The 144,179-nt window shown below is 42.6% G+C and overlaps 1 protein-coding gene across 4 annotated transcripts; it reads left to right on the top strand.

The window, feature by feature from the left end:
- Positions 1–38,993: 38,993 nt before the first annotated feature.
- LOC150102870 (uncharacterized) lies at positions 38,994–135,428 on the top strand. Of its 4 annotated transcripts, none has more exons than XM_090397456.1 (11): positions 38,994–39,162; positions 112,615–114,929; positions 121,086–121,178; positions 123,697–123,820; positions 124,805–125,226; positions 126,416–126,529; positions 128,985–129,151; positions 130,339–130,484; positions 131,353–131,433; positions 134,351–134,501; positions 134,932–135,428. In XM_090397456.1, the coding sequence occupies exons 2-11, from the start codon at positions 112,659–112,661 to the stop codon at positions 135,203–135,205; spliced, it is 3,843 nt and encodes a 1,280-aa protein (XP_090253582.1). In that variant the 5' UTR covers positions 38,994–39,162; positions 112,615–112,658; the 3' UTR covers positions 135,206–135,428. The 4 variants fall into 4 exon arrangements, with proteins under 4 accessions (XP_090253582.1, XP_090253581.1, XP_090253585.1 ...); XM_090397455.1 differs by lacking the exon at positions 38,994–39,162 and adding an exon at positions 95,302–95,578; XM_090397459.1 differs by lacking the exon at positions 38,994–39,162 and adding an exon at positions 95,302–95,578 and having other exon boundaries at positions 134,351–134,439; positions 134,932–135,074.
- The last annotated feature ends 8,751 nt before the right edge of the window (positions 135,429–144,179 follow it).

Below are 144,179 nucleotides of genomic sequence, written 5' to 3'. Positions count from 1 at the left end.
TGGAAACTAAAAGTTTTTTCATCCAGCAAAAAGAAACCCTCCAATTAACAAACGTAATACGTTGATGTCATGGTCTTAGGTGCTTCGGCCGCAGTCAATCCTAAATCTTCAGATAGTGTTCAAGTCTATGCCTGTTGATTGGAGAGAACTGGGTTCGAATCTCATTAAGGAATATTTCCTAGGCCATCATAACTAATGCTGACTTTTGGTCAACCTGAAATAGATGAGGGACGGGTTCCGGAACCGGGATCTCTCTCCTTTTTCAGACAAACCCACCAGTGAACACACACATACACATCGTTGACAGACACATCGTAAATAGTCTTGTACGGTTAACAGCTTTGCCGCATTTCCAAATAATTCTCAACTTACTGAAAGTATTCTGCGCGTGCTATGCAGACACACAAATATTAAGCAGTGTCTTCCAGAAAGCACTTTGATGTTTTCCAAGATACGTTCTTGTATATTAAGTGGGAGTCCCTTAAAATTCCACTCTGATTCTGATCCCTTCACCCATAAAAGGTCATTTCAGTTCGATGCTTAAGTGGCAATTAAATCGACAGCTTGAACGTGTAAAACGTCTGCGCAGGATAGAGTTAACTGTAACACAAACGATGCGGGGTCATCTGCGAAGAGGCCCACATGGATAGCCATTCCGTCTCTCGTCTATAGAGGGTTTCACGGGACTTAACATTTTCGAGATGAAACGCTGAAGTGGGTTGCGAAAGTGAGCTTAAGGGGAGGAATAAACCATCATACTTCCTTTACCAGCCGCATATTTATTTGTTTATTCTTCCCCTCCCCTGTGTGAAGAATCCGCATCTACCAAAGCGAGCGACCACAGATCCCCGTTGCGTATTTCCGCGAATGATTGGCTCTCGCACCACAAGCATAACCTTCGTCTGCGATTTCGCGCATCGTTAGCTTCGAGTTCATCGGGTGATGAGTCTCTTAAATTCGCATCAACGTAACTTATTGCAGTCGCAAAGAAATGTTTTGGGATTGATTCGTCGTACGCGTATTCGACAGTTCACAACTGCGCTTTCTTCATTTGGCTTTTTATTTCTCTCAATCTTCGCTGCGCCTCTTCCCCCACCCCCGTCTATTGGGAGTGGATATTCCGTTGAAAAACGGAATATCCATTTTGAAGGAATGTTCGAAGAAAGTGCCACGGGCACTTCCTTCGAACATCATCCTTCAATTGTGCGCGCATATTTCTTAACGTAATCAGCTCAGCAGTCCACGAACGTTCAGGCAGTTTAAAGAGCCCTTCGCGACCAGAAGGGGCATCCTGTTGAATGGAACATCGTCTTCCCTTCGTTATCTGAACGAAGTGCGGTCCTCTCAGGTGTTCTTTCCGTTTCAGAAAGAGGTGGAAGTCGTATGGTGGACGGGCCAAGCTCATAAGCGCAAGTGGTGATTATAGTGTTCGAGATGAAGCTGCTGCTTATCAGGATGACAAATCCGCGGCTTCCCTTTTTTCGGTGCTTTGAAGTATCACCATCAGAGTTAAAGGTGAATTCTAATTACGCTGAATTCACGGTTCGTTCCTCAAAGGTAATCAGCTCAGGAACCTTTCTGGAATTTTTTTTTTTTTTTTTTGGTCAGCACAGATGGTGGATGGGGATGCAGCTTCCCAATGACGATACGAAACAGCCGCGAGCGTCATTCACATCTTGATTGAGAGTATAAAACGACGAAAGGTTTAATAGCTTCGAGAAACGTGAGATCACATCGACGATAGCATTTCAGCCACGCCCAATTGACGCCTGAAGTGCATCTGAAAAATTAAACGCGGAACGAGCGAGCGAGCTCCCAGAAGAAGCATCCTGAAGTCTGTTTGACTGCTGAAATATAGAAAAATGCTTTCAACTTCTAACGACCGCGTCAACATCCTCCTCGCTGAGTGTGCACTTCTCATGCAATCTGTCGTGGTTGTGCATCAACATCTTACGCATGATTCGACTGAAGACGTGCCTCTGATCTCAGACACGCATTGGGAAGTAGCTGAACTGAAAACTTCTGCAATTAAATTTCATTTTTTGCTTAAAAGAAGTCATTTAACTCTGTTTTTTTTTTAATTTATGAGAAATCCGAACGAATTTTTGATTATCAATTACGTACAATAATATGTACGTGCGTTAATGTTAAATAAATAAATACGCGGTTTATTTCCTGTTTGTAATTTTCGTCTTTCCTTGCTTTCAACATTTGGATCGCAGGTCTTAGTTTGTTTCAGATAAACAAATTTCGCCTCGCAGTTTATAAAAAAAAAATTAAACAAACCAGATCGAGGGCATACTTTTTTATATGAAAATAAATTCGGACTTGACTGATGACCTAGTAAAAAGTGGGAAGGGCCACAAACGATTAATTATATTTTGCTTCCTCGTATTTTTTATTTTTAATTTTGATATGCGAAGAAATTCATTTTTTGTTTGTTGTTGTTCTTCGTGGGTAAAATGCAATCGCTTAAGAAAAAAATACCGCTGTTCACGATGGTGCAGATTCTTCGGGAGGATGAAACTATTTACCCTTTTGCCGTTTCATCCTCGGGAAGCAGTGCTCAATGCCACATCAACGAGGCCAAAGCGGCGCAGTTGCTCCGGAGTCCTTTCCCTACAAGAACCCCACTCAAAATGCAAATATTTTACCAGGAGCTGCCATCGTGTTTTTTTTTTCTTCTTCCCAGAAATCAAGGTGGCCTCTGTCGGTAACAGAGTGAAGTAGAATCAAGCGGTCATTACTGAAACAGGGTGAGAGGAGCATTTGGAAATGGAAGAAAGGAGTCTAAACATGTGCACATTTGAACCGAGGATGGGGCAACATCGAAGAGCCCCCCCCCCTCCCTCGCTGATGTGAACACACTCATTAACGATGTCAATTGTCAGAAAGTAAACTCCCACACATTGCTTCACCGTTGAACGTCGTTGTCTACTTAAGCACCGTTACAGAAAGATGCAACTGCAGAAGTCGTTTTAGAGCACATTCAACTAAAAGCAGATCATATAAAGCAGGCCAAAGTCCAGCTAAAACTATCCACAAAACCGCCACCAACCATAAATAGGATAATCAATCCCGTTCTCTTCAGGAAGGCTAAAAGATCAGTGGGATGGCAGTTCACCATCTCTTCACTTCCTCCTTTATTACTATCTATCGTTGCCATTAACTGCTTGCGTAATATTCGCTCTTGCTTACTGATTATGTTTGGTTTTGGTTATCTTTGGTGATGTTACTTTTATTGTACCACGCGCACTACCTTTTTTTACTTTATTCTACATCATAATCGTAATAATGTTCTTAATGTATTTACCTGCTCATGAGTTTTTCTCCTCTCCTATTTTTTTTTTTTTTCATTCCTCAGCTAAAATTCTAACGTATTTATTTGCTTATTCGAATGTAAACAACCATTTCAAATTAAAGCATGAATGAAAAGTTACGAACGACTAATTATAGGAGAACCTACGACGAGTTTATGCAGCGTGAAAACAAAAAGTGCTGCTGTAGTAATGGTTGCTGCCGTTGCATTTATATATTGAAATATGTTCAAATCTGCGACGCAAAAAATGCGTCCATTTTTGGTCCCCAAACAAACTTGTTGTATTAGAATCAACTTCGAATACAACAGTGGGAAGAGTCATTAATTACTCGCGACAACATATTGGGTATTCTTGCTTCACATGTCAGTAAGCCCTCCAGTATTTAGCCACTCCTTGCACGAGTGAATGCAAGAATAAGTAGGGTAAAAAAAAAAAAAATCTCTGAAATGTCCTCCTACGAACGTGTCATGAGTGTCTCAATGGAACCTTGAATAAGAACTGGTTGAATATTGGTCCATTCCTTGCTCCTTCGCACCCGAAATACATCGTATTAACAAGAAGGGGAATTAGAATGACGTCCAAGCCGAAATAATATTGACGGCTTGCTTCCAAAGGTTATGAATTTCTTCTGTCTGATTTATCTTTCTGTGGACATAACATGTCTTAATATATACATCGAAACGTTTATATAAATGTTCGTGCAGAAAAAAAAAAAAAAATCGTGAGATGGCGTTATTAATATCGAGCTCATCCACAAACGGAAATCTTCCATTTCTAATCGCAAAGATTTCCAAAACATTTTCTGTCTTATCACACACAACGCAGCCATTGCTGTTGGCAAGTTTGTTGTTTTTCTACACTCCAGCAGATGGAGCTGGAAGCCGTAGCACTCGACATTTTCGAGGTCTCTCTCGAGTTGAATCCGAAGGTCATTTACTAGAACGGGTGTTCTACTGGCCTTTTCACAACAGCGGTCTCGCGAGAGGTCACGCGAACTCAACACCCGTGCGTTAAATGGTCACCAAATACTTGGGATGCTCTCCGCTGTGCACGTGTTAAAAGAGAGATGAAAACTCGCGTTAAGTGTTCGGATCTCGTTTTCAGGGGAGGCAGCGCCGAGCAAAGCAGTAAAAGAGTCGTAATGAATTATGGAGCCAAATGAGCGAACGCGCTTCTCATCGATGCGTGTGTGTTTGTCTCGGTTCCGAATAAAGTTTTGGCGATCGACGATAAAATGCGGCGCGCGAGGGGAAGAAGCATTAACGGAACACCACCATTTGCGTCTGTTGGCGAAGGGAGCTGCCTGCACCCGTCCTTGGATGATATCTGGCAGAGCAGTGAACACGCAGGCCCCGCTCGATAGCTGGGTTCTCGGAATAAAGCTCAGACGTCAGCGTGACCATAATCACAAGGCTGAGGCTTCTCGAGTACGACCGTTTTCGATACTTACTTGGGTGGAGCGAGCAAGGAAGGGAAAAAAACACCCTTCGAAGGGTTGGTTGCTGCGAATGCAGAGAAACACGAGTGAGTGCACAGAAGTAACAAATTGCTGCCTCGCCAGTTAATTGGTCACACACCAAACTCGATCTCTGGCAGAGCTGCTAATTCCTCTCGGAACTCATTACCGATGGTCTCGTGGGTATTGAAATTCTGCTACCGTCAAGATAAATTACGGGAACCGAAGAAAGATGAATTGTTGCCTGTTTTTATTGCACTTTTAAAGAAACTCATAAAGTGCAGCGAGAGCACAGCCACATTCGTGCGCAGAATTTTCAAAATTCAGGAATAAAATGAAAATTCTACTTTTTGATTCTTGACTAGCCTTAAAAACAAGGTAATAACAGGAATTATTATGAACAGAAATTTTGAACTTTCCGTGAACGTTCCTAATTGTCGTAATGAATTATATTACCTCTAACATCGATTCGTATCGAAGTGATAGTGAATACACATTCTTTCTTCTCGCAATGTCTGCTGACGCTTAGTTATGTTATTTTTAACGAATCTCTTCCTCCCTCCTTCCTGCTTCTTATCATTGCAGGACGGATATCTTCGGCAAACATTCACTCCGCAGAGAGCACAACCCCGTCTCCAGGAGGCGCGGTTTCCGATGGCGCTCATCTTGTGAGACATCATCTTTGATTCCCAGTTCGTTGAATAAATCGCATTCGGCCCATTTCGAATCTCAATTATTTTTAAGCATGTCTGCAAATCGCTTAAGCATCCTCCAATAGAACAGCGGCAGCAGCATGGAATTCCAAAATGCTTGCTAGCATTCCCCCCCCCCCCACCCGCACACACATAAACCCACACACAGTATTTTGTAATTTAAGCAAATCGATTTAAATAACGAAAGCAAATCGCCTCATTTTCAGCATGCGGTGACCGTGGAACTGGAACGATATAAAATTCAGCCACGTGTACATCAGGAAAATGTCGAAGGACACGTCTGACGGGAGAAAAGGAAGAACAGGAGTGGAAGGTGCGCCAAAAGGGACATCTCACACCTCTGACGTATCGTCACGGGGATCTAGACAACACACCCTAATACTGACGCGTTCACCGTTTGACAACAGGGTGAAAGCTAAATGAGCAAAACATTCACCTTTTTCTTTCTTGCAATTAAATAGACGCGTCTTCTTTTTTTTTTTTTTTTTTTTTTTAGGGGAGCCAGCGGACCGCATGATACAGTTAAGATACGAGTCGGGATACGAATGTGCTGCAGCTGTATGACGATAATGATCCATCACTCCATTTTGCTTCCATTAGACAAAACAGGAGCATCACATTCTGCATTTCGAGGAGTCCTTTATCTGGATTTGGGATGTCACTTGGACAGAGAGCACGCACACAAAATCTAACCTCTGAAATTGACTTCAAAATGAAATTGGAATATGGACTCCATCATAGAATTGTTTTTGGACTAAATACATCGGTTTTGTTCCGTAACGATTCATTCCAGTCATTGTTCGCCTGTCACTTTCTACCAAGACATCCTAAACTTCGAAGAACGTTCTGATTCTGAACTATTTTTAGCATTGGCAACCGAGAATTTCGCAATGCAAAGTGCGATCAAAACGACAGGCCGACCGACACTGCTGCAGTTAATAACAAAGCACCTCCACTAGGTGTAAGTAGCGGGGAGTTCAGTTGATTCATTTACTTCAAGTGTCGTAGCTGAGATTGTTGCGACGATGTCCTTTCTTACGAAAGACCTGAGTTCGCATCCCGTCTAGGACGCGAAGAATTGTTATCAGCGCTATTTAATCGAAGGTGAGTTAGCCGGTCTCAAACGGAGGTGGCAGCTTTTTTTCTCCCGGAAACTCGGGTTTTTCGTCCCTGAAAACAGGAGAACACACGCAACTGATCGACAAAAGTGCATTCTATACAACAGAAGCTTCCTATTGGTTTCATAAGATGGTACCGTACTGCCCGTATAAGACTCACGGCCGTTGTATTCAATTAACTTGGGTGTGTTGAGAAGTTAAATATGAATGAGTGGGATTTGAGGTCTTCATTCCCTCAAAATATAGAAAACATCAAACAACAGCGTGCGGATAAACGGAGGAAAATTGCGTCTTAAGTTGCTTTTGAAGTGACGAAATGATAAACAGAACGAACTGAAACAGCTGATTGAATTCTTGCAAGGTTTGACATTCTGAGGGGTGCTTGATGTTGCGGAAATAGACAAAACAAATGAAAAGGTGAAGAGGAATACATGAAGTACACACACACACACACACATTACTGTTGGCGACAAAGTGACCAAATAACCACAGAAATGACTCCCTGTTAATTGGTTTCTCACTCCCGCTGACACTAGGTTGTCGACACAAAAAAAAAAAAAAAAAAAAAAAAAAATCTGTTGATCTGCACTCGCCTGTGCTGGTTTCTTGCTACTTTGTTTTTATTTTTCGTTTTTCCAAACATAAAAAAGGTTATAATAGTAAAATGTACAGCCTGAAAGACTTCGATCTGGCAACATTGGTAATATTAGACATCCGTCACCATTTTGTAGCCAAATGCAAGAAACAAAAGTTTCGAATTCTGTCAGAGAGTTTATGAAAATGAACTTTCGTCGTAGGAGTTCTCTTCGCTTGCGCTGCTTAAAAGACACGGACTCTGGTCTAGGAATCCATATAGTCGTATTAGCATATTGTTTGGCTTCTCTCGCTTGACAATTGTTTTGAACTGTTGGTTCTCATCAAGGACCAGGAAGAAACCTAAGAGGGGGAAATAAACCCTCTGTTTCCATATTACCGCAGCGTCGTATTAGAGAGGTGCTATTCGTAGACGAACTGTTGGTAGGTGAGTAAGTACTAAAATGTAGAGCTATTAGACATCCTTCACCAAAATGGTGAAGGATGTCTAATATCTTCACCGATTATACCAGCCGAGTTCAAAATACGGGACTCTTGCGGATGTTTTCTACGGCGACTCTGCAGTTCGGCTCGCGCTGTCAGGAGATAAACACTCAAATGAGACGACACACAACGAAAGTAAGAGCGCTGTTTTCTTCGATGAAAAAAATCTACTCTCGAAATGTCGTTTCATGAAAATTCGCGCGAGATCTTCTTGTTCCAGGAGGATCTTCTGGGAGGATGGTTGGATGAACTGTCATTTGGGTATTGTGTCTTGGTTATCAGCTCAAGGGATTCATTTTGGTTTTACGTTCAATAAGACAAAGCAGTTGGGTGTTACTCTTGTTTGGTTCGGCGTGTCTAATCGCTTCGATGACGTCTCTGCAAAGTGAAGAAAAAGAAAGTTCTCTTCTCCCCCCGCCCCCGAGAGAGGTTCATTTCCATGGATAACATCGGAAGATCCTCCAGGGAAAAACTCGAATATTATAATTGAGTATCGCTATACAGGAAGCGTAGGTCACCTTGTTGACGTAAGAAAGATAATCACCGCTGTCTGAAGGCGAACCAGACTAGTCGGAATCGGTGCGAACATCGTCAAATTATTCCTCATCAACAGATTGGTAATCGGGCCATTCACCTAACCTCGCGCATCCAATTAACTGGACTAGAAATAACGACCTCCAACCCCCTCCTCCCCCGATTTCGTCATGAAGTCAAAAAGTGTTAAGCCAATTTCCACTTGCGCGTGTGTGTGTGTTTGGGGAGGGGGGGGGGGTCGTGCCAACCTCATAAAAACCTAAATACGCTTCTGGAAGGAAATTTCTGTTAATTATTTTTCTCGGCCTCGCAATTAAGGGCATGCCGTCCGGGGTCGCGGCAAGCGAATGAATGCCGTCAGTTGTTTGTGTAGGAATAATTACATCTGAAAGACGGTTAAAAACTTCGCAGTGAGACGCATCGAACGGAAAGTGCTGTGATGATGCTCGTGCGAGTTCTTCCGAGGCATAAAAACAAAACGTTCGTCGCATTCGCAATGCTTAATCCACGTTGAACGGCGAAGTGCGCAACACCTGCAAATAAAGCGTGATTTGAAAGAAATGAATGTCGACATTGAAAGTTCCTTGAAGTGGAGCGAAAATGCTCGCGTCCGACAGACTGGTTACGTCTGTTAATAAATCTCCGAAGCGAAGTGAGAAGACGCGCAGGGTGTGCTGTCAAAAATTCTGCGAAGAACGGTGAACAAGAAAAAAAAAAAATCTTCCAAAAAGGGATCCGCTAATGAACGACAATCGCTTTCAATGGACCCTGGGACTGACTTTCGGCGATTCCGAACTACTGTCAGGCACGAAAAGAGAGATATAATGTGTGTGTGTGTGTGTGTGTGTGTGTGTGTGTGTGTGTGTGTGTGTAAAACGAAGACGGAAACAATCCACGTTTCGGAAAGACGAAACACTCTCGGGTGATTCTCACAACTTATTCAGTGTGAGAAATATCTTTTTTTTTTCTTCCCCCCCCCCCGCGAGCCTTAATGTTGGCCTCGGCTCTTCAGGAAGGCTCACAAGGCAGTTAACTCATCTGTCTGATGAGTGAGGAAGATCCGGCATTAAAATTTCGCTGGCGCTTCAACTTGTTCGGAGACTTCGTGTATGTGTGTGCACGCGCGCGCCAGTGAAGTGAAGATCCTCGAGGATTCTTCGCTTTAAACTGACTTGTGATTGATTTGACACGTTAAGAAAACTGCACGTGTACTACTTCTCCCTTTGGTCCTGTTAGGTGAAGCCGTCTGAGACCTTCCTCCCTTTATCACTCCTACCTTCCACATTCTCTTTCTCCTAATTGGATCTATCGACAATATGCGCTCTCTCACTCTCTCTCTCTCTCTTTCGTTCTATCCGTCTTGAATCGAGCCTGGCTAGATTATTTCGTCTGTTAAGAACTGCGGGTGTTCATCTGCTAATTCGTGTCTTTTAATTTCCAGTAAAACTTGAAAGTAGAGGGGAGTTGAGAGTGAGTTTTGAGGAAGAAAAAATTTCTGTCTAAGATCGATTAACTCCTTTGGAATTGCTTCGTATTCTGCAAAGTGCCCTTTCTTACTTTTCATTCCATGCACCTCGATTGGTTCGGTAATGAAAAGATTGTGATTGGATGAGACAAAATCTCCCCTCTCCAATTAGCTCATGTTTGTCTGTCAATCTCGTATAATCCTTGTAGCTTTGTTTCGCTCGGCGAAATCTACAACCGAACTGCCTTCCGAATACCCTCGACTGACTCAATGAATACTTTGAAAAAAAAAAATCCTGCATGAATAACTGCATTCATCGACAGAAATATGATCAAACATTGAACTGAAGGCTAGAAAAGCCCCGAGTAACTGAAACCCAATTTCTTGAAGATTGAGCTATTTTAGTTGTGTTCTTGACGATCCGTTCTTCACGTCTGAACTCAACGAAACCTCAAAATGTTGGTCAACTCTTCGCACCTCAGTAGGGTCCTTAGCAGGATCATTAACCCTCTAAGAGCAGCAGTAATTAACTAATCAGGGTGCGCTCGTGGTTAATCAGTATGCGAATTGTTCGCTTCACTCATCGAGCTGCTAAACTAACGCCGCTCAATTAAATGTGTTGGGACCACGCGATTGCTGGACACTCCTCCAGCTCCGAATCCGCGTACAAATGAGATCAGCGTTATTGCCGGACAGTAATGAACGCAGTTGCAAACATTTGCAGCTGCACTTTTTAACCTCATGCAAAAAAACGAGATATGACGAGAACGGGAATCGTTTTTTGTGCCGCTGTTGCGGTGATCCATTGGGAATGGCGTCAGTGTGCGAATTCACATCCAAGTTAACGGCAGTTTGACTGTGACTGATCATTGAGTTTAGTGAGCTCGTGCTGAATGACCAGACTAGCGGTGTCAGAGTAATAATCAATTATCACAACGTTCGCTGTTTCCCTGTTCTGGTTATGTTAATGTCGCTGGCATCCTAATGACTGTTTTGCAGTTCGACAGGCGGCACCTTCACACACACGCACTTCCGGATTTTCTCTGCATAGAAAAAATCAGCTGCTGTTCGCAAGGCCGTTGTTGTAAGACTTCTGTTCCGAGAAAGACGCATCGGATCAGCGTGCAGGGCCAATCTTACTAATCCCTTCTGTCAGTGAAGGGGCCTCATGAACGTGACAACTGAGATCCCTATCTCTGCTGCCCAGTTCTGGTGTAAAGTCATTCACAGGTCTACCAACCGTTATTGATTCTCACTTCTCTCTCCGTGGCACCACACAGTATTAAGTTTTACCTCCTCTGTACATTTATACAGGTACAATATTGCGATCTCTCTGCGATTCCTGCCTGGTATTCTCTGGGGTTTCGTCACGTGTAAGAAATGGTTTTTCTCATGTATTTAATTTCTTTTCAAAATTCTTGAATCGTCAATTCAATCTGTCTGTGCAACAGAGAAAAAGATGCCCTCAGCATAGCAGACTGGTTAATCGATACACTCAGAGAAAGCGTTATATATTAAGTGGGTTACATATTAGCAAACTAGAGAATATTCAAAGGCGGCGAGAAGCAGCATCTACTGGCACTCGCGCCTCTCATACGAATGCCAACACCTCGGCTGGTACAAATTCGCAGTCGGGTGGGAGTCGCAGGCGCAGATGCTGCAAGGAATTTGTTTTTGGAAGGGTGTGAATTGGGGGATGTGCTCGTACCAGGGAAGATCGGAGTAGAAAGTTAGGGCAAGAAGAGACGTGCGGTCTGGCTTAGAGAAATAAAGCCAAGCGACGAATTATTTAAGTGGTAAAGCAAGACGTTGTTCGCTTCGGCACAGCATCGAAGTGAAATTAGTTCGTGGCTTCCACTGCGGATCATTTCGCGGTAAAGGAGTTGCGACGTTTATTTAATTTTGTGCCTTCCGAGTGTATGTGGACGGAGGTCAGGAAGTAAGCTCGTTAATATAAAGAAGGATGGAAACCGGGTGTAGTCAGTGGAAGAAGAGAGTCGAATACCATTTTGCAGCGAGCGATTCGAAAATAAATTGGACAGTCAATAAAAAAAAAAAACGTTTAACTAGTCAAAGGATTTTTGAAACGTAAAGAAGAGCCGACTCGAATTTCGTCAACGCCCTAAGAAATTGCCCCCGAGTGCAAGTGAGAAGCAGAATGCAACCGGCGAGTGTTGTTCTTCCTCGTAATCCAGCTGCTCGAATGCCAAATTGAAGTGCTGATATTTCGCAATGTTTTTTTTTTTTTCTTTATAAAATATAAACGCCTGAGTAGTGGTTGAGAACGAGAAAGACTTTTGGATGGAGGGGGATTGTTGAGGGAACGACTGACTAATAATGCAGGACGGCTGAAATAAGGAAGAGATTGAGAAATGCGTATTGCATTAACCACCTCGCTTGTCTTGTTAGTAATTTTCTTCCGTAACAATTTTTATTTTAAAACTAATTCCTTTTATAATTCGACAAACGGGTGGCGTTAATCAGTGGGAAGTTCTGAGCATTTCGTTCCGATCTGATTGTGAAGATGCCTACTAATTCGAGATCGTCTCCTATCGCGATTCCTCCCAACATTCTCTCGCACGGAAGTTTGCGGACTCCTCCCATTCAAGTCGGTCCCTCCCTTGTCGTAATATTTCGTATTATTTTAAGTGCAGTTGCAAGAGACGACCGCAGGAAGGCACGGTGCGTCATTTAACGCGCCTACCAAAGTGTGCCTGTGTCAACAACGCTGCTGCCATGCACTAGCGGTCAGTATCGACTAGTTAAGCGGTTTGCTTAGAGGGCGCTGTGAGCACACCGTTCATTTATGAAATGAAATGAATCTATAATTACTGCCAGAGATTCGATTTGTTTCTAAATCTGTCGCAGAGTTGGGCATGCGAAGAATGTCCGTTGAATTTTGGCAGGTCGTATAAATGAATGCGAACTGCAATAAATGTAGCTCTCGCTTCGAACGTCGCTGCTGTGGTAATCTATTTGGCAGCACTGATTTTGCTAAATGACAGCGGATGTTTTAGTACTTCCGAGTTCTCGATTCCATGGACTGTGCGTTTTAGAAACACATGCAAAGTCAAATCGTGGAAAAAAAAGAAACAAAACACTGTCTTGAAAATAAAACAAAATATTTTTTTTTCGTTTTAATGACTCTGTAAAATGTGTTGCTAAATGGCGATCTTAAAGAAGAGTGAAAGATTTTTAGCCGGGAGTCTAAACTCTTGTGGTAGCGATAAGTATTTTCGAGCGAGCAGTAGTTCTCTCTCTCACTCACTTCTTTCGCAACATCCCACGCACACAATCTTCCCCTTCCCAACAGGGAAAGAACACACTGTGGGATGGCGCTATTCCTGCAAGCGGAGAGAGCGCTTCCCAAGCATCCCTATCTCCGTATCGCGCTGGCACATTCCATGTCACAGGCAGAACACAGAGGAGGGGAGCGAGTAGAATACCAGCTGACGCCGACCCCACCAGCAGTGCAGGCGCTGGTAACCGAGCCGGTTCTAGTGACGTGGTATATCCATTGAAGCCGAGCCCCTATGGCGTGCACGAGAGAGAGCAGACTGGCACGTTGGACGGTATTCAAGGGTAGCGGCTGAAACTGGTAATAACGTAGCCCACGTCACTGCTGTAAAACCTCGGGTAACAGCGGTCTATAGACGAGGTGCATCTGCACGAGACAGCCTTCATTAATAATTGCAGCTTATCAATGCGGTTCGATTGGTCACTGCAAACCCAACTTAAATGCACGCGCGTCTGGTTGAGATGAAAAGAAGACGATGAAGAAGGTTTTAAAAATACACTCGTGTGCGATCTTCCCACGTGGAAGAGGATGCCCATCAGGACGAGCACCCGCTCTGAAATCGTAGTAGTTGCGAATTTTAAATTAGTTAACAAAAGCAACTTTTTTTTATTTTTGAGTAATAATTTAAATGCGATAAATCAGTGAAAATCTGAATCACATCGATGAAAGAACTAATAAAAAATTTCCAGTCGCTCTCCCCTTCTCCGACTGATATTCCAAAAAACAAAAGTGTCGATCGGTCCCGATGTCAGACAACTCACGCAGAATGCAATAATAATTCAAAGAGAATTTAAAAATTGAACCAAAAGCAGGAATTCAGCATTTTGGGAGTTAATGGGGTGAAAAGCAGTGCGCTTTGTTGTCACACACGACGCTTCACTTTCTTTAGAATGATGCCAATGAAATTTTTTTGAAGCTGATTATAACAAAATTGTTATTTCTCGTAAACTTCCACTTATCTTTTGGGTCGACTTACTAAAAAAGCATTGCCGTCCAGTATGCGTGTGTGTGTTTGTTTTCCCTCGTTCTTCAGCGGTTCGGTGTCACCGCGATGCTTCCTTTTAGCAAATATTCGTGGCAAGTAACGCCCTCTTTAAGATTATTTCGGGGTGGGGGAAATATCGAAGCCTAAAATTATTTTAGGGGCCTTCGTATCCTAAAATTATTCATTCTACTCATGAATTATAATTCAAGTCTGTAGCGGGGGGGGGGGGTTATAATTAGGACACATTTTTGGGGTTAGGATCCTGTCTTAAAATTCAACCATTTGCTGTGACAGGCCCTTCAAAACGTTGTGACATGCTTAAGTTCTGAGTGATGCAGGGGATCCCTCAGCGACGGAACAGTATTATTGAGGTCTTTTTTTTTTTTTTTTAAGGAGATTGTTGTTTCATAAAATTCCACTTGGGGGGGTAGAGTCAACAGTGGAGAAATTATTAATGCGTGAATTCTCGATATCAGAGGTTTGTTATTAGTAAAGGGGAAAAAATTGCGTGCCATCTTTAACGATAAATCAATCGTTCGACCAAAATGTCGCAAGGCGAAGAATTCCATTCCGACGATCACGTAACGGCACATTTTTGGGCAGCTGAAAAGTTATTTCTTGTGGGGGGGGACTCTTAAGAGTTCTCTGGTTTGAACTGTTTTCCGAATATAAAACACTTCGAACCCGCAGATGCCTTTTTTTGTCTTTCCTCGAAATAAACGCGTTCGTAGCTAACTTTGTCTTTCTCGGTTGCGCCTTCCGTTGACAGCGAAGAGAAGCCACCTAGAAATCGAGGGCATTTTACGAAGATAAAGAGGGGCGCCAAAGGGGAAATTTATTTTAGTTTACTTTTCATAATTCGCCCAAACATGTTGTTAACAGCAAAAGAAAAACCGTTTTCACTTCGATGGCAAAACGGAAAAATAATTAACGAATGAACGATTGGAAAACAGAGAGACAGAAGCGTGTGTGTTCTGTTTACGTTCAGGCGATGGATGGCCTTGCTCCCCAAGTTCGGCATCGGCACACAGAAGGTGGTGGACTCTGTGGTGGCTGCAAAATTAATAATTTCGACCGTCGCTGTTTGAGGTCGCTCCAACAGAGAATGGGGGGGGTCTGGCGGTGGGGCGAGGAAAACCATGTACCGAAGAAGAAACGCGTGTTGTGGATAAGAAAACAGATCCCCGCTGCGTCTGTTGTTGAGTTTCGTTTACGAGGAACGTACGTCGGTACAATACCCGACAAAATGCAGATTCACAGCGCCCCCTATCATCTACGTGATCGCGTTTTTGAATTACGTCTGATATAGCGGTTTTAATAGGGAGGCAGGCATCCAGGTGGAGCTTACGCCACAAATTTGCATTCACTTCACACCCATGCTAAGCAGAAAACAAAAAAAGAAAGAAGAAGGGTTGTGAGTGGGCCCCCCCCCCCCCCCACACACCTCAGTAGTCAACAAGTTTCGATAGACTCATTGGCTGCGCGCTGAGCCGTCTGCTCGCCCCCTTTTCCTCCCTCGCGTTGCAGCAGGGTAGTTACGCCACTGCCTGAAAGAAGTGCGTAATCTCCAACAGCCTCGAGGCGCAAAATACGCTCGAGGTGCGCTTTAACGTTTTCTAGAACAGAAAAGTCACCTCGAAATTGGAGTACGTGAGTTTGGTGCTGCGTGTCCTGACCGCGAGTGGGAGGGGTTTTTACCCTAAGCAAGAATTCATCTTTCCTGCAACCCACCGCAATGTGGATTACACCCTTGGGCTGCGAACTGCCGCGACGCTCGCATGGGTTATATAATGAAAGGGCATAATGTGCGACGACCGTGGGCAGGAAAGAAACTGTCCTGCCCTCACCCCTGTAATTCCCAGGGAGAGAGACGCAGCAGAATGTGTTGCGGTCTCATAATGAGATTTTGACGTACGGTAATCAAACACTAAAAGGAAGCGCTTGATCCCGATTTGTTTGTGGGGCGAAACCACCCACTGCCATCCCCTCTACTTTGCCCCACTTTTCAATCCCCCTTCTTTTCGTGAAACGCCCCTCAGCGAACAGAAATATTCGCAGCTGGAGGCCACTTCCGGTCTGTTAGCATTCCCACTTCGAGGTGGTCTTCAAATGAACCCAGCAGTGGCGAACGGTCGTGTCCGAAAAGACCCACGAAAATGTGGACGGAGTTGATGTGTTCAGGTGAGAAGCGAGCGAACTCGCAAACACTTTATTTACGTAAGTGCTGCTAATGTTTCTGCTCCGTGATGGCGCTGACGTGGGATTTCAGATGCGAGATTTACACCCACACACGCGTTGAATCTTTTTCTTCTTTTTCTCTCCTGCTTGTTTTTTATTCGGAGACGCATGAAAAGGTGCCTTTCCAACCCTCGTTCCGTAATCGCGTTACTGCCGACGCGCGCTTCTACTCTTGCACAGGCAGTCGTGTTCTCTGTCATGACCGCAGCACACCGTCGGCTTTGCTGCGTTCCCAGAGCAACCTCCGATCCCATCCCACACGTCTCTCCCCCGGCCACGAGTGTCCGGGTCCTAGAGCCGCCGTTCTCCAGCTCATTGATCAGCCAGCAGTCACCGAGTGTGTCTCTAGTCCGCTGGCGGTGTCTCTCCCCCCTCGTGCCCTCCCCCTTTGGGCGCCAGCTCCCACGTTGACTGACATAACCGCCTGCTTTCTCGTGATGAGTGGCCTGACGGCGAGAAAGTTGCACCGACTAGGAGCGTTCACAAACTGGGCTCGCGGAGACTATGATGGAGTGCATGCGGGAGAGAACTCGTTAGACTCGGTAGGCACGGATCGAAGGCTAGTGACGGAGAGGAAAACGTGCTGCTGCCAGACGGCTTGTGACGAGGAGGAAGAACAGAAAATGTGCAGGTCTTGAGTTGTTTGCCTCTCCGTGCTGGACAGAACCTGACGGAGGCAGAGTAGAAATATTTTATTGCCTCGAACCTTCTTCGTGCGACACGAACTTGTAAAGCTCCTTTGTGTGTGTGTTTTCAAAAACGACTTTTTTTTTTTTTTTTAAACTGCCGTCGACTTCTGCGATGATGACGATGCTTTACCATCAAGTTGTATTCTGTTACTTTAGCAGAACGTTTCGGCCTTGGTTTTAGATAGCAATCAGTACTTTGAACACCTTCCGAAGTTGCATCACTCTTTTTCCACGCGAAGCTCTTTGTGTGATAAAAAAAAAAAAAAAAAAAAAAAAAATGCAAGAGATTGCTTTTACAGGTTTAATTCAAGACAAAAAAATATTAAAATATTCTCGTTGTGTTTTCTAAGCATAAATAAAATTTATTTGTGGTTTAATTATTTCAAGAATTTTTCTTTGAAAAAAAAAAAACGTAGAAAATCAAAATATCAAAGGTTCTGATTAGATGTGATAAATCCTTTCAATCTCTTCAATGTACTTTGTGAGAATTCAACACACAAAAGTAGAAAATTGTTGACTCAATCTTTCTATCTCTATGGAAATAAAGCAAAACTGTTATCTGCTTGATGCCCTCCTCTCATTTAAACCCTTGCAGTTCCAATTTTCAGGACATGAACCGGCATTTCTTCCTTTAAAAAAAATATTGGTGTCTGTTTATAATAGGAATAATAATTCTGTTTGGGATTCCAAAAGCCAGAGAAAGAACAAATCCCGGTTATAAGATATTGCGCAATCAGAGATTTTAGAGTGATTTCAGACTCGTCCTAATGAGCAGTATGGAACTGCCGAGTGCAGATGAGCAGTCGTTATTAAATGGCTGCACAAAAAACAGAACTTCACTCGGGCGAACTGTGCGGATAACAAAAGTCAGTTCCTGCACGTACTGGGGATCGCCGTATTTAGAAATAATACCGCAGTTCGATTGCCTTTCCGATGCTAGTTTCATGAAGAAGCCACACCCATCCTGAGAGCGCACACTGCGAAGACAGTGCTGAGGAAAAGGAAGTCTTTCTTCTGTCTTGCATTCCAGATGGGGATGGGCACAACCCGAAACTTCTTTTAACTCCTCTCCCTCACAGAGGCTGGGTGAGGAGCAGGAATGGAAGAACATCAGCGACGGTGAAAGACGAGATATTGAAGAGTGGGATGCACCGAAACCTTCGTGTGTATGAAGCAAGCAGCACATTTACGCTTAGTATGATGTCGCTGCAAAATGGCGATTTCGTTGCCGATGGTGAAAGTGAAACGCTTCCTAATCAGCACTTTAAGCCGACATTTGAACAGCGGCACAGCAGTCGAGCTGGACGCGATTAGTGGAGGAAGTGAGAAACCGGTAGTTCGTTGTGTGACACTTCGCAGTTGCATATACGAAATGCAAGACCACCCAAATATCGCGGCGGAACGTTTGGGTGGTCTGCACATTTCGGTGTTCATACTAAGATATTTAACTCGGGGATTTCTACTCGTAACGGCGAGGACGGAGAATTGATCGTTCAACATGAGCACAGACAACTTGGAATTAACGTGCTCGCTCTCCCTCCCGATGGCTTCTTTCGTTTCGTTGGCGTGGAAAGCTAAACAGACCCGCAACGACCGTGCGTGTCAGCATACGAAACGAAGTCTTCAAAGGCCGAAAGCTTATTTGAGAGAGACAGAGAGAGAGAGAGAGAGAGAGAGAGAGAAAATGGGACTTCACAGAAGTATTCATCACTTTTTTACAAAGGCGTGTTTTCCGGACTTCGCGAGATAAACAACTAAAGAAATTACGTTTTTTTTTGGGGGGGGGGAAGTTATTTGTTTGTTTATTAACTACTGCGACGCAAGGACTTGTGAGGAGGAGCTGATATACATTTTTTTTTCTTGTTTGTTTTCTGAGGAGGAGGAGGAAGATAATGGATGGGTTCTTTGTTTCTTGTGTTCGTAATAATAAAATACTGGTATTAGTTAATGCGATAACTACAAGAACTAGGATTGCAGGACTAATATGGGGTAACGCAAGTAGATATATTAAATTGGATTAGTGTTAGGTTATAAATCTCCGTTTAATGTGTTGGAAATAGAAGAAATTAAATTTATTTCACTTGGAATTTTTTTTCGTGCTGCTTCAGGTCTGGCGGAGATGGTCTTGCGCCGACCGCACAGCCAGTTGTTAGGACGGAGACGATTCACTCGGCCAGTGGGGCCACACGCACCTAAAATTGTGTGTCCCATGAAACTCTTTCATCCGTAACGTCTGATGACAACCCCCCCGTCTTGTACTAGGGCTGCTATAAATAATTATTAACGAACTAGTTCTCGATGTTGAAATGATTCCGTTTTTATTTTCATTCCTTTGTGGTGTAAGGCAGACTTAAAATATCAAAGAAGATGCTTTCCTTAGTAGACATGAGGGCCTAAAATATTTAGTTCCAAAAGCAAATAAATAAGCAATACGCACACATTACACTTATTTAGCGCCAAAAGTATTCAACACACTTCCTTTAACAATAAGAAATGAAACTAACCCCAACAAATACAAAACTCTAATCAAAGAGTATTTATTTTCCCACAGAAATGAGGAAGCTCTGTTCAAATTAATTGTATAAATGATTGGTTTTTAGCATATTGGTATTAAAAAGATCAATTTCAGCTGTAAAATGTAAAAAAATTAAATGCTCTTTAAGTGCTTTGGTTTATTTTGTTCCTAATTAATTGTTATGCAACTTTCTCTGTACATATTAGCATGTCTCCTGGGATTTTATTGTGTAATTATATTCTAATATGTATATTATATGAATGTACATATGTGTATATAAACATAGATTTTTGTAACTTTATGCACGTCGTAACCTGGATGAGCTGTTGCTCTTAGGTTACACATAGGATTGTTCAACATTTTGTACTATTATAGGAAGCTTACAAATAAATTTTTACTAGTTAGTTAAAAGTAGAATATTTGAAGGCGCGCATCTCCTCCCTTGCTAAAAGCTTAAAATGAGGTGGTGCTGTCAGCACAAGAAATTTCTTTATGAAAAGAAATGAGCACTGTAGTGGGGAAAGAGTCAAGTAAACATAAGCAAATCGAAACAGAAAATCTAAATATATTATTAATACAATAACTATAAAATCGGGCGTTTTTAATTTGTTTGTAATAATCATTATGCCAAAGCGCATTCGTTGTACACTTTTGAGTGCAGCGGAGCAACACCCACTGAGGCAACTCGCCACAGAAGTGAATCGCGTCACCTGCTAGTATTTGTAATCTAACCGATGGCCACGAGCACGCACGACTATCTCGTACAAAGTTCCCTTCGCGCTAATTTTCACTCGGAAATATTAAGATCATAAAAGGGGATTTCGTTTCGTAGGTCCGCATTAACCAACTAAATATCGAGGACGAACCCTTCGTCGAGAAGAGGCGGGTGCTATGCAATGTGTTTGCAGAATGCGCAACGAATGCCAGATGAACCGGCGAAAAGCGTTTCGAGGTGGAATATCGAATGCCATCTGTGTGTGTGCTCGCGCGTAGGAGAACGTTCGTTGCAAACACATGCTGAGAAGAGGAACAGAGCCAAGAAGACACTCACTAAATATAACAGCGGAGCGAGGAGGAGCTTCGGAGAAAAAAAAAATCTGATGTCAGGTCCTTTTTTTTTTAAGTGAGAAACACACCGAGATAGATAGATAAAAGAAAAAAAAAAACGTACAAAAAGTTTGGGAAGAAAGAACACACGATTTTGTGGCGGTGTTCCCAAGTTACCTGCGGGTCCTTTGTGAATTAGGTACGGAACACTCGCACGCGTTTATAGCGACACGTGGCGGGGAGTAATAATCCGAGTCGTTATACCGTGCAAGTTCACGCAGCCATGTCATTAAGCCTACTGTTATCCTTCATCGCGGCGGTCGATGTCCGTACCTACCTGCCATCTATTTTTTTTTTTTTTTTTTTAATTCTCCTCCCCAGTCAGTCTCGCTCGATTTTTGCTGTTGTATCAAGTCTTGTGTCTCTTGGAAGATTTTCATTGCTATTGATTTCCATTATATCTGAGTTGGCGATAAACCGAGAAAGGGTGGAAGGGAACGGGGGGTAAAAGAGTCAAAGAAGAGGAAAAGAAAGAGATAATACACTTCACTCGCATACCCCTTGCTGATAGTGTCGACGATATCGGCATAACTTTTTTTTTCCCTTCGTCGACAAGATCGTACGCAACCAGCTATAGATATTGGCAGCGTGCCAGGTCTGCAGCAACATGCAGCCGTGAACTAACATTAGACCTTTACGTCCCCATCCACAGTAGTGACGTGTGTGTGTGAGAGAGAGAGGACACGCTGTTCTGTTCTCTGTGCTACTTTTACATCGCTAAAGAACACAGCGCGACCAGAGGAGTGCCGCCTAAAAGTGCGGAATGCGTTTTGCACTTCGTTCTCTCTTTTGTATTATGCAGCAGACAAACCGTTCCGATGAGTAATGCGGGTGAACTTAACAAGTGCTCAACTTTGCTGTGTCCCTCAAGGCACGACTTTTGCGATATTCGTCGTCTATACTCGGTGTCGAAAGACGTCTCATTACCCATGCTGATAATTCATCCGTTCTCGCCAGGTGTCCCCACAGTCAGACCAACGTTCGAGTCGTGACTAATGCGTCGCTCTCTCGTCTCCGAAGAAAGAGAAAAACACTTCGGCAGACTGGAAACCACCGAGGAATACGCCGGTCCCCGAGCTGTTGCCAGAAGAACGTCGAACGAGTTTCTTCACTCGCTGCGATCGATTCTTCGAAGTGATTGCATAATTCCTCTAATGAGTCCGGCACTGCGCAAGGACGCGATTTCTTTTTGGAGGGGCGATTAAGGGGATTTCACGGCACACCTCCTGTGGAATTAACCTGTTTTCTTCCTCCCACACACATTGTTCGATCGTAAGCTTTTTATAAGAGCACGTGAGCGACATGACGTGTCTGTCGTACCCACATAAGGACCACCCACGTGTACATAAACCCGCAAAATAATATCACGATAAACGCGAAGCGATGCTGGCATTCACGTAACCCAGACAGGAAGAACTGGGTGATTAGGGCCAGCCGTGGAAGAACGGATGGAGTCGTGTCTCCTCCTGGTGGAGAACCAACGAAGAGAATCGAGCATGCAAATGGTCGGGGCAGTTAAAACAATAATGAAGCCGCGTTTCCACTCACGAACAGAGTCAGGTTGACCTTAAATTCATTCGTAACGAAAATTGACCTCATTGAGATTGGCGCGACAAAACTTAACTGCAATGAGGAATGCCCCACCAACGAACAGCTATTACGTACGGACGGACAAAGAGAATCTCGTATAGGATGGTTTGTGCGGTTATCTCCACGCAGGGATAAAAGTTGCATCTCACTGACGTTGGTTGGAACAAAATGCAACTTCTTAATGAGATTAAGTTTAAGCTTATATTTGTGTTGGGGAGGGGGGGGGCCGCTGTGGTCAAAACAGGATTTTTACTGTCTCATTATCAATCACTTCCCCTCCCCATATCACAAGAAGTCAAAAGACCAGAGTCGTTCACCATACGTTGAGTCAAGCGACTTTCCAAATTCGCCAGCCAAATCTTTGCGCATGCGCATCACTTGTTTACGATTCGTTTCGGAGTTATCACTGGCAGTACGACAGAGATCCGTAGTTACGCGAATTCTTTTCCCGCGGCGCAGGAGAAATCGTTTTCAAACGAGATCGTCTTGTCCAATTTGGGATTGTTCCTTCACAAATGTTCTTAACTTCCCTACAAAAGAACAGTTTTCGGTGGTTTGTTCACCTTCCAGAATGGATTCGGTCAAGGGGAGCAATTTGGTCCGATCTCCTCGGTTCGGCATGGCAAAGTGCACTGTGGTACCATGCCAACAAAGGCCCAATAAACGCTTAAGGCGTTCAGCCATGCGAGGAAAAGGAACCAACCCTCTTGACCTGCTGTAGATCACGTCTGTCACAGCAGACTCAGTTTCGTACAAGAAAACTGCAAGGAATTGCAATTACGGTGACGGAGTCAACGATGAGTAACATGGCGACATTTCTAAGACTTTCCATTCAAGGCGTCTGCTGTTCTTATGTGGATACGCACCTGCGCAGTGGGTGAGGTCGACTTGCTGTGCTGTATGTGGGTGGTACTCGCCTTGGTCGTTGTGATTTACGACCGCGCCATGTCGATAAGATGCCAAAATTTCACCCTTGACTTGTAAATACGGGGGGGGGGAGAGAAAGCAGCGGATGCGGTATAAAAGTTCGCTCTGTTTTTATACCGAGGACGCAGAATTGAGGGCGGCGATCCATCCCTTGCCCAGACCTATTTACGAGCTTTCGCATTCTGTTCGGATGTGCAACCGGGCGCTTTCTGCTAGTTAGCTCTTCTTAGATGCCCTCTGCGGACGACAGCGAAATATCAGCGTCTCTCAGCTCGCCCTCTCTTATCGCGTTTAAAACTCCAGGGCCCGCATATGTCAGCGTCTACTTGCTCTCCCCGCTTTCCCCACTTGTCCTCCTGTCAGTCGCCGCTGACGGCTGTAGGCTTCACACCCTAATGACTGGTTGTTGGCCCGCGCTACGTGTGGGCTCCACAAAGAAAGGAATGGGAGAGTCGATAAGACGGGAGGTCCACGCATGTTCGCACCACTCCGTGTACACAATGCAGAGTGTGGTGTGGTGTGACGGCGCGGTAATTTTACACTCGAACCAAGGACACATCAGGCGGCCGTCTCTCGGTTACAGCCCGATTGTCCCCAAGGCAGATGAGTGCGACTGGAGGCTTCGCAAGCAGAGCGTCTCTGCGATGATGGTTAACACCCCTCTCCCCCTCCGTGCGTGATCACAAAGAACGTGCATGTGTCACCTGTGTGCACCAGGAAGTCATCAGGTTAGTCGCCTACCCAGCAAGAAACAGGTGATGCTTCGCTCGCTCGCGCACCGCAGTCGCCGAATTCAGACAAAGAAACCGCACCAGACGGGTGTTCCTCACCTTCTCCGCTCTGCATTGCTTCGAGCAGTGCCAGAAAACGTAGAAAAGGTTCGTCCTTCTAATGCGGCACGCACAAAGATCGAAACGTGTGCAACGAGAAAGAACCTCGTTATCGGCGGAGTCGCAGTCGGAGCGAGAAGATGCCAAGTTCACCTACGCAATTATTTCATCAAGGTTGACGCAGGGGGCGTAACCAGGGAGACCGCAATACCTATCAAGAGATCCGGCCTTGGACAAAACTGTCCAAAGGGACTCAGAGAAGGGCCCTAAATAAATTTTGTTCTACAACTCGTTCGCTGATTATGCCAGAGACTGACCGAGGCTGACAGACAGACAGACGGGCGTGTTCTGGTTAGTTAACCAGCAAACAAAAAAACATCGTTTTGAAGTAACGTCGTGACCCCGCGTTCAATGCGATCACATATGGAAAATGGTAATTTTGGAAATAAATTATCCCCTTTTTCGGCAAATTGAAATTTGCCGAAGTGAATTTTGAAATCACGTGGTGATTTCAAAATTCACGTGATCTTCGATTCTGTAGGCTCTTCTTTAAGAATCCAGCGAGACGTGGTCGATATTGAAGCGCTCATCCATCTGGGAAATTTTTCATGCCTCCAAGATTCGTCCAAATGGTTTATGACCGTACATCTAACAGAGAAACCACGAACTTCTCGGCGCGCGCCCGCTTGTGTGTGTGTGTGCTTTCGATGCCTATTTCCACTTTTCTGGAAATGTTTCCTAACAATGAAAATAGGACACAGCGAAGAGGTCAATTTTTTTTTTTTGAGCAATTCACCAATTTACCGCTTATTGAAGGGATTGTCTTCGATTGTGCCAGGAAAGTCCTCGTGAAAAGAACAGTCTTCACTGTGTGGTTCGCTGCTGCCTCTATCGCTAGAGTCAAACACGAGGCCACACCCCTCCGCATTCCTCTTTGTGCGTGGTACGCATACTGGAAGATCTTTCTTCTCTACTTTGCTGCAGTTCCTGAGCAGACGCAAGAATAACGATCTCTCGCCTTCCCTTATGCACGAAGAATGATAAAACCATTTCACAGAACCGTCGTGCATTTTGAAGATAGGTTGAAAATAGGAGTCAAAACATCTCAAAATGAATGCCAACTGAGAGAACGTTTGGCAATCAGAGTAGACACTTTTCTTTTCACATCAGAACCCCAAAAGTATGAAGACAAAATGGATCAGACCCTGTTTAAATGACTTTTTGCTAACACGACTCTGATACAAGATTGAAAGAGTTAACGAATCGAACGCAAATTAAGTTTTGTAAGATCAAATTTTAAAATTATTTTAGGCCACTTAAAATTTATCTATTTTAGGCCACTTAAAACCTTTTTATGTGTGCTTGCCAAAAGATTAGAAATCGAGTTGCTGACGTGCCAGTGCGTGCCAAAAATTTGCAAATCAAGCTGCTGAATTGCCGCGCAGTTTTTAATAGACAATAAATTAATAGAAAATTTATTTATTTATTTATTTATTTAATATATATATATATATATATATATATATAATATTTATAATTTAATTCTTTATAATTTTATAAATAAATATTATTTTATTTATAATATTATTCAGTGTAAAATTGATTATTGTATAATTAAATTGATTTTAATGATATTGGTTTGAAAACAAAAAAAAAAAAAAACGGCAGTGAGAAAAAAATGTATGTATTTTAACTCATCATAGACGTCAGCTGAGCAAGGGAAGCAGCAGAAGCAGATGCCCTCCCCAACAGCCATTATACAGCAGATGCAAGAAAAACGAGTAGTTTTATTGTACCCCTGAATAAGGTACAGATGCTTATGCAGTCTGTGTAATATATTTCTCAACAAATAGTGCAATTAGAGACCGCTGGAATAAAAATGGCCCTAACTAATGAATCACATTCCCCTCTCACAGAAACTATGCTGTATAAACTCCAGCAAAACCAAATGTTGCACCAGAAACACAGTATCTAACTAAAAACTATTGTCCAATTTTACAATTGCATGAAATAAGTGTTTGTTTGATTGCATTTGAAATTCTCGATGTCATTATGACAGATCACAAAGGCTAACTTCAAATAAATTTCTACCAAGAATTGAAACATGCCATATAATGAATGTGCGGGTTCACCTGCCAGCTCAAACCCAAACAAGCAGCAATAAAAATCAACCAGGGGTTGAAACTTTGTGTGAGTTGAACCCGCAGGTAATGAGAAGTTCTGTTGGAACGATAAACGACAGCCCGTCGTGAATGTGTTAAAACTAAGAAATATATAGTGAGTGTTGTTATGACATTTGCAGATGTTATGGGATTTGGTTGAAGAGAATTAGCATTTCAATTTAAAAATTGTCGGCTTGCTTTAACTTTGAGTCGCGCGATCTTTTGTTAATACCGCACCAATCATTGCACGTCTTCATAGCTGCTCTGTCTATACTGGCTTACCGTTGCTGTCTGTTTCGCGGTATGCTTTCACTTCTCATTAGTCATTCGTGAAGGATTGTTCTTTATGTATCTCAAGTCTTATAAGTAAATGAATGTTAATTTTTGCTTGGAATAATGGGAAGGAAGATTTCACTGTTTGGGTTTCTGAATTTTTAGCTTTAATTATGGGGAAAAAAGTGAGAATTATATTCAAATAAATACGGTTTTATCACATACACACTCCCAATATTTATATATGCAAAGTATGTAATTTATTAAGTATGTAAATAAAAAAAATTATGAATCTCTCAATTTTAAACACTAGATAGAACAATAATTTATATTTTGAATTAAAAAACACATCACTTTAACGCTGCAATTAAAATTTATTGAAAAAGTTAAACTTAGTTTCTTTTACTACAGCTGAGTTTTTGAAAGTTTTAGTTATGGTAGTGAGAATTTTGTTGCTGTTTTCTGTCCGTTAGCTTATTAATTCTGGGATGAATTGAAGTGACAGCCAAACGGAGACAGTCAGAAAGTTGCAAGCAGCTTGTCTGTTTCGTTATAAGCACAGTCATGACAGAAAATGCAAATATAAACAAAATTTCACAAATATATGTGGTGGAAATCTCACTGATATTTCATATGAATTTGGACATTCATTTTTCATTCTGATGCAGAATTTCGAATTGCTCATAGAATTAAAAGCATTTTCCATTCCTTTGTCCGGTGATAATTCAAAAGTTGAAGGATTTCTTCGTGGGTAAGGGCTGTCTCTTTGAGTTCAACAAAGGGATTCAAATATTTTGCCTCCGGGGATCCTCATGCTCTGGTTAAAACTTTTCAATCGACAAGAACATCTTCAAGTGGGCTGCAATAATATCTGAAATTGAATTGAGTGCATAGAAATCATATGCTTCCATAATATAATCTGAGTGCGACTGAAACATTTCATTATTTCTTTCTGCAATCATATTAAGCCAGAGTTTCTTTTTGAATGATTCGACCTTGTTCCAAGCATTAAATTTTGTTCTATCTGAACCTTGAAGTTTTAATTCAACTCGTTTATGTAAGAATATATATCGCTGAGATATGCCAGCCTGGCGACCCATTTCTTATCCTGGAAATAATGGGACAGGTCACCTTTCTTATTAATTAGAAATAGCCCAGCTTCCTTTCGGAGTTCATATAACCTCTCGTGAACTTCCCCGCAGGACACCCAACGAACTTCTGAATGTTGAAAGATTTCGATGTCTGAAAATTCCCTTATCACTCATGAATACTTCCATGTTTAAAAATACGCTGCTTCGTCACTGAGATTTCCTACATTGATGTTATTTAGGTGTTCTGGGTCTGAGCGTTTTGTTATATTCACGAATATTATATTCTCCTCAGAATATTTCCACTATAAAATATTTATTCATGAAAAATGACAAATTTCAGAAGAACCTCTCTCCGCCCGGTATAATTGATGCCAAGGCCCGGCGGTTGAGAAACCCGGATCTAGAATGAGTCGACTGAGGGAAAAAACAATTGTATTTGTTCACAGCCCACTGTACGAAGATGCCCGGCAAATATGACAGATACGACCCCATGTTACTCTTAATATCATATGTTTAGAAGACACGTGTTTTGACAAAGTTGCAGCTGGTGACTTTTCATATGCTAAAAATATTAAAGATAAATAAACTTCAGTTAATTAATAAGCTTTTAAATAATGAAAAGTTTTGGCGACTAAACACAGTTCTTTTCTATCACCTGAGTCGTGTTATTATGCCCCTCAGTTTCAGCCGCTGCGCCTTTTTCCTACAGTAGGCTTTGTGTTTGTTGGTTAGTTTCTTTCGTGTAAAACAAAATTTAACTTGTACGTATTATAACAATTAAAAAAAACTGATGAATAATTTATAAGCGTATAAAAGGATAGCACCTGTAAATTGCTGACGTGCCAGCAAAATTCTCGGACGTGCCATAGGTTCGCCATCTGTGATGTAGACTGTGGTTTAAGTTGTGCCCGGAACTTGCTGGTAGTACCCAAGGCAAACAGAGAATTTGTTTCTGTAACATCAGATTACACTTTTAAAGCTGCCGACTTTTATTTAAAACGTTATTACAAAGGATCACTATAACTTTTATATATTGTTATTATTTTCATTACAAGAGACCTGTAGGAAGTCAGGAACTCATCGAGGGAGGTCGCGTATCATTCACACTACGTCTCATGCTTTCTCTTGAATTCATTCACGCTATCTTCACGTGCAATCTCCAAAGGCGAGTCCATTCAATTCCATGAGAGAAATCTTGTCCTCACCTTATTCTTGACAGTATTTATTCTCAACTTTCATGGATGTCCTCTACCCACCCTCCATGAAGTGTAAATTTTCATTATCGGCATCCCGACTGATCCTTTCAGAAGTTTGTAAGTCTCAATCATCTTTCCCCTGTCGGCTACCGTTTGCAGCGTACTAATTTCCAATCTCTCCTCATAATCTTCTTTGCACAGTCCCAATATCGTCTTTACCACTCTCCTCTTTTAAACTCTCTCCACTTTATCTGCGTCACCTGGGAAATCAAGAGACTAGATATACACATGTACTCTAGATGAGGTCGTATTGCATTTGTAAAGAGGCAGAATGACTTCCTTATTTTTACAAGTGAGTGTTCATCAGAATTCTATTCGTAATAATTTTCTATATGGCCCTGAACTTCAACTTGCTATCTCCTAAAACTTCAAACCCCTAACCAGGTGAGTCTCTTCTACAATAATTCCTCCAATACAATGCGATATACACAAAAGTGCATAATTTTATATTTACTATAATTGAACAAGCAGTTGCTTATTCCCTGCAAGTAGCTGGATTCCTGCTTACCCTACCTATCTTTGCATAATCCGCAAATAGCTGTATGTCTACTGTGAAATCTCTCCCAGTGTCATTAATGTAGAGAATGAATAAGAATCGGCTAACGACTGATCCATGTTGCACATCACATCTCTCGTATGCCACTTTTTGATATCTGTCAGTCAGCTATCCTCTTATCGAAACTAGTAGTTCCTAATCCATTTCAATGCTCAATTCCAAAGTCAGAATTCAGCATTGAAGGCTGTTCCATAAGTTGGAAGATATGTGAAGATTGTAACATATCCACTCCCCTTGTCAAATCAACAATCACATTATTATAGAATGGGAGAAAGTTGCTAAAACATGACCATCCCTTAGTAAACGCATGCAGTCCATTGCAAAGTAGATTGTCTGTCAACCCATTTCTGAATGCAAGCCCTAACCACCTTTTCCAAAATCTTCACCACCACTCCAGAGATAATGATTGGTCGATAGTTGGATACATCGGTCTTTGCACCGCCCTTGTGCAGTGGGATTAACAAACATTCTTTTCGCTCCTGTGGAATCCTCCCTGTTCCTGCGACCGAAATTATATAGCCTCGTCAAAGGAATAGCCAGTTCAGCGGAACACTATTTTTGTACCCCCGTGCCGATATCCCATCAGTCCCTATTGCCGAATTGTTATTCAATTTGTGCGACCGCTCTAATACCTCCTCTTCATAACCTGAGTTTCTTCATTCAGTGAAGAGCTAGCAGTGACCTTAATGTTGCGCACATCGGGTTATGATGACTTTTAGCAAAATGGGCGCTCATTAGTTGAACAATCTCTTCCGCATCTACTACTCACATATAATCTACATTCAGGACATTTATTATTTCATTCTTTTGCATACAACATAGCGACTGAATTCTTTTTGGTTGTCTTCGGAGCCAGTTTCTTTTCATACTTACACTTAACATTCTGTACAGCAGTTGCCACTCTTCTTGCCCGCCGCTTATAATTTTCATAATTGACATCATCCTGAAGTATACAGCATTCCTCCAGATCATTGTTTCTTAAGATTCTCTTGCTTAATAAAATTGTTCGTCCACTTCCCTTCTGTCCTCTTTGTTCTTCGAACTCTAGGGACACATTTTATTATTGGATGATTGCTGCATTTCATAAAGTACTTCCCATGCACTGCCAATCCCTTCCCATTTAGCAACCGATACCATGGATCGAACCTAGTATTCTCCTCAGCTGTTCATAATTTCCCGCCTTGAAGTTCAGCGCATAACCTTTTTTAAATGCACACACTTAGCCACTTCTCAAGTGAGTACCCCATGATCGCCGTCACCAGCTGGAAGCAGAACATTCACATTTTTAACCGAAACGCCCTTTTAACCTATAATCAAATCTACCACTCTTTGAGCACGAGTTTCCTCTGTCACATGCTGCTCGAGGAAGTTGTCCCGCAACACCTCAATAAATTCAATTTCATTCTTCTCGTGAGATTTCACCGCTGTCCAGTCATTGTTCGGATAATTATTCACCCGCGAATATTAATCGTTTAGTATCCATTTGGCAATGCATTTCATCGTCACCGGGTCTGTAACAGCGCCCCTCTGTGTATTTGATCTTGTTAGTTTCAGCGTCACACCAGATGGCTTCAAACTCACTGCCACATGAAATACTGCAAATAGTCTCGCGGTCATTTTATCCTAACTCGACTCAAATCAGCCAATATAATCAGCATCGCACTTCTCACATCACAGAAAGTTTGTGCGTGAAGTCACTTCACGACTCGGCCACTTGTATATAAAGAGATCACATGAATTGCCTTAGTAGCCCACACCGGAAGGCAATTAATGTGGAGCTTCTATATACAAGAAACCTAATCGCATACAAGCTTTGCTTACATTTGGATACAGGATCAAAACCGAGAATGTAATTTCTTCGCAAGTTTAATTTATAACCAAGTTAAAAAAAAAAAAACATTCTGAAACCCCTCTTGTCTGTCCTCCCTTAAAAATACTGCACCCTTAACACTAGTTTGCCTATCTGCCTTTGATGGTCAGGTCTCGCTACCAATAACCTGAGTCCACAGCATATTCACGGAGGCAACAAACTGAATCCGTTCGTTGTTGATACTCCTAGCATTCGTGTACAGACTTAACAAGTTCCGTCCATGGTTTCTTTTATACTCTTGTAATACCCAGTTGAACAACTTTCAGATCCAATACTTCACTTATGCAGATATCCATACCTAATACGTCTTAACTGGACGAACATCAAAAATCATATTCCTATCTATATTAACTTAATCTCTTGCGCACACATGCCCGCCATTCATATTCTAGTTTCCCTTGACTCTCCGTATACCAATAAATAATTTCTCCATAGTCCTGATACCAAACACATTCAAATAAACGCCGTCCTCCCTCTTATTTGAATCCCTTCTGCCTTCAAATACAGTATTATGTCTCAAGTGTTTGCTGCATACTTCGTGTGCTCTCGTGGATGCAGCCATTTGAAATTTTTGTGGCGACTGACTCGCCCAGCTTTGTTTTTCTAGGAACCAGTATGGATCTTCCCTTTGGTTAACATTGTTACACTTATTTCCTTTTTCTGCTCTTTATTCTTCACTCTTTAACTCATCAGTGTCTTTATTATCACTTGAACAGCAACTGGATTACATTACGTGCATAATGCATGTGGCCCACGCAGTATTATCTTCAATTAGTATTTGCATTGTTCGAATACTTATGTTGGATCACTACCATATTATGCAATCCTTTGTATTAATTAACGAAATTTATTTCGTAATATTATTTCTTCCGATGTTACTCCACTTAGCTAGACAGCATACCCACTCTCCAACCGTTAGGCTGCGGATTTGAGTCCCACTTATGATTTCTGAGTGCGTTTAGGTCGGAGATGAATCTCATTGCTCAGTGCGAACCACAGTCCTGCTTAACGAAGGCCTGAAGTGGCTTCGAAAAGATCCATGACTGGTCTCATTAACAGGATTTCTGGATTCTAATCACCGTCGGTTGGAGTGTTTCGAAATCCAGTTGAAGAAGCTGAGGCTGGGAGGCCAGTGCACAGTAAATTGTGTGTTCTTTGACACTTTCCACCTCCATATGAGACTGACTAGCTAACCTAAAGTTAAAAAGCCCTCATGAAGGTTCTATGTATCCTAGACGGGATTCGAACCAAAATCTTTCCAATCAAAGGACCTCATCGATTCCGACTGATCTCGGCTATTAACATGTAAACATCTTTTTAGCATAAGCGATTTAGCTCGTATGGAGACCACATGGTCTTCTTCATTCAGCAAACAGGCAAACCCATGTCCGTAACTGCCGTTTGTCTGTTTCCCTTAAATTTTTGACGCACCGAGTGTAACTTTTTCCTACATTTAAATATGACCCCAATAATCGTCGGCTGTTTGAAGAAATTTCGACTTCGCCCACCCACCCCAGTGAACAATTCTATCTCTCTCGTAGTCCTTAATGGGCCGTTGGGTCACTCATGGCTGAACCATGAATGTCTAATGGGCGGTGAATTAAGACAGATGCCCCCCCCCCATCTCCTCTTCTGTCTTCGTCTATATATCCTATGGCTGCATCCGTGTGTGTGTTCACGGGTTCGGTTTGCCTGCTTTGCGGGATGAAAAACCCCAGATAAACTGAGGAAAAATCCCTGCTGTCCACGCCCAAGACTGGCTAACTTGGCTATGGCTGGGGAAGATCCTTCAGCTCCTCACCGACGGGAATCGAACCTAGAACACTCCTTCCCCAGGCATATGGTTGCGAAGCGCACACCCCCTAGGCTAACCGCGCGGACAGTGAACAATTAGGAGCCCCTAAACAAATTAAAAGATAACAGAAAGTATAAAAAACAAACGATGCCCCCCCGGTTCGTCTTCCAGTCTGATGAAGTTTAACAGGTGTGTGTATACGAGGTGGTTCTTTTATTTTCTGAAGAAATGCACTACGATGCTGTAGAACCCCCATCGGTTTCTGTTGTGCGATGGAGAAGAGAATGAACTTCTCTTAAAAAGGAAACAGATCCTAGACGAAAATCTGAACCGGAATTCGAGTACTAAGTCGCTTCCAAAACTTAAGATTGGCCATACATTTTTCTGTAATTAGTTTCGCTTATTCCACGTTAATGTGCTTCTTTCAACGATTGCTCGCAAACCTCAAGAGAAATTTAAGATTTTGCGTACTTGAAGCATTTGCTTTTAGACTGCTTAGCCAGAAATCCAACATTGGAAGAGAAAAACCTTCCTGCGAAATAGATTACACACCGCAATCAGCAAATACGAGTTCTTCAGCGAGACAGACAGACAGACAGACAGAGAGAGAGAGAGAGAGAGAGAGAGAGAGAGAGAGAGAGAGAGAGAGAGATGGGTGTAATTTCGCCCTGGCTGGGCGTAGACAGCACTGCTTCTGACTGTTTTTCTGTGTGTGTCAGTTCGTTCGGTGGAGGGTCTCGTTTCCTGTTTTGGTTGCATGCGATGATGTGTGGCTGCTTCCACGCATGCCCTGCAACGGAGTGGACTTCACAGAAAGAATGTACATTACGCCGTCTCTCTCTCACACGCACATACACACGGATAGCTTTGTCGTGAATCGCAGAGTGGAAATGTTCCACTTGGAACACAGATTATAAGACGTCGAACAGAAGTGTCGCGTGCGAAAACGAAGCACCATCTGCGCCTTGCACAACGATCAGGTCATGCCAACAGCCGGTATATGTGTGACTCACGGAGATGGAAACGGAGTTAATTGTTCCGTAACTAAAGCAAGACAGAAGGAAAACGGATCTCTGCTGTGCGTTGCGTCGTATTGATTGCGAAGAGCTGCTCTTCGGAAAACAAAACAAACAAACAAAAAAAAAAGCAGGAAACAGTATCGTGAATGACGGCACCACACAGGCAAGAGTACGGAATTTGAATTTTAAACTGAAGGCAGTTACGCTTCTGTCTATCACTGCATAAAAAAATGAAATCAAAAAAAAAAAAGGTTCAGTTTTAGTGTCGGCTTTGATTCAGCGTGGCTCCACCTTGCGGTTCGTTCAGCAATCAGACGCACTTCACGAGTCTGAAATGTCTGTCAGTTATTAAACTGCAGTCAGCTTCGCCGATCGCAGGTCAATATTTGTCCTCACCGACGCCGTGCTCGTTTCCGAAACAAAGACGAGCGGCACCCCCCTTCGCGACAACAGGTGTCAGCAGCTGTCACTCCTCCTCCGACCACCTTTCCATTACCGAGAAACGCATTGTTGCCGCCCGTCTCCTCACAATTACGGTCTTAAGATGTTCTAAATGTCGCCTTTTCAAAAACCCTCGTCCAAAAGTCCGCAGCGTACGGACCTCCGTATTTTTCCACTCTCTCCATGACAACGCGACCGCCATTAGCCTTACCTACGTGTGCCGTCATTTCGCAGAACTGTTCCGTTCCCCCCCCTCCCCGCCCAGTCAGCTTCGACTTGCAAATGCAGTCGGCAGGCTTCACTAATCCATATCCTGCCTGTCTCGCGTCGTCGACTCGCAGTCGACGTTGGGGCCTTCAGCTTGGTTATCGTCAAGCAGGAAGCGTCGAGTACGTTGGAAAGCAGCTCCAGGGAACGCGCTGCCAGCGTCGGTCTGTGGAAGGTCTTACAGCGGATCGATCGCAGATCTGCTGCCACTCAATTCCTACCAACTCGGTGCGCTAAAGCGTCCGTTTAAACGGAGCACGTTATATTGGGGAGGGGGGGGAGAATAAGGGAGGCGCGCTCCTGAGTGGGAGGGAGAATAAGGTCGGCAGAAAACTTACGGCGGTCACATTCCGGTGTGACGTAAGTGCAGGAGCAAAAGAACAAAGAACACACATTCGGTGGCAAAATGCAAATAGCGCTGGCATTGCATTCGAGACAAAGACGAGAAGGCAGCGGCTGGCCACGATTTGCTTACCTCGTTCACCTCTCCGTATAATTCAGGGTTAATGGCAGTTTGCAGCAGCATAACAGTCCGTTATGAGCTCAATAACGACGCTATTATTTCGCAGTGACGTCACTTCCTGTAAAGCTGCTTTTCGCGTGTGTCTTCAAATCGTTAAAATCGAAATGTTCTTGTGGAGGAGGCAGCATCCCTGCTGAGGATGGTTCGGAGAAAGAAGAACGGAATCCGACTGAGCAAAAACCAGCTGTCTGGAAAATCTCGTGACGTAATTGCGCACGAAGATGAAGACAAACTCATACAAGATTTAAGAAAGAGGAAACTAATTAGCAGAAAGAGCGAAGTCGCTTGGCCAGTAAAAATGCAAGAAAGTGTTGGCAACGCGCTGCCATCCTTCGCTGAACAGCGCTTCTTAATAACCGAGAAAATTTGTTTTTCTGTAATTCGAGTTTAAAATGGACTCTTCCGCGGATCTCTGAAATCGCAGCGGACTTTTCTTTCCTTCCAGAAATTTGCTTATCCTCATTTGCCGAGACTAAAGTGGATTTCAGATGTCCTCGTTCATCCCACAGAAAATGAAAAAAAAAAGTTCTCCGGGGCGTCATCAATCCCATCCCAGCTGCTCGTTTCCTCAGACGGACCATATTTCCCAATCGGGACACATTTTTGGTGTCTGCAGTAGACATCGACAGATCGCTTATTTAACAGAAGGCAAGCGGGTGAGTGCAGCTGCATGTGGAAAATATTTTAAATCGTTTTCAATAACTCGAATGAGGTCTTGGGGAACTCATTCGAGTTTTGAAACTTAAAAATTTCCTGCCAGTCGTAGTGGCGGCGGCGGCGATCATGTGTAACCTCAATTGGACTCCGTAAAGATAACACGCCCTGAAAGCTGCTGGATGCTAACATCCACTGTTCCTGACAGATTCTGCATCTCTGGGACGTTTGAGCACAACAGCCAGAAAAGTGCTTCTGGGGGATGGATCGCACAAAAAAGGAAAAAAAAAAAAAAAAGGGTACGGTGTCCAACGAACCCCCCCCCCCTACAGAGTTCCTGCGAGTGCAGGGAGGGCACCTCGCATGGGACCAGAACAGAAGAGGAGGGGGGGGGGGAAACGAGGGACGCGATATTTTATCGTGAAATGCCAGTAATGAACGGAAGCTGCTGACTCATGGCGATGTTTATAGTCGGTGTTCGTGATAAGCTTACGGCCGGTGATCACGTGATTAATGTTTCTTTGTGCACCGTAAAAGTGCCTGTAGGTGTCTCTGAAGACCAGCAGTAAGTTCACGCGGTATGCGCGAAATCAATGGATGACTCATTTGCATGCCCTGAAAAATCAAGATAACCTCGTCATTCAGGATTGCCCACCTTCGGATGGTCGAAGAAGACCTTCCTCTGGGCGGGAGAGTCTTTGAGGAAAACAACTGCGATCACACCTTCTCGAACTTGCAGGTTAGCAGAGCCGGCGAAAGCTTCAGAAAGCCAAGCGTCCTCACATGTTAAGCCCAGAGGGAGGGAGGGAGGGGGAGAAAAACTGAGGTATTAAAGTGACATTTCGTTATGTGCTTCATAAGCCAATATGTGTGGGTGAGTGAGGATGCTGCACTCATAACAAACCAACCCGACTGCTTATTCTTTGAGTTCTTAAGAAATCTTCAACTGGGCAAAAGGAGCGCGGCTGAGATGAGTTTTTCTCTCTTTTGAGTGATGGGTCCGTTCTTCGAGCGACAGCGAGGCGAAGCTGAAACAGGATTCGTGTGCAGCCGAGACGTTGTTCACACGAGACGGAATTAAAGCACTCAGAAGAAAGACAGAATGTGTTATTTCATATTCGTAACTTACGAGAACCCCCTTTCGTATTAACAGCTGTTGTTTTGACCCGTTCTGCCTTCGTTAACACGAAAGAAAGGATTCCACTTTTGTTGAAACGCAGCGGGCGATAAAGGATAAGAACAAAAAGTCAGAACTGCATCGAAAGCACTCAAACAGCGCGCGCTAATCAGAAACGAATTGGTCCGCAACACGCTAGCAATGGGAATGCTTTGCGACTATTTATTTTAATGCCGTCAAAGAAAAACTTCGTGTACTTTCTGGTATTTGGAGAAAACAAACCTACAGACAGTTCCCACAGGTCTTGGCTACTTCGTAACTCTCGAGTTTCCGTCACGGAGCTCACATTCTGGAAACAATCGAAGTGCTGCAGCGTATTTCACATATCGCCTGAGTCCGAGAATAATCGCAGCGCACAATTTATAAATCTCGTCATCTCAACCGAGGGTTAACGGCGCCCGATGGTAGTCAGAGCAGCCACGCCCAACACCGCAGGATGGAAAGAATCCAGTGGAGGTCAGATGGCGACCGTCCACGTGACTGGAGAATAAGATAGCGGCTCGCCATGGACGGACCCCACGGAAAGGCGAAGACCAGTCTACAGCCCGAGCTAAGAGAGAAGTGCAACGGTAGCGAGCGAGCGTCTCGAGTTCAGAGCACGTGCATTCTTCAGCCATTCAAGTCATCTGCTGCGTTCTGCTGGTGGCATATTCGATGCAAGGAAGAAAATCCACGGGGGGGGGGGAGAGCAAGTTCTGACATCATGTGCTGTAGGAAGCTGCAGCGGATCTGACCAGACGAAAGTGTTTACGAGAATCTGCGTTTGGTAATGCGGTGAATCGTAAAAATTTATTTGTAGGTGATTCACTGCGCTGTTCAAAGGGATGTTTTGCAATGCACACACCGAAAATAACAACAAAATAAAATTAAGTCAAAAAGGATAAGAGCCAGAGAAAGAGAGGAATAGTGGTGGGAAGTAACTAAACGGGGTTCTGTAGAAGAGGGGGGGGGATGAGAGTTTCATATCACGTATTGGGTTAGTCTGACCACAAAGTCATGCGTCTGCACTGCTGCTGTGGTTTAATACCAGCATTCAGTTAGTCAGCGCAGGACTGTGCTTTTCAATTTGGTTTTCCTCTGGGTACTCCTGTTTTTCCTTCAAGAGTAGAAACTATCCTCGAACACATTTTGGTAGTGGCACTGCGTTTGTTTGTCACAAAGGTCGTGGAGTTGCCGCCATGAGAGTGTGGCAACTTGTGTTTGTTTCCTGGAGGAAAGCTGAATTATTTATTTATTTATTTTTGATATTTTTTATTGCTGCATACCGGCACACGCTCAGTGAACCCATTAATATATGCTATAGTTTATAAGTCAAGCTTTTAAAATACATAAATAAATAAAAATTATGTGTCTGTCATTGGCTTGTAAAAAAACATCATCCTATTGCACAACTCAGAATAAGATATCTGCTTGTGATCTGTCCTGAAGAATTTATTCTTCAACTTCGAGTTGATGATGATTATGGGAGAAGTTTTTTTTTTCTTTTTTTTACCATCAGTGCGGGGACTTTTGGCGCATGACGTTGAAACTGCTGGTGTGATCGCATTGACGTCGAGGTTTTGTGCCTTCGTGCCACATGAGGATATCGTTGGGCAGGCCCACCTTCTTCCAGTGCAGGTTTTTGTAAATGGTGCACGCCGAGGTCTGATCTGCGTCCGTGTTTACCAGACGGCTGATGTCCGCCATATTTCAAAACAAGCGAGGCGACCAGTTTGTCTGAAGTTCAGCAGCTGTTTACAATGTACGGAGGTAACTTTTCAACGCCAAGCAAGTCGCAACCGAAAGGGGTAGGAACGAGGGCACATACACGAGTACTCTCGTGGCAACCACGTACAGCTGCTCGGCGTTTAACGACGACAGTGCCGCTGTAATTATTTGCGCTACTTGGCACACTGGCACAGGAGGAAATGTGATAAAACGCCTCTCTCTCTCTCTCTCTCGCTCGCTCGCTGGCGCACCCGCTCGCTGCAAGTACGAGAGAGAGAGAGAGAGAGAGAGAGAGAATGTGTGTCTGAGTGTGTACACCGAGGCGTCGAGTCCTTGTGGTTGCGCGAACCGACGAACACGCGTGTGCAGCAGCAAGTTTGTTGGAGTGTTCTAGACGAAGCGATGTCGTTCTACTTTTCAGACAAAACACGCGGCTCCAGCGATACCAACTGCAGGCACGTACTCGAAGGTCCTTCAAGTTTTTGCAGTGCACAGAGCGAAGCAGGGAGGTACTGTGTTTTCGATAGTTAGAAATTACGGCGAAATAATTTGATGTAGGATTTAATTTTTTGGTTTTAATTTTTATTTTTACGTTTCTTTACGTGATTGGTATTTCGACAACAAAAGGGCAACTTGAAGCAACGGCGTGCTTCCCTTCACTTTTGGAACATCCTCCTTGCCAACATCGAGTTCTGTTACAATACAAAGCAAAGATCGAGATGCGCAGATAGCTCTTCCTGTTATGGCTTTCCACAACATTTAGAAAGCCAACATTTTTTTCTCTAATTACTAAGGTGAAAAAAGTCATAATGACTTGGTAGGTTATGTAATGGCAGCATAACCGTGAGCAGCGTAATTAATTAGATTAGAATTTTTAACTTCGGTTCGCTGTTGTAGCCGCGCCCTGAATGCAGTTTGAGTGAAACTGCACTGCGCCGCAACAAATTCGACTCGCTGACATCATTCTGCGAATGTTTTACCACCGCTTCCTGCCAGAATGAGTGAAAAGCGAAGTAATCTCCAGTCGTTGTGTTTGTGCTTGAGTTTCACAATTCGTGAATGAACGATAGAATGTAGTTTAAAAACTTTCGTTTTTAAACGTGAATGCCCTTTTTTTTAATGGCGTACTTGACAGTTTAACTTCGTTAAACATAAAGCGAACAAGCACTTGCTCATATATAAAGACGAATGTTGTTGTTGTCCGTTCGACGGATAACAAAAATAAAAGGAATTAAAGATATTCGTTCAGAGAAATAATGATTTTGATTTTCGAAATTGGATTTTATTTAAAAATATTTGCATTGTGAGGTAGTTTTATTCCCTACTTGAAAGCGCATGCGTGTTTGAGGTAGTACAACTTCCTTTTTATCTTAGTAATTTTTAACATATATTTTTCTTTAATCCACGAATATTAAGAAAGAGGAGTCGCTTTCTGCATTTCACATACGCGCTTACGATTCCCACCTCTGTGTAGGGTTACAGTGCTGCTCAGCGACAGACGCTGCTGCTGCATTCCACCAAATCGTCTTCAGCATTCCGAGGACAAGATGAAAATAGAACTAATACGTTCTGTTCGTGGATTGCTTTAATTATTAGTGAAATAAATAAATTTCGCTATTTATTTAACGCACATTTCACTGGCTTATTAACAGAACCGAGGTTTTTTTTTTTTTTTTTTAAAGATATTACAGATAGTGACGGATAATTATTGAAATTGATTGCAGAACCGTAACAAAGGGCGATATGCCGCTGAATTAATAGGCACTTGCCGAGTACTATTTTAACTGTTTTACGGCACTGCTCACACATTGAACACGCACGTTAGACTTGTATAGAATATTTTGAAAGGCGGAACAATTGTTGTCAAGTTCGATGGAGTTCGTGTTCTCAAAGTGTGGTGATGTGTTGATTCTTTTCCCTGCTTGTCTCTTAATACGAATCGAGCCGCTCGAATATAACACAATTTTGTCCTTTTTCAAGCGAGTTTGAGTCCAGCATTCGAAATGCAGTCGATGGAATATGAAATCGGTTGGGAATTTCGTATTCCTTAAATTTAATGTTGTTAATCACAGCAGAAGACCTCTTTGGAACGAATTCAGATATTTAATTAAACGCAATCTGATTGGCTGAATTTCATTTCAAGGATTCGTTTCTCCCAGAGGAGTGTTCCGCAGATATTTGCGTTGAAGTTAAATCCTGGCGCTCGTGATGTGCAGCGAAGATGCGCAGAAATGAATGCAAAACAACACCGACTCAATGTCGTTTTGCGGTCTGTCCTTCCGCCGAAGGTAAAATACGAGTTCATTTCCCGACACTTGACGGACGTGAAAATTACTGAAACGGATGAAGATGCTCGGATGGCACCGAACAATGTTCGTATTGTGCTCGCTGCAGAAAGTGCTTTCCAACTGTTACGATGGCATTAATATGCTCGAGAACTTGACTCATCCTTTGTACCATTTTTGTTCAAATAAGACGAAGAGAAGTTCTTTTACGAATCTTAATCTTGAGTTCGTAATACGGCAAACATTGACTTAAAAACAAAAGTAAATGAAAAAACTTCCTTTTGGTTTTGATACTCAAACGAAGATCGCAGATTAGAGACAAGTACTGCGATTATCTCTTTTGCTCGGCACAGCAACGTGTTCCCGTCTTTCACTTTAAAAATCAAGACCAAACCGACCCTCACCTGCGACACAAATATTCATTTACTGCCGATCATGTGTGCGGGTGATGCTACGTAATGTCGTGCCACATTCATTTTTTGAGATAAGAGTTAGATCATCTGGAAACCACCCTGTTCTATACACTGAACATGGGCCTTTCCGAGCCACTTCGGGCCTCCAGTAACCAGGAGTGTTCTTACAACAAGCAGCGCAATTCATTTCCCACGTAAACAGACATCCGTGTCCAGCGGGATTTTGAACTCGAGGCGTGTTGGGGGGAGAGCAGGTTTGCAAACCACTCTGCTAGTGTGGCAGGCTATTGATAGCTTGGCAGTTGCACGAGATATGCATTCCCCTCCAAAAAATCTTCATCTAACAATTCGTCCATCTTAATCCACAATAATCCCTTCCCGTCTTTAAAAACGCTGAGACCGATCAATTTATCGATAATCTTACTTGAAGTCGTGCTCAGCATTTGCCATCCGAATTTAAATCGTATATAAACTGCTTTATTGGTCAAAGGGCTCTTTTCTTTTCATTGTCGTGGTCATTTCGGTGGAGATGACCACAACAGTCTGCTCCCTTTGATTCGGACACAAAACAGAATAATCAGAGTTGCAGCCATTACTAATTTCTTCGCCTATTCAACGAGTGACCTCTTTGCCATTCTTAACATTCCGCCATTACAGACACTCCATCTATTTAACTGAATACCTTACATAATAAAAGAAAGAACGTTCTGGATTTTTCTGTCTATAACATACAGTTTTCGCTGTGGCTGGAACAGTTCCGAAGGGAGACAAAGAAATTTTCCCCGAATCATTCGCGTAGCTGCTTGTTGCTAAATACTCGAGAGAGAGATCGAGTCTGTGACATCGGATTGCGCTTTTAGAAGAGGATCGAGAGACTTCCTCGTGGCATGGCACCGAATAATGTCGACTTTTATTTTAAACTCGCTCTAATCGTTATGTCTCAGTTATTTTCCGTGGGTATTGGTGTGCCATCGTAGACGCAGTCATTTAGTTTTTTTAGTGACCGGGATCGCCTTCATTTGTATTTTTATAGTAACCAGTATGGCTACGGTTACACACATTGGGCAGTTCTTTCTCATCTATTTCCATTTTCTGTTCTTTATTCTCAAGTATATCGATCTCTACTCGGAAAATATTGCAGGATAATTATTCAAATTAAGTGGGTATTGAATCCAACATTATTTCATAGCCGAATATAGAAACTACAAGAGTTCCATGCGGAATATAGAGTTTCTCTGAAACTCTTGTAGTTTCTCTATTCGGTTATGAAATAATGTTGGATTCAATATCCACTTAATTTGAATAATTTTGCATTGCCGAAGTGGAGCCTTTTGGCTCTCTTTTCAGTAATTTTTGGTGCCTTTTGTAATGTGACACCTTTTTTATTAACTCATATCGTAAAGTACAAGTTCTGTATCGCTTCATCCTGAGTATTTTTGGTCTAGTTCCCACTGACGAGACCTCAAAAAGGTCGAAACCGGTGCGGCTCTGGCTCTGATTTGAGAGGCTCTGCCTGGGGGTTGGTTTTTGCCTATCACTGAGTGGGGCAACCGCTGAGATTATGGCACTGCTTGGTGGTGGTGTGTGCCTGCCACTGGGTAGAGCCAATGCTGAGAAGTTCTTCTCGGTGATGGGGTGAGCCTGTCACTGAGCGGAACAACGCTGAGTTGGGCGATCTTTCGGGATTGTCTTATTTTTAGAGCCCGCTTCACCTATACAAAGGTCGAAACCGGTCTGGGTAGTGACCTCCTCCCATAATGTATAACATCATACATCTCCTAGGAGATGTGTTTTACTTTATGGGAAATTACTAAGGACAGTGATCGGAGCTTGCTCCACCATTACTGCGAGTTGCCCATCATGAAAGGTTGGCGTACGCTTGTATCCGCCGAAACTCTTGTAGTTTCTCTATTCGGTTATGAAATAATGTTGGATTCAATATCCACTTAATTTGAATAACTTTGCATTGCCGAAGTGAAGTCTTTTGGCTCTCTTTTTCAGTAATTGTAGGATATTTTTATAACATGTATAGTATTACTTTTTACTATCTATTATTAGCACTCTTGTACCGTTCTAAATACTGGTTGCATTTGTTTTATTATATTTTCATTAGTACTACCTTATATAATGTTAATACATTTTCAAAAAAAAAAAAAAAAAAAATCTTCACGATGAGAACTCTCCCCCGCCCACGAATTCCAAAGTGGCCTAGCTCTAAAATACTGTTATCGCATTACTTCCCGAAATGCTCGAAGCTATCCAGAAGTGGGCAATCCGCTTAACTCCTTTCTCCCAAACTAGCTTCAGTCCTCTTCCCTAGACACCCTCATTTCCGTCCTTTGGTTTTTCCCAAGGTATTCCAAATGAATAAGCCATCGTAATTCTTATGCTTTTTTCTAAGAACAAGATCGGCTGCTGTTCAACATCAGTTTCTTTGCTTGATACCGACAGTCTCTCTTTCTTTTGTTTCCCTCTCTCTGCTCTGCTCTTTGGAACATCCGTCCTTCCATACGCAATGTGGACTACCAGCTCCACTGTTTAAGAAATACGTCATCAGATTCCTGATTCTTATCTTGGCGCTATTTACGATACTGCTGTGGTTTTGGGACGACTCGCGAGTGCAATTTTTTTTCTTTTATACGAACTCTTTCTCATTTTCATCTTTGCTTTGTCATCCTCAATGCAAGCTTCCCCGTGTGTGTGTGTGTGTGTGTTAGCCCGAAAGATGAATTTATTTCCTTTAGCCGAAGGATTTCTCGTGTGTCACTGTACCAGCTGATCCAAAAGGGTCACTGATATTTTTTCTCCTTCCCTCTAATTCTGTCTTTTTCGCTGAATTTTTGTGAAACTAAACACAAGGAATGGTGGACTGATTTCAGTGTGTCGAATTAGTCATCAATCGGAGTATTAGGAGCCCGATATCTTTGAAAATCGTTAAAGGAAAACCAAACCCTGTCCCTCAAGCACTCCTTTTGGCTCGGACTACTGTGAGCGCATTGTATTAGCATGAACTTCGCCTTGGGCAGTGAACAAAGGTCTAAAACATTTAGTTAAAAGGAAGGAAGGAAGGATGGAGGGAACAGGATAACCAGTGGGGATGTTTTAAAACGGTTTCCTGCTCTGTATTTAGGAAACTACGCAACGCGCATGCACTGCAGGAGAGGAAAATTGCATGCATTCTGTACTCACTTGCGATTCCCCGCATCGTTCCAACCCGTCTGTGGATTAGAAAGGTCAGGGGGTTAGCCGATCTCATACGGCTGTGGAAAGATTTTTCGTCCTGCAAATTCGAAAAACGGGCCAGAAGAACACCCCGAATTAAGAAACGCGGGTGCTTTGGTGCCACCCGTGGCGGAACTGATAACGCTTCGCATGGAATTATCCTTCGAGCCAATGAAAAGCAAAAGTTGGAGTCAAAAGTACGGCGCTGTTATGGAAACCGCTCTTGTTACCGACGGCGGGCGAACAAAGTCTGAATGCATTTGGTGGTGCAGCAACTGCTGACTTTGAACGCTGTCATAATTCGCAAGCGTAGACTCGGCACAATAATCCGAGTGATTTGCTCGCTGATTTCGCTCGTATCACTCATCGACCTGGAAAGCGCACACACACACACACACACACACAAGCAATCACATAGAATATGAATTGTCTGCATATTCGGTCGTTAATATTTTACCAGTTGAGCGCAGAAAATGCTACGAAATAAGAACCGCAAATCAGACTCGGCTAAGGCAGTTTATTACTAACGTGATTAGCTATCCGGAACTGGACGGGATTTTACCAATCACCAACCGACCTTCGTTATAGTTTAAACAAGATAAAAAATTAAACTTGAAAAATATTTAAAACGAGATGAGTGCGATTAAAAGAGAATTTTCGTAGGAATTGAAATTAACTGCAATTAAAAAAAAAATGAACAGCAAAGAAGAAAGAGCGGCTTCATGTCTGAATAGCAACAAAGGACTCGTTTGGAACTTAAAAGAAGGAAAAAAAAAGCTTTGTATATGTGGGTGCAGAACTGATTTTAGAGATTCCTTCGCAGTTTGTCTGTTTATGCAGTCATTAATATTTACGAACTGATCGCACACATCGCGTGGTATATTTTCGCATCCGTTCGCATTTCGTCAGACGCGTGTAATAACGCACTACGCTGAAACCTCGAGTCTCGACTCAGCATAAAGTAATTAAAATCTTAACTAGAAACAAATATAAGGCTACTGCAATGTGTAATAAATACACCCCACTAAACATACTATCCCTTAGATATTTATACGTCTATAGGGTACTTTTATTCATAAAAAACGACAACGAATACGTAAATACCAAACAAGATGCTTCCTTAGTAGACACGAGGGCCTAAAATATTTAGTTCCAAAAGCAAATAAAGAAGCAATACGCAAACATTACACTTATTTAGCGCCAAAAGTATTCAACAAGTATTCAACTACCTTTAACGATAAGAAATGAAACTAACCCCAACAAATACAAAACTCTAATCAAAGAGTATTTATTTTCCCACGGAAATGAGGAAGCTCTGTTCAAATTAATCGTATAAATTATTGGTTTTTAGCATATTTGTATTCAAAGATCCAGTCTCATCTCATGTGCAAAACGTAAAAATTTAAATGCTTTTTAAGTGCTTTGGTTTATTTTGTTCCTAATTAATTGTTATGCAACTTTCTCTGTACATATTAGCATGTCTCCTGGGATTTTATTGTGTAATTATATTCTAATATGTATATTATATGAATGTACATATGTGTATATAAACATAGATTTTTGTAACTTTATGCACATCGTAACGTGGATGAGCTGTTGCTCTTAGGTCACACATAGGATTGTTCAACATTTTGTACTATTATAGGAAGCTTACAAATAACGACTTCGTACTGAGATCAGGGGTAGTTTAATAGCTCAGGTTCAGTAAGAAAGAACATGAAAGTTTGAAAGATAAACTGGACTTCAATTACGTCACTTAAAGACCACTGTATATTCAGGATGTGATTAACAAGGGTTTCCGCCCCTCCATAAAACCTTGTTCTGCCTTTTAATCTCAAACAAGGGTGAAAAATTCATTTGAATTTTTATGTTCTTTAAGCGAAACGTCGAAGAGAACATGAAATGTTCTCTTCTTTGTGCACAGAATACGCAGAGAAGTTCATTGACGGTTTCATTTTTTTTTTTTTTTTTTTGAAGAGGATGTGAATACGTGTGGCGTGCTGATCTTCGGTTATTAGGCTATCTCTGACTGAGAGTTGCGTGGGCTAAACACTCCTTTCTCTACAGACCAAACACGGAACCTTTTTCAAGCCACTTTTCAGATCTCTGTTTGGGCAGTGGTGATCACACCGAGCGATGAAATTCATCTACCACCTAAACAGCACTCTAGTATTCAATGCATCAAGTGAAATTCGAACAGCAACCCGTTGATCGTAAAGCGAAGACCCATGTGCTCTTTAAGCCGAGCTTTGCAACCCTAATTATGTTTCTTTGTGTTTTTTTCCCTGCAGCTGGACATTCGAGTAGGTGCTTTTCCACGCTTTTAATGGGATTTTTTTTTTTTTCTGCTTGCATGCGAACGTCCTTTACTCCATGCGCTTGGCTTTTCAGTTCCGCAGAGGTTTCCGGTGAAAAGCGGTTTATTTTGCACATAATGCGGCCTTCACATGTTGGCTCAATTGCGTCTCTTGTGTGTGGTGCGAGGGGAGAAAAATGGGGAGTAATTTGACCGTCAGGTAACTTCACAAAACAAGGCACGCGCATTTTATCCCCGGCAGAAAAAAAAAAGTGAGTCAACTGTTAGCCACCCTTTCCGACCCGATTGTATTCCGTTTTTGCACTCGAAATTTTTCCTTTCGTGTGAAAGAAATGCACGTGTCCGCGTTCAATAAAGGCAAACCTCCTTCCTCTCGCATCTATTTGTTTTCTGCACACGTTCCATCCTCATTCGGCACCTGTACGCAGAACGGCCTATTCTGAGGACACCCATTCTGTCTCTTGTTGTTTCTGTCGCCTTGCAACCCGCATATTTGAGAGAGAGAGAGAGAGAGAGAATATTGTGCGGCCGCGTAGCCTGCAGCACGCGAGAGTCAACCCCGACATCAGGAGGAAACCTTCTCCCCACCCGAAGCTACCGCGGAGAGTTGAACATCCGGCATCGATTGGAGCCAAACCAATAAACCAGGATTCTGCTTCCCACGTTAGAAGGAGCGCACATTTCCCGGCCTTGTTCTGCCACGTGCGGTCACATGAACGCCTTCATTTCCTCTGCGTAATAAACGTTCTGGAATCCACGGCGCTACTGTTCTAGTCGGGGGGGGGGGTGCAATCGATGATTTTTACGCCCCTCTCTTTCTCTCGACAAGGAAATGTGCCACGCGTATGCTGATTGCAGCGCGCCTCGAATTAGTAAGAGAAAGGCCAACTAACCGGTTGATCGAAAGATAGGCTGCGTATGCGGCTCGATCGAGGAAGGCAGCGTAACAAGTAGATGATGGAGGTAGTCGTCGAAATAATCCACAACATTTTTTTCTTACGTTCCTCCGGTGTGTTTTAATCACATTCGTGAGTCACGATAAAGAAAAAGAACGCGTTTTTTTTATTATTATTATTAATTAACTGTTATATTTTTGTTGCTTCTTCTGTTCGGTGCTCTCTGAAAGATTTTTTCCGCCTCCAACGATCGCGGTGCACATTGCGGTCGTTACGCCAGCCATGAAACGATAAATGGCCACTCTGATGAATGGCTCAGGATTTGTACGCGGTTTCGTCTCCGTTGCAGTTCTTTGCGTCGATGAAAAGGACGCTTTGATTTTTCATTTCTTATTTCTTTTAGATGGTTTTGGGTGCGCCGAAGTATTCTTCGTTATCCGTTGCTTCTGTTGTGCGTTTTAAGAAATTACCACTCTAATAAGAATCCACACATTGAGAGTCGTCACATCTCTTAACAGAGGGACCAGCGGAATGATTTCATTTTCGTAAATATTCCCACTCAGTTCTGAGAAAGCGATTTCTTCCCACCAAACATGATCCCATCCAATGTTAATGATCAGACCCACTGTCAAATCAAAGTCATGCGAGGCTAACTCGAATACAGATTTCTTTTTAAGACCCTAATTAGGAGACAGAGGCGAATACTCGCCTCTTTCTTCTTGAGACGGGTGGACACAGCTTGCTTTAGTGGTTATTACCGAACATAAATTTTAATAACACGTTAATCAGTTTAGTATTGGCCTGCCATGATTTTTAAGGTATCTTCGGAACCACTTTTATTCTGGAAATTCTATAACTGTTCGAGATTTAGGGGAGGAAGACCTCTAAACATCGTCTTACATACGACACAACACTGCTCAGTGCGTGTTATAAAAATGCACTGCCCCTATTACAGACAAACAGTTTATTTATGTTGGCCAACTCATTAATAGATTCCTTGAAGTGTGTTCTGATTTCAGGGCATTGCATAATATTGTGATGCACTCACGTGATTTTGTAGCAAAACTAGAATTAAATGAATTATAGTTTTTTTTTTTCCCCTCTACTCTCACAAACGTTGTTTTGCACTTTCGCCACTGGCATTTTTGGCACATTGCTCTGCACATTTTTATTGTCATTCGTAAGGTGTTATTTTTGAACTATTTTGCTAATCAAAAATTTCCCATTTATACCAAAGTTGCGAGAATGCAGCAGTTTTTGTAATACTAAATTCAAATTTCAGCCGCAAAACAGACAAACCGTTCAGAAGAATACACGCAATTTATAGGCATAATACAGTGGCTTTATAGCTTTAGCTGCAATCCAAATCAACCAACCAACTGTAAATTTCAGAAAAATTCGTCCAACTAGAACTGAGTGCCTACACGCGAATATTCCGGACAAAACAAACGAAAAGAGTTCGCATGTTTACTTGCTGGCAACGCACACCAGGAAAGGATGAAGTTGGTTTATTGCAAGAACAGTTCTCATTCGGACCACGCATCATTTGAAAGCGGTTCCGAATAAAGGCAAGAACTGATTAAGGGGAGGGAATTCAGGATTGAGTAAAGAAATAGTAATAATTACAGTATTTAGCCCGCTCATACGGAATACGAAAAAACATTTAAAAACCAAAGTGTTAGTTTTAGATGTAACATTTTCGTTTGCTTTAGAGAGAACATTGACCTCCCCTGGACGAGATGCAGGAATTTAAAAATCGTTCCCGAGTGACTTCCTGAATGCGACTGTTTGGTTGTGCTGATCTCAAACCTTAACAGGTGATGCCTTGTGCAGGAAAGAATCATTTAGCAGCTCTTTGACGAATTATATTTTCCCCTTTGCAAAGCTCCCAAAAACAGAGATAAGTCGCAGAACATGCGAGAATTCTCTTCAGTGCCTGTCGCTGTAAATCAGTCACGTGAAGCACCATTCTGCACTTCGCATTATAGTGAAAGCATTCGTTTGGCGCTTCTTTAAAAACATCCTCATAATGCAAATGTTGATCGAACCAGAATAAGCGAGGAGAGAACTTAACGGCTTTTATAATCATCATTTAATGAAAATTAAGAACTTGCTTATTCAGAAGCCAAAATGTGCTTTGCGTGAACTGCCATGCATAAGGGGGGGGGGGAAGATGGTGTAAGAAGATTAGAATCAGTCGGTTTCAACGATGCCCTGTGTTTGGAAAAGCCTCCATTCGGATTCCGTCTAGGAAGCGACCTTGGCAAGGGTGTTTTCAACTGAAGATGAGTTAGCTGGGCTCAAAGAAGGATTTTTCTCCTGGAAAGTTGGGGTTTTCATCTCGCATACAGGCGAACCACCTGCAATTTACAGACACTGGATAAGTAATAGGGGTTAACCACCCTATTCCGTGAAATGTGGTTTCGAAACCCTGCATGGGCCAAGCATAACGAAAAACAGGAAGGAAGAAAATCCAGGCATTTTCTTCCTTCCTAAAACAGAGCTACAAACCGCCTTCCCCCCCCCCCCCAAACACACACGAGGTACCTTAAAAATCGCAAGGTTTCAATTTGACACTAAGAGATAAAGAAAGATGCAGACCAGCAATTGGAATTTAGCGGTGGTGAGATGTTGTTACGCAACAACAAAAACCACCGCAAATGATTCGCTGAATGTTCATTGCAGACGACAAACCTTTAAATATTTCTGTAATTCAAACGGATTGTCGCATGATTACTCTGTGTGTGTGTGTGTGTGTGTGTGTCTTTTGATGAACACGGGCTGCAGCCACACCAACTGCTGCTGACTGAAACTTGAACGACATTCCAAGATGGCATTTATCCACGACAAAAATAAAAAGAAAGCATTTATCATTAGTCTGTTTTGCTTCCACTTTCCGTCTTTCCATTGCGGTAATCCTTCTCGTACGGCAGTCCGCCTCTCGCCGCATATTTTTCATCCCTCAGCGCTGTAAAAACGGAGCTTGTTCTCCATCTATCTGTCTATCTGGTGTCATTTCGCTGCCGGGACAGACACACGACACTGCTGGTGCCATAACAACACGTGTTTTCCTGTTTGCATGTGATCGTGCACATCGAGTTCGTGCAACACTTGACTTTCACCTTTTAACGACGCGTTTGCTTGCTTTTCGTATTCTCCATGGCTACCCGATAACAGCTAGAACAAATGCTAGCTCCGAACGTAGCGTGTGGGAACTCGAACACTAAAACGAAGGCAACATCGATACCAAAGCGTGGTCTAAGAAATCGTGAGAATGCTAACTTCCTTTTTTCATATAAAACCACAGAGAAGACGCAGCTTCCTACACTCATGCGCAGAGGACAGTTTTTTTCATGAACGAGAATTTTTATTCAGGATTGAAAGATTTAGTTGAACTTTTACCCTACTCGCGTGATTAGACTTGTCTCTTTTGACTTTTTTTTTTTTTAAATTTCGCGAGCGCCATCACGAAGAGGTAAACATTACAGTGGACAGAATTGTGGCTGTCACTGATTAGCTGTTGAATATGGACCAACCTGGAGTGCAGGGAGAAATGGCTAAAACGAAGTAGAAGCTTTTCATAGAACTGTTAAAATAATTAATTCTGAGAGAAGTATTAGCTATTAATTTGTTCACGAAAAGAATTCGTGCGTAGAAGTGGTACCTCAATCACATCTCCGGCCCTCAATTCTTCGTAATCGGGAACCCCATTGCTTCGCCAAACTCTTCGGAAATAAAGTGTACACTGACTGACCGTGCGGATGCTCGATGACGCGACCATTTTGACTGACGGGCCGCAGCACCTTCGTACCTATTTGTGTCCGCGTCCTGTTTGTGACGTCGCGATAAGCAAGTCTGCAGCATCCTGTTTAACTGGCAACTCCTATATCTGTTTCAGCTCGGGCACAGCGCAGGAGAGGCGAGCATTCGGAGACTGCTTGCCTCACATTGCAAACGTAGATAACGTTGCCGTAGCTGCTTCGCTTTTTTTTTTTTTTTTTTATTTTGCCCCAGCGATAAGAACTCCGAGTGCCAAGAGTCATTCCGGCGAGTTTATTTTGAAATGAAACGAGAGTGCTTTCGTTACGTACGAAATGCCAAATGGCACGTGGGAAGTGCTGCATCTTTTCATTCAACCACCAATCGAATCCTCACCTCCAGTGGATCGCGTGCGTGACCTACATGAGGCGCGGTTTTGTTCTCTTCGTGGACAGAGGTCGAGGGGTGAGGACAGTCCGTCGTACCCTAATACATTCAAGAACAATAGCGAACCTCATTGCAAAGCAAAGATTGGGGGGGAGGGTTCAGACAAGCTCCAAGACCTGCCGGAACCGAGAGAAAATGACTGGATCCTTAATATCAATCCGCATTACGAGAAAGTAACAAAGATGCAGAGAAGACAGCCTTCCGTGTGCATTTTCGGCGCAAATTCAATGCGCATAGTATACCAGGATGTCATAAATGAAAGTATGACACCGAAGGGGGGGGGGATCCTGTTCATTCGCTGTGTCGTCATCAAATGTACTTTTTTGTTTTGGCCATTTCGGCGAGGAAGATCACGCGAACGAAGCCAATTTGGAAGAATATTTTTCTGCAACACTTGGAAGAAGCGCATTCGCCACAAGTAATAACCACCGAGAGCATCTCCTTCGCATTCTTAATGGTCTTGTTAAAAGTTCTCAGATACCGCATTGCTATCACGGTGTAGAGCAGGGGAGGGAGGATTGGTGACTGCCTTTTTTTTTTTTTTTTGTAGTTATTTCAAGTAATCGTCGATCCAGACCATTCGGCTCTTCTTTGAATAATCGGAACAGATTCGCACATCATGTTGGGTATTAATTCGCGATTAAACAGTAGGAAGAAAATTCATGTGACCTCCATTTAAGTTTTGTCCTGTCGATTGTACTTTGCCTGTGAAAGGAATTATTTTCAGTGTTATCAGGAAAAAAAAAAAAAAAGATGCGCCATTCCCTGTACTGTAATAGTTTTGATAATCTTCGTTACATGTGGATGCACGAAAAGCATTTCGATGTTGTTGTCGTAGGTAGGACGACCCTTTTCACTGCTGCCATAAAAGGGAAGCTCGTCAAACCCGCTTTAAATACGCTGCGATCTTCCAGCTGCGGCCATACTTGCTTGCTTGGAACACCGCTGCTGCTGCGTTCGAGACAAAATGCATCGAGCGACCCCACTGGAAATGCTTCTCCGTCCCCTCGATCTGCGAGGTAGACGCCACGTCAGCATTCTTGTGTCACGGTGCCTGTTGGGTTCGCGATAAGTCGGGGTCGACGTGTCACGAACAAAGCCGACTGTACTGATAAAGGTGCCGCTTCACTGTCGCTCTGATAAAGCAGCAGCACGCGTAACCTGGCAACGCCTCACCGCACCTCTCTCGGGGGTGTCAGCAACGCGTTGCACCATCCCTGCCGCCTTGTCACTCGACGAGTGGAACTAGGTAGCTGGCGGGGAAAGAGTATAATTACGCACTCCCATCAGCTGTTATAGCGTGCGGAGGCAAAAACTAGCCTCGGCTACTTAGACTGGCTTACAGCGCAAATCCTTCAAACCATACGAAATAACGACTTCTATTGACGACAATCATTAGTCAAATTCAGATTGTGTGTGTGTGTGTGGTTCGAAGCTTATCCAGTGCGCCTGCCTGCAGTAGCAGTGAAACCTGATGTGTGTGTTCTCTCCCAGTTCAGTCACCGAACTAATCAGCGCCACATCCCCAGCAAAGGCTCTCTTACAGCCAACGGTTCGCACACACACCTGCAGCGGATTTTTTTTATTCGATTTTTAGTCCGTGACAGCAGAGACAACAGCCTAACAAGACTGCTTTCTGCACGGGGAAATATGAAATACGAATGTATTCGGTGACTCTGTTTCGCAACCATAACAGCATTCGCAAACAATGAAGAAAAAAATCCAGACATTGCGAGGCAGTCGGCTGCATTGTAAATATTTTGATAGAAAAAATTGCGCAGGATACGCAGCGTGCGTTTCGACGCACATCCACCAACTTTGCTTTAATCCACAACTCAATTAATATTAATGATAATTCAAACATTTATTTAATCGAATATTGCTTCCACATAACACTTGGTCGAAAATAGAGGTAGATTCAGAGATAAATAAATAAAATCGAGCTTCGTAAGGGGTGTGGGAAGTCATCCAGTGAATATTTAGAATAATAGACGGAGTTAACAAGTGCGTGCAACACAATCATTGCGGGTTCACGTGCTTCTTCGATCTGCCGATTATTCTATCACTCATTGCTAGTAATGCAAAGAAGAACACAACTGGGGCATCGGTTTGTATCACGTTCAGCGGAAGAATTTTGAACTCAGATTAGACTTACTGTTTTTGTAGCAACTTGCCCATTTGGATGTGTCACGTGGATGCACCATCCTGTTAATCCCTTCGGCCTCTCTCTCCAAAGGCATTTCTATTTCGAGATACGAGGGGAATGCTGTCAAGATGTAGGGAACGAGTAGATGATTCGAATACGCAGGTTCAACGTTAACCCTGTACTAAACAAAGAGGGAACTCGGTGACTGAAAACACCTTCTTTTTCAAGGAAAGGAAATAGTTCTGCGACGTGTCGTTGAACTGTCATCATTCATCACCGCGCTTAAGAAATGCATCAAATCACTGAAGTGTGCAAGTCAACACCGAAACTGAAACGGAAACAAACCGACTAATACTGTTAACGAATCAAGTCCGTTTCGAAATGAGGATTCGAGGGATGACAAAGCACTCCCCCCCCCCCCCCACAGTAAGGAGTAATGTAACAGGAGACAGATGTATGCAGAGGACAGTAAGACGAAATTAAAAATAAAAATGTTAGATATAAAAACGAGCTACAAAACTCATCTCGGCATTAGATCAAGCGCGCGTGAAACAACTACCTCATTCGCAACCTGTCTGATGCGATAAGGGGAAGAACTCTTCTATCACAGGAACAGGAAGTGAGATACCGTCCTTCCACGGGGAGAGATGCTACAGCAGTCTGAGCCCCACTCTGTGGCAGTGGGATGGCCACTGCTGAGCAAGATTGATAGCCGAACCACCTGTGACCACGAAAACCTCTTCGGCATGATCGCCGTGATTTCATTGGTGTCAAGGATGACCACTCGGAACGCCAAGGTCAGAGGGACTTTCCAGTCAAATTACAGAGAGGAGAGTGCCGATAAAAAAAAAAAAAAAATCTGTGTTGTTTACGAGTTGAAGTGTCCACTGAAGTTGTAGCGCCAAGAAAAAGTCATCTCCGAATAAGAGACAAAAGATTTGCACGCGGCATAAACAATTTTAATCAGGTAAACAAATTTAACGCAGTGAGCAAATGCCAACCTGCGACAGGTTAGAAACCTGTAGTGCATTTAGTAAGGTGGGTGGGTTAAGGAATTATATATATATAAAATTCCTATATATATCATCATGCGTATCAAGGCCTAGCATGGCCTGTTCCGGCCTTAGAAGTCATCGTTTAAGAGGACGTCCTGGTTTTCTTCTTCCTAATGGCTTGTACTTTAAGGCTTGTTTTGGTAATCTTTCCGTTTTCATTCTTTGAACGTGTTCCATCCATTTATGTTTATATTTTTTTAATTTTTTCAATTACTGGTTCTTGGTTTAATTCTTTCATAATTTCTTCGTTTCTTTTGTGATCAAATAGGGTATACTTTGCAGTTTTTCTCATAAACTTCATTTCTGTTGTTGTTAATCTTTGTCTTTTTGTTTTATTGTCCAGATTTCGCTTCCATACATTAAGACTGGTAGGGCTAATGTATTGTATACTTTTCGTCTGGTTTGGTTTTGAACTAGGTTTGGTTTAAATATAGAGTTAATTACACCTGTTATTTTTAAACATTTTGCAGTCTTTACGTTTATATCATTTTCATTTTCATATATATCCTATATATATAAATATATATATTCCGGAATTCGTACTTTATAGGGCAGACATGGAACTTTTTCTAGCCACTTCGCGGGGCGTTGCTTTGCTTTCAACAGAAGAAATATTTTATAGGCTTTCCATACATTGTTTCCAAAAGGGAAAAAGAAGTCGTTTGGAATTAACACAGACAGGTGATCAAGCCGCTGATATAGTGTCAAAATCTGCATCTACAAATTATTGTAACATACGCATGTCTTTCACTGTGTGATGGTGGTTGAAGCAGATGTTGCTCGGGTATTTGAGGTTCTAGTTGGTACGCCTTTCGACTTACAGGTTCATTGCTTGACAGCTCCACCTCATAGTGTGCCCATCAGGTCGATAAAACACGGCAATTTAGTTGCCTAAAAGAGAGGCATAAACCCACAGTTTGCTACCCTGTATTTCCTAGTTGCACATTCGATATCTTTATTCACAGTCCAGATGGTAGACGATTTTCAATGCCTGGTGTGATCATCATTGTTCATAATAAGCCTGAAGTAACCTAAACCTTTTAAAGTTCACTTACGAGAGCACGGCTTCTGACTTGACTAACTCACGTCGCCTTCCTCTGAGTGTGCCGATCGTCCTTTCATGGGAGGGGTTTATATCCAGAGAACAATAAACAGGTCGAGAAAATGCATGACGACGCTGCGTGTAGGGTATAATCAGTGAGGCATCTCCGCTTCCTAGCAGACGCTCAGTCTGCTGAAGGCATAAAAAATTCTCCAAGTGCGATGCTTGTATTATGCAGAGGAAAATGACGAAGTGCTCTGAGTAAATACACGCGGATGTCATTACCCCACAGTACGAAAGTACCAACAGTCGGTGGTGGCGCACTTAGCAGTCGAAAGTGTTGGTCATCGCAATAAAGCTGTTCAAATGACAAAGGTCGCCAGCAGTCCTTGACTATGACAAGGAGAATGAAGTCGCCATTGTACAGATGAGTTACCACTTTTTTTTTAACTGTCCTACAAACAGTTTATTAAACGTTGAAATCATGTTATTCTAAATGTTATAATTATGTACAGATTTCTAGAAAATTGTGTGTGTGTAACCAGAACAACAGCTCAGAGGTTAACAAGTGCATAAAGTTATAGACAGCTACTTGCATGATCATCATTACGATTATATACACAAGGAAGAGATGCAACGTACTACTATGCACAGAGTTGCACATGACAGAATTTGTAGGTTTGGAAGAAGAAAGAAAAAAAACCTATAAAAGCATGACTTAAAATTCTACTTCGACACATTTCTGAACAGAGTGTTACCTAATTCTATAATATAATTTATGAGTTACTTTGAACAGATTTCCGTCGTTTCTGTAGAAGAATATTCTTCAGTCTTATTCCTGTATTTGTTTTGGGTTGGTTTTATTTATTATTAATTTAAAATTAGGGCTGTTGAATATTTTCGACGTTTTTTGCGCTCTGCAATGACGCTCACCTTATTAAAGGGCGAATGTATTGGCTTCAAATGTTTCGACGCGTCTGAAAGTTTTCTCGACCACAAATCAGTGACGAACCTTCAGAAAATCAAGTATTCCAACAAGATGCACCCATTTCGTCTCCTTGGGGTACTCAAGCATGCGTGGAAGAGCGGGAACTTGACAAGCAGGTTCGGTTGGTTGATCGCCGTGTTATTCATGCTACAACATGACTCGGGTTTACCACAAACCATTTCTAACAAACACAAACGGACCGAAGGGCAGAGTTCCGCAGTTGCTGCGGCTGCTCGTGTTACAGCATATGTTACGGTGGGTGTGGCACCGCATTCAGCACCTCTGGGTCAGTGGTGTAGCCACACTACGTACGGTCCGGACGTACACTAAAATTTCTGAGCGAGCGGACACGCACAGCTTAATGCTAGGTCTTGTCAGGAGTTCCTTCTGGCTCCGGAGCACAGCGGCGCCATTACGTCCCAATTTTCGTGGTTCTTCGTTGAACTAAGACTAAGCAGAGTTGAGGGGGGGCTTGTCATTTAGCCTCTTTACTTGAATTCGTCCTCCTCTCTCAGCTGATTCTCTTTCCTTGTAATTTTTCGCCCCCAAGATTTTTTGTCCCCACCCACCCAACTGGTCGTTTTCTTACTCATCGCCGAAGATAAAAGCCATGCGGATGCCGTTGACGCTAAAAACATCGCTCGTGTTCGCCTCTCCCATAATTCTTACAAGCCCCTCGTGTGGTTTAGTGCGACACTCGGTTTTCGCCAATCAAGCGATAAAAATCGGAGGGCGCGAGGCCAAGGAGACTTAGTGGGATCGCCTTGGACCTCTCGCATCGGTCCAGTGGCCCGGAAATGTCTCATCAAGGAATTCCCGCACGCGTTTAGCGCAGTGCGGTTGGGCGCCATCCTGTTGGAATGTCGTCCTTGACTGCGTTAAACCGTCCGTTGATTCCTCCCACAAAACAAAAAACAGAGAGGGGGGGTGTCAGTTCTTGACACATCAGATACGTCTGTTTAGCGCATCGAAATGAGACTGCTTCAACTCGCAAAGCTGCACCGAACCCACGTGCTTCTCTCTCTCAGTTGCTCCACGGTTACTGTTCCGGTTCTAATCGCAACCAAAAAAGTCTTCCCACTTTTCTGCCGCTTTTCACTCCGCACTTTGCAAACAACCTTCATATGACGATCACTCGGAGCCAGTGACCTTTCGCTGAAATCTCTACGACTGCACTTTTGTTCGCCGCATCACGTACGGGTTCCCGTTTTGTTGCTCTGTCTAATTAAATTTCTCCACCTTCCGATTAATGCGATACTTCGATGTTTCTTGTTGCTTCTCCAGGAAGTCGGTTATTGATTCTGCTTCGTGCATCGCACTGTTTTCATCTTCGGACTGTTTTGAGCGAATACAGCAGGCAAAAGAAAACACACAGAGAAAGACAAAAAAAAAAAAAGAAAGAAAAAGATTTTGTGCTCTAGAATATCCATTTTCCATTCGGTAAGAATGATTAAAACTGATTACAGACAAGTAATGTCTGTAATCCTTTCCCCCTTTCCCTCACCAGGATAATGCCTGGATCAAAAACAATTATAAATCTCCCGGAGAAGCTGATTGGAACCGCAGTTGCAAACCAGCTGACGCTTGAGTTGCGGATAAACTTAGAAGAGCTTCGCTGCTTCCATCCAACTTTTTTTTTTTTTTTGTACGGAGTAGTTTTTCACGAAGTTGTTTGCGGCGAGTGTTTCCAAGGGCAAGCGGGACCCACACAGTCATGCAAATATCGTCTGCGCTCAGAGTCGTGCGAAAAATGCGAAACAGGATTCGGGGTCGTCGCGCACTGTGCGAAAGTCGAAAACTGCATCAAGTCGGTGCCAAACCCCACGCTGCGCCGTCTGGGGAAGGGCAGCAGAGGAAGCAACACGTACTGGAAGAAGTCGGAATACCAGCAAACAGGTCTATACGGGAAGTGCTTTATCAGCAGACCTCCAGTCGCGAGCCAACGCAGAAACGGGTGACGTCAGACAGTACGGATACATTGGCGTCGCTGTTGTTAGCGTGTGCACGCTCCATCAAAAAACACCTCGCCGAGTGTCTGATAGGCCAGCGAAGCCTTTCTTCTCCTTGGCGACTTCGACATTAGCATTCGTCGAGCTGTGTTCCGCATAGCTGTGGCTATGCGGAACATGGCACGAGTACACTGCATCGCACACTGTAGCGCTCGACCTGTCAAAACTCGAACGGCAAAGCAGACCCTTCGCCACGTCCGTGCTAACACGTTCCAGTGAACCCCGATGCTTCGAAAGTGACACAATTCAAATGTGCGCCGCCGTGTTCTGACAGGGAGTCCTTGACCTTTCTCTTCTTCTCTCTCCGAGACCTCCGAGATTGGTCCGAGGCGGATTCTGCAGTCCATCAATAACCCTGCGCTCTTCTTCCTTTTCTGCTCCTCTCGAAGAATTCTGGCGAAGTTCATTAGAGATATTTCGAGCAGTCATTCACTGTTTCGGGTTACGCACGGAGGTGGTACGAGGCTAACTCGGGAACGAACAACATTTCGAGCTGCCATTCAATCGATGCTGCCTTGTTATTCTGGCAGTCCGCGTGTCACATGACTTTCGTTGAACCTGCTCGAACATCAGGATGCGACGCTGCGCAATCTAATTCACCTCACTTGCAAAATGCTGTTCCGGGGAAGACCGAAACCGCGTCCTCGGATGACTCGATGTAAACCGTGTCGCTTGTTCCTCTGCGTGTGTAATTTGGACAACGGAAGTCAAGGAGGGGGTTTTCAGCGTCCTAGTAGCGTACTGACACGCGCGCTTTATTTAGGTTAGGCATCCGATACGCGCAGGCACCACTGAGTCACGATTACAATGCGGGTTGGTAAAGGCAAAGCACGACCTCGATTCCGAACGATTGTCGCCACCGGGAAGCAGCGCTCTTAATATCGCCAGGCTTTCTTTTCGGCACCATCTCTTTTTTTGTGGGGGAAACCATCCATTAAGCAAATATCGACGTTTCTGCTGATAGGCGGGGGTCGAGTAAGCAACTTACTGCTTACGCAAAGATGGCCGTGGATCGAAACTGCGGAAGAAACAAAAATCGGAGAGTTTTTTTTCTCATAATTTCTTGTGGACTGGTTTTATCTCGGGAGGGGTTACTTAAACACCGTTCATCGTTAATGAAAATGTATCTCAAAGCCCTTTCAAGGGTTGTCTAGAATCACTGCAAGGGCTGATGAAACTATCCTAACACGTCAGTGTCATCGTCGTCATTCTCAGAGAGGTCAGTTCTGCGCCGGAGGAAAAATCCGACTTTCAGCAGACCGAGACAGTACAAAATGACCAGTACTAGCAAAGAACAAACCGTTCGCCCTGCTGCAGACGGGATTCGAACCTAGCTCATCGTTTCTTGTAAAATATGAAAATATTTAATAAAAAGTAACGCGAAGGTGCTTTCGGTCCTCAAAGTATTCGTCAGCCCAAAAACTGAAGTAGCATCCGCCAGTGCCAAGAAGTGAAGCATCACCCACTCTGGTACAGAAAATGCGTCCACCGCGAATTTCCTCCGTTTTCAGTCAAAATGATTCGATTTCGACGATGCGAAGTTGTTGTGCATCTTCACGCACGCACACCTTCAAGGATGCGTTAACCTTCTCTTCGCCGAGTGTTGTAATTAGAATGTTCGAGTGGCGACTCTCAAGGAAAGGCTGCGCGTTCTAGTGGCTTTGTCCTCGTGCTGTCTCGCCCTTAAGAGAGCGCGTGCGTTAATCCCGCCATCTGTCTTTCAGAAGTGCAAAATTCTCCGGCCACATGCAGAGTGCCGGTTGACCCCATTGACGTCAACGTATCTCGCCCAGGCTTTGAGTGTCGTGTTTCCATCCAGCTCAGCGAGAAACGAGCAGACAATAATTAGCAGCGCGCAGAATCCTTCCCGTGATCACGTGTGTCGTTCTTTCGCAAGAAGCCTGTTTCGAATGTCACGTAAGATTTCTGCTTTTTCTTTTTTCCGCGAAAAGCCACGCAGGAGCACAAACTGCAGTCTGTGGGTGGCACTGCAGGGAAAAATTCTACGGCGAAGCTCTCCATTTAAAAGTCGTCATTCCAGTTTCTTTCGAGGCGATTAGCATGTGGGCCGCAGCTGCTTAGTTTTCGTGATGTGCCGTCACACTTAGTGCAGCGTGTCCGCAGAAAAACTTCGGTCCGTAATCTTCGAGTGCGAGGTACGCTAATGATTTACGACACAGAAATTCGACTTCGCTAGGTGGAGTGGTAAGCTTCGCGAAAACTCCGCAAATATCGCAGCTCCCGCGCACACACGACCCTGGGATATTGCAGATGGCTGCTAACGAACGAGGTCATGTGTGGGAGGCAGAGTGCCATGTGTGCGCTATTCCCTCTCTCTTTCTCGCGACGGCAGTCAACACACACACACAGCGCCGGAAAAAGACGCGGAGAATGCAACCCTAAACGACGCCACCCTTATTTCAAGCAAAATGTCGGAAGAACGAGGTAGGATTTCAGCGTTCCTCCCGCTGTTCATGCTTTCGTCTTTTCCTGCCGACCACTCAAACATCCCCTTTCAGCGCTGCGGCCTTTGTCTTTCAGACCTTCAGCCTGGAATGCCGAACCCGTGAAGATGATGTTGTGTTCTTGCCTTGAGCTGCAGCGTCTGAAAGGAGGGACGCCATGTGCAGTCCTCGTGCTGGCTTTGACCGGAATACTTTTAAGAAAAGCATTTCCCTCGACAGAAGGAGAATTGGAGTCGCCCCAGCCCAACTGGTCGTCTGTTTGAGAGGAAGAACCGCTTCAACTTAACGGTATTAAACGGATTTGATGTTACAGAGTGTCACGCACTCTGATCGGGGGAAGTGCAATAATTTGTTGAAAAATGCAGGATCCTTCTGTGTCGGAGGGAGAACGGGGATTATTTACGACGTAACTGGAGATGTGTCCTCCACTCCTCGAAGATGAGCCAGCTATTATTGTCTAGCAATATGGAGATCGCCCGTGAAGTATCTCGAGTGGAGCGAAGGGTGTTGTAGCATACTGCCGCGCTGTGTGACTCAGTAATCACGTGTTCATACTGTCTGGCATCTTGGAACAAGGCGGATTCAGTTGGCGCGTTTGCTCCGCTTTGAGTGACGAGTAGCGTATACAACTTCATTAACGAACAAAGATGTCCAATGTTTGGCAGAGAGGAAGGGGGAAGGAATATATTTGGCCCATCTCACGGTCTCTTCCTCCTCCTCCTCGTAATAACTATCAGCTGTGCTATAGAATGGTATTTAGAACAGCGCGCGCGAAGTGCTCACTACAAGAGATCAGCCAGCGAAAGACACAATGGCGACTGAGCGTTAACCACTTAAGACCTGCTTGCCAAAGATCTTCTTTGGTTTCCACTGTCCGTGATGAAGAGCACTTGGAACTGAGGATCAAACAAAAGGGGAAAAAACTGGCACGAGAAGGAATAATATTTTAATTGTCGGATTTCAGAGGCACACGTGCCAGTTGCTTAATGCACGTTAATTAGAAATCCTGAAGTTGAAAGTTGCTACTACGCAGTCTCATTAATTTCCCATTGTGTGTAAGAGAGAGAGAGAGAGAGACCCTCGGAAGTTTAAACAGGGTGGGGAGGGCAGGGAAATGGCACACGAGCAAAATGAACTTGTGGTGGATATAATAAAACAACCACTTGGTTTAACAGAAAGCGATGTAAAGCAACACATCCCTCGGACGAATATGTCACTGGGTTGAGTAGCAGTGTCACAACCCCCCCAAATAAAATGTGCGAAATTTTGTTTAATGAAAACTTACGGCTAACTGAAATCAAAATGTGTGAAATTTAATGTCGTGTTCTCGTCTTCCTTGCAGATCCCAAAAATCATTCGTCATCCGCCTTCTAGAAGTGCATTCCAAAGAAGAGAACAACTCTCTTCGAAGATCCGCAACCACCTGGAAAGCAATTGCTAAGCATTCCGTCCACACACCTAAATGCCAACAGGAATGTTTACTTTGATTTCGTGTTCACAGAATGTGAATTCGCCTTCAACTGAAAAGCCCTGATGGGATTCAAACCTGGCTGTTTCTGATCGAAGGGCGTCATCCATACTGCGTTTGCTATGGAGGCTCTCTTAAAGGTACCGTCGATGTTGAGTGAGCTAAGGATGCTCTACTGATTAAAGAAAGAGACGACGGGCTAACTTTGCTAGGATCGCATGCGTACATGAGAGAAAAAGAGCTTTTTTCTTTTAACATATTCAATTGTAAGCATTATAGCAATTTCGTTCAGGTAAAATATGGTGTTCTCCGAGGTTCTGTGCTTGGGCCAGTACTATTTATAATTTACATCGACAACTTCTGTGACCTACAGTTATCAAGTAAAGTAAACACCTTTGCAGATGATACCACGGATAATACCACAGAATACTACATTGATATTCACTGCAAAATATGGTGAACACATGTGGACAACTCTCAATGCTGGAAAAACAAAATTTATAATTTTTAAACTCAAAAATACACACCTAATAGTAAAACCAGTTTTTCCATCCATATATTGCTACATTACTGGAAAAGTAACCAAAATTGTAACTGTATGGAGATAGAAAACGTGAATACTATAACCACCCTAGGATTAAAAATAGACAGCGATTTAAGCTGGAAACCACATATTACAGAAGTATGCAAAAAAGTAAGATTTATGCTATCTCGAGTCTTCTTCCTAAAGAGATTCATAACGCAGACAATGTTAAGAACATTCCAATTCGCCTGGATACAAACTGTTATAGAGTACGGTATTATATAAATATAAAGAAGAAACTACAGTGAACACTAAATATACCATAATAAATGTCCTTCCACTTAGACAAATTTCTATTTTTACAGGATGCCACTTTTCCTAAAAATGGATAACCAGTATTGGAAAAGATACTTCTGCAGAAAAGCGGGCGTAAAATATTTCATCACTAAAGCGCAAAAAGAAATAATACACAAACATTAAAGAAATAAACAAACACAAACCATCCTTTCTATAAATATGCTGGTGTTTATAATATTCCATGCTCATGTGGCTCAAGTTACATCGGACAGACTTCAAGAAGCCTAGAAATCAGGCAAAAGGAGCACATTGCTACGTGAAAAACAACAGACAGGACATTTCTGGCCTATCGTCTCATTTCTCTACAACTAACCATGTCATCGAGTGGAACAAAAGCTGTTCCCCTTACACAGAGGAAAACTACCATTCAAGAATTTTCAAAGAAGCAGCCACAGTCGCTCGTTCTACTGTTAACAGAAATCAAGGTTTTATACTCCCAGAGATATGGAAAACCCTAATTACATCTCTAAAAATACAAGAAACAAACATTATCTATTTGGCTCCAAAAATCTTCAACGGCATATCGCTGGCAATAGGAAAGGAAAACAACATGAACATATACAGAACTCTGATTAGACAATTTTTTATAAGAATATTGAAAACTTGTTTAAAATGATTGTATAAAAAAAAGTAATTAACCGATTTATACCAACAGAAATTAACAATACAAAATATTCAAGTAACTACTGAACTGCGCTGCTCTTATTCCACTTGTGCAAATGTGTAATAGAAATATTATCTCTGTATATTGCAATATCTTTGTGTACTATTATCGTTTTTGGAATTGCTTAATTGCATTGTTCTTATTCCACGTGTACACATGAGCAGTACACACACACACACACACACACACACACACACACACACACACACACACACACACACACACACACACACACACACATTATTCTGTAAATATATTGCCAATATTTTGTGTACTATTTATGCTGTGCAATTGTTGCACTTCTTGTAACCCGGATGAGCTCATGCTCTTGGGTTATGCATGGGATGTCTTTGTTTTACACTTTTATCATTTTGAAAGAAAATTTGAATGTCACAAACTATAATGTAATGTAATATTTCGTGATTTCTATGGGTTTCTTTCTTGTTCTGTAGGTTCTCCATTCAGAATGTTTTCAGTACTTCTGTCTATTTTCATTGTATGTCTTTTTGCTGCTAATTTTCATATCAAATTAATTACGGAGTTCTTCGATTTATTCCGGGTATCCTGAAGACTTATTTGATGTCATCTGCATAAAGCAAAGATTAACATCTGCAATTCTGATATCGGTTTTAATACCACTTTCCTTCATAACGTGATCTAATAGATGATGAGTGCGCACTCTTGTCTCACATGATTTATCATCAAACCGTCTTCCTGTACCTCTTCAATTCTAACTGCCGACTACGTATTGCTCAATACAACGCCCATTCACCCCACATATCTGCACTGTTTTGAACAGCTTTTCTCTTGGCACCTTGTCATATTCCTTTTCCAGATCTACAAAAAGTAAGCACCGATCGCTGTTATGTTATATTCCCGTGGTTTCTCAACTGTTTGTGTTAATTTGAAAATCCGATCCTGACAACCTGCATTTTACTTGTTCTCCAAGTTCCCCTCCCATAGATTTCCTTAGCCTTTTCTCAAATATGTTTGCATAAATGTTATTTTGAACTCCAAAGAAAAATCACATCCAGTGTTATTTCCTTTTTTTATTTGACGATGCAACTCGATTTCGACCATCTGGAATTTGATCTCTCGACCATCTCTTCTGAATTATGCAGTTTACGGCAGCAAAACAGGCTCAGAAAATGCTCAGATCTTCCCATCTTAGCATTTTGCTCAGATAGGAAGATATCATATCAGATATCAAATTCTGATATCTGATATCAGAATTTGATATTAAATATCGCTTGACTTTTTTTCAGCTACTTTACACACAGGTTAGCTACTTTCTTGCATTTTTCTCTGTATAATAATTCACAGGCCAAATATGACTGACTTGCCATTGACTATTGATGTGATTTCTTCTTTCGTGGACTACCGATTTAACTTCCTGAGTCTACCACGAAGTCCTGATTTTTCTGCCTTGCAAATTGATGGATCTTCACGACTGCGCCACTTTGTGAGAGCAGTTCACTTAAGATGAGGTTTGGTCTGAATATCCCGCAAAACAAAGCGTACCTCCGTTTCATTTGCCGTCTGTAATTTGGAGTTTGATAATAATGTAACGGTACCTCATTTGCGTATGGGGAATATGACCTCTGACATTGACTTAGCCCTCAATAGCACCACGCACGCAGCTCTCGCTTAACAAAACATTGATAGGTCGAAACTGGCCTGGGAAGTAGCTTTCAGCAAAATGTATGGCATTGCAGAAGCTACCTCCCCCTTATATGAAGTATGATGTGCATTATGGGATACAAGGGATTACATGTGGATAACTCACCTGCTCTTTCTCTGTCTTAGTCGTGAATATGCTTCAGTCGTGAAAAAAAAAAAAAAAAAAAAAAAATATATATATATATATATATATATATATATATTTAAAATATATATTTAAATATATATTTTAAATATATTTAAGGTTTATATTTAAAATAACTTGGTATCTTTAACATATACATATATATATATATATATATATATATGCAGAAGCTAACCCTCCCCCCCCCTTATATGAAGTATGATGTGCATTATGGGATACAAGGGATTACATGTGGATAAGTCACCTGCTCTTTCTCTGTCTTAGTCGTGAATATGCTTCAGTCGTGAAAAAAAAAAAAAAATATATATATATGTGAAATATATATTTAAATATATATTTTAAATATATTTAAGGTTTATATTTAAAATAACTTGGTATCTTTAACATATATATATATATATATATATATATGCAGAAGCTAACCCTCCCCCCCCCTTATATGAAGTATGATGTGCATTATGGGATACAAGGGATTACATTTGGATAAGTCACCTGCTCTTTCTCTGTCTTAGTCGTGAATATGCTTAAGTCGTGAAAAAAAAAAAAAAATATATATATATATATATATATATATGGCGATCAGCTTTTACTCGGTTGTTATACATTTGAAAAAAATAGATTTAATGACTCCAAGACCGAGATAACATATAAAGATTTTAATGATAAATACTATTAGTTTCGGCATATAGCAGCCTTCTTCAGGTATTTATAAAGGAAAGGAATACTAATAAAGATTGAATTATTTAAACAAACTGTAAATTACAGGTACAAATTGCCTCACATAATCGATACATAAAAACGTTGTATTTTTCAAGTTGTTCCAACTGGCGTGCCATTGTTTGTTGCAATTGTGCGTGCAAGTTCACGTGAACGCCAATATTGAATAACTGCAGCATGGCTATCTGGGATGTTATAACTTAAATTATTATTTAAGTGGACCGGGTTCAGTAGGATTTCCCTTGATTCTACGATTTTCCTTTCAAACTCATCTTCACAGCGAAAAATATTTTCTGATCTATTCCAGCATACAGAGTGGCTTTGTTGGTCATCATTAGGATTATTTGAAAAAAGAACATGACTGGATAACGCAGTTGCATGAGATCTTTTGTAAGAGATGTCTCTCTTCTGCTCTTCTATGCGTTGTTCAATAGATTTGTTAGTTTGACCAAAGTATGGGATATTGCAATCACACCACAATTTATATACTCCAGGGTACTTAAGGTTGTGATGAGTAGGTTTTGGATGGCTGATTAGAGAGCGGATTTTTGGAAGTGTGGTGAAGAAGGTCCTGATATTATATTTTTTAAGGTCTTTAGCTATTTTCTTAGAGACTGTGCTAATGTATGGAATGGAGATGCTACCTTTAAAATTAATAGTCTCTGTTGTGCACTGCTTAGGAGGGTTCAGAGAAATTTCTTAATTGTTTTTTCAGAGTATCCATTTTGTTTAAAAATAAGAGTGAGGTGATTCATTTCTTTTTGTAGTTCATCTTGTTCATTTAAGAGAGAACGTGCTCTGTGTCCTAAGGTAGATATAATTCCAAGTTTTTGTGGTGGAAAATGATGAGAAAGATTATGCAGATATCTATTGGTATGCGTAGGTTTTCTGTACATAGAGATTTTTAATCTTTCAGAGCATCGTGTAAGCATAACATCCAAAAAAGATAAAGAGTTATTATTTTCTATATCAGCAGTAAATTTTATATTAGGATGTTGGATGTTTAGATGACGAAGAAAATCTGTGAGAGCTGTGTGCCCGTGATTCCAAATAATGAATATATCATCAACATATCTTTTCCAAACTTTTGGTTTAAATGAGAAGGAAGATATGGCTTTCTTTTCAAAGTCTTCAAGGAAGATGTTAGCTAGCACTGGGGACAAAGGGTTGCCCATTGCCAGGCCTTGTTTTTGTTGGTAAATGGAGTCCTTATATCTGAAGTAACCAGAATGAATGCAATGCTTTAATAAAGTGAACATTTTTTTGGATAATTTGTCCTGTAGTAATGTAAGTACCTCGTCCGTAGGAACGTTAGTAAATAAAGATAGAATGTCAAAACTAGCTAGAATATCATTTTCATCGATGGGAATATCTTTTATATGAGAAACAAAATCTGTGGTGTTTTTGATGAAAGATGAAGATTTATTGGAGAAACACTTGAGGTACTTTGCTAAATATTTTGAAAGTTTATATGTAGGTGAATCAATTCCTTCCACAATTGGGCGAAGAGGGATGTTTTCTTTATGAATTTTTGGAACTCCATAGATGCGTGGGATACGAGGATGTAGAGAGCGTAATGAGAGGCGAATATTATGAGGAAGTTCACTCGCAGTCTTTAACAAGTTGTTTGTACGGTTTTGTAATTCTCTTGTAGGATCTTCCTGAAGAATTGAATATATTGAACTATCTTCAAGTAATTGAAGCATTTTGTTGTGGTAATCTTCAGAGTTGAGGATGACCGTAGAGTTGCCTTTATCTGCAGGTAAAATAATAATGTTACTGTTCTGTTTTAGATTTTTTAGGGCTTTTCTTTCAGCCACTGAAATATTATCTGTTGGAGGTTTGGCATTATTTATAATAAAAATCGATTCAATACGAAGAAGTTTCGCCAAATGATTAGGAATGAGTGAACTTGCTTTTTCTATTTTTGTAAGAAGAGATTCTTTAGGGATAAATTTTGGTGAGGGAATAAAATTTAGACCTTTGCTAAGAATATTCGTTTCTGCATCCGTTAACATATGAGACGATTTGTTCACTACAACCTTTTCAGGATTAATACGGGCATCACTATGACCAGATCTGTTTTGTGTCCTTATTAGATTATTAAATTTCTTGATAAGAGTATATTTATTCTTGTTTTGTATTCATATTAATGATAAAATCATGTAAGTTAACATTATCCATAAATTCTTCAAGTTTTTGTTGGTAAATGATAGATAGATAGATAACAACGGAACGCGCTAAAAGAATCTATCGTAAAGCTAAGATGGATCTCCTCAGCGAAAGAATTACAGACACAAAACGTGGTTTAGCTTTTTTGTTCAGCACTAAAAGATCTTTAACTCAAAAACTTGAAGAAATTATGGATAATGTTAACTTACATGATTTTATCATTAACAGTGAAGCACAAGCCACACGAATACAAAACAAGAATAAATATACTCTTATCAAGAAATTTAATAATCTAATAAGGACACAAAACAGATCTGGTCATAGTGATGCCCGTATTAATCCTGAAAAGGTTGTAGTGAACAAATCGTCTCATATGTTAACGGATGCAGAAACGAATATTCTTAGCAAAGGTCTAAATTTTATTCCCTCACCAAAATTTATCCCTAAAGAATCTCTTCTTACAAAAATAGAAAAAGCAAGTTCACTCATTCCTAATCATTTGGCGAAACTTCTTCGTATTGAATCGATTTTTATTATAAATAATGCCAAACCTCCAACAGATAATATTTCAGTGGCTGAAAGAAAAGCCCTAAAAAATCTAAAACAGAACAGTAACATTATTATTTTACCTGCAGATAAAGGCAACTCTACGGTCATCCTCAACTCTGAAGATTACCACAACAAAATGCTTCAATTACTTGAAGATAGTTCAATATATTCAATTCTTCAGGAAGATCCTACAAGAGAATTACAAAACCGTACAAACAACTTGTTAAAGACTGCGAGTGAACTTCCTCATAATATTCGCCTCTCATTACGCTCTCTACATCCTCGTATCCCACGCATCTATGGAGTTCCAAAAATTCATAAAGAAAACATCCCTCTTCGCCCAATTGTGGAAGGAATTGATTCACCTACATATAAACTTTCAAAATATTTAGCAAAGTACCTCAAGTGTTTCTCCAATAAATCTTCATCTTTCATCAAAAACACCACAGATTTTGTTTCTCATATAAAAGATATTCCCATCGATGAAAATGATATTCTAGCTAGTTTTGACATTCTATCTTTATTTACTAACGTTCCTACGGACGAGGTACTTACATTACTACAGGACAAATTATCCAAAAAAATGTTCACTTTATTAAAGCATTGCATTCATTCTGGTTACTTCAGATATAAGGACTCCATTTACCAACAAAAACAAGGCCTGGCAATGGGCAACCCTTTGTCCCCAGTGCTAGCTAACATCTTCCTTGAAGACTTTGAAAAGAAAGCCATATCTTCCTTCTCATTTAAACCAAAAGTTTGGAAAAGATATGTTGATGATATATTCATTATTTGGAATCACGGGCACACAGCTCTCACAGATTTTCTTCGTCATCTAAACATCCAACATCCTAATATAAAATTTACTGCTGATATAGAAAATAATAACTCTTTATCTTTTTTGGATGTTATGCTTACACGATGCTCTGAAAGATTAAAAATCTCTATGTACAGAAAACCTACGCATACCAATAGATATCTGCATAATCTTTCTCATCATTTTCCACCACAAAAACTTGGAATTATATCTACCTTAGGACACAGAGCACGTTCTCTCTTAAATGAACAAGATGAACTACAAAAAGAAATGAATCACCTCACTCTTATTTTTAAACAAAATGGATACTCTGAAAAAACAATTAAGAAATTTCTCTGAACCCTCCTAAGCAGTGCACAACAGAGACTATTAATTTTAAAGGTAGCATCTCCATTCCATACATTAGCACAGTCTCTAAGAAAATAGCTAAAGACCTTAAAAAATATAATATCAGGACCTTCTTCACCACACTTCCAAAAATCCGCTCTCTAATCAGCCATCCAAAACCTACTCATCACAACCTTAAGTACCCTGGAGTATATAAATTGTGGTGTGATTGCAATATCCCATACTTTGGTCAAACTAACAAATCTATTGAACAACGCATAGAAGAGCAGAAGAGAGACATCTCTTACAAAAGATCTCATGCAACTGCGTTATCCAGTCATGTTCTTTTTTCAAATAATCCTAATGATGACCAACAAAGCCACTCTGTATGCTGGAATAGATCAGAAAATATTTTTCGCTGTGAAGATGAGTTTGAAAGGAAAATCGTAGAATCAAGGGAAATCCTACTGAACCCGGTCCACTTAAATAATAATTTAAGTTATAACATCCCAGATAGCCATGCTGCAGTTATTCAATATTGGCGTTCACATGAACTTGCACGCACAATTGCAACAAACAATGGCACGCCAGTTGGAACAACTTGAAAAATACAACGTTTTTATGTATCGATTATGTGAGGCAATTTGTACCTGTAATTTACAGTTTGTTTAAATAATTCAATCTTTATTAGTATTCCTTTCCTTTATAAATACCTGAAGAAGGCTGCTATATGCCGAAACTAGAAGTATTTATCATTAAAATCTTTATGTTATCTCGGTCTTGGAGTCATTAAATCTATTTTTTTCAAATATATATATATGTGTATGTATGTATATATATATTTAAAATATATATTTAAATATATATTTTAAATATATTTAAGGTTTATATTTAAAATAACTTGGTATCTTTAACATATATATATATATATATATATATATATATATATATATATATATATATATATATATATATATATATATATATATATATATATATATATATATGCAGAAGCTAACCCTTCCCCCCTTATATAAAGTATGATGTGCATTATGGGATACAAAGGATTACATGTGGATAAGTCACCTGCTCTTTCTCTGTCTTAGTCGTGAATACGCTTCAGTCGTGAAAAAAAAAAAAAAAAAAAAAATATATATATATATATATATATATATATACATACGATTCGGATATATGTGTGCGTGCGTGCGCCACTAGAAAGAAATATAAAACACTGGACTTCATCTTGACGCACAAACTTTAAGAACAATGAAAGGAATTTTGGTTCGTGATTGACGAAAACTTTCCTGTTCCTCTTCTTGGCAGGAAAATTGTTCTCATCGATGCAGCAAAAGAGGAGGAAGTTTTTTAAATTCACACTTCGATATTTCAATAAAACCATTTTGAGAAACTGAGCGTTTGTGATTTTGGGCCTTTCTTTTGCAACTAATTTTAAATTAGCTAATAATTTTTTTCTCGACTATTGCAAAGCTTCGAAAGCGCAACATTTCAAAAGGTACCGAAAGCTGCTAAATCAAGCTCTGACACACACACACACACACACACACACACACACACACACACACACACACACACACACACACACACACACACACACACACACACACACACACACACACACCAATGTTTCCCAAAGTTAATGAGCGCATAATTTCGCCATGTCATCATTGTTCGTTATCTTTAACTTCAATTATTGGAAAGTAGGATGTACAGGATGCCTAAAAATCTTTTACGTCGAACAAAAATGATAGTTCGATGTGAAACCTCACCCATTTGGAGCATCGCTCGGTTAATCAAGGCTCAATAAGGGGAAACAGGACAAACAATGAAAATTAGCTAATCGAATCAACTTAGCAGAACTGAAGATGACACTCTCGGAGGAAAACAAGTGGAAAAGCAGAAACAATAAGATGTTATATTCGAAAGATAGCGATCGTGAAAAGGAGCCAAAGAGTAGTCATACCATTCACAATTAAAACACGAACATAAATTTCTTGAATGTCATCCAGTTTTAGTAGAGAGATGCTGACAAATTTGAAATTTTCAAAAGTCGAATTGAACAACAGAGATTTATTTTTTGCCTATGATTTCATACGAATATCTCCGAAGGAAGAGGAAGTTTTTCAGTCATTAGAGAAGGCAGCTGACATAAAGAAAAAGATGATCTAAGCTGCAGAGTAAGAAATGATTGTCAGACATACAGAAATGTTTTGGGAAAATTTGGAGAAAACAGCAAAGCTAATCAAAATGGTAAATACTGCTCAGGATTTCTGCTCAGAACATATTATTACTAACACCCCTATGTGCCAACATCAAAGTGTCCACAAATTCACATGGAGCGAGAGAGAGAGAGAGAGAGAGAGCACACAAGAAATGAGAAAGCCTAACTGGTTATTATCTTCATATGCTAGTGTTCGGGATGCAAGAGTGATTAAATTTGGAAGTGACCATCACTTAGTTCAAAGTAGGATAAAAAGTGAACACTCTGAAGAAGATTGATTCAAATAGGCAAGCATGTGAAGAAGTCAATTAATTCAACCAATAGAAGGTGCACACTTTTGTTTGCTTACGTTGGGATAAAATTATGGAAGAAATAAAAATCCCGATTATTGGGATTTTCTGTTTCCACAATGACGTGGATTATTTCGGCTTTTCTGTTCCTGGTTTTCATACTTAACTGGTTATGAGTATTGGAGAAGATTCTGTTAGCGAGATTAATTACTTCGTTTCATCAGAGTAAGATTCCCTCTAATGTTTGATTTCGTATTTTCATATGAAGGGCATTAAGGATGTTAACAACGTGGTCGTATAGATAAGAGGAGAGACGCTGTAAAACGATATCACGTGTTTAGTTCAGCATGGATTCCTTTCCCAGTTCACTTTCACATAGCACTTCGATTGCCGACTGCAGCTTAACTTCCAGTTGGCACGCGTCACTCCGATGAGGTTTCCCATTCCACGAGGACTTCGGAGAACGCTCCCTTGGCACCTTTTCAAACTCTACGAAACTCAGATCTTCTTAATTCCTACGATTTCTCAATAATTATTTCATTTCGACTTCCATCACGAGACATGAGTTCCTTGGCAATACCATTAAACCTGATACCAACTCCTACTAGAGCTAAAAGTGTCCGATTATTTTCATTACAATATTTGGAAGCGAGCAGCTGCTGATGTTTCCGAGCGCCAAACCAAAACACGAAAACAAAGCGAAGGGAGAAAGAGGACAAAGGAGATATCTTACTTCACCCTTCGTGATTGTTGACGAAGGGATGCACTGTTTAAGGGAAGGGTTGTACCTTAATTGGAAGAACGATTTTGAGGGATTGGGGGGGGGGGGCAGAAAGAGACGTTAAGAACTTTAGCTAGAAGGCGAAGTTGATATTGAAGAATCGCATCCTTTGTATTGCAGCACTGTCGGACGTGGGGATGAATATAACAAAGGGTCGCTTCACCTGTTCCCTGCAGGGTGTGGAAGAAACGAGATAAATAGAGAGGTTGGTCAACAGTTTCGTACATGATGACACTTAGTCTCAACCGAAAGAACATTCTCTTTCTGAGCCATCGAATACTTCAGATGCCCTTCCTCCACACTGTCGCAGAAATGCGGAAAGCGAAAAAGGGCTTCCTTTGAGCCAAAACACGCCACAGAAGTGTCAGCCCATGCGATTGAAACCTGTTGCAGAAAATATAATAAGTCTGTGGGCCATCCTATCCACCATGAAACCCGCAACGATAAGGAAACAAATAAAGCAGAAACATCGGGCATCCCCCGTATTTAAATTGACATTTGGGATCTTGAAACTATTAATTTTCGACCCATCCTTAAAACAGTAGAGCAATCAACCGACGCCGCATTTTTCACCTCCGACTTGTCCTTCTTTCCCACGTACAGGGAACACGTGACCTAATTCCTTCTTCCTCATCTCTGACTGAGCAACGCTATAAAATGAAAGGGTGGAGTTCTCCTGCCCTCATTTCAACATACACACACATAACCCCACTTTCTCTCTCGCTCCTATTTTTGTGTATTTCTCTTTCTGTTCTTTGGTGGTGCCTTTTTCCAGCCAATCCCTCTTTCGCAAGCCCTCATTTCTCCAGTAATGAACCACACAATCTCACTCCCTTCTCTTTCTTTCCTCTTTTCCAAATGGTTTTTCGGTTTGAGATTTGAGTTCGAGATCTTAGCCACTGCTCACTTTGCAATGTAGATATAAGCTTGTAACTACTTAACCGAGGAAGCGTGTTGGATATTCTCCGTCTTAAACTCTTGCGTTTGGTAATTATTTTACCTTCATGAACTTTGTTCTTCATCAGACGCATTTCAGTTCGTTTTCAAATATCCTCAGATAATTCGTTTCTGAGACATCCAAAAGAAAGATTTCTCGACAAATCCCATCCAGTCTGTAAGGTTACGTTTTTGTGTTTGGAGTAATACAGCAACAACCCTGCATCTTGCGTTACCGACTTCTGGCTAATTCCTTTCATTTATGCCGCGTGCCACCATGACCTGTGTGTGTTTAAACCAATAAGTTCCTCCTCCCTTACACACTCCAAAAACTGCTGCCTTTCGATATTTCAAGTTCCCAACCTTCTCCAGAAATGAACCGACTGCATTCTTCCTAAATATCTTCTATTTTCACTTTCGCCATTTCTTCTATCATTTCGTAACCCCCTGGCAAGAAAATGTTTCTTATATCGCTCGCCTTTATCATCTTGAATTCCTTTCAAATATTTTTCAGTTTTTTTTTTTTTTTTTTTTTTTTTTTTTTTTTTTTTTGTACAAGTCTCGTAAATTTGGTTCTCGTCGAGGCTTTTGTTGCTAATATAACACACACAATCTCCGTGACTTTCTTTATTCTTTAAGAGGCCCATACCAATAGATTTTCTGATCAATTCGTTTTTTGTATACTCCTGTTTTTTTTTGTTTGTTTTTTTTGCTGGAGGAGGAGGGCGAGTTTAAGGCAGCAACTAAGACAGTAAGGCCAGTGTTCTAGACACGGGATTCTGACCCCGACCTTTTCAATCAAACGGCAATCATGCCGAATGAACTATGGAGGCTCTATTTCCCCCAACCTTTTTTTTTTTACTGGGCCGTGGGGTTCGTATTTCTTTTATGGGAGCTTAATTAAATTCATTCATCGAAATTGAGCTATTGTTCAAAGTGGCGTATGTTCTAGATCTTCGCCAATGAACATTCTCCTAATTGCTAATGTAATCATTCGCAAATATTGTACTGTCTGAAACGTTAGGCGAGTGGTACAAGAGCCATTAACTTGCTGGATGGAATTCAGCCAAGTAAAAGGCAATCAGACAATGAAGGAAACTTTATCCACGCGCAATGCCCACTTCAAAATTGTCACTTTTTCAGGGCCTTTAAGTTATTCATTTTTCTGCGATATTCATTCTTCAGAGGTCAGTCAGCGTTTGCTTCTGTTACAATAAAGGCCTTTCCCAGTGAGTCCTAGCAGTGTTGACTTACAGTAAAACCTTTGCAAAGTAAACGAGTCGCCTGTTCTACGCTTTCGCTGCACATTAACAAAAGAAAGATCGTTTGTCTTTTGAGTCGCTTTTTTCTTTGCGAAGTGTGCTCATATCATGTTCTACGCACGCAAAAGTTGTTCAGAGACGTATTTTCGCTAAATTTTGAAATGGTAAAAAAAAAAAAGGGGGGGGGGGAGCAAGGCGCAGAACTGCTGTGTAGTAACGCGGCCTTGAATGCCTTTCCCGAGTTAGTCCATTGAAACACTGGGTATTTCAAGCAGCAAAAAATAAAGCGAAAAAAAAAAGATAAACAAACCATAAATCGAGCACGCGGTCTGCTGGGCGGAATATTCCATTCGGAGTTTACCGTACTCCTTCCCCGCATGCGGTGACACGATGTTGTTGTCTTGACGGCCATTTTCTGCATTTGAGAGCAATTTGTCCGCATTACGCATCGACTGAGTGGTTTTCTTTAATTCTTTCGGCTGTCGAACCATGCGACGGAAATTGCCGTAATCCTGCTCAGTGCTTAAGAATTGGGAAACCCGCTCGTCGCCACGAATCATTTCCAAATCCGTGCCTTCCACTTCCCTGACGAATATCCTGCGCTTGCTTCACTCGTTTCCCTGACAGGAGTTTCATTAAAACTCATTTGAATTCGTCCCCGCTCCTCCTCACGGTGCGTCATTTGCTCAGCACCTCTTACGCCAGTGACCGCTATCGAACCAGACCTGCCTCTCCCTGGGGGAAGGGAGCAAACAAAAATTTATAAATTCCCTCCCTCTTCAGAAGACTACGGGATAGAGAAACTGTGCAATTTTTTGTGAACCGACAACGAAGTTCGTTATTTCTGCCTCTCTCAGGTGTTCATTTTCCGTCCCGCACGTCATCCCAGAGAATGCAAGAGCTGACACGTGACTGCTTCTTTGCTTGCTTTTTTAAATCGAAGTTTGCAGCTGGAAGTGGGGAGAGCATACTATGGGAAGCTCCTTGATGATCAGCAAATGGGAGGGCTGAAGTTTGTCAGGGTAGGAGTGCCTCATTCGTGTTGGCACCAGGCTGACTGCGCATGTCATGTTTAAGTCGTGCATGCATGTTTGAAACAGATATAGTCGGTTCTCGTATCATCGACGGCGCACACATCATGCTTCTCCCGATCACCAATTCGCCTCGTGTGTCTACAAAAATGCGTCAACCTGACGCACCGAGCCTTGTGTTCAGAAAAACCGCATGTGCAAAGAATTGTGGGAACTGAAAAGGCGATAACAGCTTTCATTCAGAAGGTCAGAGGTCACGACCGTGTGCCGTATATGTAGATAGTCCACAGGTTTAGGTGATGGCAAAGCCGACTGTGATTGCTTCCCTTTGGTCAGCTCATTTGTTTTCGCGTCTTTCGCTGCTGCGACGCAACAATTTGATGAAATTACCGCGGCCGTGTGTCTCCTCATCGATTACGCCATCGACGTGTCTCGCAGACACAACTCTCCTGTCTCCGGCGGTGCCTTTCGTACGGCACAAACTGCTAATATTGTGTCAATAGACGGTGGGTTAAGTTCCGAATTCAGCGCGCTGAGCACAAGAAAACCGAAGGCTGCAATTTCTTTTGGGATCCAAAGATTCCTCCGAGCAAAAGCCCAGCGCGTGGCTTCTTTAACGAAGTGCTGAAGGTTTCCATCGCACTCAGACTCCTGTGCGTGCGCTGAACGGCAGCGGCAAAACACACTAAACTACATTAATCGATGTTTTCTATGGACGGCAGAAGTGCGTGCGAGTCCCACCCAGTTTTTGGAACATTTCTCCAAGTGGTTCAAAATTACTCTCTCTCTCTCTCCCGAGGAGCATCTCCGGCATCTTTGTTGTGATGTGCAGGAATTCCGAGCATGGCGTGAGATCTCTCCGAAAGAGTGAGTGATCGCAGCTGCTTCCGAAATGGATTAAGACGTTGCGTTATTCGTTCATTTTCTTAGCACTTTCTTTCTTTCTGTCACTTCGCAGCGTTCTCGAAAATTCTGCTGCCGCGTGCAATAATACAGCGGTGAGAAATGAACTGACGATCGCTTATTAAAAATGGAACTGTCTTAATTAGTGGTGGGTTAGAAAGAAATTCGATCCTTCCTTCTTATGAAGAATCGCACTTAAAAAGCGCAGCCGAGGGGGGGGGGGACTTTTTTGGAAAATGTTTTTCTTTTCGTTCCAAGAATTTGAAAATGAAAGCCAAACACTGAGGAACACTTCCGAGCCAACGAGAGGGTGTCAGCGATTACGCGCTCACTCAAGAAATCATAGCGTTAAAGAATTGTTAAATCTTTACTTAAGTAACAAAAAAAGAAAAACATCCTATCCTTTAAAGAGTGAATGAAATAACTGTTAAGAATATTTTATTCCTCTTTCGTACATTCTATTGCCCCATACAGCCTGTTTGAATTCCTCTTTTGTTAAACACAATGCCTGTTTAAACTGGAAGTAAAGATTATTATTCTGATCTTTAGAGGTACCTGTGGCATTTAATAATAAAGCACGTAAACACCACAGTAATAACTTTTAATTAGTAAAGGTACAAATATTTCGTACTGACATTAACCGTACATCTTCAGTGTCATACAGTTAAAAGAACGGAATACAAAGTACAGAACAGTCGGTGGATCACCAATTAACATTGTTGCCGCGTGCTAGGAGATTAATTACTAAATATTATTAAATAATCCTTTAAAGATAATAATTTTGGTTGTTTTGCTGTTGCTAGGATGATCGTGCTTTGGAATCTAATATCGTTGGCTACAACTTGTGGTAGTGGGTAGAGACGTTTTTCAATTCCACACATAAAGTCCATTTTAGGAATGTAATTTGGAGTGATTGAAAAGTTAAAACCTTTCTTTTGTATATCTGATTCATATTTCGAAAGGCACGTTGAAAAATGGACTTTATGTGTGGAATTCCTAAAATGGACTTTATTGTGGAATTGAAAAAAGTCTCCACCCGCTACCACAAGTTGGCTAACGATATTAGATTCCGAAGCACGATCATCCTAGCAACAGCAAAACAACCAAAACTGAATACCACTCCATATGATAGGAAAGCTATTCGGAACTTAAGGAAGAACAATAATATAATATTGATGTTCCTTAATTCTTTTTTCCACAGAACGGCCTGTTTGTCCCAAGTAAGATACACTGCAGTCACATGGTATTTGGTAAACACCCATGTGTCCAGTATTATATTGAATACATGAAATCTCATAAGCACAACACAGCATTGACACTACTCATGATATCCAGTGGGATAAAGCTCTTCTCCTCCACAGATGCAGGTTCAAATATCAACGCCTTTTTAAAGAAAGTTGTGAAGCTATTTTACGTCGGCCGAATCTAAATCGAAATGACTGTCTCTCTCTCTCTCTCTTAAAAGTTTGGAGACTCTTATTTTATGCAACCATCAATAAAATTATTATCTATTATTATTTCTTTGTTCTTCCTCAAGTTCCGAATAGCTTTCCTATCATATTCAGTTTTGGTTGTTTTGCTGTTGCTAGGATGATCGTGCTTCGGAATCTAATATCGTTAGCCAACTTGTGGAAGCGGGTAGAGACTTTTTTCAATTCCACAATAAAGTCCATTTTAGGAATTCCACACATAAATTTAAACGTCGAATCACTGCCTTATACTATTCTTGGGTGAATTCCTCACTGCAATTTCCTCACCTTTGATTCGAACACAAAACAGAATAATCAGAGCTGCAGCCATTACTAATTTCTTCGCATATCCAACGAGTGACCATTCCTAACATTCCGCCATTACAGACACTCCATCTATTTAATTGAATACCATACATAATAGAAGAAATAACGTTGTAATTTCTATATATAATGTAGACTGTGGTTTACGCTGCGACTGGAACTTACTGGTAGTTCCCAAGGTAAACAAAGAATATTTTTGCACAAAGTGCTCAAAATATTTGAGCACTTAGCAACAAGCAGCTGCAACAAACTCCCAAACGAAATCAAGTCGGTAACATCAGGCGACACTTTTAGAAAAAGATTGAGAGACTGTCTCATGGGACTGAATAATGTCGACATTTATTTTAAAGGCATATTATAGAATACCCTAAATGTTATATATTCTGTTGCAATTATTTCTACATTATTCGTGTGCCATTGTAGATGCAGTCATTTTATTTTTTAGCGACCGGGATCGCCTTCATTTGTATTTTTATAGTAACCAGTATGGCTAGTTACACACATTGGGCAGCTCTTTTTAATCTATTTCCATTTTCTGTTCTTTGTTCCTAAGTAGTTTCTTTAAATTATTCGTAGGATATATATATATATATATATATATATATATATATATATATATATATATATATATATATATATATATATATATATATATATATATATATATATATATATATATATATATATATATATATATGTGTGTGTGTGTGTGTGTGTGTGTGTATATATATATAATGTGTGTGTATATATATATGTGTGTATATGTAATACATTTTTTTTTTTAACTTGGGGATATTGTATATTAGGATAACCAAGTAATTTTATAAACTTGGTTATTTTAACTCCTAATCCCAAGTATGCAAACAATTAAGTTTGCGCCTGAAACAAAGTTCAAGTCTAAAGATGATACAACACTAGGGCAACTCATTGTAAAGGTGGGTAAAGCTCTTGTTGCAACTTCTATAGGTAAAGTTGATAAAGCTCCGTATTACTATAACCTTGGTATTTAGGGTCTAGCTACTCACTGAGGAGACCTCAAAAAAGGTTGAAACCGGTCTGGGTAGTGACCCCACCCATAATGCATTGCAGTATACATCTTCTAGTGAGATGTGCTTTACATTATGGGAAAATACTAAGAAATAGTGATCGGAGCTTTACTCACCTTTACAATGAGTTGCCCTAGTGTTGTATCATCTTTAGACTTGAACTTTGTTTCAGGCGCAAACTTAATTGTTTCCATACTTGGGATTAGGAGTTACAATAACCAAGTTTATAAAATAACTTGGTTATCCTAATATATATATATATATATATATATATATATGTGTGTGTGTGTGTGTGTGTGTGTGTGTGTGTGTGTGTGTGTATATATATGTGTGTGTGTGTGTGTGTATATATATATATATGTGTGTGTGTATATATATATATGTGTGTGTATATATATATATATATATGTATGTGTATATATATATGTGTGTGTGTATATATATGTGTGTGTGTGTGTATATATATATATATATATATGTGTGTGTGTGTGTATATATATATATATATATATATGTGTGTGTGTGTGTGTGTGTATGTTAAAGATACCAAGCTATTTTAAACCTGGTTTTACTCCATTTCCCAAGTAAGCAAACATACAAACAAGTCAACTTTCTGCCTGCACGTAATGCAAGTCTACCTTATCTCCTCCTGAGATTTTTATTTAATAAGGTTAAAACACCTTATGGTAATTTGTTCTCGTAAAATACTTATAAGCTCTGTATTACTAAAATCTTGATATTTCTAGCCTGGCTCCCACTGATGAGACCTCAATCAAAGTCGAAACCGGTCTGGGTAGTGGCTCCCTTGCCTTTAATACAAAACATCATACATCTCCTCCAGGAGATGTGCTTTGCATTAAGGGTAAATATTAAGATTAGTGATCAGAGCTTATTCTACTTTTACCATAAGTTACCATAAGTTACCATTGGTCTTGCACTACCTGCAGGGTCAGCTACACTTGCATTACGTGCAGGTGCAAACTTGACTTATTTGTCTGTTTGCTTACTTGGGAAATGGAGTAAAACTAAGTTTAAAATAGCTTGGTATCTTTAACATATATTATACCCAAGGTAAAATAGTTTCTACGTGTATATATATATATATATATGTGTGTGTGGATATATATATATATATGTGTGCGTGTGTGTGTGTGTGTGTGTATATATGTATGTGTGTATATATATATATATATACATATATATGTGTGTATATATATATGTGTATATATATATATGTGTGTGTGTGTGTATATATATATATATATGTGTGTGTATGTGTGTATATATATATGTGTATATATATATATGAATATATATATATATATATATGTGAATGTGTGTATATATATATATGTGTATATATATATATATATGAATATATATACAGGGTGTTCGGGATAAATTTGACAGTTTCGTAAGGAAAAAGAAAATCTTCTTTGTATCTATTAAATTTAATGAATTGACAAAAAAACATTACAGGCAGAGTTAATTACAATACTATCAACAAGATTTACTCAAAATAACCACCATTAGCATCGATCACAGCTTCAATTCTGCTTCGGAACCTCGAACAAGCTGATGCTACAGTCTCCCTGGGAAGGGCCGCAAAAACTGTTTTAATTTTATCCATTAACTGGGCTTTTGTATTACTGGAAGTGCGATTGGTGTCTTTTTCAACTGCGCCCCATACAAAATAATCCATGGGGTTAAGGTCTGGGGAGTTTGGAGGCCAAACATTTGGACTGGTGAAGTCGTAGAAATTTTCAGACAACCATTTTTGACTTTTCCCAGAGGTGTGCCAAGGTGCCGAATCCTGCTGCCATACATACGGCCTACCATTGGCTACCCTTGTTATCCAGGGCTTGACTACAGTTAGCAACTCCACGAACAAAGCCCGAATTCCAATGCCAGGGTTCTTCAACACCTGTTCCTGCAGATTTGCGAGGAATTCTGCTGTACGAACGCAATCAGATCGTCTGCTAGGGATCTTTCTTCTTGCTACATCCTCGTAGTCACCATTGCAAGTCTCTAGTTCATGCCTGATTGTTTTTACTGTATTCAGGGAGCATTGGGCAGCAGTCGTAATATCCTTATTTTGATGGCGGGCACGAATCATCATGATACAAGTTATTCTCTTCCATGATTCAGGTGGGTTCCAGCTATCCATCCTTTCTGACATCTTGTATATGAATGAAGAAGGGTCCAAACTTTTAAATGAAGAGAAGTGTGTGTTAATACATGTAACTTACGGAAAAATATAATTAATTATAAATATGTCAAATTTATCCCGAACACCCTGTATATGTGTATGTGTGTATATATATATATATATATATATATATGTGTGTGTATATATATATATATGTGTGTGTGTGTATATATATATATATATATATGTGTGTATATATATATGTGTGTATATATATATATATATACGCACATATATATATACATATATATTCACTACGTATTCACCTAATAACAAATTGTCTTCTCATTTTTCTTCTCCTAAAGTCAAACGCTCAGCTTTATCTCTCCCTGGAGTTTATCAAATTCCTTGCAAATGTGATCTCTCCTATTTTGGACAGACTGGACGTTCTCTTGAAAAAAGGATCCAAGAACATCAATCCTCCATTCTTCACAACAAACCTGAAAAGTCTGGATTGGTTCAACACGGGATTGAAACTGACCACAGCATCTTTTGGTCCAGGACTCGCCTCTTACATAGATCCCGTTATTGGTTCGAACGTTTGTTCAAGGAAAGCGTGGAGGCCTTGCTCCATCGTCCCAACCTGAATTGTAATGACTGTATATCTGTATCAAAAATCTGGGAAAGTCTAATCAAGATTACTCATTAATTTTTTTTTTTTCCCAATCATGTCTCTACTTCAAAACATTCCATTTTATACTTAATACTTAGTGATATAACATCACGCGGCGTGTTCTATTTTTAACGATCTATTGTTAGTATTCTAGCTTGTATTTATTTTTTAAAACTGTTCTTGTAATACCACTGAGGATGGTTTGCTATTTCCAGACCGAAATATTTGGTTAAATAAATATCTTTCTTGTGTTTATGTGCATTTATCATTCAGTCTTATGTCACAAGTATCCTTAAAACAGCATATGTAAATGATTTTTTTTACCTTGGGAATAATGTATATTAGGGTTACTTGGTAACCCTAATATACATTATTCCCAAGGTAAAAAAACTTATTTACATCTATATCTCCTCCAGAGATTCTTATTCAAAATAAAAACATCTTGTAGCAACTTGTATAGGTAAAGGTGATAAAGCTCCGTATTACTAAAACCTTGGTATTTAGGGTCTAGCTACTCACTGAGGAGACCTCAAAAAAGGTTGAAACCGGTCTGGGTAGTGACCCCACCCATAATGGATTGCAGTATACATCTTCTAGTGAGATGTGCTTTACATTATGGGAAAATACTAAGAAATAGTGATCAGAACTTTACTCACCTTTACAATGAGTTGCCCTGGTGTTGCACCACCTTTAGACTTGAACTACGTTCAGGCGCAAACTTAACTGTTTGCTTACTTGGGATTGGGAGTAAAGTAACCAAGTTTATAAAATTACTTGGTAACCCTAATATATACAGGGTGTTCGGGATAAATTTGACAGTTTCGTAAGGAAAAAGAAAATCTTCTTTGTATCTATTAAATTTAATGAATTGACAAAAAAACATTACAGGCAGAGTTAATTACAATACTATCAACAAGATTTACTCAAAATAACCACCATTAGCATCGATCACAGCTTCAATTCTGCTTCGGAACCTCGAACAAGCTGATGCTACAGTCTCCCTGGGAAGGGCCGCAAAAACTGTTTTAATTTTATCCATTAACTGGGCTTTTGTATTACTGGAAGTGCGATTGGTGTCTTTTTAAACTGTGCCCCATACAAAATAATCCATGGGGTTAAGGTCTGGGGAGTTTGGAGGCCAAACATTTGGACTGGTGAAGTCGTAGAAATTTTTAGACAACCATTTTTGACTTTTCCCAGAGGTGTGGCAAGTGGCCGAATTCTGCTGCCATACATACGGCCTACCATTGGCTACCCTTGTTATCCAGGGCTTGACTACAGTTAGCAACTCCACGAACAAAGCCCGAATTCCAATGCCAGGGTTCTTCAACACCTGTTCCTGCAGATTTGCGAGGAATTCTGCTGTACGAACGCAATCAGATCGTCTGCTAGGGATCTTTCTTCTTGCTACATCCTCGTAGTCACCATTGCAAGTCTCTAGTTCATGCCTGATTGTTTTTACTGTATTCAGGGAGCATTGGGCAGCAGTCGTAATATCCTTATTTTGATGGCGGGCACGAATCATCATGATACAAGTTATTCTCTTCCATGATTCAGGTGGGTTCCAGCTATCCATCCTTTCTGACATCTTGTATATGAATGAAGAAGGGTACAAACTTTTAAATGAAGAGAAGTGTGTGTTAATACATGTAACTTACGGAAAAATATAATTAATTATAAATATGTCAAATTTATCCCGAACACCCTGTATATATATATATGTGTGTGTGTGTGTGTGTGTGTGTGTGTGTACACCCGCCTACGATATTAACTAGAAGTCTTCAACTTTTCGGGCTTGGGCTGAATTGCTGTAAAGCAAAATTATATAAGCTATCGGAGTAATTTTTTACTTAAGTGCAAAATTTTATCAGTCTCTGTCCGGTTTTTATTTGCTCCGCTACAGTCGCAGTTGTTTTACATTAGAGATTAATTACGCTCAAACAAACCACATTATTAAACGTTCATAAAGCAACTTACAGTGCAATTAAACCCAAACAGCAAATTCAGTTGTTCGTGGAACAGCTTTGTTTATGCGGAAAAGGGAAAGATTGGCGAAGAAAGGTTAGTTTCACAAAAGCGACCTTCTCTGACAAATGACTCCTGTCAGGAATGGTGAGACAACTTCATTCATATGAATGAAACGGCGATGACTTCAGCAAGTGTGTCCTTCCAATAACCACCCAACGAATTCCTTTGACTGCCCTTTAAAGTAGACTTGCAACGTCAGCAAAAGGTTGCAGCACAAACATCTGGTCATTAATCTGCTTACTTCGAATGGATGAAGCAAACATCGCATAAAGCTGCTTCGTTAAATGCTTTGTTGCAGAGCAGCAAAGTCCACGTGATAATGAAACACAGAAAAAATCTTCCGGTTTCGTAGCGCGTAATGATTTATGTTGACGCAATCAGCTGAGATACCAGAAAATGTTATCCTGAAAGACAGATCAACTTATTGCTGCTCTTCAGCCTCTGATATAGCAGCCGACACGTGATTCGTTGCGTGATGAGATGGCGGTTAGTTTTATACGTTTTACTAATGTGTATGACCCATCTAATCCACAAAAACTAATCGCCAGGATAATCTCAACGTCATCCTTTGCGCACGCACCATCTTTTGCATTCCTGAAATGACTTTGCAGAACGAATGTGGAGCCGAGTAGAGTGGAACGAGGTTCTGCAGCGAGTGAGATCAAAATCTCAACTGTTGAGTGAGAACTGGTCACTCAGCTTTCTCTCTCTCTGTTCCCACAACACGTAAACGATGGCTGAAAGAGAAATTTGATCGGAAATGTGGCATCTCAAACATGAAAATCTGCGCCCGCGTTGAGATTTTCGTGGCTCTTTAACTGCCTCAACTCTGGTTGATTTCCCTTTGCTGGTTTTTGATTTAGTTTTAATTCGTTTGCAGTCAGCTAATAATAATGATAATAAACTGTCTCAGTGGCAGCCGAAGTAAACTTCTGTTTGCTGCTTGGAGATTGGATGGGGGGGGGATTCAAATGTAACACACAAACACAGTTTTTGGATCTTCGTCAGCGAAGCAAATGCATAACACGTAAGGAAGTACCACCATTCCCCAATCGTTTCGTTGCGTGAATTAAATCTTCTGTTACGTGGCGAATACAATCAGTCAGTGAAAGAAAAAAAAAAAGTCATCGGGGAGACGTCACCTACAATAAAGTTAAACAAAATTTGCAAAATGGAAGCCCGCATTAAATTAACAGAGAACGGTTCCGACTGGGATGTTCGGGTTCAGCTTTTATTTTTCTGACACTTTACAGAAAACACAACCTTTCGCGTTTCTCCAAGTCAATTATATTTAATTAATTTCATTCAGCATTTCATTTTTTTTTTTAATGGGCCTTCTTTTACTTCTGAGCTCGGTGAAACGTCTGCCTACTTTGAGTGTGGTCCGCAAGGTACCAAACGAGACCGGAAGTTTGATTCCAGTTTGAGACCCCCGCTGAGCCTTAAAGGCTGTCAAGGTGTAATTAATACAGCGGAAAGCCCAGTGTGGTGAGCGTGCGGTTCTGCCCGACATTTCCCGTCCAGAATATCAAAATGAAATTCTTACCGAAAGCGGGTTTTACAAAATCTGACATTTTTCCTCGTTCTTTTTAAGACGTTTTTCCATTTATTGAGTGCGAACTATTTCGAATTCTACGCTGAAGTCTGCGAACTACTTTCTTTCGCGGTTGGCATGAAGTAGCACGAAATGGCAAAAAAGATACAGAGAAACATTTCTTGCAGGTATGTTCCCTTTCTTTAGAAGCCTATGCTGAGTGAGAAAGAGAAGCGTGTGTGTGTGTGTGGGGGGGGGGTGAACGTAAGTAATGGTGAGATAGCAGTAGGTGAAGTTCAAGCAGCACAGTAAGAAATCCCTTTTCCCACGCAGGCTTCACCCAATCTGCCAGCAATACGCACGTGCTGTTCTTCATCTTCGGTGCCACAATCGCAGCTCTTCGTTTAAGAGACAGCAACAATAACACACCTAAGGATGCACACTGAACTGTCAGTTCTTCCGAGCCACTTCATCTCCTGCGTTTCCAAATAAAATTTCCTCCTCACCCGACGCCATTTTGTTTGGTTCTGGGCCATCATTCGCGATATTGCTGTAATAACGGCAGTTGCCAAATCTCCGTATTTATTGCCACAGCAACTGCTTTAACAATGTCCTGAAAACAAGCGCCAACACCAAGCCCTTGTCCTGGATTTCGTAAGACGATCTCAGCACGATTAAAGATCCCCTTCTTGGCTTGCAGACTGAGGGTTGCTGGAAGAGAAATTTTGTCTTCGAAGTGTCGGCCCCTTTCTCGAACTCAGTTCATTAAAACTAAGCTATTCATCCATCCCTAGAACTTCTTGTGTCACTTCCTTCTTCTCAGCACCTGATTCTTTGTTACGGAATAACGCGCTCGCGTCTTGTATTTCACCCGTCCTTCTCAAATTCACGCATGAAACAGTCAGCAGATTTTTCTTTCTTCGATCATCCGTCCCATCGTCGCGAAATCCAAAACTGTTTATTCATTTGAGTAAATGTGCACACGCAGGATTATACAACTGCGGAAAAAATGTGTCGTAAGGCGATGAGGGAGGGTCGATTTAAGTAGAGAGCACATAAGATGCACTGCAGTAACATAAGTAGTTGATGAACAACTCTTTAAGAGGATAAACTTAAATACGCATGCGTACCGAAGGGCAATTTACCACATATTTATTGGTTATCAGAAAAGTACATCCACCCTATGCTTGAACGCTGTTTAGTTTCCTGACAGTATTTCACTCGTTTTTTTCTTTTTTTTTTTTACTATAAATGTCATCTGAAAATACCGAGTTTACATCGTCAGATAATTTCTTACAAAAACTTGACTTGTTGCAACAATCCAAAGGTTCATTTCAGTGATATGTCCGTTCGTCCCTTTATGCTGCTGCCAACAGTTACGACGGTGGCCCAGATCGACAAAAACCGAATCTTGTGCGTAATTAACAAAATCTCCGGTATTAGCTCCTGTCGCACTCTTCAAACTGCTTTCGTCGGTGAATGCAGTAAAAGGCGGGAGGATTAAATAATAGCGTTAACGAATCGTTTTCGGCCTATGTGCTGCAGACCCCTTCGCAACATGTATGTAGTTCTCAAGATCAGATACGATTCCTGAGGAGATCAAATACAAACGCAGCTCAAAATATCTTTGATTTTTCTCAAAGAATGTGGAAACGGAATTCACATTATCTCTGATTTGTTTTCTCTCTGAATTCCAAGAAATTATAATTCTTTCAGTTATAATTGGGAATCCCCCCCCCCCATACCAGGCAACTTAATGTAGTTCAACATAATCTCATTTGCGATTTGACCTCGTCACAAAAACATTCCTGTTTCGCTTACGACCTCTCTCTCTCTCTCTCTCTCTCTCTCTCTCTCTCTGAATAAGTAAATTTAGCATGATAACAGCTTTATTGTAGCACGTGCATTGTGCTACACTGAATTAATCCAACCCGTACAAATCCATCGTGATGGAATTATCAGTTTCTTTGTCTTCCCCCAAAGTTGCTTCTTGAGCAGCAGTTGGTGGGAAGGCGTCGATCATTGCGCCACATTGTTTGTTCTCTTTGGATATTGTTGAAGCAAAAAGTTGCTGAAACGAAGTGATTTGATTTTACTCTTTGAATGCAAACTGCTTGCTCTGTGGAGCCATTTAATGCAGGTGTTAGCAGAACGTAATTTAAACAAGCCCTGTTGTAATTAAGTAGGTTTAGCCTGCCTAACTCGACATGTTTTATCTGATATGCGAAGTCTCAACACGGATTAGCTTTGTATTAAAGTGATTTCAAAATGGGATTTTTTGGTTTATTTTAAAATTATGATCAGATTGACCAGAAAGAGCCGAAATCTGAGAAGAGATATTGATTCTTCTTCTACAGCTTCTCCCACTTAAGTGGGGTCACTGTTTGTTATGAGTCTCCTCCACACCTTCCTATCTTGGGCTGTCACCACATCCAAGTTCTTCATCTTCAAGTCCTCTTCTACCAGCTCCCTCCATCTCTTCTTTGGCCGCCCACGCTTCCGCCTTCCTTGCACATCCATCTGCATGACCCTTCTTCCCACATATTCGTCCTCCCTCCTCATCACATGACCAAACCATCTCAACCTTGCCTCCTGTATTTTCGCTCCTAAGTTCGTAACTTTCACTGTTCCCCTGACATAGTCATTTCTCAGATGATCCTTTCTGGTCACACCGTACATCCACCTAAGCATTCTCATCTCTGCTACTTCCATCCTGCTGATGTTATTTTTCCTCAGGGCCACAATTTCTATAGCATATGTCATAGCTGGCCTCACTACTGTCCTATAAATTTTGCCTTTCAGATTGATCGGCACCCTCTTATCGCATAACACTCCAGCCATCTCCCTCCAGTTCCTCCAACCCGCTTGTATCCTGCATCCCACTTCCTTCTCAGCTCCTCCATCTTCTTCCACTGTTGAACCTAAGTATCTAAAGTCTCTCACCTTCCTGATGACATTTCCTTCCAGCTCCAGATCTGTCTCCTGGCCACCGCCCACTGCGCAACACATATACTCTGTCTTACTTCTGCTCAGTCTCATACCTCTCTCTTCCAGTACTTTTCTCCATCTTTCCAGTTTAGTTTCCGCTTCTTCTCTTGAATCTACACACAGCAAGATGTCATCTGCATACAACATTGTCCAAGGTGCATCTTCTCTCACCTCCTCTGTTACCACCTCCATCACAATATTAAACAGAAACGGACTTAATGCTGACCCTTGATGTAAGCCAACTGTTACTTGAAAACTTTCTGTCTGTCCCAAACAGGTCCGAAAAACAAACAAACAAACAAACAAACAAACCTCAAAAATAGTTTAACTATTTAAAAGAGCCAAGCATTTTCAGAAATCTCACTAAAACAGAAAAATAAACACATTTGAAACAAGAGAGAGAAGTTCTTCTGAAAGAGCACAATGAATAAAAATATCTTTTTAAATAGCAGCTTTTATAATTCATTTTATAATATTTAGGAAATTGCAAGAAATATTACGGTTCTTCTACATATTTTTCGCTTCTTTCCGTTCTGCTGCATATTTGCAATGAGCCTCTTACTTTGATCGGCCATCGATGAAAGCAGTCCCCTCTTGTCCCCAGTGGGATTCACTTCGCCTCCATATTTTCTGGTGATAACGTTTTGTAAAAACAATTCGCTCCTTTATAGGTGAAAAAAAAAAAAAAAAAAACCTCGAACGACATTGCTTGGGGTGAAATCATGGCAAGCGGTGCAAGGAGAGAGTTAATTTCGAACATTTAGAGAGTATGAGAGGAGACTAGCGAAACAGGCTAAGAAAAATCCCAGAGAGATTTTCTGTTATGCAGCCAGCTAAAGAAAAATAAAGAATGGTTATGGGAAGATGCCTCTGCTGGATAGAGATGGAGCAAGTGGTCAAGGAAGAAGTTATTGTGGAGTTGTTCAGGGATCATTTTGCAAAGATTTTTCATACTGATGGTAATGATTGCCATCAATATTCTAAGGTAACAGGAAGTTGAGGATTCAACACTTCAACCTAGTTCCTTGAAGGTGAATGAGGTAGAAGTCTATGATTGGTTAAGTCATCTTGATGTGAATAAGGCTATTGGACTAGATGGAATTTCACCACGTGTTATATGAAAGAAGGAACTGGCTTCCGTTGACTCGGTTGTTTACTGAGAGTCTAGTGTCCTCAACAATCCCTAATGAGTGGAAAGAGGAAATGATTGTTCATTGCATAAAGCGAAGCAAAACGGATGTTTCAAATTACAGAACCAGTTTGCATTTTTGGAGTGGTTGTTAAGATCTGTATTGATCCTGTAATAGAATACAGGATTAGGCGGAAAAGGAAAAGATTCTGTATAGAGGTCAGCATGGGTTTGTTAAAGGGAGGTCGAGTTTTAGTAACATTTTATAATAAGGTGACTACCGCTCTGGTTAGGGGTGATTCATATACAGTGATTCTTCTGGATTTTGCAAAGGCATTTGACAGGCTACCACATAATAAACTGGTGGATGCTACGGCAAATGGGAATGGAAAATCAGTTGGTAGATTGGATAGCAAACTGGCTTTCTAATCGATATCAAACGGTTGTGTATAGAGGTGTCACTTCTCTCAGGAGGAGAGTTACCAGTGGAATCCCACAGGATTCTGTTCTAGGGCCACTGCTGTTCAATTAGTTTGTTAATGTTATTACGAGTGGTCTGCAAGCTGATATTCAGCTGTTTGCGGATGATGCTAAGCTGGGAAAAGTTAGGAATGATGAAGATGTACTTGTGTTCAGAGCGATCTGAACAAAGTGGCTATGTGGGCTAACAAGTCAATTTAACACCAGTAAATGTAAGGTTTTGCATTTGGGATCTCAAAAAAAGTATAGCTGTGTATCATACTGGAGATGCATTACAGGAGATAAAGGAAGCGAGGGATCTTGGGATATTGTTAGTATACTAAGAAGAACACTGACGAGTAGAGATAAGGATGTGGTCATTTCACTGCATAAGGATTTGTTTAGACCACATCTGGACTACTGCGCATCAATTCGGTCACCTGCATTCCTAAATGAGAAGCAAGCTGTGGAAAAAATTCAGAAGCGAATAACAAAAGCAATATCGGGATTGTGGAATGCTGACTGTGAAGACAGGTTGAGAGAATGCAGATTACAGACTAGTGAGTAGGCTGAGATATAATATACACATACAAATTGTTAAGGGGTGCTTATCAAATAGATACTCAGGATATTTTTCAAAGGGTTGAAGGAGGAAAGGGGGATAGAGACAATAGGTCATTCTTGGAAGTTGCATAAACGTGTGGTGCATAAGAGATTGCATCATTGCATGGAGAGCGGTTGGTGAGTGGAATTTATGGCCGAATGAGATGGTGAGGCGGAAACATTGAACCGATTTAAGATGAAGTATGATAGACATTATCTCTGTTAGAATACATCTTACTATTGCCTCCGTCGATGAATATTGACTCAAGGAGGTGTTTGTATAGTAATAATAATCCTGTCCTTATATGAAGAAAAATCCACTTTGAAGTGATGAACGATTCAAAAGCACTTGGAAAAGCATCAGCAGATAGCCAATCGGTTCTTAAGTTGGCTAAAAAAAGAGACTTCGATTTAAACCAGAACAACTCGACAAATTTCAACGTAAAGGTTCAAATCGGCACATTTCATTAAAACCTGTGCAGCCAGAGCTGTGTCGTTCTGCGTAAGAACAGCACGGACCGTCACGCATTCCTCATTTCTGGGTTGGTTTGCAGTGGCAAAAGTAAAGCAGAAAACGCGGCTGAGTGTAAATGGGAGGCGACAGTTTCGCCACAAGAATATGAAAAATGTGACTGCAGTGTCAGATGGAGAAAGTGATTTTTTTCCCGTTCTCGTTTATTTTTGCGATGTCGACCACAACACAATGTTTTCGATTGTGGGCATTTCTGCACACTTGGAATCATGCGGTTGATGATCCAGCGCTGTTGGGAGTGCGCAAAATTCTTCCGCGGTTTCTTATTGCAAATTAAAATTCCTCCGCCCCGCTAATGTCCCTTTTCGGGTCTAAATGTGCACTGATCGGGTCGTAATCGTTATTGTGGCAGCAGCGACGGATGGAAGAAGTGAGCGTTTGCACTCTTTCACAAGCAGGCACATCGATTCGTAGGCAGCGCCTTTGCTGAGAAACAGGAGGGGCTTTTAGCAATTCGTCTGCGAAATATTCACAGAAATCGTCGCAAACTTCGTTGCACTCTTCGGTCCGCTGAGTCAGTGGAAAGGTCCGGTTCACCCACTGTTCCATACACTAAACAGCATTCGCTTCACACACTCGTTCTCGTCTTCGTGAGAAAGCCCCCTACCCCCAATCCAGCGATGCTGACTCCCCCGCTTTCGAAGCCAAAAATTTCTCTCAGTTCGGGTTCAAACATGATCTTCATCCGACTCATCACGAGTGCATCAGTTGGTTGCACCGTGTGCAAGCGAGACTGCTTTCCGTGGGCGAAAAATGCTCCTTCGATGGGTTCATTTCGTTCCTCGTGCTTCGCCTGTGAACGAATACGTATACGAACTGTGTGTGACGTTGACGTGTCTATCAGTGACATCGATGTTCTCTACGTGGGAATGCCCCGCCTTCTACCTTAATGTCGATCCATCTCGGGTCCCCGGGGAGAGTTTAATTTGGTCGTTTCTCTACGGAGAGTGGATCGGCGCATTAAAATGACAAACTGCCTCGTCATGATCTTTGCGATGAACGCGCGCACAGAAAACAGCACGTCAGGGAAGCACCCACGCAACCACGACTTCTTCCCGTTACACTTCCTCGCACTGACACGCCGAAGGTTCCTGGGGACGAGATTAGTTTTCACATAGAGCTTCGAATCGAGCCAAGTGCGAGTTCGTGCCACCTTCCTTCTGCGGGAAAAAGGGTAACGTGGAGCGAAGCAAGATGGGGATGGGGGGGGGGGGGTTGGTCGTGAATCTTTCCCTGGCTCGTTCTTGAATTCCCAGCGATGTGACAAGTTTAGCAGCTCTGAACTTCGTCGACCGCCCGATGACTCCTTTGAGGACCATTACGGCCATTGATTTCCCGCGAGCATCTCGGCAAACGTGCAGTCCGCTGTATTTCAATCAGCCGCTCCAAGGCTGTCCTTTCTCCTGCGTCCGCTTCTAATGAAATGCTCGCGAGTTGCTCGCCGTCTGCTGATGACGACTTGGCACACCAGTCACGAGACTTATCGGTCTGGTAGAATGTCACGTGCTCTCCAGCAAGCTCTCGAGGCCGGGTAATATGAGGAGAAGGGAACCGCTCCAAAGTGTTCGCTTCGCCGACAACAAGCAGCCAGTAGCGTGGCACGACTGCGGCTTTACAAACAGTCGAACCCATCTTCGATCCTCTGCGCGCCACCCCTCCTGGAAATAGTGGGCGAGGTCCCGTGTCACGCACCCGTGTAGGGCGGTAATGACGGTAATCGTTTCGTAGCGGCAGCGAGGCGGAACAAAGGCGAGCCGCCCGCTTGCCGGGAATAAGGCGTGGAGCGCCGGCGCACTAGACGCAGTAGAGCAGTCGGCACCGCCGTGGCAAGACCTTTTACTGTTGTTGTCGTTCTCGTTCGCAACGAACTGTATCGCCGCACCTCCGTCGGTTCTGAGCAACGTAGTCGCGGACGCTGTTCAAGCCACAACTGTGCGTTTTCAGAAGGGTGGTGTGCAGCGGCCATCGCACTGCGCACTGGCAACGTGCCCTCGTTGGGGTGCAGTTGGAACTGACTCGAGTGTCGACGTGTCTATTCGGTCTGTTGTCGCACAATGAAGTCCCGAAGATGACTGCCGAATAGGTGAGTACCGAATTTTCGTTTTTTTAGTGTTTTACTTAGCGCGATAACAAAGTCGCGGAATTCATACAGCGCTTTACGGGGCAGTCTCGTTTCAACGTGAACAGCCGAAGGACATGTTTCCGCCCTTTTAACTTTGACCCCGCTCTCAGAGCGTGCGAAGGTGAGGGACATTTTTCTCTCCGCTTTGATTTCGTTCATTCCGATTGTCGAACCACGAATCAGTGCTTCTACTCTTCGTGTGTGTGTCTGTGTGCGTGCGTACCGGAGCCAGGAAATGCACGGCAAATGACCCAACCGAGCTTGTTCAGAGAATATGCGATTCGCAACAAAGGGAAAAGAGCGCTCAGCCGAATACACTTGCTAAATGTCGACCCTACAGCAGGGTCACGTCGCAGCACCTGAAGGTGGTCCGGGATTCTTTCAGAGTAGTACAGCGGCGCAATTAGCAGCGGAATGAAAGGACGAAGTGTTCGCCAGTCCGTAAAGTCCGATTTAAAAAGCGGGCCCTTCCTTATTTCCTGTGTCCGTGATTACCTGCTTCACTTCCATGCCGCTGTAAAAAGGGAGTGGAAATTACATCCCTCCCTTCTTTTGTCACTTTCACCACCCGCGTGCATGGCGTGTGCTCTCAAATCAGCACCTTCTTACATGCGATATCGATTTTACGAAGGCATCGAACCCCTCCCAGCACTCCGAAGGAATCTGGTGGTGTGTGGTACGTAACTCCCACAGACGTCAACACGGGGGAGGGGGGTTAGAGAAGAGTGGGTATGTATGGGGATGAAGGAAAGGAGCAATTCACGAAATGTGCGGATTGTTGTCGATTTCTTTAAGAGCGTCCCTGATTGCACGGTTACGTGAAACGAGTTGGCAGGCGAGGAATTGAACTTCATTCGAATCGAGACACTTCGTTCAGTTTCCAAGTAACGAAGAAATATCAAGGTTCTTATGGCATCGTGACGTTAATTGTAAACACGTGTTCTCATGAAATTATCTTGAACCCAATTAGTAGCTTGGCATGAGGATTTCCCCCCCCCCCTCTCCTCGCTGACCTTTCCAGTGGAAATGGGAGGGGCTGTTTGAGCGTGTCCCTCTTAAGTAGCGACTTTCTTTTCTCGGGTCAATGTGACACAGTTGAGATTAATTGCGGCAGTTGGGTTGCCCACAGAAACTCCTTTCATAGATGACGTCACCCAGTCTAGTGGGTGACGTCATCATTTCCTCTCACAGTTGAGGTTTCGCGCTGGGATATAGACGATGAGGATCCTATTGATGAACTTGCCCGATAAATTTCACTTCGGAGCAATTTCAGGTTATTAGGACGATTATTTGCAACCACAGCTGCATACTTTGTGTAAACGAGCCTTCCTATGTATCTGAAATTAGAGCGCGCGTTTACTTCCTCCCACAATTTTGTGCCCTGTACGGACGTGGGCTGCGAAATGTCGTGTGAACCAGAATGCTCACAAAAAAAAAAAGAAAGAAAAGAAAAGAAAAAAAGCTGAAATCTGTATCCCGACGAGAAGCGGACGGATGAGGGTGGTGTGGCAACAGCGATGAGATACTAGCAGACAGTTGATAACGGCGCACGAGTGTTATCCGTATCTGCCTGATAACAGACACCTCAACAGCCATAAACACACGCCCGGGAATGGCCTGGAAGAATGCATCACCAAACCTCATGTGTTCACACGATCAGTGGCGGTGTCATGTGATCACATCTTGCAAAAAGTGCAGCGAGGAAGGAGACAGAAACGGAGCGGACCACGAACACATCACCGAGTCGGATGAGCTGTTGGACCGGCAGAGTTGCTTGCAGATCGGTTGACTTCCTTGTTTTTTAACTCATTCTAATCTTGCTCCTCTCAGTTGACCGCATGGCGGACTCAAGAAGATGCCAGTGCTCCGATCAAGGTCTCTTCCCTTCTTCCGAGGGAAGAAGAGGTCGCAGAGGGGAGGGATTTCATCGCAGCTGTAATAACAGTCTATTTTCGTTTATACAACGAAACATTCTGCTTGTCCACTTTGAACAAACGCGCTGCTGTGCTGAGCTCGTTTCGAGATCTCACTGAGAAAAAATACCACGAACTGTTGAGTGTGTGCGTGCAGGCATCATGCATATTCTTTCACAAATCAAATTCGCTGCTTTGATTCGTGTGTTCAAACTTGAACAGACGAAGAGAAGTAGCGAATTCCGTTTATATAATTTCTCAGACTTCTTTGGACTTTTCCTTGGTTTTTCAACCCATTAATTTCTGCCGCGAACAGCGTTCAGTTCTACTGGTGGTCGTTTGCGTTTCTGCGTGTAATTTTGCGAGCTGCAAACCACCGCTTGTCATCTGATCAGTCATGCATTGAAGCTGCTCTTATCAGCTTACGAACTAACTCTTAGTGGTGATAACTCTCTCTCTCTCTCTCTCTCTCCGAGGCTTAGGTTTTTGTGCTGCAATTTCTGTTTGTCATTAGACAAAATCGTCATTCCGCAAGTCTTACTTGTCCAGTTTATCGCGCATTTTTCCTTGCTCCAGTAACGTTTACCAGATTGAGAACTGATTTGAGGCAATTAGAATGTTCGCAGCATTTTTTTCGCATCTCCTTCGTGGAGACATCCCTCTTGAACTCATTTTTCACTTTCTGATCATATCCCACTTCGTAGCCATTTTGATCGTGGCATCGCCCGCTACCTCATCGATTCCTGAAGAACCGGAACGTGTACTATTTAGCGTTCGTTCAGTGCGTGTGATTCTAAATGCCCACAACCGTTTTGAAGTGCGAATGCGAAGCCTTATCCTCAGCAGAACGATGGTGCCACCCGAGCAGAACCAATGAGAAGGGCGTTTTTTCCCCTTTCCTGACACAACGTGTGCATTTCTTCGCTGCCCGGTCTGCGATCTTCGTTTGGACAAAGCGAATTCTAAAAATGTTGTCTCGTCGGAGACTCAGCAGGAGGCTAGACTTGCACGTGGAGAATTATTGTCTGTGCTTAGTCACGCAGTGTTTCGGGCTTATCAGGCAGCAGGGAAGAATCGTAATAACGTGCAGACAGTTTTCCTTTCGCAGGATTTGGTCCGACTTCCAACAAACAACAAAGGTCAAAGATGAACTAGACGACTTTTGCTGGTCACTTCTTGCACCCGCATTGGCATCTTCCCCTTTCAGCAACTTAAGAATCTCAGCTGTTTACTTCGAATTCGCTAGAGGTTCAAACTGAAGCATTTTTTCCCCTGTTCACTAAGAAATCGAAGAAGACTAAACAGAAGCGCGTCTTATCTCAGCGAAGCTTTCATTCTTGCAGCGACTGCGAAACGAGAGAAGGTTAGAGGCCAATATGGCGTCTTTCGTTACGAGGCCGTGCCTTCGGTATATTTTTAACACTCGAGCTCTGCTGTTGAAACCAGTCAACGAAGTGTTCTCTTATATTAAGCGGCAGTGGGGAAAGGTTATCTTATGGTGTTGTGTCGCTGTACTCCGTGCACTCTCTCGTAACCCTCATCGATAATTTAAAAAAAAAAAAAAACGTATCGCGTTTATTTCCCCTCCTCATTTCTGCTTTTTTAAAGAACCACATTACGATGTCGTAAAGCTACGATGTTAGTTACGTGTAAGAGGACCACTGCATGCGAATGTTTCCACAGACAAATCAATCGCCATCCGCGTGGCTTCCAACTTGAACGCTTTTCCAGCTAAATCCTCTTAGCGAGAGAGTGCTCTTATTGGCTGTTACTGGGATACCAGAGGAAATAGATGTGGCCACTAGATTTACTAATCCGCGCCCCTTTTTTTGCCGAAATTTCCTTCGGCGTCGTTGGAAACATTGAATCCACATGGCGAAGAGAAGTTAGGCGAGTTCGTTCTTCTAATTTCACTTGCGAAGGTCGAACATTTCAGTCCGTATCGGTTATCGGCCTGTTGCGAACGTGGGTGGCAGCAAGATCAGTACGGCTGGTAAATCAACAGAAGCGGCTGTCTCTGAGGGAGTCTTTATCACTTCGGGTCCTGGTGGGACAGGTCTGGTAGATAGAGATTCCCTGTTTCACGAGAGCTACGACATCCTATCCACCCACCCTTTCAGCTTCCGCTCCCGGTTGCTCGTGGAGTTCTGGCATACACTCAGCTGCTCCGGTTACCGTGGACCCTCCCATTTCCTCTCTCTGGAGAGTCGGATGGGTGGGGAGATACTGAACTACGTTCCGTGTTAGGGAACGAAAACAAAACGACAAACATTTCTGCGCACAGAAATATCTCGTGAGGTTTGGCTGCGGTCTACAGAGATGCATCCGAGAGGTGGATGTTGAGTCGAAAGCTTTCTGAGATGTAATATTGAGATCATTCGCGCTGTCTGCTAACGAAACTCTGAAGTGGAATAGTCTAAGGAGACAGAGGACGAAATGCTGTTTAAACAACTTGCCCAACAAGGTCCAAGTTAGTATCTGAAGAGACGCGATAGCTGAGCGACGAACTCCTCTCTCTCTCTATCTCACACACACACCAGATGTAGGACGCAATTCATACTAAAAATTAATGTCCAATGAAATTACGAAGTCTTGACGTTCAGCTTTCTATTCTCTTTGCATTAATCATAAACATCCAACTAAGCAAACTGAAGAGAGATTGACGATTGCATATTTTTTTTTTTTTTTTTTTTTAATGTTTGGATGCATTTCCGAGTTGTTTTGGCCGCATTTAGTTAAAGCCGAAGAATCTTAATCAACTGAGATTTTTTTTCTTTCTTTTTTTTTTTTTTTGTCTTGGGAATCACCAACATTGAGAAGTGTCTTGTTATTAACGTGTATATTTTCCTATCTGCCCTCAAATCTTTATGGCTCCTTCTAGTCTTCACAAGAAAGCCCAGGATCAGAACACCTATGAACTTCTTGACGTCTTTGGGTGTGTGTGTGTGTGTGTGTGCCATTAGGTGATTTGTACTGCCAGATAGCTATTCCATATACTGAGCAGAGGAACTTTGGGTAATGCGGAATACCATTTTGTGTGCAAAGCTCCACGATAATGTCACTCATCCCTCTCACTGTTACCGAATTTGGTCATCTAAGCAAGATTACCTTTAGAATAAAGAGGTTTCAGGAAGGAATTTGTAGAAACAAGGCAAGAGGGTGAAAAAAAAAAAGAACGGGATCTGTGAAGGAGTCGATTTGGTAGCTTTACCATTCCTTTGCTTTGGAGCAAAGGAATGGAAGGAAACAGAGAGCGAAGAAGATGCGAGACACACTGTTATGCAGCCATAGCACCGGATGTGGAGGGACGGACAGGGTCATGATGCCATCGCGAAGCATGGTTCGCCTTACAATAAAGCACATACAAGAGAGTCTGGCAAGGTCTTAACCACCACGAAGAAAAGGAGCATTGCTTACGTCCTGAGTGATGTAATAAAATACGGAGTGTTCCGGTCACCTGTGAGCAGGCCTTGCCCTACTTTTCACTTGGATTGTGACACCGATAAAATTTTCCTGTTGCTTTCTCTTTTACGGCTCGACAGAGCTCGGTTGACGTAACCTGTTTGGCTGCGTCACGTGATCAAAACAAGTAATACATTGTCGAAATGAGGTTGGATGTAACGTCCGCATTTATGCTTTTCATCGCTCTCTCTCAATACTATCCTGACACTGGCAAGTTCTTTCGGATGAACCTTCGTGCGAGTGACTTTCGGATATGTTTCCAATCCTACACGGCTTTTTTTAAACATTCTTCTGTGAACAATCCCTTTGCAGGGCTTGTCTGAGGAATGCTAACCTCATGGGTAATGGGGTTGAATCCGCCTGCTTTTCATCATACCTGAGCTAGTTGGGAAATCCTGTAGGGGTTTTCCAGTTTCCTTTTAAATTAGTGTGGCTACTCTGGCCACCCTTCCAGTCCGTTGATTACGACGCTGTTCCCAGAAGCGATTTTAAGACTAATGGCAGTATTGCTGCTTACCATTTGTAAATCCAGCGAGCTATCCTCCCCCCCCCATCATATCCGTTGAGGGAATACTACTTTTATTTGGTAGTATTAATCGATACAAACTTCAGGAAAAGATCAATAGAAGGAAGACAAATTAATCAAAGCTACGTAAGGCATACCACGTGCATTTTCAGTGACGCCACCAATCCCCCTTCAGATATGAACTGCCCAACTTGCTTAACAACACATCCGAAAACGATTTTGGAAGGGCTAAAAGCAGGAAAGTTGCATCATGTCCAAATGGCAGTCATGCTTTCTGGTCCCTGACTGTGCTTCCACCTCTTTTGCACTTGGCTGATTCTGTTGCATCATTACCTGTAGTAAAAGCCAATCCCCTGGCATCTCTCTCTTATTCTTGTGTAGACAACCTTGGTAAATGTTCTCCTGTCATTCCAAGCAAAACAACATTCATTCTCCCCTGTGATCTTTTTTCTCCAAAGAGAGATCGTGTCCAAACTGGATCCCAAAAAGTGTCTTCTGTTCCTGATGGTATTTCTCCGATTGCACTGGAGGTTTCTGCTTCAGAATTGACTCCTGTTCTCTGTTGCCCCACCCCCTTTTTTTTATTCTCTCTGATTTCTTAACACAAACCCCGAAGCTTCGAAATTTCTCCTTACTCAATCCATTAAAAAAACAAAAGGTGACACATTTTTACCAGCAAATTAAGGTCCATTTTCTCTCCCTTCTAAGCTGATGCCGAAATCATCAACACTCTACTTCCATGTTGCCTTGAAGCCCCTGAACTAATGAACCTAGTGCCAGTTGTACATTCCACCGCTGTCGGTGAGAACCTTCTATGGACAAGTGCCATGAAAACTTAAAGAATAACAAAGCTATTGACATCTCTGCGGCATTTTCCAGTTTTGGCCCATTAAGTAAGCTCCCATTATGTGTTGGTGTGTGGATCCGCCATCACAACTTGAAACTTTTCATCTTATGTTGGAGTTCCGCAATTTCTGTTCTTCTTTCATTTACTTTATTTCTTCTGTAACCTTCTAGGTGATCCATTCCGCAACTCAGCTGATGGCAGTGCAGTCCTGCTCTTTCTCATTTGACAAATTACCAAAACTTCCAGAGCTTTACAACATTTCCCACTCTTCAGTGAGGTTTTGGTCATCTTGTTAATTTCAATGTTACAAAACTCGATACTGTTTCATTTCTCGCAAAAGGAATCCATTTCTTTCTCTCTTACTTCCGACACCACTCAAAATCTCTAGACCACACGAGACTTCTCTTCTCGGGATTATTCTAACCCGAAATCTTTCTCTCCCCCTTAGAATAATCGTGTCATCTCATCAAAAAATTAGGTTTTCTCCTAATTTTTCTTTCCAGTTCTTACTTTTATCTCTGGACAAATCAATCCAACCACCGAATACTGTTCTGATATTTGGGGTGATGCCTCTAAGAGCTCCGAATAAATCTACTTGATATTACAGAAGACGGCAGTTTGGTTAGTTAAGGACTCATCTCTCACAAACTCACTCCGCTGTCCTTTACACCAACTTGGTGTGCGGTTTTTTCATTTTCTACTAATATTTCAACAGAGTTGCTGTCTGCTATTTATTTCCTCGCTCTTCTCTTAACCTGTTAAGATATGTGCAGTCTTCATGGTTCAACCCCAAACCCTTCCACTCAGAGTATAATCTGTAGGTTTTACTATGCAAGCCCTTGTTTTCTCCACTTTTTTGCTCATTTACGGTACTATTGTGTACAAGGTGAACTGCCTCTCCAGTATGAAATAGTGTAAAGGGAGAATAAAAACCCATGGTAAGAATCGGTGACATCCCTCACCTTTCTGGCCGCTGCTCGTCCCGCTTCAGATTGTGGAGAGATGTTAGTACCAAAGCTAATTCGAGCGAAATTGTGAAGCTGCACACACCACACAACATTATCAATGAATATTCGTTGCACAGTAGACCAGCTGCTCTGCAGGAAGGTCACTTTAATGTTCACTGATTCGGTCGACATTTCTCTTGTGGGCTATCGAAGAAGCAACTCACATTTAATAATGTTGGTTATTGAAGTCTTGCGCTCTTAAACAGTAGCACGCTTGGATGGATTCGCCACCACAAGCGGAGTGAAATCTTCCCGCTAATCTTTCTTTCAATTAAACTTGCAACCTGATCCGTCCGATGGCAATAGGCGTCCGTCAATTACACTTGCTCAATGAAGCGAACCTCCGCTCTTACGAATATAAGCTGATCGGCCGAAGAATGATAGTTGCCGAACGAAGAAGAGCAGTGTGTGTGTGTGTGTGTGTGTGTGTTTTGCTGGCATGGTAACAATGAGAAATCGAGCCGACTGTGTTTCGCATGTTCTTGCCGACTGGACTTTGTTCATCTGACGATCGAAACATGCAAGCCCCGTCGTGTCCATTAGGAATGTAGTCGGAGACGTCGGCACGCATACGCGAAATGCAGAGACCTTCGATCATTCGTCATTAATCGCTGCTGCGAAGTCAATTTAAAATGCGAAAATGATGCTGAATTTTTTCTGCTGCCATTTGCAACGCTCTTCTTAGCCCTTGCACGAGTGTCAGAAGGAAACTTGTTAACGTTTCTCTCTCTTTCTGTCTGGGTTGATCATGGATGCAGCCTTTTTTTGTGGGGGGGGGGGGGATAGGAGAAAATTTCGCCCTCTGTTATTTGAAGATGTATTCTAGCAGATGATTCGCATACATTTTGCATTATCCGCAGAAAAAGCAAACACGAATTTTGTCGTTTTCCTTTTTCAATTCTTCATGAGTATGCTTCGTCACGTTTTATGTACACGAGAAACTTTTGCTTTTATGGACTGCATTTATAAGCATGCAGGCCATTTTTGTGTCCTCATTGCAAGGAGAGACAGAACAGGAGAATCAGCTGAAGAAGGCAAGGTGAGCAACGGGATGATTAGCCGCGGTGATGCTGCTTCCGCTAGCTGACAACACGCTGTGGGTTCGAATCCCATTGTAAGCACGAATATTTGTAACATCTCCAGGTTGTGTGTTACTTTTATCGCTGATGTTGAACCACCGCCTGCTTTTTTTTGAGATCTAAAGTGGCTTAAGAAAGGGAACTGAATTATTTGACCCTTAACCCACCACACACGATACTGAACAACAAACGTGTGTTGCATGTTTATGACCTTTCGTGGATGAGATGGACATTAAATATATATAGACAGAGAGAGAGAGATTCTAGAGATTGGTATGTGGATCTTAAAGTCGGTGATTGTGTGTGGACTTTCTTTCTCTCTCTCTCAGAAAAGGACTAAAGAAACAGAACAAAGCAATGACCGCCTTACAGCTCAGATCAAATCCAGAATTCCTGTCCCGTCTGCATCCGTGGATTGTGGGTGCGATTCCAGACACAGTAGGAAGCAGCGGCGTGCTTCTCTGCTTTTCAAGTGTGGGGTGATCCGTCCGACAGTGGCGCGCTCGGAGGCAGACATTCTGAGGTGGGTGGCAGCGGAGCGTGAAGGTGGGTAAGTGGAACTGCGAAGTGGAGTCGGTCTGGGAAGGACTGTTCGGTGGGAGTTTTGAGGGCAAGTTCCGTGAACCCTGGTAGGCACAGAAGCGTCGTAACTGATGTTCAGTGAACGAGCATGAAGATCGCAGGAAAGGGAGTTGGGGGGGGGGGGGTTGTTACCATGCGGCATACATGGTCACACAGCCATGAACAGTGTGCTGGTCAATGCCCTCGCGCTGCGCCACAGATAAGAGCAAAACACGAGGAAATGACGATAAAATTATTCCGCGCCATCTTGCTACGTCGGGTTTGATGGGACGCTGAGCGTTTGTTTGTTCGTCTCGTGGAAATGCCGCCCGCGTTAAAAACGACAGGTGCCTGCCGAGTATTTTTAGCTATCGCCTGACTGACGTACAAAGCTCCTGAACGAACTTCCCGTTTCCTCTCTTCCCTCCCCGCGGAGGGAGGGGGGGGGGGGGTATGGAAAAGAACTTCACTTGTCGTTCGCAGGCCCGTCAGAACACGTTCTCGGCGGAACGGAAACACAGGTAGCAGCATGCAGACAGGTTAACCATATGCAGTCAGTCCCTCGCACTGCAAGCTACCTTCGGAGGTGACATCCGGCCGCCCGCATGCCGATATCTCACATGGGTGGAGCGTGTAATGTTAGTCACGTATTTCCCAATGCACACAATGACTCGCCACACTTTCCATAAACTCTGAAGTGTCGTCCACGCGACATCTCGACTCTCTCTGGCGATCTGCTCTTCTTCCGTCGGTCAACGAGGCTGTCGATTAATTCCACACTTCGAACTTCTTTTCTCTGTCCGCAGCAGCAGTTAGTAATGTAGGGTCGCGCCTGTACACACCCGTTTCAATCACACGTGCAGAGGGTTTGTAATAATTATGTATCGTAACGTTTTCCTCGCTAGCGAAAGTGTATCCGGTCGGTGCACAATCTGTTTAACTATTAAAAAATAGTAATAATAATAAAGACTTAAGCGAAGAATATTTTTCTTCCGTTAAACAACGCGTTTTGCACTTTTATAAATCGGGTATGAATCTGCAAGTATGATTACTTTGGACTGCCGCTGTTGCCATTACCCCCGACACACACACACGCATCCTCTCATTTCAAAATTTCGTGTCGAACGATATTACATTGCACGGAATAAAACAGACCTCCTTAGCCATCGGAATGGGGTTTGTGTACGTCGGATATTGCAAGGAAGATTAATTCGCGCCGTAATAACACGTTGAGAGTATTGCTTGGAAAAGATTCCTTTCTTGGGTGGATTTTCACGCACTTAAAGCCACGAAATTCACCGATGACGATTGCTTGCCACGCTGGTTCTCATATGCACGCGCCAGGCAACACCATGGAGTTTGAACCTGAATCCAAAGAAGGAATGCAACGTCCTTCGCGTGTGATATTGACGCGTGCGAAAGGTTCTTGCTTATTAGATGCTCAGCGTGGCATAAAAGTGACCGGCACTCTCGACGGTTCCGTGGCGAATGAACTGCCGGTTTTCCACTCTCTTATGTGTCACCGAAGAAATTTACCGCCAAGTTCGGTGACTTCAGTACACGAATAAATAGAAAATGAGACGAATTTGGAACTAAAATACAAATCGTATCGGAAACAGTTGGAGAAAGATCACCACACGTGAATGGCGAACCTGCATAGGTCTGGACCCGCGTTTCCTCACACATGGAAAAAAAAAAAAACTGTTCGAGAAAATCTTGGTTGGCGCATTTAGCCGTAAAACTGCAATTAATGTGAATCTTGGCACGCAGTAAAAAATGAAAGAAATGATAGCGGCCACAATGGTTGATACCAAAACTGGATGCACCTTTGTCGCACTCAACTCGACAATCTCTAAATAACGTTTGGTGGGACCAGGGCCGACGCTAGGCTGGACGTCGGCCGCCTGCAAAGCTGAAATGGGCATCCCCAAACAAATGGCAATTTATTTATTGATTTTTATTTTTTTCGTAATCATATGGAAAGAATTTACAAGAATGTAACTTTGTAAATTTGCAGCAATTATATTCACTTACCTAATTATTATTACTTAATTCGTTTACAAAAATTTAAAGAAAGAATGAAACTTCATACTAACACTTCGAAACGGCGCCCGCCTGCAATGCAGGTTCTGCAGGCCCGCTTCCGCAGGCCCTGGGTGTGACCACCGGAGAGAGAGAGCAGTTTTCGGTGAGTTGGATTGTCCACATGCTTGCTAACAATCGTTTAATTTCCTCATTTCAAACCGATCTGAGGATCTAACCGAGTCTTTAATTAAAAGAGTTTGATCATAACTCGGTCACATTGGTAAATGTGTGGCACTCTGTCGTCCTGCGAAAGACGCACGAGGTCGAATAATGACCTGTCGTAAGAACGACCATCCGCTGCATGATCACAGGGAGTATTATTAGCAATTTTGCGTGGCACTCGCCTTCGACTGCAACGTGAATCGTTAACGCTAATACAGCGAGCAGGCTTGGCTCCTGTTTCCGCATATCCAAGCTGCAGTCTTACACACACAACATATTACTGTCCTGGAATACACGCATTCTGAAACAAATCAGTAATTTAGGCGACTTCATACAAAATGACATCGTTAAAACAAACGAGATATCAAAATATCTAAAAATGAGACGGTCATGAGAAGTTGCATCTCGAAATTCTCAATTAGTTATGGCATTCATTACCTCAGCAAACTGAGCCGAGATGAGGTTTTGGCTCAGACACCATCACAGCTTGTGATGTTGTTTCCTCACTGGAAACAGTCCAGCTGAAAACACACTCGAGACGACTCGAAAATTTTAAGTAAAAGGTTCCAAACACGAAATTCAATCCAGTCCGTCTAGTTATTAGAAAGAATACATCATAAGGACAGACGGAAGAGGCACTTTCTCGTCATTTTTCTAAACACTCCCAATTACCGAGGCTGAATCGGTTCCTTAAGCGGGTCCACAGAATTTCTTGAGCGAAAATTTTTGGAAAGAAAAAAGTCTTATTGACACAAATATTAGATGTGCGCTTTTCATATTGCGCACATAATTCTCCGTCAGCGCTCTTCCCCCCACCTTTTTTTTTTGTGGAATACCCCCTTTATGGGCATGACTTATTTCATGACTGCACGCGAAAAGTGCAACCAAGTTTCTCAGACCTTTTCTACTTAACACCTACTAGCGATGCAATCAGATAGTGTTTGTAAATTTTACAACCTTCGCCTCCGTGACGCCCTTCCAAAAATAGATTACCGTCCCCTATTCTAAGGCCACCCATTCCAGAGAAAGAGTTACCTTTTCGTTATTGTTATGTGAGGACACCAAAACACCCCCCCCCTTTTACCACTCAGTGCATTCACAGTCTGCATCTTTAGTGGCTGCTCGAAGACTTCGCTGCCCTCGTATCATCCCTCCCCACAACTTCCTCTGTGTTGGCATCAAATTTTCAAACAAACCATTCGTCTCATAAGAGCGGAGGAGATAATTCACGGGACTCCTCCCATCTGTTGCTTGCAAACATCCATCGAGAAATGGCCTAGCGATGGGAGTAAAACTGACTCGCAGCAGCCATAACCAATATGACATAGCGACTTTGAACCGCAGAATAATCATTTTCCTTGCTTTTATCTAACCGGATGGCCATCGATTTTTTTTTTTTAATTTTAGTACTTCCTAACTGTTAAGCAGATATTATGCATATAAAAAAAAAACAATCAAGGCTTTAGTTTGTCTCTCTCTCTCTCTCTCTCTCTCTATGGCAAAATATTATTCCGCGTAAGGGTGACTTGGGAAGTATTTCGAACCCTGCTGTGCCAAGTTAGTTGCTTGACCTCCAAGCATGTCACCGAAGTTCCTTTCTTTGCTTTTGACTGTGGACAAACTTCACCTTTCTTCGAAACAGGCCGAGTGTCGTTTCAGTGATCCGACCTCAGTTATTACACCTTTCTTCTCGTTGTCACCCCCCCCCCATCGCATAACCAAAGAGATAAATTCGTCACACTGGAAACTGCTGCAGAAATTTGCCGACATTTTGCGAATGCATTCAGTGACAAACATCAACAAGCGTAGCTTTTATTACGGCATGTATTTTCGATTTGTGTTTCGCTGTTGAAATGTAACCGAGTTATAAGCGCACTCATAAGCTGCCGCTGTCCACAATTCTTTCGGCTTTGAACCGCAGAATAATCATTTTCCTTGCTTTTATCTAACCGGATGGCCATCGTTAGCTATCCCTGACTGGATAGGAAAGTTTTTCAACCCAAGCGCCAAGCGTTTTCTTTTGATAATCCACAGCACGACGAACAACTGTTCGCAGTTCCCAAATGGCTTATTTATGGTGAATATACAAAGCCTGAAAAAAAAAAAAAACAATAATATCGAAGTTTATGTTGTACAGTAATTATTATTATTTTTTTACTCTGAAGTTACGTAGTTTGAATTTCAGACAGTATATGAATAGCCTTCAATTAATATTTGTGCGCATCGCCTTGGTTAAAACAGTATTCCTTGGTGCAGAAACTGAGTGCTGTATTCTCTTAAATTGCATATCTTACATTTCGTGGAGACGATAACGAATGCTAGGGCAGGGCAGCTGAAGTTCCTACCAGCTGCTGTCATGTTTGTCATTTCCTCAGTCCGGTTTGTCTGTTTTACGGAGGTCCGTATGCGACAGAATCTTCACTTGAAAATACCTTGTTAAAGGCCCCAGAAGGAGCTTATAAAGATCATAAACATCCAAACAAAGGGCATAACGGAGCAGAACCCAAAAGTACTGCGATAATAAGTAAGAATATGACGTAGAGAACAAAAATTTACACACAAGATGAGCCTGCACATGAACTAAAGTGTACTTGAATATTCTAAACAAAATATCAATATTCTTATAGAAATTTCTATACTTTGATTATGTAGGGGTATACTACACAATTTTTGAGACTAAATGTATATTATTTCTCTTCGGTATTACCTATTTCAAACCCGCTTCTGCAGAAGAAAATATCTTGTAGAAAACACTTATTAGCTTCTGTAGATAAATAGTGGCCTAAGTGGAAATATTCGATGTTGGTGCCTCTGGATTTATTGATATTTAGAATGCGCAGTCATTTAGTTTGTAGAGAAATGAGAGCTATTAGTCAGTGCAGTGTGAGAAGTTCTGCCCCGGCGTAGAACACTGTACTGTGCCACAGTTTGCTAAGAACGTTCTGTTTTGCCTCGATGCATCGTCGCACTTTAAAAAGACACATCTAGTTAGCATGTCTTATTCTGCTGCGCACTTCTCTAATTTTCAGTGCGATTTCTGTGTCCTCACAACCGGACATTTCTCGCAGATGGTTCTTTATTTAAGAGCATGGCGAAGGAATACTCCCGGGAGCTGCCAGCCAGAGGTTAAAGAGTCGTTGAACCCGATTGGCTGATGGGCGTTGTTCTCAAGAAGGGCGCTACAAACTGCAGCAAATGTGGACATTTGCTCTCCAGAATGTCAACGTACAGACCACCGGGCACTGACAGTGCCGCCCGCAATCAAGAAATATGCAGGTTGAAGTTCTAAGACCACTTCAGCTGGAAATGAACGCAGGCGTTTCTGCTTTACTGGATGGGGTCCATCCACAACTGAAGCGATGTACCACCAATCTGAGGTCTGCGTGCCTGACCTTCCGTCTCTGTTTACAGAACAGCCTTCGACTGTTCTCACTTTGTGAGAACAAAAATATTTTTGTTCGTCTGAGAGAGAGAAATGGGAGTGTTTTAAGCAGCTAGTGCAATGTGACCACCCTTCCAGGTTACATTGATCGAATTAATGTATACGCAGAAATATTCACACTACAGCAGTATGGCGAATAAAATTAAAAAAAAAAAATGGTAAGCGTTTGTTCAACTAATCGTCGTCAACTGGCCAGAGAAGTATGAAAATTGGAAAACTGTCGTTGAGTGGAATTGCATCCTTAAAACTAGCTAGAAGTGGAAGAGACAAAGAATTCCTACTCTTCTCTCTCTCTCTCCACAAGGACTTTTCCTTTTCTCTCTTCAAGAGGGTCGAAAATGTTTCGCATGGAAGGTCGATTTGTGTTAGATGCTGGTGATGGGAAGTCGCGACTGTCCTACTCAAATGGCCGAAAATTCCATCGTGGCGTTTGGTAAAAGTGCATCAGGAAGAGATCACCAGGAGATGTGCTCGACCCAGAGGGAGGTAAAAACCGATGCCCATCTGGGTTCGTTAGATGTCCTTCCCCCATCTCGTTGCCCGAGACTCCGACCCTCGGTCAGAAGCTGGACAAAGTGGAATCACACCTCGAACGGGTATTTCAGCGCTCATAACTGCGCACACATTTCACTTTCATTCTCGTGCGACATTCAGAAGGGTTGGTTAGGTCACCAGAGGAGTTCCTGATAAAGTCAGATGGAGCGAATCGTCCCGTGCATATTTACAATCGCAAAAGACGTGATGGAGACTTCGCGATCGCATTAAAGGTTTCATTCGAGGTCCGCAGTGAGAGTGCGGTGTTTTTTTCTGCGCTGATCCCCGTTTCCTGGGCAGGTTTTCCCTCACATTCTGTTGTGCATACATTTGCGGTAAAGGAAAGTCATCCTTGAACTCTGTACCCCGCACGCTTCTCAACGCTTTTCCTCGGGCCAGAGAGGATAGCCTGGTACCAGGCTGTTGTTGACTCGGCTCTACGCTTCTTTATGTTGCACAACTCGGCGTCTTTTTCCGACCATACGCGGACCGGGTTGCGGAAGAACGTCAGTGCTTCCAAGCAAAAGCGAAACACTGGCGTCCTATTTAACGTCTTGTGGACTACGGAACCATGGCTGACAACTGCCCAGGATGTTTACCGCCACACGCAAATTGCGAAATCTGACACGGTTTGTTTAACTGGAAACTATCTCCGGGATTGGCGATAAGGACGGCCTCTATCGGCTGAATAACCTCACAAGTCTAAAGTTGCGCTTGTAATAATTCCAACTTCCTGCACAGCGCAAAGCCTGCCCAGTCTGCTTTCAGACTCATCTGGATTAGCGCTTTCGGCAACACACCGATGAAAGAAAGCAGTTTTCAGATCGAGAGAACGCACACCGATTACATTCATCGTAAGTTGCTACAAAGCAAACTAAACTTTTATATGCTTTTAAATGTTCGACAGTTCAGAACGGGTTTCGCGCAATCCTGCAGCTTAAAATGTAAAATCCAAAGTCACAGATTAAGGAAAGTTGTCTTCATAGAAACGAATGTAGTTTGGAACTAAATGTTTTTCTACTGGAAACGCAGAGCCAGAAAAGCTTTCTTTTATTTTTAGAAAAGCCTTCATTTTCTCTTTCATAACCTTCAAACCTGCGATCCCTGCAGAGGATGAAGTCTGTTCCTTCATCTGCACGACGGAGTGAAAAAAAAACCACGTTTATTTTGTATCATTGCATACATGTATACAGTGGTAATAAACACAAAGAGGCGCAAGAGAGTGAATGCGCACCTCCGAGTTATAATAGCACTGATTCAAACAGCATCCGAGTTTGAAATACTTTGGTACCGTTTGTGATTATTATTTGAAATGTTGAAACTCATGAAATGATTCCAAAGACTTTCACTAATCTTGGTCTGTTTCTTTTCTTCCACAGGGACGCAGTCATCATGATACTTTAGGGCGTGGTTTGCCCCAGCCATGTACTACCCGAACCTGTTCCCTTCAGTACGCCATTTTGACCCTCGACCTACAGCCATCGGGGGTCCCTTAGAGGTCCCGGTGTTAAGCACCACTCGTGACCGAGAGAATCCCCTCGATCTGTCTGTGAAAACCGTTCGTCAAACACCCGACTCCACCGCAGATTCGGAAGAGCTCATGATGCTTGACCACCGAAAGTTAGCCGCCTCGCATTCCCTCTCGGCAATGGGCCGACTCCTCGCCCCGACCAGTGTCTCCGGACCGACCCTTATCGACCCATCTCTGTTCCGCCTGTCTTACAGTGGAGACAACAGCACGTGCACCCATGCCACAGCAGGTCTTCTGCCCGGGTTGGCTTCCCCGTTTTGTTTGGACCGGACTCCAGTGTCGACTGCCCCGCCCTCGCACTCCATGATGAACAATTTCCTCCAGCAGCAGCGGGAACGGTGTTTGGACCAGCACCAAGCCGCCATGTACGCGCGGACTACTCAGCACATGCCCTTCTTGGACCCAGCGTCTCTCTCCCTCCACCTGCGCAGTGGGGGAGGAGGACTCACACAGAGGGAAGTGGCAGCCCTCGCCAATCGACCTTTGTACAGTCCAGCCCTGCCGACCCCCATGTCTCTGCCCGCATTCTCCCTCTACCACGACCGCCTGGAGGATAAGGGCGCTTTTACATCCCTGCGGAATGCAGATAAAACTTACTTCAGCGGAGGCGGCTTCACAGAGCACCTGCAACGCCTACGTGAACAGCATATCCATCAGGCGGCTAAATGCACGGGAGCTTGCTGCACCCCCCTCCCCAACCTGAATCAGCACACTGTCCCCTGCGCGTGTTGCCTGCAGAATCCCTCCCAGTCGCCGCTCTGTGGCCGGGGTGCAGTCGGCTGCCTGACCAGCAAGGACCCCAACTCCGGCAAGATGTGCAATGGCATCTGCGATTATCTGACTCCTGGACTTTCTCTGCTGCCCCGTCCTTCGGCTTCCGAGATCCGCCTTCCCGTTCCTCCGTACTGCAGCGGGATAGCCGAAAGTGGTCCTCCGAGGGACGAACATCAGACTTCTTTGTTCCAGTCGTCGGCCTTGTGGAATGCGGGACTTCCGACCGCCTCGAAAACGGCGTTTTCTGTGCCCAAGAAAAAAGAAGTCGCCAGAGAGGTGTCGAAGGAATCCTCGCGTGCGTTGAAGGACAGTTCCGTGGCCCCTCCGAGCGCGGAGAAAGAATTGACACAATCACCCGGAACGCGAAGAGATGCGAAAGGTGCTTTTTATGTGAAAACCGAAGGCAAGAAAGAGGAGCGCGAGGTGATCGTGATCGAAGAGGACACGGCCGGAGCACGCAATTTCACTGAAGGCCCACGGCAGCAGAACCAAGAGACCGGATCGCAGAAGGGTCACGCTCCGCTCCAGAAAACTCCAGCATGCGTGGTTTCGAGTCAGGAAACGGAAACGCCCATCCCCACCACCACCACCACCACTACCAAGATGCCACTGCTGGAGGCAGTGAAGCCGAGCGAAAGCGCAGAAAACATCGAGGTGCCCGTCACCACTTCTAGTCCTCTGGGACCTCCTCCTCTGATAGCCGCTGTGAACGGACCTTGCGTCACCCAGCCATTTTTGCCGTACACCACAGCGGAAAATGTCCTGTCTGCGCCAGTGTTCCCTTTCCAGGCTCCTCAGTCGTTCAGCAGAAAGAGCCCCGAGAGTTATCCCCCGAGCAAAGCGATCAAGGTGAACGGACTTCCTCCAGGATCCAGCAGCAGGGAAGACGTGTTCCGTCTGGCTCCTCAGAGGCTCTTGCTGCCCGTCAGTGGACCCCTCGTGACCCCTTCCAGCGGGGCTCATTTGACCATCGCCGCCTCCTCCCACCTGTCTAGTCATGTACATAAACCGGAGCAGTCTTCGAAGCCCGAAGTCTCATCACTGCCAACCAACCAAAGTGCGGACTGTGACGACAAAAATGTCCTGAAGAAGCTTCTCGCTAGGCCATCCGCCGAACCGCCTCCTCCCCCCGAGTTCTTCTCCGGTCCTCCAGAAGAACCTCGCTGCATCCCTCCGCCTTCTCAGTACCTCGCGCATCCTCCAGAGGATACGAACTGCGTGTCTGCCATCAAAACAGAAAGAGAATTCTCTCCGAAACAGGCGAAGAAAAGGTCAATGCTGGAATGCCTCGCCAGTTCCGACGGTTTCGTCACTGAGAAGAAACGAACGAAAACTGCCGATCTGTTTGCTGACCCTTCCCAGCTGGGTCGTGAAGAAAGAGCCTTACAGGTAAGTCGTTGGTTTCTTGCAAGAGAAAATCAGTTAGTGTAGTATTTTCATGAATGTGCTTCTAATAAGGGGAGTGTTGGGGGGGGGGGGGGGGAGAATCAGGTGTAAGCAGTTAAGCAAATCTTTGGGGATCAAACAAAAAGTGTCTTCAAGTCTGGTCAAGATCTCTTTGCCACGACTTTAGTCGTGAGGGTGGGTTGGCCAGTATAGCAGCATTGCTTGCGATTCAACTTGGTGATAAGTCCGATGAGAGTTCACGTTGTCGTGACATAGAAAGTCGTAGGGTCTTCATCTTCGCACCAATTCGGGTATGGCACTTGCTGTGTGCCCTTTTGAAGAGGGGCGACGTGCTTCTTCCAGTCGTCGGCCTGAAAGAAGATACGAAACACGAACCTGAATGTTGCGTTCCTCACTTCAGACTGCTTGAAAGTTCCGCGTTTGACTTCAAGAAAAGCAAACTCAGAAAGGATCTTTAACTAATCTTTAACTCATCCAATGCATTAAAACTTACCGAATACCAAGCTTTGTCCACGCTGTTAACCTAGTGGCTATGCGCTTCGCAACCATATGCCTGGAGAAGGAGTGTCATATGTTCGATTCTCGTCGACGACGTGATGGGCTTAAGGATCTTCCTCAGCCATTGCCAAGTTTATCTGGAGTTTTTCATCCCGCAAGCAGGCAAACCGGCCCCGTAAACACACAGGGGTACAGTCAGAAATACTTACAGGCATAGGGCTGACCATCTTATTCTCGTATTTCGGTTACGAAATCTTCATAACCTTCCTAGCATGGGCCTTAAAGGCCTGTTAAAGCAATTGGGGTAGGAATATCAAGCTTTCTCTAGTGGATGTTGCTTAAAACACGTTTTGAGGATTTGAAGAGACATTTCTCGTGACTAGAATTTCACGGGTGCTGCTAATATCCCTTCCGAAAAATCTAATTCTAAATTTCTAATTCTTCATCTAATTTCCTTTCGGCTGGCAGTCGGTCGTTATTAATTATAGCCCGCTTTAGCCTTCGTAAAGAGAACTGTGTAAAATAATGCTTTCAAATATGGCATGGAGACGGCATTTATAGGGAACGGCCAAGATCAAGCGAATGGAGAGAAGTTTCGCTCCAAACCAGTAAAATTATTTTCTGTTTATAACATTAAATGCTTTGTAAGGGCATCAATAAATGAACGCTTGGCTAATTCCGCAATGTGGTGCTTTATTTCAGACGGAGTGTCAACTTTGCACATGGCCTTCTTCATGCAAACCGTGTTGTGGTGCCACAATGAAGGGATGTCTTTCGCAGTGGTGGTATTTGTTTCTTGGATACTACATTTCTGGGGAGGGAGAAATGATCTTACCCAGAAGAGCAAAATAACCGTTTCCAGGGTGCCTTGAAATTGCGTCGATTTCTAGTACGCCATATCCACGAGGGGAGTGATCGAGATCCACCGCGACTCATGTCCCACATCACCTGCAGCGCTTCTCCATGAAGAAACTAAAATGCCTTTCTTCACAATGCGACGTACGCGACACTGATTTCTTTTAGTAACCTTTTTCCCAAGACGATGATTCCTGAGATGCTGTCGATGCAGTGATCTGCCTTGTCACGTGCAATATAAGATTCCAGTGATTTCTTTCATGCCTGTACTCACGCACGAAGTAATTCTTTCCAAAGAGAGAGAGAGAGCAAGAAATAATGGATGTCCCTGAATGCCCTCCACCAAAGTCGTGTAGGGCTGCATTATGCAGGAAAGGGCTTGCAAAACAGGCACAAGAACACACTGCCCTAATTAGCCGCATTGGCCATAATTCCACCCAGTATAGAAAGAGATCTGTCGCATAAGCGCACTTTTCGTGTAGACTCTTGCCACGCTTCTCGCTACACTCGCCAAGGATGAGAAAGTCCCCCTGATTGGTGGCTGTGGCAAAGTCGATTGCACGAGGACTTCTTCAGACTGCATTTGAACATTTCTAGCACTGCTGACCCGAGTTGGATGCGAGAAAGTTCTTGCGTCTTCTTGTTCCTCCTCCCCCAAAGGAAAGACTTCGGGGAAATGGAAGTAAAAGACGATAGTGCAACTGTTCCACGAGGTAAAAGAAATGCTGACGACGTTCGTTTGTTCGCTTACGAACGAAACGGTAGCGAACAAAAGTTTCAACAGATCAAAGAAATCAGCGTTGCGGTTCGGAGAGGATTCCGTAACATAGTTGGAACCGCGTGTGCTGTTATCAATCTCCGAGAAGTTAATTTCCCGGAGAAAAACAAAAGACGTTTCCGCAGTAAGGGGATCTCAATGAAGCTGCACTTTGAAATCGCCTTTTACATTTCTTCGTTTTCCAGGGAGGGTCAAGGATGTCGCTTGTGCGTATTGCCGGAAATCTTTAAATCTCCGAAACACTAACCGCTTCGGAATAACGTTCACTTTTCGTTCATCTTCTCCAAAGATGTTTTGTTGCGCACTTCGATTTCTTCGAAGACGTCGAAGAGAAAAGTTGTCCAGGCTCGATGAATCTCTTCTGAAAGCCTTCATCACTGTGCTACCCTCCGCTGAATCTCCCCCCCCTCTCTTTCCCTGCATGCAACAAACTCAAACGGATTCCGCTGCCACATCTTTAAAATTCCCTTCGATGTGCTTTTCATTGATTCCGTTTCTTCTTGAGCGCTGCTGTTTCTGCTTCTAAAAAACCTGTAAATGAACACATGCAGTCATCTGACGATGCCGTTTCTGCTCGCCTTCATTCCCAAATGGAGGTGCGCTCTGAGCGGTAGCCTATTTGGGACTCGTATTTGTTGAGACACTGAATTTTTTTCTCCTCCTGGAAATCTGCGGTACTCCAGAGAGAGAAAAAGGAAGAGCTGACCTACATGCTTGTGGCAAGGAATGAGGACAGTGTTGGTGTGTGCGAGTGCTCTTTCGCCAGCCCCTATCATTTCAAGAGGCAGCGAATTAAGACGATGTGTTTATCGTGTAATGCCGCGATGGGCAATTATTTCTGCCACATTAAAGATTAAAGCAGATCAAGGATCGGTGTGTCTGTGTGTGTGCGTGCGCGCGCGCGAACATATATGTAAAATAAACAGGAACCGGTTATTCCGGCGAATGGAATGCCGCTTCGATGGGTTGCATTTCTGGAAGTAAATAGAGATTGTTTGAAAAGGATTTGTTTGTTGCAGTCCATCTGGCGCTGATGGTAATTTGATTTTTACATTAATTTTGAGAGCACTGCCATCTGGCAAGGCAAAACAAAACAAAACAAAAAATAAAATAAAAAACTCCTCGGTAAATATATGTTTTCGAACTGCTTTTAATGTGCTAAGTGAATCTGGTTTGGAACCGACCAGTCCACTTTCATATGGGGGGGAGGGAATGAGACCCTCGAGCTGAAGTGAGTATTTCGACCGAGCGATTTCAAAAGGTCCTTCGATGTTGCAAACACATTAACGAGAATTCCGAATATCTCGATGGGAGCGAGAGCGTTTGCACAGCAACCCCCCCCCCCACCACCTTCGGACGGGCTAATGTGATCGTTGCGCGTGGCTAGGTCTGAACTCGAGATGCCAACCTGAATGACCGTTTCAACGACCTTCGGAGCACGATCTCTCAGACAAGCCCGCGAGGAAATGGGCCGTTTTGGGAATCGTCGTGCTGAACGGCACGCAATCTTTCTGGTCGGCAGCGGTGCACCGAGTGCAAACAACTCTTCGCGATCGGAAATCAATGCCTCGGTGTATGCGGGTCGCGTGCGCCGGCCAAGTGGTCTCGTGGAAAGAAGCGCGTACCATACCGATCCCACGCCTGCTATTTATCAGCACGTCGCCGCTGCCAGCGTTCTCTCTCTTTCCTTGAATCGCCGCCGATCGATTCTCATTTACTCCGAAGGACATTTGTTGGGAGGTTTCTTGCCTCTCCACCGTCAGTAGGTGTCGTCATGTGCGTTAATTATTTCGGTGCTGCCGTAGTGTCTTGTTTACTTTGTCTGTCTGTATTAGCACAACGACTGTCCTCTCACTTTCTTCCGTCACTCCTTATTATCCCCCTCCTTATCGCCCGCACATATGTCGGGGATTCCAACAACTTGCAGCGAGTGAACAAAGGTGAAAAAAAAAAACAGCCCACTTCCCCTTTCCTTCGGATGGTGACGGCACTTTTATTGCTTCGGTGCTGCCGCGTGGAGCCTCCCGAGCACGAATCGCTTCGACGGTGTCATTATTACTCACCACCATTTGCATGGAGTGCGTGTCTTCCCCCCCCCCCATCTCAAAATGTGTCGCCTAACATTACGGAATCGCAGTCGCAACCTGAAATGACTCGAACGGGTCCTAGTTGCGTGATTTGCCTCTCCTAGATGCTTATTATTGTCCGCATAGTTCACGAGACCGCCCACTCTTTGGGCGGCTCCACAGTTTTCTCTTCCACCTCGTGGAGGCTCAGAAACGGATTCGCTTCTGATGAGTGCTGCGAAGGCAAACGCGGTTCTCCATTTCCAAGAGTTTTGCATGACGTGCACTGAAAGTAGAACATTAGCTACGTCATGTTGAGCGATGACCTTACAGACAGACAACAGGAGACAGCAAACAGCACTCCGAACTGGGAAAAAACGCGGTGGCGGCTACACACCAGAAACGTGTCACCGCCAAGAAATACACAGAGCGAGCAAGCGTGTCCTTATTACATAACGCCTGTGTGTGTGTGTGCGCGCGCGCGCACGTTTTTTTTAAGAGTTCCACGGCATTGCCGAACAGCAAATTAAACTTTGGTCAGCGGAGCAGCACAATGAGCCTTGACGACTCGCCCAAATACTCCGAAGGATCTCAGAAACTTTGCTTTCCCCCCCCTCCCCCCAACGAATGCATTTCTTGTGGGCTGCAACTCTTTGTTTCCTACACGATGCGTCATCGTCCCCTTTTTTTTGGCGCTAATCCGAAACTGCCGCTTCTCAGCACCACCCTCTGACTGCTGTTGCCTTTCCTTGTCCTTAATGGCTCGGTCTGTCGTCCCGTAAACCTTTTCGATTACGTTACTTATTCCTACGTTAGGATCAGCTTTGGTGTAGACATCGTTCATAAGCTTTCCCCAACCACCTCGTCCTGCCCGACCGAAGCCGTCGTTTTGAAGAGAGCCGACTGCCGTCGTTGCCACTCGCTGTGTTGTGTTTGTCGGCACTAATTGCGCGCCGATGTGTTCGAGTTGTTTAGACGATAACAGGCGCGCCCTCCTGTCATATCTATCGATCACTCGTTTCCTCGCCCGTGCGTCCTTACACACGTGTAATCGAGGATTTTTTTTTCTCTCTCTTTCTCTATGTCGTGCTTTCGGCGTCGGACCATACATTTCCGTATTTCTGCCGAGCAATTTAACTTGCTGCGCACCTGCGCGATAACGACTCCATTCTCGACGATATCTCTTCATCAGAAGTGTGTGAACATTCTCTCGGCGTGAGGCAGCGCACTGACACGATGCGATTTTTAATTACGAACAGTCTTTGCGCTCCGAAGTCGGTAGCAACGAAGCCGCCACCATCGAGTTGGAAACACGTGGATTGGAATCTCCTCGCAAAACCCACGAGTCGATCAGAGAAACAGCAGGAGCGAGCCATGGAGAGTGAATGTGGATTAAAAACCGCTTCTGACCGAAATGACTGCTTTAAAAAATAAAATAAAAAATGGCCGTAAGAGACCTGGTCCATAAAGGAAGACAATAAACGCGTTCAGAAGTTCAAATAAAGATTGGTGTTTCGATAGCAAACTGTTGCAGGGAATTTTTTATTCGAAGAAGGGCAGCTTCTTTATAATTAGGCAACCCTTGAGAGTCCAGTTGTGAGCAGTGGAGAAACATGAAGATCTTTTATGAGAAACGTCTTGATGGATTACATTCCTCATTCTCCTCCTCCTCTTTCATAACCGTTGCTTTTGGGATGTCATTGCCAAAAGACAACACTGGCAAAAACCTTGGAACGTCATTTAAAAAAAATGCGTATTTTCGGTGGGGGTAAGAAGGATCCCTCGAGCTTGCAATGCTGCGATGTTTGATCAACAAGCATTTGTGTGACTGGCTGAAAATTGTTAGGGTTGTGGCAGTCGCATTTTAGATAGATAGATAGTGGTGAAATTAGTGAAAGGAATGCCGAAATCATCGTCCTCATAGTTCTTCTGTTTTTCCAGAGGGCGATGCTACATTTCGAGCAGCTGGAGAAACAGAACCAGGACCAGTTTCTGGGAGGGACGAAAATGAAAGTGATAGCGAAGCCAAAACATGTAAGTACTCGAACAGGTCCTTTTTATACTCAAGTAATAAATCTTTTAAGTGAGATAAGTGGTGGTGGCGGTGTGTGCGTGCGTGCGTGCTGGCTGGCTGGCATGAGTGGAGTGGTCATTGATATGCTATAAAATTGCGAAATGCATCTTACACAAATGAAATGAATCCCTTGAAGAAACTTCTCAGAACGCTAGTTTTTTTTCCCCCCCTTGAGATGCTCCTTTAAGTGTGTCAGTTGCAAGTCTCTTATGCCTGGAAAAATTCTTTACCAATGAAAAGATGGCCCCCAGTACCCATACAGAACTTTTATGAAAATGACATATTTCGGATGACCTTTCGTTGTCAAAGGAATAATTACTTTTACTAAGACCAAGGCAACAGAACACTTATCTTGCTCCCGTGGGACTCGAGGCAAACCGCCTGAGGAATTTCCAATCCCAGAATATCTCAGATCTATACGCATGCTGAATGTTGTACTGAGAATTCCTCACAAAAGCTGCTAAAAACGAAAGAGCACGGAGCTCGGTTCACCTTTGCACCACAGTTGGATTTAATAACACAAAAAGATCCGAAAAGGTTGTATTTCAGCCTTTTAAGGGTTTCATTAAGTAGATAGAAGATTTCAAGTCCTTAGTGCTCGTCACGAGCCTGATAGAAACCGGAAATGTCTGCGATAGTTCTTGTCAAGTGTGTCTTCTACCGGCGACTGAAACACTTACCTCGAAAGGAACCATTAAAAATATTCCTTCGCATTGGCAACGAGAAGAAAAATGGCAATTTACTGCTAAACTGGCAAACTTCCACCAAGAAACCGGAGTGACTGACAGCGAGAAATCATTACTGCAACGTTCAGAGTTTGGCACACCTTTGTAACAGTTACCATTCTGTTCCGAATGTGGTGAGCAGGAAATTTCGCGATAGAGGATGGGTCTTCGCAATTCGACTCTGCATGTGGATGCGAACCACAGAAAGACCAACGCGTAAGCGTTTCCGCCTTTGACCTGAGAAAAAAGACCAAGCATTTGGTAGAGAGAGAGAGAGAAGGGAGGAAAAATCCTTTGATCTGAGAAGGCGGAAAGAAGCGACGCGAAGGGTGCCAACAAAAATGACTCTCTCACCTATCCCCAGTCTGGGTGTTCCTTGGGGTGTTTATGAGATCTCACATCTTCCAAAAGTGACCTTAATTAAAGCAACAAGTCGCTATTAACGATGGCAACAACTTGCTGATGGAACGATGAAATAAATTAGGAGTGACATAACAAAGCGAGGACGGTCATGATCAGCGATAATTTCTACGCCATTAGCGACCCAGCGATCGAAACAGTTGGTCTTTTTTTTTTTCATTTGTCCTTACGGAAATGTGTAATCTACGGGCACACTCATCACCCAATTAGGCAGTGACGCGTGCGAAGCTAAACTTAGAATTTGCGCAGCCGTTTGATTATAAGAGCAAGAAAATTACCGACTGATAACGTTTAAGAGTGTTAAGGGGATTTTCTGGGCTATGTGGAGGGGAAAGTGAACTCCTGGGTGGCAAATGCCTATTTCGGTCATTTTAATAATTCCGCTAATATTAAAGTGGGCAACGAAGGTCATTTTCTCCTTTCGTGGTTATCGCTGATGAAACACATCACGTGCTGATCTTTAAGCTGTTTCGCAGATTCCAAGCGTGACATTCTTCCCACGAAGCTTCGATCTCCTGAGTAACTATGAATCCCAAAATATGTGGGGTTGAACCAAGCTGCTGGGAGGAGCGGTGCCGCTAATTAATAGCGAATTCGTAAACCGACGCGCTTTGTAATATCAAACGCATTAAATGAACAACTAAGCCAGTAGACGACATCCTGTTCAGGCGCTCCCCTTCGCTGTGGATATAACCACGAGCAGAAATCTAAATCCTTCCAGGAGCTTTGAATTCAGAGATCCGACTTTACGAGTTGTATTAAAAATCAATATTTGCTTATTTTTTCTCTTTCGGCAATCAATGAATCTTTCTCATTGAGATCGGCCTAGCTGACTGTACTCAGCAAAATTTTTTTTTGGTTATTGCGGTTATTGAATCGTTCGCCAATTTATAACCACAATCCTGATCATTCTAGATGAATACAGCAATGGCAGTGGATCCAGACTTCAAGGCAAATTGAACATCGACATTTAATGAAAGGTCCATGGGTGAACGGCAGCGAAACACCGATCCGGGTTCAGCATACACTGTAATGGGCGACTCTCCAAACAACAGAGAATATCTTTATTCGGTACGTGAACACGAGGAAAAGTAGGTGTTCGTACAGAAGAAGGCTAACGAAGTTTATTATACACTGTTGCTGGGTTACGATATCAAAGTAAACACTTCTACCCCGATAACTTCAGCAGCGCCCGTCAAAGTAGCAGAAACGAAGGCGCCTCGTGGGAAAAAAAAGCAAAAGTGGCACTCCCTCTATTAATAGGCTTAATTATGCTCCGAAATGATTGCGAATGCGCGCTTGTCTAACGTTTCTGTTTTTCTGTATCCTTCAGGTGACAGCAGGATCCCAGTCCGACGAGCGACAAGTCCCCGATGTTCAGGGCATTTCACGGATCCAGGAGAACGCAGCACAAGAGATAAAGCCCGACGTATCTCACGGTGCCAGCGACTCGACGTGTAAGTTTTCTGTGCATTCGTGGCTATCGATTCATTGATGTATGCTCGTGCGAATCGGCATTGTTTACAGTGCGTGCTTCGGATGGATGTCTTCTGTGTTTGTTTGCGCAACACAGCCTTCTTCGAGACACGAACTCTTTCGTCGTTTTTTTAAGACTGTGTGTGTGTGTGTGTGTGTGTGTGTGTGTGTGTGTGTGTGTGTGTGTGTGTGTGTGTTAGACGAGGGTATTTGCAAGCGTATTTCTCATGGGTGGTGTAAAAATGGGTTTCACGGCTATCCATTGCCGCACGGCAGAGCCTCGAACTCCATGATTTTTTATTATTTTTTGCCGAGAGTAATGAGACATCACTGTTTAACCTCTCGGCTTCTAGTTCCGTCACAGTTCCCAGGAGGTGCCTACGTGACGACGCAGCGCCTTCAGGGTTCAGACTTGGAGAGAATGCCGAACGAGAATGTTCGGAGAAAACAAAAACATCAGTTTGCTGTGCAGTGTTCCCTGGGAGCGTGGCGAATCTTGACGCATTGAGCAAGGAGAAAAGCGCTTTACGAGGAGATTAAAATCTTTCCGTCTAACTATTAATGCACACATTAATAGTTAGACCGAAAGGTTTTAATTTCCGAGTACTTCCGTGAGACTCTGAAACAGAACTTTCGTAGCATTTCGCGACTTGTATTCAGGCGTGCGAACTTATCGAAGCGCTGCTTTCTAGTGGGTGGTTTCGGCAATAAACTTACGGGTAAAAAGTAGGGGACGAAATAAATCGGACTGAGGATGGAACGGCACCGAACTCGAAAACAGATAAAACTCCCTTCATATGAACGCGGATAAACAGCTGACAGTCGGGATCCATTCGGCAGTTCGCACTAACTTTCTTTTTTGCATGCAGCGCCCTCTGCTGGCAAGACGCGAATATCGTTACAACGATGAGTTTCCATTCAGATGTTTTCCCATCAGATTTCAAAAAAGTGTTTTTCTTTGACAGATTTCAAGAGCATGCCGATGTCAGAAAGACTTCTTACGAGTCCGTACGACGATGCCACCGATGAAACCAAAACGTCCGGAATCAGAGCCAAAAAGAAGTTACGGAAACGGTTGCTTGCGAGGTTGTACCACAAGGGCGGTGATCTGAGTCCGACTCGATCGGTGAAGAGAGAAGTCCAGGAAGGAGTGGCTCCGAGGAACCGACGGCTGCTCTCCCAGCTCGCGCTCACCTGGAGACACAGACGACTGCTGTACAACTGCCACGCCGTGCGAAGACGTCGGCTTCGCTCGGGACTGGACATGGTCACCCGACACCGACGGAAGAAAGCCAACTCGTCTCTGATGTACAAGATTAACGGCGAAAATCTAATGAGATCCGAGGGTCATTCTCCGGCCATACACATGGACGACTTAGCCGCCAAGGTAAGACTTGCCTTTGGAGTAAGACAGTGTTTAAGATTTTATTCTCTGACGATTGGATAACGAGGAAAACCCCGAATTCCGAAAATGCAAATGAAATCGAAGCGAGTACCTCCTCCGCAGCCACCATTGATGGCACCTTCTTCTGTTCAGAACCTTTTGAATGTTTCCAAAGAGCCTTCACAACCAATCCCTTAGTTAAAGCTTTCATTTCACGAGTCCAGCCTGACTGACAGGCAGCGTTTTCCAGATAGCTTCTCTAAGCAGTGACTGGTTAGCAATTATTAGCTATCCGTTAACCAAAAACCAATATGCATCTTATTTCTTTTGCAGCTGCTTTGCCATTTGTCTTTTAGACCACTCGTGTTTTTTTCCAAATTGGTTCACTGTTATTGGACCATTTCATGTATTGCTTTATTCCCTTCGAGGCCCCGCTGCAAATCTCATTGATATATATATATTGTGATAGCGGATCATTCATCATCTAGCCCTAACTGAACGTCCTTGCCTCACGAAATTATTGCATTAAAAGAGAGAAAGAGGAAAAAAAAGAGACTAAAACGAGTTCTAGAATATTTACTTCAAGCCATTCAAAGGACCATCTTCAGTCGAGAATGGATAGCGGTTAGCTCAAATGTCTGTAAATCCTGTTCTGAATTCTCACTTTTCTTATGTGGCTCTCCTAATAACCAGAGACGCATGCCACGTGTGAAGCGTGTTTCCGAAACAGAAAGTGTGTCGCAGAATTCTCTTTAAAAGTGAATGATATTTTATGAAATTTTAATTAGTTCTCTCCTGAAGGGCCCTTTGAAGTGACCCAGTGTCCTTTTTCTATCCTCACTCTTCTAGACCAATCCACAGTTAAGCTCAAGACGCATCGAAAGCTTCCCCTTCTATCATATCATTCTTGGGAACAACTTTCTTACGTACTTACTCTTCCTCCCATCTTCGTAACTGGTTGAGGAGACAATCGCTTCAATTTCCACTGCAATGTTAAAAGCAAGGATCCGATAATATGTTGGATTAACCTCCTTATTCGGTCTAATTTGTAAGAACTCAAAGCTAATGAGGCCTTGAGTCCTTGCAAAGTCTTAACGTGACGTGCGTATTAATGAACCGAATACTTCAGTGTGATATTTCTTCGAAGGGTGGCGACCTCCATTAACTGTTGGAATGTTATTTCTGCTTGCAGGCGTCCACAGAAACCTCCAGTGGCCACGTGATGCCTCCAGAAATGAAGAGACTGATGGTAAACAAGGCGCTCGGGGAGACGATCCTGCACCGTGCTGCTCGCCTTGGCTATCCTGTAAGTTTCTGCAGTCTCGAGTTTCCACGAGTAGAAAAGTTGTGTGTGTGTGCGTGCGTGCGTGGTAACCCGATGCCCAGCCTTTTGTTCCCTAGGCAACACTGATATTTGTCTTCCCTCCCTTCTAATTAGAGAGTAAACAGAGGTGACCGAAAAACCACCGGAAGATGAACGCAGTCTAATTATTTGCGGTTGGTGATTGGCATAACCACCGAAAATAACGCACGCTGTCTAATTAAGCTATCATAGCGGCAAACATCGTAGTTCGACTCGCATTTTCACATTTTACAAAAGGGACAAAAATGAAGGGAAGCAAGTAAGGGTTCAGTGTGTAAACGCTGCTGCACAAGGTGATGCTGCTTGGGCACCACCAATCGCGTCTTAATCAGTGCGTGTGAAGGCCTACTTTTATATTCTGTACGTGTTTAAGAGTGGATTCAACTGACAGAATCACCTTCGTAAAGCAACAAACATCATGCAGGAATTGTGTGTCGAGAATCGAAACAATGAATATGCTTGCTAATCCAACCTGACCGATCCACCGATTTTTGCGCCGTGTCGTGGGATGCCACTAACGTTAATTCCCTCTGATTTTTCGCGCTGGTTCTTTCATGCCTGTTCGGAATGCATGCATGCAGATGTTTGGGCAGAATAAGCGTACTGAATGGTTTGCGATGATTACTTTGTTTTCCAGCTTGTTTAGCCGCACAATGGTGGCGACGATGATGATTCCAAGCCGCCACGAACGAATTGTTTACGCTAATTTCCCCAGCGACCACCTGCACTCCAAACATCTCCTTTGTTGCGAAGTCTACAGGGGGATTCCTTCGCATATACGAATTCCATAACTCCCTCACATCGAGGATTTAATTACGCCACCTATTTTTGGAGTGCCAAAGAAATTCTCCTCTTTCTGCGGCCCCTGGGTTTTCGCGTCTTCCCCCTTGTGTTTCGCTTGAAAGAACAACTATTAAGGAACAGAAGTCGACTGTTGTGGACCCGCATAATTTTAAATTTTGTGAAAGACTTAATATCTTTAAGTGTAACGCGAATTTTAATTTCGCCCCCAACACCCACAGTCACCGAGGTTGTTTGATGTGTGCAAAACTCGACTTTTGTGTTCCTCTATTTCGGCTGCAACAGCGAAACGATGCGAACTGCACTCTCGACATCATCGCTGGAAAAGCAGGCACGCTTTTTAACTCCCGTACATTTTGTAGATCGAGAATCTAAGCGATTTGGAAATATTTGAATAATTTTTGCAGCGACATTAGATTAATTTATTTTAAACTAATCACGTAAAATAATCGAGACAATTTTATTAATTACAGCAAGACCTCGCTCTCCGATTAGTTGAACTAATTACTGCGAAGATGTGCATCGTCACGAGCGAAGGTTAGCGAAAAATCAACTCTGCTGCGATTCCAACAAAAACATAATTCGGAAGTACCACTCTCCGCATTTCCCGTTCACTTATTCAATCAGCTGCACGAGTTGGATTTTGGCTTGAACAACTAACGAACGTAACCTGATTTCATCATTGCGAATGCAGTAACTGAACAATACCAGCTGAAATATTTCTGCACTTTTTTCCTACTCGCTTTTTATTGCAAATATTGTGTGTGAGAGAGAGAGAGAGAGAGAGAAGTATGGTGAATTTTGAGTTTCTCTTAAGTGTCAGTTCTTGTAGGTCTGTTGAGATTCTCTCCATCACGGACAGAATCTCCAAAACATTTAACGAGAAACCACAGATTGCTAGCTTCCGGTTAACTGTGACTGGCTGATAAAATTCACGTATTGATAAATTTAAAACGTGTTTCATAAGCATGTGTTTACAACGACCTTCGCATTCTGAGAGGGATCCGATGCTTTCAGGTTGTCTTTTCCATCGAGGATTAATGAGGTGGTGGTTGATCCGACCTTATGCCTTTGAGATATGATTTGTAGCATAAAATGCATCGTTGGGCGGAACCATGAAACTTTAATCTGCATTGCGGTGGATCTTATTTACACACGCAGCCACGAGTGATTTTGACTATTTTTACCGAACGTATTTTAATATTCGTCTTCAACGCTAAATTGAATTAGAAGTTTTTAGGAAACTGCGAATAAAAAATGCCCGTTTATTAATTTATTATTGCGAAGACATAAACTGGAGAGCGCATTCAAATGGTAGGCACAGCACATCACTCTAATAATAACAAAACGCTTTCTCCCTGTTTCCCTTGAACTGAGTTCGATACAAGAAACACGCATTTCGTACTACAACTGATTACAAACAACGACAAGAAAAAAAAAAAAAAATCGGGAATCTGTAATTCCCGATTGAATCCCTCGTGCCCATCCAGTTCAGTTCGACACCTGTTAGCTGATGATCTCTCTCTCTCTCTCTCTGTCTCACACACCCTTGCAAGTGAGAACGCAGTAGCTTAGTGATGTCCTTTTGTTTCCGCAGGAAGTGGTTCTCTACTGCCTTGAAACTAATTACTGTGATGTCAATGCACGAGACAACGCAGGCTACACCCCTCTACACGAATGCTGTTCTCGTGGCCACTTAGGCATCGCTCGAGCCCTTCTTCAGTACGGTGCCGACGTGAATACGAGTGCTGCAGGCGGCATCAGGTAAGCAGATTTATTCTTCCGTAACCGAATAATGCCCTTCCGTAAATATAAATAACGAGTGTTCATCCTTACTGCCGCCGTGAGGGGAAGTTACCAACCGAAACGCCGACATCTTTAGCGGTGGGGGGAATGTTGAATCGAACGTGCGATCTGAAATGGAAAGATTTTCTACTGTTTTCTGGTTAGATGACTTGTCCGTAACGGAGGAGTAATAAAAGGCCATTTCTCCTTTGATTCGATATTCGCTTTGATTACGGTACTAATTCACGCCTCGAGATACGTGCACGCACTACCGAAAGACAAATGGAAATATCGGACAGCGATAATTAAATGACACAACAAAAGTCCGGTAGAACGAATGCAACATTGAGGAAAGCCCACTTTTTAATGGGTCCTTTGACTGCTTGAATTAAAGTAACATGCGAGAATATTTTTGGTTAACGAGAGCGCAGTTTTGCGATACTTTTTGGGCATCTTCGTTTCCTCTGCAGTCGTGTAAACAACACATCTGTGCTATCTGCTTGTGGATAAATGAGTATTTTTTGTTGGTTTTTACTCTTTGCGTTTGTTCATCATGAGCTCCCGAAAAGTTTCATTCTCTGCAATGCACAGATTTTATTAAATTCTAAATTAATGTTACTTGGGATTGGTGAACCATTTTATTACTTACTCATAAAAATGTTTAGAGGTGTTAAGAATGGCAAAAAAATTAAGGGACGGGCGGATCCGACCTTTAGTAATAGCTATTATAAAGTGTGACCTTTCCGTGACTGAACGTTTTTTTTTTTTTCCATGTTTGTGCCATTGTCCACACCACGGACACGGTCGCAGTCCGAATGCTTGCGATTAATTGAGCTAAAATTACTGCGCTATAAACGTTACTGAACGAGTTAATGCCGAGATCTTTTTACCTCTCAAAATGTTTAACAATTATAACGGGCGCACATCATTATAAATGCGTTTTTTTTTTTTTTTTTTTTTTTTTTTTATATTAAAGCTAAGCTTTTTCGCAATTTAAAAAAAGTTCTGGGTGCTGTGGGAAGAATGCGCAGGGCGTATGACACGCTCGCTGGTTTCAGCGTGTTGTTCGCATCTCGGAACGGGATGTTTGGGCAGCACTTCGTTTAGTAATAGCTATTATAACGTGTGACCTTTCCGTGACTGAACTCCGTGTCTTTATCACCCAGGCCTTTGCACGACGCCGTGGAGAATAACCAGGTGGAGATCGTTCGCTTATTGCTGTCCTATGGTGCCGATCCAACGATTGCAACGTATTCAGGACTCGTACCACTGACGCTTTCCCGCTCCCCAGCCATGGCCGAGTTCCTGCAAGGTGAGTACTGCGAACAGCTGATTCCATTTCGAACTCTCCTTAAAAACTGCAATAAATGCCTGCTTTAATCAAGTCGAATTTCTCAGTGTAATGCAATTCATTACGACAAGGGTTACACGTATGAGTTCCGCTGAGCCAGCACCACAATTCGGGTGCTTGCTCGGAATAAATACGAAGAATTCTGCAAACTGAACTTTGTTTTCAGACATAACAACGATCCATTTGCATGTGGTGAGCGAATTGCTTCACAACTTTCCCAACTTTAATTGCGAAAGTTGTTGGACTGCGCAGTTGATACTGTGCAGTCCAACAACAGCACTTGCCGCGTATTTGGCGCATATCTAGCAGTCGAGGTGTCCTATCTGCTCCTTGTGAGAAGCTCGGTGGGCGAATCAGGTGATTCTGCACCTGCAGCCGATAATACCGCGCGTTGTTTTTATCGAATTACACAAGGATGTGACCGTTGGCCGACGCGAGCTTCGAAAGATTAGCGAAGACCACTTGAATCGAAATCCAGGAGCACGAAGTACCGGTAGAGCAACCCGCGGTGACAATTTATGACTTCGTGAATGCATCGTATTCGATGTTTGAAGTTGGCGAAAGACTTTTCCAAGTCATCGCTTTTTTTTTTTTTTTTCTTTCTAAGCTAAGCTTTCCGCAGTTTAAAAAAAGTTCTGCGAAGTGTTTACCCGGAACTGGTTGAAATCTTCGAAATCTGAAATTTATCTAAATTAATAGGCGCGTTAATTACGTTAACTTAATAATCGCAGTGATTATTATAAACAGGCTATTTACATTATTATTATTATAAACAGTCTTTATTTTATGTATTGCAACAGAAAATGAAATATTCTCTTCTTTTCGCCAGGGTTCCTGAGTGACGTTGGTGGCGAGGCAGATAACCGACCTTCCATGCCGTGGAAGTTTTACGGTTCCGCCCGATGTCTAGGTAAGTCATCGGGTGCTCAATGAGCAGACCCTTTTTTTTTCTTGACTTTATAGATGTTAACTGCTATTAGTACCAAGTTGTCCTAAATGATATCCTAGAAGACAGTTCAGATCCGAGTAAAGTTTCTTAAAGTTCTTCTTTTAATCTTTACTTTATATAAATTTTATTTATTATAATCTTATTTTGCTAAATTTATAAATAACCTGTGCTTGGATTAGAGGTGTATAAGCAGAAGCTAATTCCTCTTCACGTGAAGATCACGACATTTTAAAAGGGGACTTCTGCGAAAATCTTATAGAATTGCCCTTACAATGAAATAATAAGGAAGAGGATTTAACTGTTTCCTCTAAACTTGTTGAAATATCAATAAAATTACCGCTTATGTTAATAGCCAGCTCATGTTTGTGCTAAGAAATTTCAAAAGGTTTCGGATCTTGATTTCTCTAAGCAACATACGGTGCTAAATTAAGTTTCTTTCAGTAATTATGACTTCTGGAACAGAGAGCATCCCCTCACGAGTTCCTGCACTTATTTCTATTTGCCTTTGAGAAGGACCAGTAATTCCAGTCAGGTCAATGGAATTCCTAATCCAAATCTGTTGATATCGACTTAGTGGGAAAGACTTCGATTCGAATGCCTTCTACGGATGTAAAGAATCGCTGTAAGGGGTTTTAGCTGCAGGGGAGTTTACGACAGTGAAAGGGTTTTCATTCCGCAAAACAGGCTACAGAGCCGGAACACACAGACATAATGAGCCCACCTCACAGCCGTACTTGCAATTCCAAACAACTCAATCCTTAATCCAAGCAGCGATAAAATGGTGATAAAATGGACTCCTCAGAGGTCGTGTCTTTTAAGTAGTGCAGTACTCGTTCAACTCATGATGATGATGATTACGATACTGGTCGATTATGTTAAGTTTTATCCGCAAGCAGCATTTTTCCTATTTACCAGTGAAGTATGCGCCGGTGGGCAGAGTGGATAATTCTAGCCTACAAGGACGCGAGTTCGAATCGTATTATTAACATGGAAAGATATTAAAAAAAAAAAAAGAAAGAAAGCAAAAACGCCTCTTTTGAATAAAGGAAAATGGAAAAGTCACACTTGATATGTGCATTTTTTAATGTGGATTTCATATTACAAAATGTGGACTTTTGTCGGCGGAATCGTCAACGTTGATATTTGTTGGGAATAAGGGTTAGATAACCGGAAAACCCATCTGTACAGACCAAACATGGAACTTTTTTTAAAGAAGCTTTCGAACAATTTACGAACGTCCATGCTCACGGGCAAGATTTGAACCAACAAATCGACTTGTTAAAAGCGATGACACAGAAATATGTGTGCAGAACGGCAATTTGTTGATGGCGAATGCGAGTTTGTCTCTTCTCAAAATATTATTATCCACAGACAACGCATCTGCAATAATGTTTTCTGAAAACAAAAAAAAAAAACTTTTAAAAAAATACTAAACGCCGTCCGCAACTGGATCATATGAATGTGCCGTGGGAACTTCGTGTTCCTGAGAGAAGATGAATCCTTCACCTACTTCACACTGTGAAGTGGAATCCTCGTATAATCTTCACTCGTTCAGAACTGTATCGGTAGTGTGACCTCATGGAATGGTGTGCTGCCCTCCGGGGCCTAATAACCTCCTTATCTCGGCACACGCGTAACTGCCACTAATTAGGGAGCTCGGAAAGGCGAGCCATCGTTTGCTGTCTCATGATGTTCGCGAACAAACAAACGTGAGGATGGTCGTGATGCTCCGTCAGAACAGCAGCAGCATCTGCTATGAGAGGCAGAGGGGTTGACTTGACGCAGGGACAACAACTGAACCGAGAAAGTGAACTCGAGCATTGACGAGGAGGGTGTTTCTTGGTTCGCTGCTCACAGAAGAGAGAACTGGAAATGTCGTTTCGAACCAAGATTCCTCCGATGATCTGTATTTATCGCACATTCTTCGCGAGCAGAACCATTCCTTCAGAATCGTCGACGTTAGGTCAAGCAGCTGCCGAGAACATCATCGATCCTCGTCGCATTTCATTACGAAACAAACCGTGAATGGCTGCCATTCGACATCTCTCGACGATATTAATATGCATATGCCAGGGGTGAACAAGGATGCGAACGTGCGGTCTGAATAAAGACTGCGTTCAGCGTTCCATTTTGTTCGATGCTAATGGTTCGGCAAATCTTTGAGACCAGCCCACCCCGACCCCGTGTGCTTCAAATATGCACTCCGCTACGCTGCGATGTGGAGAAACCGTAGATTCGTAGAAAACAATCGCCAGACGAGTCTTTTCGTCTGCAAGGAAGGCTGCATGTTAAATAAATAAAGAAAGAAAAAAGATATTTTTCACTAAGCACACGTTGCTCCGGCCATCTCCAAATTAAATAGGGAATGCCCCTTCGGTATCAAAGTGTGTTTGTTATGACGTCGTGATTTCTAAACCCGACATTGCACTTCCGCTCAGTCACCATTCTTGAGTTCTCTGATCCTTAGGAGGGATGACGCGCGTATGTTCCACAAAATGACCAACTGACGTAGTGCTGAAGTAATCTGAAGAGTGCAGTCAAATTCTGAAACAGTTTGGCAGAGGCAGGACGGGGGGGGGGATGGAGGATTCCCGAACCCAATTTCACAGAATAAGTAAAATGTCACACGCAGTCCCGTTGCAGAGCAGGTGGCGTTGTTTTCTGATGCTGACGTAATTGTTCATTGCAAGCGTTAGTAATTGTCCTGCTAATTAAGTTTTTCTTCATTTTTTACTTGAAAACCGTTTATCAGACATTTTTACTTGAGTGCTTTGTTTTGTTGTTGTGATTTGCTTCATTATCATGTTTTGCTTTAGTTTTAGTGTGACGCAACTTCCACTTGGCAACGGCTTCATTTCCTGTTTTTTTCTTATTTCAGATCCCGAAGACAGTGGCTACGATGTCCTTGATGGCGTGCCGTCCGATCTAGAAGGCGAGGGGGAGGGAGACGACGACTTCCTGTTCGAGGTGAGCGACTCCCCCCACCTTCCGACTTTCCGCCTTCAGTTGCCTGCCGCCGGCAGCAAGGCGTAAGTACGCCCTCCGCTTCCGCTGTGGAAAGCTAACCCTGTGCATAATGTATCAGGCTGGTGTGGAGTAGCTAACTAGTCCGCATCTTACTTTAACTGCGTTTGCCTAGTTTGGTAGAGTGGCGTTGCCCCAGAGTAGAGACAAGGCGGCGGCAACTCTCTCGCGAACCCTCCTTTTTTCCTAAGTTAGTGGCGTAAATATTAAAGTGTAGGAAATCGCGTAATTTTTTTTAAATTAAAAAAAAAAAATTTTCTGAGAACCGTGCGATGGAAGGGTTCCTTCCCCAGGGTTAAGGCGTACATTAACGGTGTGTCTTAGTGCTGACTGTTGTCTGTTTGTCTGTGTTGTTGTGTGTGTTCATTCTCTCATTTTTATGCTGTGCATTTCGTTTTCGCTAATTCCATTTTTCTTTTCTTTCTCTCTTTCTAGACCGTGTAACTTCCTGCGGCTATCTGACGTCCTTAGGCAAACGGGGCTAACCTACGACCAGTTCCGGATCCTGCACAGACACGTGGACATATTTCCCATCCCGAGACACGAGTTCGAAGCTTATGCTACGTGCAGCCAGCTACTCACAGGAACCAAGCTGGACAAGCTCCTCGTCCCGGACTGTGCTCCGTCAGATGGCACCACCATCGATCTAGTGAGACTGGACAACCGCATCAGAAACATTCTGGGCATCGAGACAATAACCGTGCGGTAGTATTTGTGTGTGCGTGCACGTGCGTGTGTTGTGAAGGACGCAAGGAACATTACCGAGAACTGTGATTCGCTTATTAAAAAAAAAAAAAAAAAAACTCTCGTGAGCTTTTTTGTGACTTCAGAGAGGTGCGCTGCTGTACTCGCGTAGGACCTGTCATCGGACCTCTTGTATTTCATCAGTTGACCCTTATTAAAGGCTTCTGACGATGTGCACGATTATCGAAGTTGGTCTCACGTCTGGTCTCGTTAAGCGCGTCCCTGCTGGCGTGTGGGATTAAGGTAATAACGGCTCCTGCGGAGCAAGACAGCGCGCCCGTCGCCGTCAATCGATAAGGAACGTGAAAGCCGTAGGACGTGCTGGCTGCGCTTCATATGCACTCCTCGTTCCGCGAGCTTCGTTATTAATTGCATATAAATAGCCGGAGTGTCGCGGACGAACGGCGGCCGAGCGGCCAAATAGTCGGGGGAAACGAGAAAGCGGCGGAGAAAACTGTGAAAGAACGCCCCGGGGCCGACAGCGAAGTGCGGAACTCGAAGTTCACAGAACAATGAGAGAGAGAGGGAGACAGCCGTAGAAGGCACGGAGCGTGCCTGACCACCGGAGTGTGGTGACGGAGAAAAGAAGGAAAGGAAAAACGAAGAAAGAAAAAATGAACGCCAGAATTTTGCTGTTGTTACTGTCGCAGATAGAAAACTGCATTTGTAAACTAGAAATACAGACCTTGGTTTTTAATACCACTCTGAAAACAGTACAGTCAGTATATTTCTGTTGCACACACACACACACACACACACCCTGTTATTATTGAGTTATTAAGTGCTGCAAAGCAATTTCCAGCTGAGACTGTGACGTCATCAAGTCCAGTGTTATGAAATATCTGGAACTGCCGAATCCAGAAATACACGCACATCATCGCAAAAGTGATTATTATTTGAAAAAGTAATAATAAAGGCATCAAGAAAAACGCAGCAATTCTCTTATTTCACCGAGGGAAGAAAAATAAGAGCATCGCTGCTTACACCACACTCGCGGAAGGTGCTGAAGCAAAAAAGTGGCGCCTTCTGAATTAAATACTTGCATGCTTCGTCGTGTTTAGTGAGTCCTCCTGAAGTGATGCCTTATTGTTATTTTTCGTACATATGCGCCTTCTTAACTGTTTTTAAGACTTTTAACTACTTTCAGAAAACACTTCTGTCGATGTGCCGTGGGAAAAAGCACCCCAATCCACTTGGTTGTTCTTCTCCACTGGTAAGCTCAGGAGTACCCAAGACGAACTTCCTCGGCCTACACTGAATATCAGCAGTTTCACAGACACACTCAATTCTGAGTAAGCCACTGGTGTGGTTAAAAAAAAGCATTTCTCCCACGAAAACAGTTCCAAGTTGTTTGAGCAGAAAGTGAAGTTAGTGCAAACACGTAATATTTAAGCGCGAAAAAAAAAAGAAAAATAACTTCCCGTTTTGCGCGAAGTGCTGCTGCTGTAATGTCTACCTCTTCCGGTGGTGAGAGGTAGACATCGTAGAAGCACTCTACGAAGAGACTTCGCTGTCTTGAATAGTTGACGGGGAGAGTTCTTCCCTTGGCGTCAAATGCACAAGGTTCTGATTTACGAAAACCGAATTAAAAATGCGCGGTTTTAAAAGGGCACTCAAGTTACCGTCGTTGCAAAAACTGAAGGTCAGTTTTCCAAATGTTCACCTCCGATGAAAAGCGAGTGTAGGACGTGAATGGAGGAAAAGAAAATTAATTAAGAGCAAATTTCTTTCCAACCAATCAAATGCTGCACAGTTTTATTCGTCTTTCAACATATCGAAGAAATAAGACTTAAAGGAATTGTCTAGCTGTGCATCAACGGAGGCCTCATCTCTTCTAAAAGAATGACAAAAATAACTTGTTTTTTTAATTTTCGTGGACAGAATTAAGCTATTTTTCTTTCCAGCAGGAAATTATCGTAAGTGTTGCGTTGATGTGTCGGCTACTTAAGTGTAAATCTCGTAAATGAGTTCCAAAAATTATTTCATAAATCAGGTAGTTGGAACCACTTTTTCGCCCCGGTTTCTTTTTTCATGCTCGACTGAGATTCCCAATTGGACGAACGAGACGCTGTACGCGTGGACAATGATTGGCTACTAAACGTTTTCTTTATATGCCGCTTTCATCCCCTGGAGAAGGCAGCTGATTCCCCAAAAAATGTTAGTATATTAAAAGAACAGCATTCCCCCTGCCTTTTATTATTCAGCGACAAGATAATCATTTCAAATAAACAATGTAGACGATCATTTCTGCAGTTGCGGTACTTCAAGTCAGTGGAGGCCATTTATTAAACACAATTTCCATTTCTCATCGGCAAAGGACGAATAAAATGCTAAAATATTCAATTCCTTGAATCATAACGAAGTGCATTTGAAAAGTTGAAAAGAAAAGTTCATTCAGAAAATAATTTAACCTTCTCATCTCAACACATTTTACTTTAAAACATTTAGCAGCAAGAAAGGAAACGAAAATTTCATTAAAAATGAAATCTTATCTTAAAATATTCGAAGCAATCAAAAAATTTAAAACAATTTCCCAAACATAAGCAACGGACGTTTCTATCATTACGAGCGGTTGGAAATGAAAGTGCCGCAAAAGAGTCTTTCCCGATTCAACAGACGTTGGCGGTGGGTGCATTCAGTAAATTCCCGATGTTTGCAGTTCCATTCTTCCCTTCGCTCTCTCAAATAACAGCAGTTTTCTTCTTCTTTCTTCAAATGCTTGTTTAAACGGTGAGCCTGAACAGCCTTCGCACAGTAACGGGTAAGAACCCCACTTTTCCCCGTTTCGCTCTTTCTTCATCGACGTTCTTAATAAAAGATTGTCGAGGGGTTTCCAACCACCACAACAAGGCAGTAAATCTGCCTCACAATAAGGGGTGACGGTGAGAACTGAATCCGTGCTGCTCGAGGGACCATCAAAACACAAAAATTCTCCTTGAATATTCGAAAACATCGCGCTCAGTAGAGAAGTGTAGAATTTTGTGTGTTGCAATGATTTAGTGGGCAACATTACGACGCTCTCTTGTTTGGGATCTATAAAAAAAATGGTCCGTGTTTGGTCTCTAGAAGTAAAACGACCCAGTTCAGAAAAAATAATTAATGTTAATATTAATCTACAGAGTCAAAAATGTATCGATTTTATGTACTTCTTGCCCACACAGCTGGAAACATCAGATTATTACGTACTTTCTTATAAAGTTAAAGTTGATTATAACTTACCGAATCCAGAATATTCCGCAGTGCTTCAGGTGCTTTTCCTTCCCAACCTATTACTGAAGCCTGTTTTTCAAAAAAAAAAATATGATTTCGTATCGTACTTATAAGTGCATATTATGAAATGAGCGAACGGAATGATGTTTAATGTTTAGGCGAAACATTAGCCTATGACCGCACAATATTTCAAGTTCAGCTTCATGGAGTTGAAAATCAGGCACAGGGGTTGGATTTTTTTTTTTTTTTTTTTTTATTGTCGAATCTCGTAACAGGGAGTAGAGTGGAGTAAATGGGTGCGAAGGTGTCTGTTTTCATTAAGCTAATTTACGCGAGACCCTTTGAACTCTGAGTTGTTGCCAAAGTGGATGTCAGACGTCCATTTAATTCACTGGTGCTGAGATCCCAACAGTGAGCTGGGAAGTTGGAAGAGCGTGCTAAGATGGGAACGTTCGCGTCAACTGCTGACATATCGACATTAGCGAAACGAGTTCAATGAACACGACCAAGTGATGCCACTTTTGGCGTAACATTTACTCAGCTGTCAGCCTAACAATGCTCATCCTAAATAATTTCGGAAAGGGAGGTGAAGGAATGTATTTGGAACTGTACCTACAATAAGGGGGGGGGGGGATTGCGATCGCCTGGACAATGCACCTCAGTGCTTCCTATCGAAGAAAAAACTCAACTGCACGCGACTTGTAATAAGAGCTAAATATTGCCAAAACGTAGTGACGCCTCTTGGAATACATAAGCGGGAGCGGGGAGTCGACAGTAGTATCGGAAAATAGGATCGTAAGAGATATTTTGGTGCCGTAATTTCACGTCTTCATGTAGCAGCGCATTTGCCATCTTATTACGAGAATAATTTTTACAAATTATTCTCGTAATAAGCATTTCATTTCGAAACTACAATAAGCAGCTACTGTATATAAGGATTATCGTATTAATTTTTATGCCTTTTTTTATTTCTTGGATAATACAAAGACGATTAAAGGCATAAAAAATTAATGGAGCGCGTATTTCGGAAGATAAGGTTAATTGTCATTAACATTGCTTATTATTTCGGTTTATAATGCAAGGATTTGTGTACTCGCAGTGTTCTTAATGTTACAGAGTTGACACGTGTTCGGTTAATGAGAATGGCGATTGGTGGAGGAAATGGGTTTAAAATAGCAAACGCAACACATTTATTTTATCCATGAACAAATTTTATGTCTCCCATCATGATGTATATTTTTTGTTATTTTTAGTTGCTTTTATACATCGTGATGTTTAAAAACAACTCCGAAGTTCATTTCTGCACATCTCGCCATTTATGGCGTTTTAATTGCCAAGCAAGAGTGACTTGCAAATGGCATTGGGTTAAAAATTAAAGTTCTCATTTTCTCTCTCTCTCAACAAATGATTTTAATTTAAATGACGTCCTGAATAAATACTAGTGCTAAGCTGCAAGTAATGGACTCGGAAGAACGCTGTTTTCCACTACAGCAGATGAGGAGCGAAGTTATTTCAGCATTACTTGATTCTCTCCATGCCGACATATTCTGACACACTTGGGAAAGGCTGTTTTAATGGATTATAAACAATACGCGTAGTTTGAATCTAAAATACTTTCATACCACAACTAATACAGGGTAACTAGTTGTTCAGGAGTGGAAATTAAACCTTGTATACATATTAGGGTCGAGATGTGTTTGTGTGCAAGGAGGGACTGGAAGAAAAGCGTAGATCAGCCAAAGAATGGTTGTGTTTGTACACCTTTGCTTGTATTATCGAAAGTTAAGGGACATGGCATGAAATCTTTTTTTTGTGAGAAATTAGAACTGAGTTTTGGTAGCAATTAAGTTGTCCTCTCTGAAGTACAGCAAGGAAATCAGAGTGTGAGCATTATTTATGTCAGAGGCGTCTAATGATTGCGCACTACAAGCTTTGTCAAATGAAAAAGAGAAATGGCACGCGCTGTCATCGCCGAAGCTATGAATAGGATTCGAAGTCGGTGAGAGAGCAGGGGGCGTGTCATTATGTGCAGCAGGAAGCGAGTGGGTGAAAGTACAGAACCCTGGGGTGCTCCTGCAGTGGTGGGAAAATCTGACCATACGAAACCATCTACCGTGACACGTAATAAGCGACCGCAGTGAAAGGTGGCAACCCTTTGATTGCAAGCGATAAAAGGCAGGCCACACGATGATGTGCAAGCCTGAACCATTCACGAGTAGGATTTTTGTTTGTTTGTTTTGAACAGGGCTGTGCTTTTGTTTGGAACCAAGGCTTGGATAATGATGATAAGAAATTTCGAATAGAATTAGAGATGAAGACCTTTTCATTGTGGCGATTATTTCTTGGTCTGTCTGAGCAGGAAAATAGAAGTAAGTGGCAGGATATTGAAAGGAACAGTCGAAGTCAGAGGTCATCCCCTTTGGTACCCCTGTGATAATGCCCAAGCACACAAGACTGAGAATTGGTGGGTGAATGTTCCATGGTGAAGGAACATAACATGGATGATGTTATGATCCGAGTTTACCAAGAGGAGAATCAAAATCCGCAGTGCATTTCGAAGGCAGTCTTTTAAGAAGAGGTCAAGAGTATTGGTAGGATGATGACAGCTGTCTGTTAAGTTCGTTGCTAACGGCAGATACTTCATCATCCCTGCCAGCTTGGTCAGTGGAATTGGAGCAGGGAAGTCAGGCTAAGTCGTGGATGCTTAAGTTTCTCAGAAAGCGGACATCACTATTAGTGGGTATTTAGACCAGAGAAAATCGAGCTCTACAGCGAGGCAGTCAAAGTGGTCATCATATTTGGAAGGCGATAGAAACAGCAAATGAATTCGATATGGCAATATCTGTGGCCAAGCGAACACATGTTGCAACTGTGGACACGATTCAAAGAATCTCCCTGCTGATAGGGTAGCTTCGTCAACAATTCAAAACTTTACTGCAACTAAAAATGTAAACAGAAATTTTTGGGTCATTCATTTTGGAATGCAGAGAAGCTCTCCAGTGACACTTTACGGGATCGGCCAGCCCTATCCGTTTATAGGAAAGGCAGACAATTAGCTGCGATTGTATTTTTCCCTTATATCAATAGCATTCTTCCCCCCCCCCACAGAGTATCACTGTATCTCTGAATAAGTCCACAAAGGATATAATGTGATTTAGTTTAGAAGCTCACAATCACGGCTGCCATTCTTAGACTGATTACGCCAATATCTGAAAAAGAAACACACGTTCACTAGGGCCCTATTTACATTGGCAAGTTGCTTTACTATCATCAATTTATCCCTTCTCATTCATGTCAAGAAGGTGAATAAAGTAATTTTCAACTGAACTGAGTTAGTCAGTTTCACACGGGGTAGCAGGGTTTTTTCGTCTGCAAAATAGGCAAAGTGGCTCCATGGACCGGCAGCAATTTTAATAAAACCGAGACAAAAGAAAAGCAAATGCTTCTGCGACTATCTTCACTAAATGATTCGTCCCCATGAAAAGTAATCATTGTCAGATAGAAATGATCAGGAAAAGACAAGCAGTTAGCAGCAATGTTAAAGAAGCATGGAGTATTCAGGTATTCCTCCGCAAGCATCAAGAAGTCTAACCTGCACCGAGCAACATTCTCCACACCACCAATTTGTTGCTTCGGCATGTAAAGTCTACTGATTCATAACGCATCACATTCTGGCATTGAACTTGACGTTTCACTTACTGAACAGCCCCAACCACTAAAGAAACATTACATGTCCTTACAAGTCTTGTTATGTGATGTATAATTATTACGTGTCACCTTCAGGGAGTCCAAGGACTCATCACGGGAGGGCACTCTACTTCGCTAAATAAACTCTTAGAAATCTGATCGTTTCCTGCTTCGGCAGAGAAGTATGAAATTTAATTCACTTTTGAAGGGGATTCTTGTGTAAGGAGTTATTCGAGGCAAACGGGATCACGACAAATGCTGCAAAATAAATCTGCATTATTCCTGGAATCATTTGACCTCCTTCCAAAAAGAGACAAAGCTGCACAAAGAAATCCATTGCACGACCATATTGCTTAACAAGAAAGGAACTACTTGGCACAGAAAATATTAAATCCAATCCAACAATTAAATCCAACGGACTACGTGCTGAATGAGAATCGGATGGGTATACACTGAAAATGGGTCAGGGGGTCAAAGTAACCTTTCAGCCAAGGTATGATCGTAAGTTGCCACGTCAGCTTCTTCACCTGAAGTAAGTAGAACATCAGGAATGTTGCATGTTGGATTCCATAGCTTTGGCGTCCATTGACGTATGCAGTTGCAGACAAATCAAACACGAATCCAAATCATTCAGATTGATGTTCAACTTGTATGGTGGGCAACTGACCGCGTTTGGGAAAGGCAACTTTCAGGACAACGCTATTGACTAATAATAAAGCACTTCTTGATTTTAGAGTAATTCCCTCGTGGCAGTGCCAGGAAATATTATTCATATTCTGGACAATTCGCTGCCGTATATGCTGTTCTGTAAAAAAAAGTTCCACACCGAGTAAAAAATCAAGTCGAAGCGTAAGGTCTGTGATGATATGGCCCGAGGAAATAAGAGGGCAAAGATTTCCCCATCTGGACCAAAGAAACCCACTTTTGGGAAGAGATGGGACGTTTGGTGGAGTATCAGACCAACACGTTTCACTTTGCTACAGAACCTCAGCCATTCTGGTACAGGAATGGACGAGAATACTTTCAATGGAAAATTAACCGGGAGAATATCATCTGCGAATGGTGGGCCAGTGGGGTAATAAATATTTGCTAACATTTAGGTATCTCTATAAGTTTCTCGGCACAACACACAGATTAGCCAGTACGGTAAGTAAAGAGCTTGTTAGGTTTCGAGACGATTTGGTTGTTTTCTGGATATCCGTGATCTCTTCCAAATTGAGCAGTTGCTGATTCTTTGAAATAAGCAGCAGATTCCAGATAAGCTTATAATTGCTACAAGGTTAAAAACGAATATCAAAAATGGCAAAGGAGAAACCAAAACTTGATGGAGATGAACACATCGTCATCGAAAAGAATCAGATCAAAGCCCCAATAATGGCCTTTGGCGTATTCGCTGTACCTGAGAAATTGCTCGGCCTAGATTCTCGTGGTGGCAGTACTATGACAACGTATTACCACTTCAGTTTTTGTGGCTCCATCAATGAGGAGAAGGAAATAGTCCGACGTACCCCAATCTAATAGAAGGAAGGAAGGAATGGCACCTCGTTCGAGGTTTCTGAATGATCTCTTCTGATACATTCCAAAAATAATTATTCTTGACACTCAGGCCAAAGGCAGAATGATAAACGTGCTTTTTCTTATTGAAAACCTATTTCATTATCACGCATCGGAATGAAAATACGTGTGTGCAGTAGATTCTCACTTGCTCCCACAGAACGATTATTTTGTTTGCAGAGAATTTCCATCACAGATAAATTCGTGAAATTCCCACTGTCAGATCTCCGCATTAATGAAATATTAAGAAGTCGGCAGCTTAAAGAGATAAAAAATTGGCATCTCCATGGAGTACCAGGATTGATTGCCAGAGGTCTCTCCGTTCGGTAAAAGTATATTTTCTGAACCAGGAGGGAAAAGTCCCTTCTCTTCTATGAGACCGACTCGCACATTCGCCTTCTGTTACAATGTCTTTATTATTATTATTATTTTACGTGGCACATCCTAGGAGTCCAAGGACTCATCGCGGTAAGGGACTGCCTTCCACT

The sequence above is a fragment of the Typopeltis vanoorti genome, chromosome 9 (assembly GCF_054136105.1).
Source record: "Typopeltis vanoorti isolate ZY-2024b chromosome 9, IOZ_Tvanoo_1.0, whole genome shotgun sequence".
Taxonomy (NCBI): domain Eukaryota; kingdom Metazoa; phylum Arthropoda; class Arachnida; order Uropygi; family Thelyphonidae; genus Typopeltis; species Typopeltis vanoorti.
The sequence above is the reverse complement of the archived record's forward strand: the minus strand, read 5'-3'. Positions and strand labels throughout refer to the sequence as shown.

Coding starts and splice junctions, on each gene's coding strand:
- LOC150102870 (XM_090397456.1), top strand. CDS start 112,659: ATGTACTACCCGAACCTGTTCCCTTCAGTACGCCATTTTGACCCTCGA. Junction 123,821..124,804: donor CGGTGCCAGCGACTCGACGT/GTAAGTTTTCTG, acceptor TTTCTTTGACAG/ATTTCAAGAGCATGCCGATG. Junction 134,502..134,931: donor CCTGCCGCCGGCAGCAAGGC/GTAAGTACGCCC, acceptor CTCTCTTTCTAG/ACCGTGTAACTTCCTGCGGC.